The sequence below is a fragment of the Peromyscus maniculatus genome, chromosome 1, assembly GCF_049852395.1.
Source record: "Peromyscus maniculatus bairdii isolate BWxNUB_F1_BW_parent chromosome 1, HU_Pman_BW_mat_3.1, whole genome shotgun sequence".
In the NCBI taxonomy this organism is placed as follows: Eukaryota; Metazoa; Chordata; class Mammalia; order Rodentia; family Cricetidae; genus Peromyscus; species Peromyscus maniculatus.
Window position 1 is genome coordinate 75192196 of NC_134852.1, and position 144179 is coordinate 75336374.

Here is a 144179-nt window from a genome sequence, read left to right on the forward strand (position 1 = left end):
GGAACAGGAAGCTGAGAGCTTACGTCTCCTGGGGGGCGTTCTCATTCAAACCACTTTACTGCACAGCATGGACTCAGAGGCTCCTCCGCACCCCAGACGGGGAACAGTGAATGCAGGCAGAAGGAGCCCTAGAGAAACCACTTTCTTCTCCCTCAGGAGCAGGAGTGGCCCCCTGAGAGTCACAGGGGAGGGGAGTGGGATACTTTCCTGACACCGCCTGCCCAGCCACGGTGGGAGTGGCCAAAGAGGGACAATGGAGGAAACGAATGAACGGGAATCTTGCTCTCTGAGCAGAAGAGCCGTGTACCAAGATGGTGGGATGGATGGCCACTGCTGAATCCTTCCCTGTGTCTGCCCACAAACTGGCCCTAGGGACGGGACCAGTACAGCAGTCACAGTGACGGGAAGCATAGCAGATTGGGACATGGAAGGCCCGGCTGTATTCAGGGGCACTTAAGACAGGGAGGAGAGGCTGTTCCCAACTGCTGTAAGGCTTGTGGAAATTACTACTAGTATTTTTTTGTTTGTTTTTACTATTATTATCATTATTATTATTTTGGTATAGAGTCTCATGTATCACAGTTTGGCCTTGAATTTACCATGTAACTGAGGGTGACCTTGAACTTCTGAGATTCTTACCTCTACTGTAGCACGAATCCTAATTGGTCTTAATAATAAATACCTGGAGCCAGAAAATGGGGTAAATGCTGAAAGATCAGAGAGACAAAGGAGCAAGCCACAACTACCGCTTACCTCACCAATTCTTCAGCCTGAAAGGGTGGAGCTCCTGTCTCCACCCCCCCCCACACACACCCCTGTCACTTCCTCTCTCTGCCCAGTCATATCACTTCCTGTCTCCACCTCCCTAGTGCTAGGATTAAAGGCATGTGTGCCTCCCAAGTACTGGGATCAAAGGCATGAGATCCCAAGTGCTGGGATTAAAGGTGTGTGCCACCACTGCCTGGCCTCCGTGGTTAATTAGTGGCTTAGCTCTGCACTCTGATCTCCAGGCGAGCTTTACTTGTTAGAACACAAACAAAATATCACACTTCACTTCCCGAGTGCTGGACTCACAGCATCATCCACCGAATCTGGTTTGTGGTGTGCAAACTCCTGAGATGTTTTGTGCACAGATGTGTCTCCGGACAGCTCCGATGGGCTTTGTGAACTGAACTGAAAGTGAGGAACCCAGACAGGCCCAGGGAGGAGCCTAAGCCACCATAGACCCGAACAGCACTGTAAACTCTTTGAAACTAAATTCACGTTGGAACCACAGGCCACAGATGGGTGGGTTCAAACTTCTAGCCTGAGCCTCACGTGTCAGTTGCCTGTCAAAAAGAAATACTGGGTCTGGCAAGATGGCTCATGGGGTGGAGACACCTGCAGAGAGCTTGATGACCCAGATTTGATTCCTACATAGCGAAGGAGAGAACCGGCTGCTGTAAGTTGTCCTCTGTTCACACCACACACACACACACACACACACACACACACACACACACATACACACACACCAAATAAATAATGAATAAATAAAATGTAATGAAAAATTTAAACTCATTCTCCTCAGATCTGAAGGAGAAACTAGTTTTAGTATTCCAAGTGCCTGCAGCAGGACCTCTAGCACCCTGTGTCTGACTAACCAGAAAAACCTCCACCTGAAACAACCCAGGGAGGACATAGATGTCACTCTTAAAGACTTTGAAAATTAAGACGATAGGGAGACATTGTAATAAGGACACCGGAAGAATCGTTGTTGATAAACCTGTTCTTAAAAAATATTTCTAATGGTGTATTTTAGATGGAGGGAGATGATACCAGAGGCAAGCCATAAACATTCAGAATGAGAAAGGTCAGTGTTTGGGTAAGTTTGTTTGTTTGTTTGTTTGTTTGAGACAGGGTCTTGCTACATGGTACAGGCTGACCTCTAACTTTGAGGAAGCCAACTGCCTCATCTTCCTGTGTGCTAGGATTACCTGCCTTGCACACACCTGCTTTGTTCTTTAAAAGCTGTGTGACTATTTAGCATACAAAACATAAACTTTGTAATGGGATTTTCAAAGTATGTAACATAATACATCGGGCAATTATGAAATAAAAGGAGTGTAAAGACACGGTGGGACTACAGGATCTTCTTTTTAAAAAACATATTTCTTTATTGATTCTTTGGTAATTTCATATTATGCACCCCAATCCCACTCACCTCCCTGTCCCTCCTCCATATCCTCCCCTCACCCCTGTAGCATTCTCCCTGAAGAGCCCCCCAAAACAATTAAAAACAAAACACACACACACACACACACACACACACACACACACACACACACACACCTGCTGTTACCCTGAGTCATGGAGATCCTGAAGTTATTGTTCCACAGGACCAGTTCATTCACACACTCCAGCAGGTCATATGTAGTAGATGTTAGAGGCAGCCAATCGAAGGCCCAGGATGTGGGTCTGGGTAGTAGCTGAGTTGGTGGGTCTGGGACACTGGGATCGTCCTCTTCAGGTGAGGTGTGGAGCCAGTTCTCCTAAGTCCATGCCATGGGATCCAGCTGTCTCTCCCAAGTGTGGGGGCCATCTCCCTCATGGGGAGCAGGCCCAACTCCCCTGCTGCAGTGTCCAACAAGGTGCAGGGCTAGCCATCCCAGGGACAGTGAGGGGCAAGGCCAGCTCAGCACACCCCTTGGATTTCAACATTCATAATTCTTTTTTTCTTTCCGAGACAGGGTTTCTCTGTGTAGCTTTGCGCCTTTCCTGGAACTCGCTTTGTAGACCAGGCTGGCCTTGAACTCACAGAGATCCACCTGCCTCTGCCTTCTGAGTGCTGGGATTAAAGGCGGTGCCACCACCACCCGGCTCATGCACGGTTCTTATGATCCCCTATGACAACACAGGCCATGGACACCATCACAGACCCCAGTGGCAGCAGGACCATGGACACAAACATGGCCCTCAGCAGCTGCTCAGGCCCAGATGTCACCATGGCCCTGGTTGAAGCATAGGTCATCCATCCATCCAAAGCAGTATGGCCCTGGTGGTAGCAAGGCCCTCTGACACCAACATGGTCTCAGGTGGCTGTCCAGACCCCCGGCATCTGCACAACCCTTGGTGGCAAGAGGAGCCACAGACATCAACCCAGACCTTGGCTATTGCTGGGTCACAGACCCAGCTATGGCCCTAGGTAGCAGCCTGGGCCCAGAAGACATTATGGCCCCATGTGGCCTTTGATGTCACTATGGGCCATGAACGTCATGAATACATATCCTGGCTGTGGTAGGATCGTAGACCTGTACATGGTCCTCATCAGCAGCTCGGGCCTGGATTTCATCATGGACCTAGGTGGCAGCACAGGCCACTCAGATGGGCATGGCCCCCAAATGTCAACACAGACCCTGGCTATGGTAGGACCACAGACCCAGGCATGGCCCTCGGCAGCAGCCCTGGCCTGGATGACAGCATGGTACCAGATGACAGTGCAGGCCACTCAGATCAGCATGGCCCTGGCGGCAGCACAGCTCCTGGATGCCAACATGGCCACAGATGTGGCCACAGGCCACAGATATCAACACAGACCCTGGCTGTGGTAGGACCACGGACCCAGACATGGTCCTCACCAGCAACCCGGGCTCAGACATCACCATGGCCCCAGGTTGCAGTGCAGGCCACTCAGATAGGCATGGCCCCCTCAGCAGCATGGCCCTCAGACACCAGCATGGCCCCAGGTGATGGTCCAGACTCCTGGCATTGGCATGGCCTTTGATGGTATCAGGAGCCACAGATATCAACACAGACCGTGGCAGGGGTAGGGCCATGGACCCTGGCCTGGATGACACCATGACCCCAGGTGACAGTGTAGGCCACTCATACCAGTGTGGCTCTGGTGGCACATAGCCCTCAGACGTCAACTTGGCCACAGATTGTGGCCTAGACCTTGGACATCCACGTGGCCTTTGGTAGCACCATGGGCCATGGACATCAACACAGACCCTGGCTGTGGGAAGACCACTGACTCAGACATGGTCCTCATCAGCAGCCTGGGCTCAGATGTCACTATGGCCCCAGATGGCAGCACAGATCATTCAAGTTGGCATCATCCCAGCTGCAGGGTGGCCCTTGGACCCCAACTAAATCCAGGTTGCTCAGATTCTGGGCATCCACATGACCCATGATGGTAACAGGCACCGTGGACATCAACACAGGCCCTGGCTGTAGTAGGGCCATGGACCCAGACATGGCCCCTGGCAACAGCTTGGGCTGGTCGACACCATAGTCACTGGTAGTAGTGGAGTCTACCCAGATCATCACGGCCCCAGCCATGGCACACCCCTTCGTTGCCACCATGCCCACAGGTGATGACCCAGAACCTGGGTATCAGTGTGGCTCTTGGTGGCGACTCAGGCCATGGATATCATCGCAGACCTTGGCGGCTGTAGGACCATGGACCCAGACATGGTCCTCGGAAGGAGCCCAGGCCTGGATGGTACCATGGCCCCAGGTGGCAGAGCCGGCCCCTCAGGTCAGCATCACCCTAGCTGCGGGGTAGCTTTTGGACCCTAACACAGCCTAATGTGGGGGTCCAGATCTCGGTCATCCGCACAATCCTTGATGGTGACCGGCACCAAGGACATCAACACAGGTCCTGGGTACAGTGGGGTCACAGACCCACACATAGTCCCTGGCTGCAGATCAAGCCTGGAAGAGTCCATGACCCCAGGTAACAGCCCAGGCTAATCAGATCAGGAGAATTCCTGCTGTGGCATGGCCCTTGGGCACCTACTTGGCCACATGTGGCAGCCTTGACCCCATGATTACTTACAACTCTTGGTGGTAACAGGGACCAAAGACATCTACATGGTAACAGCTGTGGTAGGTCCACGACCCAGACATGGTCCTTCGCAGCAGCCTAGGAACTGAAGACACCATAGAACTATAGGATCTTTTTTTTTTTTTTTTTTTTTTTTTTTTTTTTTTTTTTTTTGGTTTTTCGAGACAGGGTTTCTCTGTGTAGCTTTGCGCCTTTCCTGGGACTCACTTGGTAGCCCAGGCTGGCCTCGAACTCACAGAGATCCGCCTGGCTCTGCCTCCCGAGTGCTGGGATTAAAGGCGTGCGCCACCACCGCCCGGCTAGAACTATAGGATCTTAAATGCTCCTTGATGTGGAACACAGTTCATTCTGTTCATATCAAAAGACTAAGGAAGTATATGTGACTTGTAGAGCATCACTTAAAAACAAAAACCGGGTTGGGGATTTAGCTCAGTGGTAGAGCACTTGCCTAGTAAGCGCAAGGTCCTGAGTACGATCCTCAGCCCTGAAAAAACAAAACAAAACAAAAAAACCAATGCAGTGATATGTTGGACAAAATACTCAGCAATCAAACCAGGATGCTAAAAATATTCAGACAACTCAAACAATGGAAAGAAAATAAACAAAAAAAAATGAGTAGAATATTTAAAATTGTAGTAAATGTAAGCAGTTTAAAACACAAATCAAAGCCCAGTGGTGGTGGTGGCATATGCCTTTAATACCAGCACTTGGAAGGCAGAGTTTTGCCTCTGAACTTTGAGTTCAAGGCCAGCCTGGGTTACAGAGTTCCAGTATAGCCAGGGCTGTATAGGATGAATTGCTAAATGGTCTTATTAATAAAAACCCAGAGCCAGATATTAGGGTAAAAAGATGAGAGATCAGAAATGCAGAAAGAAGCCAGCTACATTCTTATCACTTGGAGATCCTCCGCCAAAGAGAGCCACTTCCTGTATACCCTCACCTTTATGCCTTTCTGTTCTGCCATCTGATTTCCTCTCTCCGCCCAGCTACATCACTTCCTCTTCCTGCCCAGCTCTGTCACTTTCTATCTGTCTGTACAGACCTCCAGACCTTTATGGTTAACTAGTGTTGGAATTTAAGGAGTGTACCACCACGCCTGGCTCTGTTCCCAGTGTGGCCTTGAATTTACAGAGATCCCTGCCTCCTGAGTAATAGGATTAAAGGCATGTGCTACCATTGCCTGGCTTCTATGTTTAATAGAGTGGCTGGCTTTTTCCTCTGATCCTCAGATAAACTTTACTGGAGGACACAGATAAAATACAACCACAGCGCTGCATAGAAAAACAAAAAAATCAAGACATAAAATAAAATAAATAAAAGACAAAAAGAAATGAAAATGGAATTTTAAAAAGAACCAGTTGTATGCTGTCTATAAGAAACCCAAAGTATATAGTTATAGAAATAGAATTATATAAACAGAAGGATAGAAATGATACATCTGCAAATAAGTCAGAGTACCTTCCTAAGAGAAAAACCAGAGCACAAGGCAAGGATGAAATGGACAGCTCACTTGTATCTAACGTTAGATACAAGAGCCTGCTATGGATATTGTTCTATATAAATAAAACACTGATGGCCAGTGACCAGGCAGGAAGTAGGTTGCCGGGCAGGAAGTAGGTGGGACAAGGAGAGAGGAGAATTCTGGGAAGCGGAAGGCTGAGGGGAGAGACACTGCAGCCACCGCCAGGAGAAGCAGCATGTGAAGACGCCGGTAAGCCACCAGCCACGTGGCAAGGTATAGATTTATAAAAATGGGTTAATTTAAGATAAAAGAACAGTTAGCAAAAAGGCTGCCACGGCCATACAGTTTATAAGTAATATAAGCATCTGAGTGATTATTTTATAAGTGGATTGTGGGACTGCAAGGCTTGGGGAACCTGGAGAGAAGCCCTCCAGCAACAAATGGCGCCCAACGGCTCGAGTTTCCACCTTAAACCTGAGAATATTTAATAACCAATTCTAAACAGAGCCAAAACCAGGTTCCTGCTTCTTGTCTCATACGGGCAGCTAGACGCCGCAAAACTCAGGTTTGAACACTGGCGGGTTCCTGGCGTGTGTGTTTGACCGGCAGTATGGCGGGAATGAGGCGTCTGCCAGCAGCACATTATGCTGTGTGGTAGATTTAGTCTTTACTAGTATTAAAAAAAGAGAGAGAGAGAGAGAGAGACAGAGAGAGGTTTCTGGGCTACACGCTGCTTTGATAAAAGCTTAGACCTACTATTTCTGAGACTTGATGACTCACAGAACTGGTGGAAAACGCCATGTTGGTAAGCTGAAACAGGCGGAGCCAGCAGCCACACCGCCGTTTCAGTCTTAAAATAGTGCAGTTTAAACCAATAAGCTCAAGGTAATATAAAAAATAAGCCACGTAAAAATGGCTACCACACAAAGAATCTGGATTATGTTCTCTTTGATATTCGTAACTGAAGAAAAACATTTGATTACAAAAGCTGTTGAGTTATGCCAAAATGTATATTTTAAAGGTACCTTGACTTCAAAATTTGGATATAAGGATATGTTACTTTGGAAAAGAGGTTTTGCTTTTGTTTCCACAGAAAGCCAGAGGCTGTGGATTTGTTCCAGATTAAGATACATCAGGTTTCACCAGCCAAGACCCCCTGAAAGGTCTCCGATGACACCATGGCCCAGATGATCCAACATCCAGAGCGGTTTCAAGGCAACTGGTTCACACAATACAGCCTCAAGGACTACCCCATAGGCCTAAAATTTTCTTTGCTTCCCCATAAGATACAGTGCCCCCCTCCAGCAGGAAGTAGTAAGAGATGCTACGCCCAAATTCCCAAATATACCAAGCTGGCTTTGGAGGTGGAATTGGCTCACTCCCCCTCTAAACCCAGACATATTGCTTTTAAAAAAAATGGTTAAGAGATTCTTGTGTCCCAAATCAGAAGAGCCCTCTGGTGTGGGACAGAGAAAAAACAATATTTTTATTTAAAACAGGTTGATTATAAATGTGATCTCTTTCTAAAAAAGAAAAGGGGATATGATATAGATATATAAGAGGATATAGAGATGATAAGATAAAAGGGTAGATTAATGAACCTACTTTTCAAGAACAACTTGCTTAAAATGTTTTACATTGATATAGATTTTAGTTTATGTTTAAAATGTTTTACACTGGTATAAATTTTAGTTAATTGATACAAACTTGAAGTTAATTTTGTTATACTGTATATATATATTTCTATTCTTGTTTGAGGTATTATGTTTAACTCATTTAAAATTGTAATGGATAATTAAAAATAGATTAATAATCAGTCATCTATGATAATCATATTTGTAGCCATGTTAGTTAAGTCTTCTAGGTATACATAGATATATTTCAGATAGATAGGTAATCTTCAAACACTTCATAGACCTAGAGAATATGGCATTTAAATAACTTAAAATTCTGTTGATGTGAGACACTATTGCTCCTGGCTGCACCAATTGATCCCGAGAGAATGTTGGGCTTCTAAGACATTTCCATTTGGAAGTTTGTCTTTTTGGCACAAAATGGCCTACTGGGCAAAGAACTGCCCTTGCCTTGATGGCTGACAGTACAAATGCAATGCTGTCCTTTCTGGACAAGCGGGACACAAGGAAAGCGACCACTGTACTCTGCCAAGACAGGGTAAGATGGTCTCTCAGATACTCTAGGCCTGTAGCCAATTTGAATGCACCAACAATGCTGAGAAACATTAGGTGACTGTCCAGGCTGCCAGCTGTCTTGGTCTACTTTTACAAGATTCCCGAAAGTTGCTTGCATCCATCTACCATTTCTCAGGTACCATTATGTTCCTTCTCAGGTCTTTGATGTGGTTGAAAACTAGATAGTTGTAATTTCCTCAGTTATGAGAAAAGATAAGTTAGATATAAACTTAAACTCACAAATATAAGATAGATAGGACATTTTCTTTAATATTGTAACTATAATTCTTGCTCGGTAATTGTTTTGTTATATATAATTTTACCATGTTAAAGTTAAAACCTTCCTTTTGAAAAAAAAGAAAAAAAGGGGAAGTGCTGTGGATATTGTTCTATATAAATAAAACACTGATGGCCAGTGACCAGGCAGGAAGTAGGTTGCCAGGCAGGAAGTAGGTGGGACAAGGAGAGAGGAGAATTCTGGGAAGCGGAAGGCTGAGGGGAGAGACACTGCAGCCACCGCCAGGAGAAGCAGCATGTGAAGACGCCGGTAAGCCACCAGCCACGTGGCAAGGTATAGATTTATAAAAATGGGTTAATTTAAGATAAAAGAACAGTTAGCAAAAAGCCTGCCATGGCCATGCAGTTTATAAGTGATATAAGCGTCTGAGTGATTATTTTATAAGTGGATTGTGGGACTGCGGGGCTTGGGGAACCTGAAGAGAAGCCCTCCAGCAACAAGAGCCTAACGTTAATCTACCTGAAAACAGAGCTTTAAAGGAAATGAAACTTATAAAACTGAAAAAGAAAGAAATGGATAGATGCACAATCATAATTTGTGGTGCCAACACAGAGAATTTCTGTCTTGAAAAACCAAAAAAACAAAAAGAAGAAAGAAAAGAAAAGGAAGGTATCTCAAGAAATCCGTCACTGTATACAATGGATATATGCTGATAGAAATCCATGGCCACTAGCACACTGAACGGTTAAGAACTGAACGGACCCTGGGGCCAGGGACAAGGTGAAGAGGCCTACTTTAGCCATACATATACCTGCAGATATGCAGAGTGCAGATTCTACAGCACAAAGCTAAGGCATCCTCATGGGGAGGAAGTGGAGCTGCTACAAAAGCATCTTATAATTTAAGAGTGAGTTTCCTAGGAGAGGCTCCGTGACTTCAAAGGCCGTTTTCTGTGTGTAGGAGTTCATTGAGATGTGTGGAGTAGGAGACTGGGCCTGTGTTTGAGTGGCTTCCTTAACCCAACTGTGCATGTTTTTGTCTGTGAGTTAATTAGGATAAAGCGATTTTACAATAAAGAAATGAATAAATGCTTCATTCGGGGTATAAGAACAAAAACCACACATGTAGAAAAAAGAACAACTTATCTACATGTTAGCAACATCGAAAACAAAATTTTAGGAATTGTTATGTACAATAGTTCCCCGAATTCAACATTTTCTATAAATAGACAGAACATGTTCAGGATGTTCAGGATGTACGTACTGAAGATGATAAGACACTGATGAAAGAAATAAGGCCTAAAGAATCCAGAAACCATACCACATTCATAGACTGACAGGCACAATATAGTTCGTGCGTCAGTTTTCTTCAAGCTGGTCCCTAGATTCAACCAATTGCCATCACAGTCCCAGGAAGTCTCTGCCATCCTCTTGTTCTTGTAAAGGTAGACAAGAAAATCTCCAAACTCCATATGCAATAAAAAAGAAGGTAGAGTCACCAAAAGAATTGTGCAAGAGAAAAAATAAAATCCCTGAGTTTACACTATCCATTCTATTTTATTTTACAAAATATGCCTGGCTTCACACTGTCCATCTTAAGGACGTACCTTACAGCTTAAACATTAAAGTTACAGTGCTACGTATTAGTTCTGGGCTAGCCTGAGCATAGTGAGAGCATGTATTAAGATTCCACAAAAAACAAAACAAAAGTCCTGTACCCATTAACAGTGACCCAGCCATTGCCGCCCACTCTAGTCCCTGAAAACTATTGATTTGTCTCCTGTTGTCGTGAAGTTGTCTGTTCTGGTCATTTCACACAGAGGCGACACACGTGCACCTTTGTATCCAGCTTCTTTCACCAGCTACCTTTCCTAAAGTCTTATCCACATTTTCACATATTTCACAACTTCGTTCCTCATTTTTGATGAAATAGTGCTTCATATAACATCATACCACACCTTATATATCCTGTCATCTGTCGGACATTTGAATTATTTCCACTTTGGCTGGGGGGGGGGCCTCATCTGAGTGGAGTTTTTGTGAATACCTTTTTCTTTCATTTTGGTCTATGCCTGTGAGTTGGCGCAGAGAGTTGGCCACAGTGACGCCATGTTTCCGTTGCTTGTGCTATTTCACACTGGTCCTCAACGGTACACAACGGTTCTGCTCTCCACATTTGTGACACCACTTGTCCTTACCCACAGGGCTGTTTGACCGTGAGGTGGCATCTCACTGCTGTGATGCGCTTCCCCGTGGCCAGCAGTGCTGAGCCTGCTTCATTCTCCTAATCGTCTGCACGTCTTTCAGGAATGCCTACAGAAACCCTTTATGGCCATTTATTTTTCAACTGTGTGCCCTAAAAGATTCTTTGTGGCCATTTTTTGTTTTTCAAGACTGAATTTCCCCGTGTGTCCCTGGCTGTCCTGGAACTCAGTCTGTAGACCAGGCTGGTCTCGAACTCAGCCATCCACCTGCCTCTACCTCCCGAGTGTGCTGGGATCAAAGGCGCGCACCGCCGTGCCCGGCCCCGGCAGGATTTTTAAGTGTATATTTTCCGGGTATTTGACACTATCAGTTACTGTACATGATTTAAAAAATAGGTTCGCCCTATCATTTGAAGTGTCATTTGACGCACACGGGCTCTAAACTGTGACTTAATAACACGAGCCTCCTTGTTCCTTTTCTCTTGTGTTTTAAGCACCATGTCTGAGGAGTCGCCGCCCAATCTAAAGCAATGGAGGTTTATGCGTGTATTTTCTTCCAAACATTGGGCTAGAGCTCTTATATTCCCATGCTTTGTCCACTGTTGTCACTGATGTGAGTCCACTTTCATCCTTACACATGTGACATCCTGTCCTCTCAGCACCACCCATAAGAAAGATGATTGTTCCCCCCATTGAATTATCCTGGCATCCTTGTTCAAAATCAATTGCCCATAACTTTTAGCTTCCAATCTGACTCTAATTATACCACTGTGCAATCTGTCTTACACAGTTGTAGTCGGGCTTTTCTTTGGGCCGCCAGCTCACACACACACACACACACACACACACACACACACACAAAGACACGGAGACTTATATTAATTATGAAAGCTCAGTCTTAGCTTAGGCTTGTTTCTGACTAGCTCTTATAACTTAAGTGAGCCCATTTCTATTAATTTGCTTTCTGCCTCGTGGCTTTATTACCTCATCTCCATTCTGCCCATCCTCCTTGCTCTGCATCTCCTGGTGTTTCTGCCTTCTTCACCCCAGCGTCCTTTCTGCCTGGAAATCCTGCCTAGGTATTGGCTGTTCAGCTTTTTATTAAACCAGTCAGAGTGACACACCTTCAGTCTACAGAAAGATTATTCCACAACACATAGTGTTGATTACAGTAGCTTAAACTTTTTTTTATCATATTTTCTTTCTTTCTTTCTTTATTTAATGTGTGTGTGTGTGTGTGTGTGTGTGTGTGTGTGTGTGTGTGCCACTGCAGGTGTGTGGTGGTCATAGAATAACTGACGGGTGTCAGTTCTCTCCTTCCATCATGTGGAACCTGGAGATGGAACTCAGGTCACCAGATTTGGCAGCCAGATCCTTTGCCTGCTGAACCATCAGTCCTGCCCCCAAGGTGGGCTTTAGATAAAAATGGAGATGATCCTGTAAATGGATGTTGCTATTTCCACAACACCAAGTCTCTAGTAAATGAATATGAAACATCTGTAGACGAATTTCTAAGCAGTCTTATTAAATAAAAAACATGGAGCCAAAAATAGGGGTGAAAGCCTTAGAGATCAGGGAAATGGGAATAGCCACCAGCTAACGTTACCTCACCACGCCACAGCTTCCAAAGTGAGCTGCTTCCTGTCTACCCACGCCTTTATTACCTTGCTGTTCTGCCCTCTCATTGGCTCTTAGCCCAGCTACCTCACTTCCTTGTCACTGCCTGTCTGTACAGATCTCCAGGTCTCTATGGTTGGTACTGGGATTAAAGGTGTGTGTCACAATGCTTGGCTCTGTTTCCTAGTGTGTCCTTGAACACACAGAGATCCTACCTGCCATGTGATCTGATTAAGGGCGTGTGCTACCCCTTCACTTCTGTGTTTACTTAAAATGGCTTACTATTTCCTCTGACTTTATTTATTATCATACAAATAAAATACCACATTTCAGCACAAATAAAATACCACCACAAACATCTTTTTTTTTTTTTTTGGTTTTTCAAGACAGGGTTTCTCTTGTGTAGCTTTGCGCCTTTCCTGGAACTCACTTGGTAGCCCAGGCTGGCCTCGAACTCACAGAGATCCACCTGCCTCTTCTGGGATTAAAGGCGTGCGCCACCACCTCCCGGCACCACCACAAACATCTTTTTGTTTACTAAATTCTTCTTTGATTTCTCGAAAAGATCTTTTGTAGTTTTCAGTGAACAAGTATTGCACTTTGCCTGTTACACTTATTTCCAAGCATTTTTACTCTTCTTTTTGCTCCAATTGTGAGCTGAATTCTTTCATCAACTTACTATTTAGGTTGTTCACTGACAGAGCAAGGAAGCCAGCTGATTTTTATATTTTAATCTCATAGACCACAGTGTGGCTCCTTTGTTAACTGGAATAGTTTCCAATCGAAATTCCTCATGTTCTTATCCACACAAATATCATGCCTCCTCCACTGACATTAATTCCACTTCTTTTACAAGCTGGATGTCTTCTATTTCTTTTTCTGGTCACATTTCTTTGATTAGAAGTTCCAGTACAATGCTGTGTTGAAGCAGTCAGAGCAGGTATCTCTTGCTCCTCACCTTTTGGGGATGCACCCAACTTTCCTTCCTGAGGTCTGAGGGGCATTCTTCATATTCCTAGTTTGTTGAGCATTTATCATTTCATCAATAAAAAGTGTTGAATTTTATTCAGTGCTTTTTATTCACCCATTGAGATAATAATGTGCTATTTATCTTTTATTTTATCATTATAGTGTGTTACACTGGAATGGATTTCATATGTTGAACCAATGAAATTTTATTTGAGTCATAAATCATACTTTTTCAGGATGAACATTTTGATATATTTCCATGTTTCATTTGTTAGTATTTTGTCAAGCTTTTCTACATCTATATTAATAAAGGATATTTAAACAATATTATTTTGATTTGTGTATGTGTAGGGTGTGTGTGTGTGTGTGTGTGTGTGTGTGTGTGTGTGTGTGTAAGTACCTGTGGAGGCCAGAAGAGGGCATCAGATCCCCCTGAGCTGGAGTTACAATTAGCCATTTGACCAGGGTGCTGGGAAGTAGACTCCAGTCCTCTGTAAGAAGAGTAAGTACTGTTAGTGCTGAGCCCCCATAAAAGATATTGATCTATAGCAGTCTTGTGATATCTTTAATTTTGGAATCAAACCAACACCAGCCTCAAAGAATGAACCACCAGTGTTCCCCCCTCATGTTTTCCGGTTGCCTTTGTGCAGGACTTGGGTGTTTCTGAACACTGGGAGAGCTCAGACACTGCACCCTGTGCTCCTCTGTGGGAATATTCTTGATTTTAACTCAGTCTCTTACTTGGGTTATATGTAAGCTAATTTAGATGCTTTCATGTCTTCTTGGGCCAAACTTCAGAACATTGCCTCTTTCCCAAACTGGCCCATTTCTTCTGAATGATCCAGTCTGGTGGCACGCCATCGCTCACAGCATTAGTTCATGATCCTCTGGTTGGCACCAGGTTGAAAATCAGTTCTTCTTTTACAGTGCTTGGCTCTTCCTTCCTTTTTTAAAAAATTATTTATTTATTTATTTTTCTTGACCAGCCTTTAAAAAAAAGCCGGTTTTTGCTTTCTTGTTTCTTTGTATGTCTTTTCTACTCTCTATTTCATCTCTACTTTCTATTATTTTCTTTCTCTGCTTAATTTGCGTTGTGTGTTCTCTACTTTTTGAATTTCTTAGAGTAGAAACTTTATCTTTGGTGTGAGGTTATCTTTGTGTGTGTGTGTGTGTGTGTGTGTGTGTGTGTGGCTATTGCACTCAGAGGCCAGAGGTTGACACGGAGCATCTTCCTTGATGTTTCCCACCTTCTGTGTTGATGGGGAGTCTCACTTGATCCCAGAGCTTGCTCACGTGGCCAGTCTAGCTAGCCAACTTGCTCTGGTGATCCCTCTGCCTACTGAGACTGGGATTTTGGTGAGCTGCTGTGCCCACCAGACATTTTCATGGGTGCGGGGGATCCAAACTCTGGTCCTCACTCATGTATAGCAAGTGCTTTAGTCATGGAATCCCCACCCCCATCCTTTTCCTGGTTAAAAGCAATGTTTATTAATTCTTTAAATTTTCATATAACACATTTTGATCATATTCACTCCCAGATCCTCCAAGCTTCACCCCCGTCTTCTTTTTAAACACACGTTTGCAGCTGTAGATTTTCCTCTAAACACTGACTCCACATGGGCAACGTTGACAGTGAGAGAAGCAGAGTATATATCTCAGAGGGGCACCTTGGAAATCTTGGCTCCTTCCCCCAATTTTGGCTTGAACCTAAAACCGTTCTAAGTCTATTGAAGTCTTTTTTTTTTAAAGGCATATTGCATACAGGGAATAAAATAATAATGCCCATCAGAAACAGTGTAGGCAGAAAACAATCAAATGTGTATCTTTAAAGTGCTGGGGGCAAAACCAACTTTTTCTTGTTTAATTTTTCTCCCCACCTGGTTGTGGTGGCATGCGCCTTTAACCCTGACACTCAGGAAGCAGGGCAGATGGGTCTTGTGTGGTGGTTAAGGGGAGGGTGTGCCGTGGTGCACATGGGGAAGTCAGAAGACACATTTTGAGAGTTGGTTCAGTTCCAGCTGGGTGAGCATTGCTTCTGAGCCACACCCCCAGGCCATTCTAGCACCTTTTAATGCTAACTGTAATTTGCTGCCCACTAATCGTATTTATAAATAAGTTTTAAAGAGAAACCCCAGGAGACAAACTGTCAAAGTATACAGAAATATGTATCATGGGAGCACTGACCTTGGCTGTCTGAATTGATTCATTAATATTGGATAAAGTAGACCTCAGAAAGAGAAATGTTAATAGACATAAGGAGAGGAATTACATGAAATAAAAGTGTCCTTTAAAATTTTTTTGTTTTTGTGTTTTGTTTTTTTTGAGGCAAGGACTCCCTACAGAGCCCTGATTGTCCTAGAACTCACTATGTAGATCAAGCTGGCTTCAAACTCAGAGATATGCCTGCCTCTGCCTCCTGAGTGCTGGGATTAAAGGTGTGCACATCCACATCTGGCTAAAAATGTCCTTTATTAAGGCCAGGCAGTGGTGGCGCACACCTTTAATCCCAGCACTCAGGAGACAGAGCCAGGCGGATCTCTGTGAGTTCGAGGCTAGCCTGGGCTACCAAGTGAGTTCCAGGAAAGGCGCAAAGCTACACAGAGAAACCCTGTCTCGAAAAACCAAAAAAAAAAAAAAAAAAAAAGCGTCCTTTATTAAAATAATAATAATAATAAAAAAAGACATGGCCAGAGCAGGGCATGGTGCTCACCTGTATTCCTAGCCTGCTGAAGCAAGGGCAGGAAAAACCAAAGCGTTCCAGGTCACATATGCTCCCTAGGGAGACCCAGCCTAGAACAAACAATAACAACACACACAGAACCATGTGGCATAGACTAAAGTGTATTTCCAGAAAATCCTGTGTTGTAGCTCTGCCCACCAATGTGACTGCATCTACATCCAGGGGCTTGAACAAGCCACTGAGGTTGAATGAGTCTGTGGGAGTAGAGTCTGAGATGGAAGGATTTGTGTGTGCCCTTACAAACAGCAAAAGCACGAGTAGTCATGTGTCTTCCTCCTGCCCCACATGTGTGTCCTGTGTGGGCACACAAGGAGAAGGCAGTCACTCATGACCAGGAAATAGGCTACACTATTACCCAGCCATGCCAGCATCCTTCCTAGCCTCTAGATGGGCAAGAAAGCGTCTGTTCTTTAAGCACCCAACCTGATGCACTTGGGGGCCCAAGCAGAGGAAGATGCCATTTAAAAAAATTTATTTAATGTGCACTGGTGTTTTGCCTGCATATATGTCTGTGAGGGTGCCAGATCCTCTGGAATTGGAGCTACAGACAGTTGTGAGCTGCCATGTGGGTGTTGGGAATTGAACCTGGGTCCTCCTGAAGAGCAGTCAGTGCTCTTAACCACTGAGTCATCTCTCCAGCCCTGAAGATGTCATTTTAATGTACATGTTCACAATAGCAGAGCTTCGAGATGATCAGGGCAACCTCATCTCTGACTGCTTCTGGAGACCTGAGCACTGGCAGTTTGCTTGACCAAGAGATTCTGACGTGGTGTTTCATCCCTCAGATGCAGAAGGTACCTGATTTTCACGTTCACTAAAACAGACATACCAAGATCACCAAAGAAGTGTCAAGACACCGAAGGGAGCTGGAAACCCTATGGAAAATATGTCTGACCACAAAGGAATTAAAAGAGAAATCGGTCACACTGAGACATGTGTAGAGCCTCCAAATCTGTGGAAATGAAAGAAATCCTTTTCAAAACTCCATAGGGAGGTAAAGGGGAGGGGGCAACAGGAAACTTGGTGAATGGAGTGAGAGTGAAGCCCTGGCCTGCTCAGACCGCAGGGCAAGCTGAAGGGCTTCCAGGGAAGCTAGTGGTTTCAAGAGAGAGGTGGGTGATGGACAGGGTGGATCATAGCCTGGCCACACCCCATTGATGCTTTTGTGAGATGCTCAGGGCTTGTGGGCCAAGCCAAGGATTAGACAGAGGCTCAGTGCAAATAGACAGAATGAGAGAGATAAATGCCGCTGCAGCTGCTGCGTGTGTGCGTGCTCGCGCATGCATGTGAGTGCACGCTCCTATGTGTCTTGTGTGTATCTGTGAATGAACGTGTGCGTCTGTGCTGTGTGTGTCTTCTGTATATTGCATCGGGTCACCAAGCTCCTTGAGCCCCAGGGAGTTTTCCAGGCTGCCATTTCTGACAGACAGCGGATTTATGTTTTGGGCATGCTCCATGCAACCCAGATGCCTGGAGAGGCTGTAGAAAAGCATTGGTTGGTACCAGTAGAGGAGGCTATCCTAATGGTCGCTGAGCAGCTGGGACCTGAGGGTGTGGAGCTGAGGCCCAGCTCGGCAGCTTAGCTGAGTCTCCTCAGCCTCCCGTGGACCTGACTCCCTCTGGGTAGGGGCAGGTCTGAGCTGCTCTGTTCTGACCTCACAGTGAAATCTGAATAATTGATGCCCTGGTCTAATGTTTCACCCAATTGTCATAAAGCAGAAACACAAGCCCAGTGTATGGAGGCTGCAGACAAAGGGCTGTTTTCATCGCTTGCTCCCCCCCACACCCCCCGCCCCCCAGCCTCAGGTCTATGTGGCTCTCTCTCCAGCACATGATCTGTGACAATTATCCTGTGTTCTCCCACCCTTCCCCAGGGAACCAGGGGAGGAATTATTAGGGAGGTGGCTCCCCAGGGGCACAGGGGGAGGTCTGGAGCCTCCTGCAGTGTGGCCTGTGGACTGTGTGCCCAGCTGTTGCTTGACACCCACTTGGCACAGCCCTCCCTCTGCCAGGGCTGCCTGCAGGGCCTCTGAACACAGGGCTCTCACCCAAACAAGCAGCCAGATGGGTCCCCAGTGGCTTGCGAGCCGGCTCCCTGGGCGGGAGGTAGGACATGAGGGTGGGAGGGGCCATCGAGGAACTCCCTGAGCTGAAGGCAGATGGAAAGCCCAGCCCTGTTTCCATTGCTTGCACTGGCCTTGGGGGCAGGGCTCATATCTAACACCCAGAGCAAAGCAAAACACAGGAAACGAACTTCAGACGCTGATGGGGGAGCCGGGGGACAGGTGACAGCGCGGCCTCATTTGGCTCCGCAGGAAGAACCGTGGCAGGCTGTCTAAACCACCACACACGGCAGGTGTCAACCTGGCCACTATGGCAGGTGTCAACCTGGCCACTATGGAGCTACAGAGGCCGTGCTGGGAGCAGCTTGTGTCTGCTGTCAGGTGCCTAAGTCATACACCCATAGGCTGGATTTGGGAAATCTCAGGGATCTTGGAGTCCAGGTTGAATACTCTCAAGTTACCAGCAGCACTGGAATCCCTTTTGTAGGCTTGGCTGCTTTGGCAACAGTTCACAGGGGGCCAGGGAGTGGAAAGCAGGTGAGAGACTCTGGGCAGGACCACGCTGCTGCCGTTTGGTTTGTTCCTCAGAAAGAGAAGGAAAGCCAGGCACAAGGAGGGTGCAAGAGACACGCCTCACAATACAGGAGCATTGCCATTTGTTTGGTTTGAGGATGGGTATAGCTATGTAGTTCAGGCTGGCCTCCAACCCTAAATCCTCCTGTCTCAGACTCCTCAGTGCTGAGTTTATCGGTGAATGCTATCATGTCCAGCTTTTTGGTATACTATTGACAAATCACACATTAGTGGGTTCAAGAGTACCTGTAAGATGGGTACAGGTCTCTTTAGGTAGCCAGGCTTTGGCTTGTACGTGTGGGATTCCATGTATCCAACCTTTGTGACCCAGGCCTGAGCCCTGCCTAGTAAAGATCCCTAACCACTGGGATGGGAGGGATGGGTGGCCCCCAGCCTTTATAAGAGGTAGGAGGATTTGAGCTCATGGACTCTCCCCTGTATCATCAGCTTCATTTATAGAGCTTAAATTCAAGGGTTGAAGCATAAAGAGTCGCAGGATACTTGACCCGAAGCTCTGGCCCGTGTCTAAGAGAATGTACATCCACCCAGCCTTCCACCCAACTGACCCTGTCTGCAAGGGTGTTCCCCTGCCTTTTAGAGAATCTGCTCCCAACTGTCAGGCAGTGTGGTGACTGGTGGGAGTCGAGGAGCCTGCTACAGAATGAAGTCCGAGATGAGCCTTCCTCTCCCGTGGCTCAAGATACCTACCGTGAGAAAGAATCAGCTTTGGAAGCAAATGGAAAGTAGATTGAGCTGGAGATGGGAGTGTAGAGAGGGTTCTCCCTGTCCTCAGACGCCCACTCCTACCCCCGGGAACAGGCGTCCATGGATTACCCTTTCCCCTTCTCCACAAACTGTATTCCAATCTCAGGGGAAGCCCTTGTGTAAGACTCACCCCATCTTGTCTGTATCCAACGCCCCACTAATATTCTTGGTGCAGATCTCAGATAGTCCTGGAGGTTTGCCTCCTCTCCTGGTCCTCTCTCCCTGTGCACGGCCCTACCTCCTCTTTCTTTACAGGCATTCTCTCTCAGACACTCAACTTCGCATGGCATTGCTTGCCAGAAGCCAGCACCCAGGGCCAACCCCAGGTACCAGGTAGCCCGAACTCTGGCAAAGCAGTCACAATCCAGAAGGATTTTGAGGGAAGAGGGCCTGCTGGCTGATGCAGCATCTTGGCCTGTGAGAAGTCCCAGGGGCCTGGAGCTGGGAGAACAGTCTGTTTTGAATACTTCTCTCATGAAGAAGAGAGGAGAGCGATTTAATCAAAATATGAAAAAGAGGGTCTCCCTGCAGCATCCAGGGAACCCCTCATTCTTGGCAGCTGGGGCAGGTGGGTAGGAAAAATGAGAAGGCTGGTTTGGAGGATTAGTCTCATAAGTAGCTCATAACTCCTGCCTGCTGTTGTCTGAAGATGGGCAAGGGTGGGGACCTGACACCTACGATGAGGAGGTGTGGGAGCTGCAGGTTCCTGTGAACATAACATGCCCACAGAAGTGACCATTGTCATCTGACTTGGTGGCCACATAATGGTCTCAAGAGGGACAGGAGTCTAACAAGATAATGTTGATCTCTTGGAACTTGCCTCTGTGGTCTCTCAGTATGGTCATACTGATAGGCAGGGAGGAATGGATCCCAGGGCAGCCCACTGGGGAGGGCCAGGGCTCTCTGAGGGAGGCATTACAGTTTGGATATAAAGTGTCTTTGGATGGTTCGTGCGCTGAAGACTCGGTCCTCAGCTAGTGGAGGAAATCACTGAGGGTGACTGGTTGGCTCCTGAGGGCTCTGACCAAATGGATTCATCACTGATGGGTTCCTAATTGATGGAATTACTGGTAGGTAATGAAAACTTCCAGAGGTGAGGCCTCAGGGAAATAAGCTGAACCTTGACCCAGGTCTCTCTTGTTCTCTGTCACACAGTCCTGCAGCTGTGAAATTCTGCTTCACGACAGGGTCACTGCAATGGAGCCAGGTGGCTATGCATGGACACCTTTAGACCATGAGCTCAAACGAGTCTCTCCTGTAAAGTGTTTATTTCTCAGATTTGTAGCAGCAGTAAAAAGTCTAGTGTAGGAGGGAAGCTGTTTTGTTTGTTTTGGTGTGTGTGTGTGTGTGTGTGTGTGTGTGTGTGTGTGTGTGTGTAATGGTTAATTGTTAGAAAATACATAATAAGCCAGGCGGTGCTGGTGCACGCCTTTAATCCCAGCACTAGGGAGGCAGAGGAAGGCAGATCCCTGAGTTCAAGGTCAGCCTTTTCTACAGAGTGAGTTCCAGGACAGCCAGGCTACACAGAGAAACCCTGTCTTGAAAATCCAAAAACAAACAAACAAACAAAATTAAAAAACAAATATATAAATAAAATTTATTATCTTAACCACTTTAAAGTATACAGGACAGAGGTGTTTAAAAAAAGACTTACAGTGCTATGTGTCCATCATATCTGTCCTAGTTAGAGTTAACTACTGCTGTGATGAAACACCATGACCAAAGCAGCTAAGGAGGGAAGGGTGGATTTGGCTTATATGTCCGCATCACAGTTCATCATCAAAGGAAGTCAGAACAGGAACTCAAACAGAGCCGGAGCCTGCAGGCAGGAGCTGAAGCGGAGGCCATGGAGGAGTGCTGCTTACCGGATTGCTCCCCATGGCTTGCTCAGCCTGCTTTTATAGCACCCAGGGCCACCAACCCAGGGATGGCCCCACCCACAATGGGCTAGGCCCTTGCCCATCAATCATTAATTAAGAAAATGCCCTACAAGCTTGCCTATAGCCTGATCTTACAGAGGCATTTTCTTGATTGAGGTTCCCTCTTCTCAGATGACTATCACTTACGTCAAGGTGACATAAAAATATCCAGCACAACATCCAACCACAGAAGTCCTTTCATCTTGCAAAACTGAAACTCTGTCTGGTTAATCACCAGCTCCCCAGCTTTCCTCCTCAGCCCTTAAGAACCTTCCCCTACCTCTCCATGAAACTGATGGCATTAGACATCCTGGATGAGCAGAGCTATCTGGGCATGTCCTCTGTCACATGGCTGACTTCACTCAGTGTACCATCTACAAGGTTCATCCATGTTGCAGCATGTGTCACAGGAGATCTTGCAGGCCCAGACAGGACCTATAGGAACAATAGCATGTGCCTGGACCCAGGAAGAGTGGAAGCATGTATGGGGAAGAGTCATCATCTAGGCAGCCCCTCCCTGGTGTGGAACTTCATGTCTAGGCAGGGACATCAGGAGACATTGCTCCCATGCTCTAGGATGACTCTCAAAATGGCTGGGAGGGGAGAGCCCAAACCGGATACAGAGAAATGCATGTACCACAAGGAGAAAACCAAGGCTGGGTGAGGCCCAAACCCAGGCTGATGAGACAATGACAAGGCGTTGCTAACAAGCTCAGCGTGACCGCTTTTTGAGAGCTAGGGGTGACCGTAAAGCTGCTACGGGGACGTCCATAGCAACTGGGAGGATGACAGGGTTGCCACAGACTAGTTGACAGGTGGTGACACTTCACTGTCAGAAGCAAGGTGGCTGCAATTATCTCAGTGAGTGGCCAGCTGGATAACAGCTGGAGCCACCATCCAGAGAGGTGGGCTGGTGGGGAGTCAGCTTAGGCAGTGCCCGACTGCAATAATGAACACTCTGAATGGACAGCAAAGAGACTGGGAACACCGGCTTCCCAAGCCCTGAGTTGTGATCCTTTGGCTAACTCCTGGCCCCATGCCAGTTCTCGGGCCGAGCATCCAGGCTGGAGGACAGGTGGGTTCTGAGGGCAGATGAGCCACCTCATGGTGAGTGTATGAGCAGTGAAACTAGACCTCCCTAAAGGGACCGTAACCATTTCCATCTCCTTGGGTGTCCATACACAAAGGCACCGGGGACATCTAGAGACCTCCAGGACTGGGCCAGCCTGAGTAGAGATGGCAGGGTCCCCATTGTGTCCATTAGAGAAGAGCGTGTGGAACCAGGCCTGGTATCCTTGCCACCTGAGGCAGAACTGGGGGCAGCGCATCATCCCCATCCCAGCTGCTCCTGAGCACCCCACTTACCATTTCTGCAAGGCAAGACTCCTGGATTTCCAAGATGGGATTTAACTTTCCACCCTCCCCTTCAGTTTGCTGAGGTGAAGCAGACCAGGAAGGCAAGCCTGTGCTTGAATTACAGCTGCTGAGGCCCCACGACAGCAGGGCCTAAGCCAGGCTGATGACAAGGTTGGAGTGGTCGGTCCCAGACAGGCCTCCACAGAACTGCGAGGGGATTGAGTCTGAAGGCTGTGTGGTGAGGTACTCAGCCTGCTCTTTAGGGCAGATGGTTTTCCCCAGGGGCTGCAGGTAGCTCTTTGTAGACAACATCCACACAGCCTGGGTTTCCACCCAAAATAGCCTCTTTTCCTCATCCTGGGCAGGGGGGCCAGCTCCCCTCCTGTGCAGGTTCCTGGCCAAAGGGCAGCTCCATTTGTCCCACGTGCGGGTGGCACCAGGCTGGTCCACCTGCAGGGGCAGGCCATGTTGGATGCCTGGGGGTTTCTGTGGAAACCAGCCCTTATGAGGTGGGAATCAGGGCCAGGGAGGGAGGAGTCTTGGAGAACAGGATGTGGGGGATTAACCTGCCCAAGCCTAAAGCCCAGTCACATCCAACTGGCTCCCAGGATCCTGGAACCAAGGCTACCATTTCCTGAGCACTATGGTTAAAATGTGTGTGTGTGTGTGTGTGTGTGTGTGTGTGTGTGTGTGTGTTTTATTAATTTATTTTTTAATTGCCAATGGCAGGCTAGTCTTCTGTAGAGGCCTCCTGAACAACTTCCCTTTCCATCCAAGTCCAAATTTAGCCCGGTATCCAGGCCTCTTACCATCTGGGCCTGCCAGACCTCTGCCAAATGGATCACCTGCCACAGAGTGGAGAACCCACTGACTGCCCTGCCTCCCACGTGATGCTGGCTGCCTCCGGCACTGGAAAGCCCACCTGTTCCTACAATCCCACGCCCAGTGGGTTCAGGTGAGGTGTCCCTGACACAGACTTTGAGGCTCCACCTGAATCCCTGTGAGGGCCACATGCCATTTCACACTTCAGACCGGCCATATGGGGTGATAGTGTCAGTTTCCCTGTGCACTTGAGGTCTCTGAAACCAAAGCCAAGAAGGCCAGAGCTGGGATTGAAAACTTGGGCCGCCAAGAGCCTCCCTGGCAGGCCAGGCCACCCAGGGAGTGCCTCATGTTCCTTTGTTTCCAGCCAACCTGGATTACATTCGGGCCTCCCAATGAAGATTTTGCAACCCAGGGGGTCAGTGTCCTGGTATTTCTGGCTCTGTGCCAGACCCTAGCCTGGAGAAGCAGAGATCCAAGCAACAGGACTCCACTTCTCACAGGTGGCAAAGACCAAGGGGGCCAGGAGGAGGTTTTTAGTTTAGTTTAGTTTTTTTTTTTTTTAATCTCTTGGCCACTACAAATGCCAAATCTAGGTACATGCAATAGATCACCCCAGGGTGAATAGGGGTGCATGTCCAGTCCTGTGGTGATGAAGTCTTTAGCCCTTCTTCAAGAACCTTCTTGCTTACTTTTCTCACATAGTCTGTGGCTGGAGTGTAAACACTGGCTTGGCTCAGGATTTGCCTCAATCAGTTGTCCAAGGTATGATTTTTAGGGCCATTTTCTACCTCCGTAATAAATTGTCAACGTGACTCTCAATCTTGTCCAAGCCATGAGTCTACTTTATAAGGACTGTCCGATGCATGATCTATAATAAAGAGAGAGGATTACTTAGGGTCACAGACTCCAAGGCTGCAAAGCTCAAGGTCACATGGCCATGGCTGGAGATGGCCTCCTGATGCTTCATAAGGCGGTAGGAGCTGAAAGATGGAGAAAGTACACATGTGCAAGACAGAGAGGCCTAACCTCTGCTACAGCCAACACATTCCTTTGAGAGATCAGCCTCAGTTCCCCACGCACTTCCCAACACTGCTGCATAGAGGAACTAAGGTTCCTATGCCTGATCATTTAGAGGTCACACTCAAACCATGGGATAACCAAGAATTAAAAACTGGATTTCGCAGGCTGGGGAGATGGCTCAACAGTTAAGAGTGTGTAGTGCTCTCAAGGGACCTGAGTTCACTTTCCAGCACCCGTGGAGGATGACTCATAGCCACCTGTAACTCCAGCTCCAGGGGAAACAACTCCACGTTCTGCCCTCTACAGGCACCTGAATTCCTGTGCACACATCCATACATATACACACACTTAAAAATCAGTAAATCTAAAAACAAAAACAGAAACAGACGAAAAACAACTGGAGTTTTCAGCCTGGCTGGCCTTCTGAGTTGACTGGCTGTTATTGCTCTGAGTTTCTTCCCTCAGATCATTGGAACCAATCTCATTCCATCATCTCTGTGGCAGCCAGGGTTCTATAGGGGCACAGAACTGAGAGAGTGAACGTGTATCACAAAGGATTGTCCGACAGGAAACAGGCTGAGGTGGTCCAGCAGTGGCCGTCTGCACACTGGAAAGATTGAGAACTGCCCGCTGCACAGTGCCCGAGGCTGGAACCCTCAGGGGTCCCCATGTGGCACTGGAGGTGTGGTGGATTCCCGAAGAGCTGATCTTTATTTAGTCCACGTTGGATGGCCAAAGAAACTGGGTTCCAACGTCTGTGGCAGCAGCAGAGGCACCAACGTAAGGATGCACTTGCCAGCGAGGCACAAAGGCAGGCAGGCTCGTGGAAAGTACCTCTCACCTCTCTATGTCTGGGGCAAGGGCCCTTCTATCTCAGCTAATGGGTCCAGGAAATACCTTTGAAGATCTACCCAGAGGTGTGTCTCTTAGTTGTTCCCAGATCCAGTCAGACTAAGATTAGCCATTATGTTCTTTCCTTCCAGCTCACCCTTCTTTTTCAGGCTTGTTTCTGATGAAAATCCCCAAGCACCAAAACCACAGTGCAGCCCAATGGGATCTTATCAACCACGGTCTTCAGTGACAAGATGACAGGCCATCTTTCCCACATTCCCTGGGGCTTAGAGGACAGAACTAGCAGACGTCACATACATCAGGTACGTGTTGCTGTGCAGTCTGTTACTTCACCATCATGTCTGTGGGCTGACCTGACCATTGTTATGTGTTTGGCAGGTGGATTGGGTTAGAAGGTCTAGGAAACCTTCCTTTGCATGCCTGGTACTTTGGTAGTCCTCCTAATTACCCCTCCATGTGGTCACCATGGACTTTCGTACTCTATGGCAGACTCAAGACAGTCTGGGCATAAATAGAATAGGCTATGAACCTGGGGAGCCAAGAAAATGGGTAGGATTGTGGTCAAGGGTAAATGTGATATTTCCTTAGCTTGTAACTCAATGCCAGGATCCGGGCTCCAGGGATTGGGCACTTATCTGATGTATTTGCCTTGTGACTGAGCAATGTTCTGTGCTCTCCTCTGACCATCCTGGGCTCCTGTGCATCTGCAGCAATGCCTCATGGGGACAGTGGTGGCCAGAGCATGTAACCAGTCAGCACCCAGGGGGCCCAGGAGCCTCTGGGCTACAGTAGCAGTGGGGTGACGGGGACTACTCCTTATTAAACCAGCCCTTCACCCTCAGCCTCTCACTCAACAAGACTTCAGCCTTGGCTTATACAAACTGTAGACTCTTACAAAAAAAATGTATATGCCTCTTCACCTTCTCATTCATTAAAAAAAAAACACAAGAAAAAACAAGTCACGTATGGTGACACACACCTTATCCCAGCACTCAGGAGGCAGAGGTGGGAGGATCTCTGAGTTTGAGGCCAGCTTGGTCTACAGAGTGAGTTCCAGGACAGCCAGGACTATGCAGAGAAACCCTGTCTTGAAAAAAAAAAAAAATGAGTATAACTATTAACTAGGCTACATTCTTAGGATAATGCAGACTCTAAGCATTCAGCAAAGGAAGCTCGATATTGCTAGAACTGACTGTGTCCTCCAGTCAAAACTGGTTCTAGGCCGGGCGTTGGTGGCGCACGCCTTTAATCCCAGCACTCGGGAGGCAGAGCCAGGCGGATCTCTGTGAGTTCGAGGCCAGCCTGGGCTACCAAGTGAGCTCCAGGAAAGGCGCAAAGCTACACAGAGAAACCCTGTCTCGAAAAAAAACCAAAAAAAAAAAAAAAAAAAAAAAAAAAAAAAAAAAAAAAAAAAAAACTGGTTCTAGGCAGATAGGGCCCTCGTTGCCCTCAGGAAAGACCTGGAAGGATACGTCCCTTGCTACAGCCTCTCCCATAGCCTCCTCTCAACAGACTCAAGAAATATAGAATACACCGTTGTAAACGGGAGCATCTGTCTTAGTTCTTTTCCCCGTCACTATGATAAAATATTCTGACAAAAGCCACCGAAGGCTTTATTCCGGCTCACAGTTTAAGTGTACAGTCTTCCATGGTCGTGAAATCAAGGTGGCAGGGACTTGAAGCTGCTGGTCATATCACATCCATAATCGAGAACAGAAAATGATGAATGAATGTATGCATTCTTTCCTCCAATTATGCAGTCCAGGATCTCAGCCAGGGAATGGTGCCTCCCACAGTGGGCCCATATCAGTTAATGCCATCAAGATAACCTCTCACAGGCACGCCAGAAGTCCTGCCCTCAAGGAGACTTTAGATTATGTCAGGTAGACAACACTAGTGGTCGCATCCTTCTACTGTGCCACAGGCCACCAGAACTTAGTCCTTTTATCTAACAGTATTTTGCTACTCACCCTCCCTTCCTATCTTCTGATAGCCACCACTCCGCTCTCTGTTTCTTTGAGATTGCCTTTTTTAATATTCTGCATCTGGGTGAGTGCCTGTGGCATTTGTCTCTCTGTGTCTGGCTGATTTCCTTTATCCTAATGACCGACAGTTCTGTCCCCGCACTGTGAGTGGCAGGATCTCATTCCTCACTGCGGCTGGAGAGTAGCCCACTGTCCGTACCACGTTCTCTTCGTGGGGCCGTAGATACCCAGGCTGGCTGTGTGTCTCGGTTGTTGTGAATGGTGGTGGTTTTGTTGCCTGCTCTGTTTCTCTCACTCTACATTGTATCACGTAAGGAAATAATAACCCACTGTACGCCATAATAACCCACTGTACCCCACGAGTATGCCCAGCTAATGTGTGGCGCCAGAGGTGAGAAGGACAGAGTCTACCCTGGGGCCTCATCATGGGGCGGCCCTCCTGAGTGCTCTTCAGCCTCTTTCCCTGGTCTGTGAAGCATCTTCTTCCTTAGTTCTTGCTTGGTTCATCCCACCCCTCTGCCTGCCACCCCTACCCCCACATCCTACCCACCTGTGCCTATTACTGAACCTTTCACTAGTGTCCAGAGGTAAGAGACCAACACTGGCACCTCTTCCTCCTTGCTACTGGGCACGTCTCAGTGAGGGTTGATCCTTATCTGTGCCCTTCTTCCATTTAGACTCTCCTGGTGAAGGCCACAGCCCTGAAGGCGTCCAGGTATGCCTGCTCGTGTCCAAGTGAGCCTTTCTCGTGCCTCTACACACCGGGAAGGGCTCCCAGGGAGACACCTTTACCTCGACACTCTTACCATCTGTTTCCTCTCCAGCCTTTAGGTGCCGAGAGAAAACTTGTTCAGCAGTGGCTGAGCCCTCCGGAGCTCCCTGCCCTCGGGGCTCATCCGACACAGGGCAAGCATTTGTTGAGCTTCTTCAGGTATGGCCGTCACCTGCCGAGGCCTGTAATGGGGCCGGCAGCTAGGTCCTCGGAGCCTCCAGCTTTCCAGCAGGTAGCAGAGAGAAGGAAAGGAGAGCCGAGATCAGGAGTCACTCACATCAGGCCTGGGCCAGGAGTGTCAGGGCCACCACTCTCAAGGACGCGTCAGAGACTCATATGGGTCTGTGACATAAACAGCAGAACAGGCTGAGTGAGAGCTTGTGAAGAGGAGGCCTGGGCAGAGCTCTGGGAAGACGTGTGTGTGTGTGTGTGTGTGTGTGTGTGTGTGTGTCTCTGTGTGTGTGTGTGTCTGTGTGTCTGTGTGTGTATGTGTGTGTGTGTGTCTGTATGTGTGTGTGTGTGTCTGTGTGTGTGTGTATGTCTGTGTGTGTGTGTGTATGTCTGTGTCTATGTGTATGTCTGTGTGTCTGTGTGTGTCTGTGTCTGTGTCTGTGTGTGCACGTATCCACGTGTCTATCTGAGTGGCTGTGTTTGCATATGTACGTCTGTTTATACCTGTGTGTCTGGGCCTTTGGCTAATAACTTAATGTTTGGGGTGCACCCAGGATAAAGAATGGCACATCCCCTCTGTCTCGACCCCAAACAACTGGCTTAAACATAGACTTCTATAGCAAAGCAAACAGCTCTTTGTATACCTCTGGAGCCTCTAATGCCAGCTTCACAGTAACAGCCCCCACAAACCTGCCCTGGCACGTCTGCTGTGACGGCTGGGAGACCCCTCAGAGATGCTCAGGGGAGGGATGCTGAAATCACCTGTCCCCAGCTCTGGGTGAGTTAGTTAGGGCCCCAGAAAGTGCTCAGCTCAGCCCAGTTCAGTTCTCCTCAAAGACCAGAGCAGAATGACAAAGAGCCCACGGCCCTTGAGTAAACGCCACTGTGGACGACAGAGGTGGGTCTTCAGGGAACTTGGAACAGATGCCGCTCCAGTAAACCTTTTTCTTGTGTTCAGCGCGAACCTGCCTGCCCCACCTTCCTGACGGTAAGAGGGAGGCAGAGTCCCAGGGCCCAGCTGCAGAGCAGGGGCCTCGTGTGTTTTTCTCTTCTTGTGGTTTCACGGGGTTATGCAAGGTTTCATTTCTCAGCACAACTGAAGAAAGCGACTCTCGGTGCCAGTGTCTTGTCATCTGTGGAGAGGCCAGGAGCCCCGGGCAGGGCACGGTTCCTCACTAGCCCGCATACTCCTTGGGCTCTGACTGAGCTCACGCACTAATGAAGCTATGGGGATCCCCTGTGTTTCCCAGGAGCATCTGCAGAAGGAGAAGGTTGGCCAAGGAGTGTTCTAATAAGATTAGGGCCCAGCTGAGAGCTAATGCTGGTGCTGCACACGGCCAACGACACCTTTATCATCTACTGCACACAGAAGCATTTCAAACGGGGGTGGGGGTGGGGACCCTGGGCCAACGCCCCCTCTCCAATGGCATGGCTGCAGTGTCACAGTGCCCCAGCTTCCTGGAAGTCATCCTGTCCTAAGTTTCCCTCTTAGATCTCTTACTCCTACCCCAAAGCCAGAGTTGATCCTCTATCTCTATTCCCAGGTTCTCCCAGGAAGTCCTGGCAAATGCCAGGTAATCACCAGTGACTCTAGGAAGTCATTCTAGGGTGGGAGCAAACAATAGAGCGAGGCAGGACTCTGCCTGGTCCCACAGGCCACAGCGACACTGTCAGAGGGTACTGGAGCCTTCCTGTGGGATTGCTGGACTCCCACACCCACAAGTGTGGGCATGCTCCTCCCTCAGGGCATGAATATTCCCATGTACTCCCTGGCGCTGCCACCCTAATGGGTTGCCTCAGGGGTACCTCCAGGTCCCAGACTCTCCTGTTTCCCATCAGCCCCTGCTCTGCCCAGCTGCAGTCCCGTGTCCACATTCTGCTCACAGACATGATGGCCCACAGCCCCAGTGTTTGGGAGCTGGGCTTTTTCGGCTCCTTCAACCTTTTGCAGAACTCTTGGGGAGGCGGTGACCCTCACCATGGCCAGCTAGAGAATATACCGCTTTCCTGGCATGGGTGCCTTCTCACTCCTTGAGGGTGGGACAGGCTCTTGTGGCTATTTCATCACAAGGAGGGCACAGAGAAGTGCTAAGACAGTTGAAGTGGAGTTACTGTAAGCACAGGGGCCTGATCCCCAGAGATGGCATCTGCTTTCTTACAGTCATGGCGCTGTGGGTCCTGGATGCCCTTGGAGAGCAGGTGGAGGATGGGGTTAGCATCCTCTGGCTCCCCAACCCCCTTGTACCCAGCAGCCTTGAGAACGAGACTACCCTTCTCAAGAGTGGCTCAGCCCACCAAGTTGCCTCCTCCTCTGCCTCTGCATCAGCCCCCAGGAGCCCCTTTGCCAGTTTGCCTGGTGCAGAGCCTGCAGGGGGCCCGGGAGAAGGCAGAGGAGTTAGACTCTGCCAGGCAAAGTTCCCATCCGGAGGATGAGGCTGAAATCTGCACGGCCTGTTATCCGTAGCAGGGTGGCTGTCCCTGCTTGCAGATGGGCGTCCTCTATCCCATTTGACACTCTGTTGTTCCTGCATATCATACTCAAGACACAGAAACATCTCTCCCTGTGGTCCCCTCCCCAGTGCTCAGGACAGGACGCAGAGAGGGGTCTATTGGCAGCCCCAGGGGCCGCTGGATGGACTCTCTAGAGATGTTCCCTCTGGTTGTGTGTGTGGACGTGTGTTGTTATCTCTGTGTGTGCACAAGTGTGTGTGCATGTGCACATGAAGCCCACACTCCCGGCACCAGATCTCCCCACCCTTCTTCTGGCGCCTTCATTCTCAGTGTCAAAATAACCTTCTCTAGGTGCTCCAGTCAGAGCTCTTCCTTTAGATCAGAGGTTAATAAGCCATGCCTGCGCGTCTCTGTAAGATACCCACAGAGAAAAACGCAAGAAGGCAGTGTGGGAGGGCCGTTGGAAAGCTTCAGTACTGATCAGACGGGTGGCAACACCAGGGCTGGCCCTCCCTCTGCCTCCGGACTGGCTCTTCAGTTTCCTGGCTAATACAGGTCCCTCCTTCAGACTGGGAGCTAAGCGTGGGAACGAGAAGAAAGACGAGCAACCGCAGTGGGTTTCAGTTCAAGCAGCCTTTGCGGAAGCCTAGCTTTGGGCTGTGCAGAGTCCTCAGCCCTGGGGAGACGCCAAGAGCAGGCAGGGCAGGCCTCCTCCACATCTGATCTGCAAAGATGAGACAGCGAATGACTGCCCCCAGGTGCACAGGGGACTGATCCCCAGAGACCGGTCCCCAGCAGGGTCAACTGGGGGAGGAGGGTAAGGTGGGACTCCTTTGTGGCCAGCAAGGGAACAATGGCAGTGATAGGTTGTGTTGGCCAGCTGTGTGACCAGAACTTGGGGGTGGGGGTGGGGGCAGGGAAGGTAGCCGGGGCCAGAGCAGAGTAGGAGTGAGCCTTGTCAGGTGGCCAGCCAAGGCGTGACCAGTGAGGGGTTCGGGAAGATAGAGGGGGAGATAGCATTATGAAGATGAGATTGTCAGGACCTCCTGCAAGTGAGATAGGGTCACTCTGCAGAGCCCTACAACTGACAGGGAATGCTGGAGCCCAGTCAGGGGACCCAGGGCATAATTAAAACCCGGAAAGACAGTCACCTTTCTAGGTGGAAAGCCAGCCTCATAGAGTTCCTTCTGTTTCCTGGGTCTTCATTCTCAGATTACCTACAGCAAGAGGGATTCTGATTTAGGTCTTCTGCAAGTGATGGATTCTAGTTGGCTATTTAGGCAAAAAGGAGCCTGGGACAAGGAAGCTCTGCTGGACTTCCAAGGAGCCTAGGGCAGGGTGTGGTGGCTTCCGGGAATGGGATCCTGGTAGCTCCCAAAATCTACAAAAATGATGCCCTTTTTGTAGAGTCTCTACCACCCCCTACAGTTCCTTCTTATGCAGAGGGCTGGCCAGACCCTGCCTAGACAATGAGTGCCCCAAGTCCCCTCAAGATTACATCTCTACAAATTGGGTTAGGATCTCTGGGGTCCTCATGGTTGACCTGTCTTGGGTCCTTAATAGGAACCATCTGGTCACATCTCAGTGTGGAGATATGAGCAGTAGCAGGAAACAGCTCCACGCAGCTTTGAGTACTGTAGTAGGAGGAAGTAGGGGGGGCTCAGGCACATGAGCGTGAGTGTGTGGGTGTGTGCAACCATGTGGATGTATGTGGAGGCCAGAGCAGAATTTCGTATGTCTTCTTCTGTCAATTTTTTTTTTTTTTTTTTTTTTTTTTTGCCTTATTGCCTTGAGATAGGGTCTCCCAATGAACAAGAAGGCCTCCTTTGCAGATAAGCATGCTGACTAGGGAGTTCTCAGGCTCCTCCGGTCTTCACACTCCCCGTGTTGGGCTTCTAAGCGCTCATAGTTATGCCCAGCTTTCCATGTGGGTGCTGTGGCTTCAAACTCAGGTCCTCAGGCCTGCACAGCAAATGCTCTTCCCCGCTGAGCCATCTCCAAGCCCCAGCCCGAGTTCCTCTCAGAGACCTCTACTTCGGTGACACAGATTCTTGACAGTGTCCCAGAAAAGAATTTCAGGGTGAATATGAAGCAGAGACTCAGTTTATTAAGAAGAGGTTCTAAACACAGGTTTCAGCATGGGCCTTAGTGGAGAATGTTTTGAATAATAAGGATTCTTTCCACGTTTGGTAGAGAGATGTGCTGAGGGGAACTTCAGCTCCTTAAATAACTGTAAGGGGGGAAGCTGGGATAGGAGAGCCTACAGCCAGGGGCGGAACAAATGCAATTCCTTCTGCTTGTAGACTTCAGAGGGGAGGGTCTCTGAGTTTAAAAGGGGTGTGTGTGTGTGGGGGGGGGTCTCCGAGGCTAGCAGATTAGTGAAAGAATATACAGTAGTCATTATGAAATTAATCTTACTGTCCCACCCTACCTCGGGGTTGTTCCTTGCTAGCAGTTTCGGGAAGGTGCTAGATAAGCTATCAACAATCAATCAGGTGTGGTTGATCCCTCTGCAGAGGCGCCCTCTGGGATCTCCCAGACAAAGCAGGCTTGGGGGAAGGGCAATACACACCCAAGTGTGGGCTGATCAAGAGTCACACTTGGGTGGCTTTTGAAGTCACATTATTGAAAGGGTTTCTAAGTGACTCTCCCCGCTTTCCTCTGTTTTTTTTTTTTTTTTTTTTTTTCCCAGTGAGATCACAGGGTAACTTCTGAGACACACTGCATGGGATTCCAGGCTGCTCAGGGAAAACCACGGGTCATGAGGTTTGCACAAGGGAGCTAAGACGTTTTTACTATAACAAAATTTTCAGTCATGTTTATCGATTTCCATGAATTGTAGGTTAATATCTGGGAAAGGAGAAGGTCATACTCAAAGGTCATATACTCTTAGTCCTTAAGCATGGTCTGTTGCACTTTTGACATTTTTATTTGTAACATCACTACATATAAAAGGAATATTATTTCTAAGGAGACCTTCTTATACCAACACATGTAATTAGCTGTATTGAAGTTGTCAACTTTTAGCAGGTGGAAGAATTCAAGGAGACCCGGGAGGGAGGCCTCCTTTCCCTTCCCATGCACCCTTAACTTCCCACCTTCCTCTCCTACCTCAGAAATGAATTCCTAAGTCCGGATCTGACCCCAGCAAAGTACAGGTGGTACTGAAGGTGTGGACCTTACATACAGACACACCCACATACAACACATGTACACAGACAACACAGATAAGTACATATACATACCTGCAAACATACATACATGCACATACAGATACATACACTCCTAACTTACTGAGTGGAAGTGACACCCATGTGTATCTTTCCAAAATCAGCTACGTTTGCATGTGCCCATGTGCCGCCGGCGATACAGCTGCCGATACATGCCAGGGCGAAGTCTCTTGATTTCTGTCCCGTGCCCAAGAGTCTGATCAACAGCATGACCTCTTCACAGCGTTCAGTGTAAGTAGTCAACAGCATCCAGGTAGCTGTGCACCACAGTCCCCTCCCTCCCTCCTCCTAAGGACTGTCCAGGTCAGAGTGTGCGGCTGCAAAGCCATGCAGAGGACAGAGACCACCTTGAGCTTAGCATCTCCCTCTTCCTCTCGAAGAACTTCTTCCCCAAGCCAAGTCTTGCTGGTGTCCCTGTGTAGCGGGTATTCCACCATCGGAAGTCAAGCAGGCTGTTACGGCCTAAACTGTGCTCCAGCCCACCCCCACCATTCACAAACTGAAGCTAACTCCCAGGACATCATGATGTGATTGTGTTTAGAAATAAGAACTTTAGGGACTGGAGAGACAGCTCAGAGGTTAAGAGCACCGACTGCTCTTCCAAAGGTCCTGAGTTCAATTCCCAGCATCCACATGGTGGCTCACAACCATCTGTAATGAGATCTGGCACCCTCTTCTGTACATAATAAATAAGTAAATCTTTAAATAAAATAAAATTTAAAAAGAAAAAAAAAGAAATAAGAACTTTAAAAGGGTAGGTTAAGATGAGGTCACAAGAGCGGACCCTGATCCAGTATGACTGGTGGTCTCAAGAAGATAGTAGAGCACAGGACCCTAGGGACATGCCAGAGGGGAAAAAACCAAGTGCCCACATGGAGAGGAGACAGCCTCGGACACTAGAGAGAGACCTCATCAGAAACCAGCTTCGCCGAGACCTTGGATTCTGCTGACTCCCAGCCTCTAGAACTGGGAAGTCCAGTTTTCTTCTTTAAGCCACCTCACCTGAGACGACGGCCCTCACAAACTAACAATAGCAGTAATAACAATCACAAACATTTCAGAGAGAAAGGAGATCATCCCTTGTTAAGCAAAGCTGAGCAGCCACACCTGGAGATGGGCGGAGCTAGTGCTGGATCTGAAGCTGAGACGGGTGAACCTTACCACGTCTGCAGACAGACACACAGCTCCGGAGATCTGAAGCTGAGACGGGTGTACCTTACCACTTCTGCCGCCAGACACGCAGCTCCGGCAACCCAGCTGTCCTAGTCTTGTTCCTGCTGCCGTGACGGGATACCCTGCCAGAAGTGATGACGTTGAGGAAGAAGTGTTTATTTGCTACAGTTACAGGGTGTGGGAACTTGAAGCAGCTAGTCACATCCAGCTGAGAGCAGAGAAAGAATGAATGCATGTTGCATTGGTGAGTTCCAGGTTCAGTGAGAGACCCTGTCTCTAAAAGTAAGGGGGAGACAGATGGGAAAAGACACTTGACATTGACATCTGGCATCCACATGCACCATACACACCCTCATGAACACACACACACACACACAACACACACAGATTGCATATGTAATAAACATGTATAAAATATTTTTTCTTCTTGCTATTCCCTAAACAAGCCCTCATCACACCATTCACAAGGCGTCAACATTGTATCAGGAACGGTAATTCACCTAGATATTATCTTCAGTACATAGGAGGTTGTGCAAACGTTGTATGCAAATACCACCCAAGGGCTTAAACATCTGGAGGTTTTGGTTTTCTCAGTGGCCCTGGCCCCAACCCCCAGCTCCCTACAGAACATCTGTACTTGAATTACAAGGGCATAGCCAGGCACGCATTTGCGACACAGCACCCACTGAAGAACATAGCCACTTCAGAATTTCCCCTGTGCCCTTCTCAGCCTATCCCATCCACCACTCCTACTGAACTTTGAATGAATGCTGTCAACGGTAGCCACGGCTTCTTTCACTCAGCGCTTGTGCATGTGGAGTCAATGATTCATGCTCATTACTTCTCAGGTTCCATTTGTGAAGATACATGTGTTTGTCCACTCTGCTATTTGTGGATATTTGGGTAATTCCCAGTGTTTTGGCTATCAAAGCAATGCTGTGGTCCTTCTAGGATGTCTTTCAGCGAATGTATACTGTGTGGATCCCGTGAGTAGAATTGCTGGACCATAGCCTTATATATTCAGCTTTAGTAATAAGCTTCTTGCACAAAGTAATAGTGTCCAATCGCCCCAGCTTCAACAGAGCATGAGTTCTGGTTTGGCTTTCTTCTCAGTAAAGCTTGGAATTCGCCCTCCCACTTCAGTGGGTGTGCTGGGGGGGGGGGGTTGTGGGTTAGCATTGTGTGCCTCTTTTCTTCCCCTTCTCCTTCTCTCCATCCCCATCTCTTTTCCTTCTCACCCACTCTTTCTTCTCCCTCCTCTCCTTTCTCCTCTTCCTTCCGTTTTTGCCATCAGCTTTGTTGAGTTATAATTTGTCCATCTAAGAATATTCAGTCTATTGGACCATTCTGACAGAACTGGGTGACGATCACCAGTCATTGACCACCCTCCAAGGAAACTCATAACCTTTAGCTAGTACACCCACATCCTATTTAACTGCAGTGCCAGACAACTACAGATCTACTTTGTATCTCATATGCATTTTCCTCTTCCAGGCCATTCATGCAAATGGAATTACATAATATATGACCTTCTGTGACTGGCTTCTCTCAGTGATGAGTCTCCTTCATTCTCCGTCCACATGTGCACATGTAGTCTCCCACTGCATGGGTCGATCCCTGTAGAGATGCATTAGTCATCATTTGATGGGCAATTGTGTTGTTTCTACTTTGGAGCTCTGATGAATAATGAGCATCCATTGTGTAGGTCTTTCCATCCATTTCAGATGTACACCTAGGAGCCAAATTACTGGTCAAGTTCCTAATCTTTTAGATAATTTAAGATTGTTTCCCAAAGTTCCATACCACTTTACACTCCTACCAGCAATGTATAAGGTCTCCAGTGTCTCCACATCCTTGCCAGTGTGTGTTTTTTGCCTGACTCTCTTTTCATTATGAATCGTGAATGAGGTGATCTCATTATGATGCATGGTCATTTTAATTCTTCCTTGAGGTAATGAGGCTGAGCGCACTCTCAAAGTATTTGTTAACCACTCAGAGATGCTCTTTTATGAACTTTCCACTTAAGCCTTTAATGTTTTCTTTCCCTGTTGAAGTATTTGCCTTTTTTTTCCTTCCTTTTTATGGTCCTGGGCCCAAACCCCAGACTTCATGTATGCCAAGTGAGTGCTTTACCACTGAACTGTGTTCTCAGCTCGTCTACAATCTTCTTGTTGATTCCAGAGACTTCTTTATATGTTGTAGATGTCAGCCCCTAATTGGATATGTGTGTTGTAAATATTTCCCTCGGTTGTGCGAGTATTCCTTCTTTCCTTCCTTCCTTCCTTCCTTCCTTCCTTCCTTCCTTCCTTCCTTCCTTCCTTCCTTCCTCCCTTCCTTCCTTCCTTCCTTCTTTCCCTCCCTCCCTCCCTCCCTCCCTCCCTCCCTCCCTCCCTCCCTCCCTCCCTCAATCCCTCCCTCTCTCCCTCTTTCCTTCCTTCCTTCCTTCCTTCTTTCTTCTTTTCTCTCTTTTTCTTTTTTTCTTTCTTTCCTGGTGAATATGGTGTGCTGGCCCATGTATACATACAGAGGTCAGAGGTCAATGTCAGGTATTTTTCTCTATAGCTCTTTGCCTTGTCTTTTGAGATAGGCTCTCTGACTTAACCTGTAATTCACTTTTTCAGATGGGCTGACTTCCCAGCAAGCCCACGGGCTCCATCTATTTCTGGCTCTGGCCACTGGAACAGGAAGTACACACACACAGCCCCCACTCCTGGCTTTTTATGTGGGTGCTGGGGACCCAAACTCAGAGCCTCAGCAGGCACCTTACCATGAGTCTTCTCCCCAGCCTCAACGTCTACTCTATTAATAAATCTTTTAAACATAAATTTCTAATTTTACAGTGGTCACCCTGTTTACTTTTTTTCTTTCTTTCCCCCTTTCTCCTCTTTTCCCCTTCCCTCCTCTTCCTCCCTGCTGATGCTGCTTTGCCCTTTGTCTTCTTTATCTTCCCCTTACACAGTTTCTTAGAGGGAAGTCAGGAGCAGCCCGCACACAGCGCACAGTCTTCACAGACACTAACTTTATACTAACATTTAAATACAGTGGCAACTTCCTGTCCCAAAGACTTGCCCTTCCTGGTGCCTCTGCCTGAGTGACTGCAGGTGACAATCACATGACTCTCCAGTGCCCCATTTCCCACGGTCAGTGAGTTCATCTCTGCGTGCATGTTCAAAGAGAGGAGAGCAGCCGGGCCACAGAGATCCAACTTTGTGGTCTGTTCCCTGAGTCAGTCTGAGTCTGGTTAGGAAAAACAGACAGCACCTGATCACTTCCCATGGGGATTAGCTGCCGAGGGAGGGTAGAGGGTGGATGATGAAAGAATTGCAGGGAGGAGAGGTCTGGGAAGCAAAGGAAGAAGGCGCGGTGCCAGAGGCAGGAAGTACAGGTAACCCCTGTCTTGGCTAGCCGATGCTGCCACCACAGTCTATCCTGGACTCCCAGTGCAGTTATAAACAGCAGGGATTTAACCTCCACAGTGTTGGAGGCTGTGGAGGGCAAGGCCAAGGTACCAGCAAGTCACGAGTCCACTGCAGGCTTCCTGCTTTGTAGATGGTGCTTGTCCTGGAGCCCGCATATGGTGGAAGGGCTGAGGGGGTCTCTCTTTCTCTTTTTTATTGTTTTCAATGTGTGTGTGTGTGTGTGTGTGTGTGTGTGTGTGTGTGTGTGTGTGTACACAGCATGTGGCAGGACACGCATGTGAACCAGGTCAGAGGAAAACCTCAGATGTGGGTCTTCACTTTTCACCTTGTTTGCGAAAGTCTCTTCCTCTCTCTAGAAAGGATTTCTCCTCCTCCTCCCCCTCCTCTCCCTCCTCCTCCTCCTTCTTCTCTACCTCCTCCTCCTCGTCTACCTCCTCCACCTCTTGCTCCCCCTCTTCCTTCTTTTTTTTTTCTGGGACAGGGTTTCCCTGTGTAGCCCTGGCTCTCCTGGAACTCACTCTGCAGACCAGGCTGGCCTCAAACTCAAAGCTCCACTTGCCTCTACCTCCCAGAGTGCTGGGATTAGAGTTCTGGGATTAAAGGCGTGTGCCACCACTGCCTGACCAAGAATATCATTTATTCTTTGAAGATTTCGCACATATAAACAATGTGTCTTGATCATGCCCACCCTCAATTCTTCCATTCCCTCCCACTCCTGCTATGTACCCCCAACATACCCTTCTCACCTTCCCCACTTCGTGTGCTCTCTCTCTTTCTACACACATACACACACACACACACACACACACACACCCCGAGTTGACTGATCCTGTTGTCTTGATCTTGTACAGGTAGCCATCACTGCAGAGGGTTCCCGAGGATAAGTGCCATGCCATGCCCAGGAGACAGCATCACACAGCATTCCTCCTCATCCCTTAGCTTTCACATTCTTCCTGCCTCCTCTTTCACAAAGTCCTCCGGGCCTTGGTGGGGCAGGGAGAGTTGATATAACTGTCTCACTTGAAGCATTAAGTTGTCGCTTATTCTCAGCACTCTGACCAGTTACACGTCTGCATTCACTCATGACCGTGGCACAGAGACGCTTCTTTTTTTTTTTTTTGGTTTTTTCGAGACAGGGTTTCTCTGTGTAGCTTTGCGCCTTTCCTGGGACTCACTTGGTAGCCCAGGCTGGCCTCGAACTCACAGAGATCCGCCTGCCTCTGCCTCCCGAGTGCTGGGATTAAAGGCGTGCGCCACCACCGCCCGGCTGAGACGCTTCTTTTTAAGGTTGAGAGAAGGCAGAGCAGATCTATGAATACAAACACAGTATACAGAAGGCAATTTGATACCATTTAGAAAGACGGCCGTGTAGGAGGCTCCCCTCTAGGGCCTATGACCCCAGAGCAATGGGCTTCTGGCTATGAATCCTAGCCATGAATTTCCTCCTGCAGACCTGGCTTCAGGTCTAACCAGAGAGTTGTTGGTTAGCCTGTAGCCTTCATGCCACTATTATACCAGTGGGCACGTACGTCTTCCCTGGTGGGTTGGTATTGTAGCATGTAATGTTTTCTGCTGGTTAACACCACTGACGAATTTTCTCCCCAGTAGCCTGCACGGCGGCTTCCAGCACTGTGAAAGTTGGTCCGAAAGGAGGACATTTTCAGTTTGACTTGGAGATGTGTCTCCTTTGTTGCATACACCAGGCTGACTGGCCTGCAAGCATCCGGGTATTATCTCGTTTCTACTTCCCATCACCCCACGGGAGTGCTGGGATTAAAGATGCTTTCACTACATGTCCAGTTCTTTACATGGGTACCAGGGATTCAAATTCAGGTCCTCATGTGTAAGGAGTCTTCCTCTGTCTCACCAGCCAGCTCCCAAATAATGACACAGAGACTTATTGTTAATTATGAAAGTTCAGCTTTTAGCTTAGGCTTATTATTATTATTATTATTTTGGTTTTTCGAGACAGGGTTTCTCTGTGTAGCTTTGTGCCTTTCCTGGATCTCACTCTGTAACCCAGGCTGGCCTCGAACTTGCAGAGATCTGCCTGCCTCTGCCTCCCGAGTGCTGGGATTAAAGGCATGCGCCACCACAGCCCGGCAGCTTAAGCTTGTTTTTAACTAACTCTTATAACTTAAACTCACCCATATTTTTTATTAATCTTCATTCTACCACCTGGCTTTTTACCTCTCTCCCATTCTGTTTGTCTGACTCGTTCTCCATCTCTCTGGCGCCTAGATTCATCTTCTACTTCCCCTCTCCCTGCCTGGAAGTTCTGCCTATACCTCTCCCCTAGCTATGGGCCATCCAGCTCTTTATTAAACCAATCACACCCATATATGCTCACCAAGCGTACAAATATCCCACAGCACTCATGCTTGCATAGCAAAGCCCTTTTACCCACAGAACTGTCTCTCCAGCTCCCCGGGGCCTCTTTCACAAGGGTGCTATTCTAATTCCGGGGCCCTGCTCCCAGAGGCCCCCATCTGCTGTTATCACTGTGGGGGTGAGGACTGCTATCAGGAATTTTGTGTAATGAACACTCAGACTTCTGTGCCCCTGTGAGCCAGAGCCCAGGCCTTGCCCCTGCCAGTGTCTCGCAGAGGAAGCTTCTGTTGCGGGAGAAGCTGCGCCGTGGTTTTGGATCTAGGAAGAGCTGCTTTCTCAGGCAGGGCAGCAGATGTTGATCTAGATGTCCCCCTCCCCCATTCTGAGGAACTGCCCAGCTTCCAGCCCTCCAACTACTGTTCTATCACAACCCACACTCGCCTCTCTGCTCTGCTTCCTGAACTGCTGAACCCAGAAGGCCCTGACATCATATGAAGAGACAGCGGGGCGAGGAGACTGAGATCCACAGAGCCCAGTTCTCTCAGCGGGGCACTACCCTGTGGGGGCAGGGACTTCATGACTTCACGCCCAGCCTTCCAGGATTGTCCTGCTCGGTACTTTTATTTCTTTTGAGACAAGGTCTCACTGGGCAGCTCTGGTCGTCCTGGAACTCACTCTGTAGACCAGGCTGGCCTTGAACTCACAGAGATACACTTGATTCTGCCTCCGGAGTGCTGGGGTTGAAGTGTGTGCCACCACACCTGGCCTTGCCCAGCTTTTGGAGCCTGTCCTCTATAGGGCTCTGTGACCTATAGGACCTGCTCTGAGCTGGCTGTGGCTCACACCACCGCTTTGGCAAGGCTTTGCTGGCCCATTCTGACTTCAGTGTCTGGCTCCAGCTTCCTCCCTAAGGGCAGGCAGTGTGTCTGATTTAGGATGAGCTTTTAAGCTCAGTGGACAGCAAATTAATGAGTAGATAAGGAAGAAAGGCTGAGTGAACAACAGCCTAGCCTGTGGGGAAACCCTAGCGCCTGGTGGAGGAGGGGATGACTTTCTCTGGAGACTCCTTTGCATGCCCTCCAGGCATATTTGGCATCTTTTTTTTTAATGTGTATGGGGGCTTTACCTGCATGCGTGTCTGTGTATCACTATGTGCCTGATGCCTGTGGAGGGTGTCAGATCCCCGGGAACTGGAGTTATAGATGGTTTGAGCTGACTTGTGGGTGCTGTAGTTCTCTTAACTGCGAAGCCATCTCTCCAGCCCGCATGTGTCTGTTTCCTAAACATGCTCCTCACTCTTGACCGCTGCATCCCACGCCCCTGTCCTTCTCCTGCACCACCTGGTCACCATAGACGTGTGAGGGCAACTGTGCTGTCCGTGGCTCGGACCCCAGGCTGGAGGAATGGAACACAGGGCTGCTGTTCACAACCAGGGCTATTTATAGAGGATTCATGGGAAAAAAAAAAAAAAAAAGAAAAAAAAGAGCTATGTGGTTGCACAAATTTGGAAAATTCAGGTTTGAGCCGATTAAGCGGCATTTCCATGGTCGAGTTGCTCAGGTCCTTAATATGTTAGCGTGACTGTCCTGTAAGGAGAGTCACACTAGCTGCACCTCCCACACTTAAGTCACCACGAAACCTTTCTTTTTCCAAACACTTTAGCAGAGTTTGGAAGTTGGTGAGCGATGATTTCAGACATATTTAACTGATTTATCCTTGAATATGTAATATATGCATGAGAGTCAATAGATTCCTGGCACCAGATTTCATAGGTTCCTGGGTCCAGGCAATGGCTGGAGAGACCAGTAGGGCCTGTGCTTACCACAGCCAGTGGAGAACCTTGCTGCGGCCTCTGGGGTGGCAAACATCTTTAGGGGGCAGGGTGGGAGGTATGGGTCTGTGGGTAAAGTGCTTGCTGCACAAACGTGAATTCAGATCCCCAGGAGCCACATAAAAAGAAATACGTGGCCACAAGTATCTATAATGTGTCTTTAATGCAGCGAGAGAGAGAGACCTTCACACATGTACACACATATGCATACACATGGTCATGTAAACATGCAAACAGTAGAGAGAGAGAGAGAGAGAGAGAGAGAGAGAGAGAGAGAGAGAGAGAGAGAGAGAGAGAGAGAGAGAGAGCGCGAAGGAGGAGGAGGAGGAGGGAGAGGAGGGAGGGTGAGAGGGGGAAGGGAAGAAGGGAGGGAGGGAGGGAAGGAGAGAGGCTGGTTTGAGGCTTCAAAGAGTCAGGGCTGTTTGTTTGCAGGAAGGCGAGTCTGTGGTAAATCCTCCAGGAGAGGAGGCACCCTAGAAGCCCCAGTTGGTTCTCACTTCTCAGTGCAGCAGACTTTCCCTGGAGTGGGTGGAGTAATGCCAAGCAGGTAATGAGGGATGGGAAAGGAATGGGTTTATTAGCGATCTGCTCTTGCTTAGCGATCTGCTCTTGCGTGGCAAATGACTCCCTAAGCCTAGCAACTTAAAGCAACAATGTAGCAACGGCTCTTCTCTCACCTGGCTCCTGAGGATCTGGAATCTTGGCAGTGCCGAGCTGGTGGGTTGGCTCAGCCTCTCTCCCACAGATGGAGTCAAGGTCTCAGCGGGCGGGGGGGGGGGGGGGGGATTCGGCATCTGAAGGTTGACATGTGCCTGAGGGGCTGCCTCCCAGTTCACCCTGGGGGTCTGGGCTGCCCTCAGGTCTTGCCACGTGCACATCTGCACAGGGCCGGGAGCGTCTTCATGACACGGCAGCTGGTGGCCTCCTCAGTGAATGATCCAAAGAGAAGCATGGGGGGCCTGCACCACCCCTGCTTGACCTAGTTTTAAAAACTGTCACAGAGGCAGTTTTGCTGCATTCTTTTGTTCTTAAGTAGTTTTATGTTATACTGCTTATGAATAACTGTCAGTCCTTCATACCCGTGGGCTCTACATCTGTGACGGTTCACCTTCATCGTCAACTGGGCTGGATACGATCCTATAAGTGCTTTCCAAGAACTGTAACCGGGGAGGAAGACCCATCCTGAATGTGGGCAGCTCCATCCCATGAGCTGGGATGCCAGTATGAATAGAGTAAGAGGGAAAACAGCTGAGTGCCAGGTTCATCTACCTCTACTTCCTGACTGTGGATACAATGTGACGAGCCGCCTCACACTCCTGCCCACATTTCCACCCTGATTAACTGTACCCCCTAAAGTGTGAGCCAGAAGAAGCCCTTTCTTTCCTAATTTGTGTTTGGCAGGCCTTTTGAATCACAGCCACAAGAAAACTAACTAACACACTATCCATGAATCCAACCAACCATGGATAGAAAACATTCAGAAAAAAGGCTATGCCTGTTCGCAACACATGTTGACCATTCCCTGTCTATGGGGCAATACGTAGCATCCAGTACTCACGTAGCATTTACCTCGTGTTAGGAATCGCATATAACCCATGATTTAAAGTCTGCAGGTGGACTGTGTATGTCCTGTGCAAGTACTTTGGAAGTACTAAGCCCATTTTATACAAAGATCTTAAACATCTGTAGATTTGGATATATGAGGGGGATGCTAGCACCTATGGCCGGGGGACTCTGAGAAGTGACCATATGGCACAATAAAATTTACATGGTGTCACCATACCAACTTCACAGTGATTTCACTTTCTTGAAATGATTGAATTTCAACGAGGGAGTCACACACACACATTCTCACAGCATCCAGTTTCTTATGCATGAATAGGCAAGGCCTTGATGATTCATTTTTCTTAACGAACTCAAACTACAACTAAATGTAATAGTATTGTGCTTATTTATAAGAGTTGATTTTCCAGATTTGTTTGAGAAGTTTTTGGAGTAATTTAACTAACATATTTTATTATGCAGTTGTTAGCATATTTGCTTAGGATATTTGGTGTAATATTCACAGATAAACGACCAAACGAATTTCCCCAAACAAAGGCTTCTTATTAAATGCTTTATTATTATTTCAAGCAGTGGGAAAGTTCTTCACATGAAAATTATCTCCTAACCTGGGTTCAGAGTACCTGTTAAGTCCTAAAAACTTCCAAGTCTCCTGAAAAGGCAGAGTGCCGTGTTGACATAGAGCACCTGGAATCTTCTCACGCAGATGGTGGTACTGTGGCTTGGATAGGTTTGTCCAACAAAGCGTTGGAGGCCTGGCCCGATATTAGGGTGCTGAGGTGGTGGGACGTTTAGGAGGCGGGGCCGAGCGGGAGGAGCTGCACCATGGGGGCGTGGCTCCGCAGGGATTGATTCCAGTCTCCAGGAGCTGGAAGGAGTTGAATAAAAGCAAGGATGGTGTCCCCAGTGTCTCCCGAAGTGACAAGGATGGTGTCTCCCCAGTGTCTTCCTCAGATCTGGCTTTATCTGTTTCTTGGCTGTACTGTGACCTAGCCAAGGGGCCTCACCAGAGCCGGACACATGGATCTGCCTGATCTTGGATGCTTAGCCTTCTAACCTGTGAGTAAAATAAAAACAATCTTCTTTCTTTTTTAGGAGATTGTGTGTGTGTGTGTGTGTGTGTGTGTGTGTGTGTGTGTGTGTGTGTGTGTGTGATATGTGTGTGGGTGCTCTTGGCGGTCAGGAGAAGGTGTTGGGTCTCCTGGGGCTGGAGTTATGTTAGGGTTGCGAAGAGCCCCCCTGTGAGTGCTGGGAACTGAACTCAGGTTCTCTGAAACTTCAGCAGGCACTCTAAATGGCTGAAATAGCTTTCCAGCCCCAAACTATCTTCTCTGTACAGTACCCAGGCTCAGGCATTTTGTTAAAGAAACAAAGTTAGCAGGTATACAGGTGGCGATATTAGCGGGTACCCGGAGCATTGTGTTTTGTGAGTCCCGGCTTCCATCTTACCATGGTGCCAGGCTGCCGAACATCTCTTGGTGTTTTATTCTTTGCCCACATTTCCTCATCACCTCTGCTGTATCAAATCCACAAACATCCCTGGAGAAACACCTTTGCCGTCCTTTCCTCCTCCCCCCATTCCCAGACTCCCATCTCTCAGTAAAGAAGCTGGTGAGCACTCAGGCAGAGTGCGTGGTATTGGGAGCAAAAGCAGACACTGTGAGCTGGGCGGTGGTGGAGCAAGCTTTAATCCCAGAACTCCAGAGGCAGAGGCAGGCGGATCTCTGTGAGTTCAAGGCCAGCCTGGTCTACAAAGGGAGTTCCAGGACAGCCAGGGCTGTTACACAGAGAAACCCTGTCTCAAAAAATCAGAAAGAAGGAGGAGGAGGAGAAAAAGGAGGAGGAGGAGAAGAAGAAGGAGGGGGAGGAGGAGGGGAAGGAGGAAGATGACGACACCTGGTCCCCATCCTCCAGGCACTACTCACAGGCCTTTGAACATCTACTGGGGGAATCCCAGACACCGGTATTGACTTTGCACACTTTCAAGATTCATCCCTGTTCCTGGAAATGAGTCACTCCATGTAGCTCACACTCAGAGAACAGATTGACCACAAGACTTACAAAGAACTTGTGAACATATTTGAAAACTGCCACGGGGAACGGTAGTCTCAGTTGGGTTCAGCTAACAGCAGGTGAATCCTGTGAGTTACCACCTCTCTGGCTCAGTCTCTCTAACACGATTTGGAGACGACATTCTGTGTCATCCTATGCCATCATAGGACATGAACACTGGAATGGAATCTAGCCACACCATTTCATGTCTCCAAGCCTCAGTTTCTCCGTATGTACCATTGCCTACCGCCTAGTGATATGGCATGATGAACAGTGACCCATAAACTCGGCAAGCGCAGAGGCATCTGTTTGCTGGAGAAGTCAAGAGTGTTGAGGAGGCTTGTGGTGGTCACTGAAAGTGAAGCACAGGCTGGAGGAAGGGATTCTTCCCCTTCACACACAAGCTCTTGCAACTCCACAGAGTATTGTCTCAGCCTTAGTTCTTTTTTTTCCCTTCCTTTTTCTGGAGCTGATGACTGAACCCAGGGCCTTGCCCTTGCTAGGTAAGTGCTCTGCCACTGGGCTAAATCCCCAACCCCTTAGCCTTAGTTCTTTGGGTAAGAAAACTTCTGTGAACACACTAAGAATCTGGATACACAGAAAATACCCAGCTATTCCTAGGATTGAATTGTGATTCTAGAATGAAGCTGAGCACTCTCCTACCATGACCAATATTACCTGGTACAACAAGCTGCCAGAGAGAGCGCCTCTCTGCAGGGCTGCAGCAGGAGAGAGAGTTCTGACACTATGTCTGTCTGTCACTCTGGGAGATGGACCAGATGAGACCTTCCACCAGGGGCCAGAGGATCAAAGGCTAGCTTGCCACTGGACCCCAGCAGGACCGACTCAGACCCAGGAAATGACACTAAGCCGGGTGGTGCTATTGGAGGATCAGAGGGGCTGCAGCTGGCTTGGCACCATGGCCAAATGTGACAACCAGCTTAGAGTTGACACCATAGGCTGGGGGTGTGATGGGGCACATCTATGCCTTAGTTACTTCAGTCAGACTCCTCCCGTGAGAGGAAGGACCCCCACCCTCACCCCATCCAGTTAGAGGCCTCTGCATGGAGGCCACATTCCCAGGATACCTTTGTCCCAGCTGGGTGGATCGCTGGGAAAGGCTGGGCGTGCTTTTCCACATCTAGACCTCTGCAGTCCTCAGTGCGAGTCAGTGACAGGGAGGACTCAACCTTGATTTGCCTAGATCAGAGGATAGAGTGGGATCCTAGACAGCCCGGGTTGCTGGGTCAGTTAACTACTGCTGTGTAACAATCCATCCAGATACAGTGGCATAAATTCAAACAGCCAAGCTGTTTCCATTCCGGGTTCCATCTGGTTGGAGTTGGGTGGTGACCGGGGCCCTGGCAGTCTCAAATGCATTGTTGCTTGTGTCCAGCTCCTGTGTAGAGAAGGCTCATACATTCAGGGCTCCTGGGTGCCCCCTCCTTCTTCTCCTTCCCTAGGGTCTACTCTCCAGGGTGAAAAACCTTCTCCTGGACCCTGGAAACATCTAAGGGTCCTAAGAGAGACGGGCAGAAGCAGCATGAGAAGAACTTAGCCAAGATACCATTTTTCTTGCCTTGTAGAGATGGCTATCTCAGGAGGCTCTTTCTGTGGTACTGGTGACAGGCAAAGCCTCTGGTTCGTGGTGGTCCAGAGCTGTGGAAGGCGAAGAAGTGATAACAGAGCAATAGATCAGTTCAGAGGTAGCCAGAGTGGAGGAGAAGTGGGGACAACTTGGAAGCTGCAGGTTGTGTCTGGGGGTGGGAACTGGGATGGGGAGGAAAAGGTCTGGGGGAGAGCAGTGAGGGAAGAGGTGGGCCCATTACATACGTTCACTGGTGTGAAAAGTCCTTTCAGAGGTTGGAAAGGTGGCTCAGTGCTTAAGAGCGTGGATGCCTTGGTTGCTCAGGATTCGATCATCAGGCAGCTCACAACCACCTGCAACTCCAGCCCCAGGGAGCCCCTGGCTTCCCAGGGCACCTGTGTTCACGTGTACATACCCACACACAGACACACATATACCTGACTTTAAAAAATCTCTTCACGTCTCTGGAATTTTCTCACATTTCCGTATTTGTTTGTTTTCATGTGTGGGGGGCCGAGAATGGGTGTGCACCTGCTGTGGTGTGGGTGTGGAGGTTAGAGATAAGTTTTTCCTACCACATGAGGTCCAGGTTGTCTGGCTTGGAAGGAAGCACCTTCCAGCTGAGCCATCATTCCAGCCCTGTGTTGGGTTTTTATTTAGAAATGAAAAGCAAGCAAACAAACCAAAACACGGACCTCCGTTAAGGAATGAATGTGTCCTCACCTAATTTCTGTGTTGGCACCCAGCAGTATGTCTGTATTTGGAGCCAGGCTTGTGGGAGGTGAACAAGGTCAGATGAGTTCATAGGTGGAGTCTTAATATGATAAGGCTGGTGCCTTATCAGAAGAGAAAGGGACACCAGAGCCCCGCCCCCCATCTCTGTGCATCTAGGGGAAAGGCCGTGTGAGCCCCTATGAGAAGGCGGTCACCTGCCAGTCACCGAGAGGGGCTCCCCAGGACACTTTGATCTGGAATCTCCAGCCTGCAGAATAGTGAGAATACAATTCCATTGTGGAAGCCACCAGCCTGTGGCATTTTGTCCTGGCAGCTCCAGCAGATGGACACAGCTGTCAGTTTACTTTTTTATGCTTGTGTGTGTGTGTGTTTGTGTGTGTGTGTGTGTGTGTGTTTTGAGAGCCTTTTGATTACAGGCTGCTTTGTACAGCCACTAGGGAGTCGCAGGGGTCTGTGTGAATTCATCAAAATCGGAGCACAGAGGCTCCAGGCTGCTTACCTCATGAGTCCCCACGTGAGGATGGTCTCTACCTTGGCAAACCAGAGGCAGAAGTGACAGGAGACCATCGGTGTCCTGAGAAGTTGGCTGTGAGTGGTAGACCTCCCCCCACCCACGCCCAGGCAGAGGCCTCACCGTGTATTCATGAACTTAGCTTGCAGTGAGCCGAGCAGGCAAGAATTTTTATTTTGGAGTCACTGCTCATAAGTTATAGGGCTTGGGAAAGTTACTTCAAGTTGCCTGAGCCTCAGTTTCCTCCCCTGAAATATGGGGGTCATATCGTTATCACCTCCTGGGGGTGTTGTGAGGTCCAAAAGAGCTTGCACGCACACCAAACATTTAGCACGGAGTAGCATGAGATAATGCACCCTAGAGCTTGTGGGGTGTAACCACCAAGTTCCAGGTCAAGAACGGGCATTGTGAAGCAGCCTTTCAGAATGAATATCAGGGGAAAGCATGGCTTCTCTTCAACTCTCACTTGAATGTGCTACAGTGGAGGGCATTGACTCAACTGCCTGCTGCCCCTCGCAGGGGCAACAGGAACAGGGACCACTCAGGCAGGCAGTAGAAGCTGTGCCGGAAGCTAGGTGGAGCCCTCCCTTGGTGGTGGCTTTTCTGGATCACTAGAGTTTCCAGTTCTGTTCCAGAGCCTAGAAAATCAATTTTCTTCAAGGAGAAGCTTTTGAATTTTTAGCTGGTACCGAAACTGCAGCGGTTACACAAGAGCAGTCCAAGGTGGCCAGTTGGTGCCTCGGGCCATTTGCTGGCCTGACTGAGGCAGCATTGGAGGGATGAGGGAGGGAGGGCTTCATGGAAATGGAGGCTGTGTTTTGGCTGAAAGACAAACCTTTGTTCGCACTGGGTGGTTTTTGGAGGGTGTGGCAGGAGGTGAGGCCACGTGCACAGAAAGCAGCTGTTAGCATCCACGCTCTCTGCTCTGCACATCATCTGTCTGCCACTTCCCTCTGCAAAATGTGTCTTCAAGAAATACCCTGGCCAGGCGGTGGTGGCTCATGCCTTTAATCCCAGCACTTGGGAGGCAGAGCCAGGAGGATCTTGTGAGTTCGAGGCCAGCCTGGTTTACAGAGTGAGATCCAGGAAAGGCACAAAGCTACACAGAGAAATTCTGTCTCGAAAAACCAAAAAAAAAAAAAAAAAAAAAAAGAAAAAAAAAGAAAAAGAAAAAGAAATACCCCAAGCCCAGCTCCCCTTCCCTCCCTCCCTCCCTCCCTCCTTCCCTCCCTACTCTCTCCTTCCCTCCCTCTCCCCTTCCTCCCTCCCTCCCTCCCCTTCCCTCCCACGGAGCTTTGCTTTATATGGAGCAAAGGCCTATGGAGCCCGAGGAGAGAGCTTTCACATTCCCATCTCCAGCACCAGCCGGCAGCTGTGACAGGATTCCAGGCGATGACCTCATGAACCTGTACACTGTCATTAGCATCCCCAGCACTGCCAGCCTGACCTACTTCTGGCTCTGAAATCACACTCCTGGACTGCTGCCTCCTTCATTCCAAAGCACGTGCTGCAGGAAGAACACATTAAGGAGTATCCGTCCCTCACATCCCACTGAAAGCAAAATCACACTGCAAGCAGCCGGAGCTAAGTTTGGGGGTTGTAGAGAAAGGGCAATGGCTGCTCTGGGGGCAGGGATTGCTCTCCAGGGAGTGAGCAGACATGCATGGCCAAGGAATGAAGTTTCGGACGGACACACTGCTCAGCAGTGTGTTCCTCAGAGAAGGACTCAACATGGCGTCAAACTGCATATTAGTTAGGATTCTCTATGTGAACAGAACCCCAACTGGATGACTATATATTACGTAGCACATTGATTAGATTGACTTACAGGATGTGCAGAGTCCAGCAATGGCTGTCTGTACACAAGCGAGGCTGAGAACCCAGTCAGTCCACCAGGCTGGAGACCTCAGCAGCCCCAGTCTGGTGTGGAAGGTCTGAGGAATCCTAGAGAGTCGCTGCTGTTTTGTCCTCACAGGGAAGCCAAAGAAGATGGGTTCCAAAGTCAGTATCAGAACGGGACATTTATTAACAAGAAGCAAAGCAGTCTGGGAGTGGTGATACATGCCTTTACTGTGAGTTCGAGGCCAGCGCGGTCTACATATGGAGTTCCAGGCCAGCCAGGACCACATAGTGGTATTCTGTATTAAAGACAAAAACAAACAAACAAACATACAAAAAAACCAAAGGCAGGCAGGTTAAGTTCCTCTGACCTCTTTCTGTCCAGGCAACTGCTGCTGACAGGTACTCTCTCAGTTAACCCTTCCTGGTAATGTTCTCACAGACCTGCTTGGCAGCCTGGCTCTTAGTGGACTCTAGATCCAATCAAGCTGATAACCGTGATTAGTGTCACACAGTGAGAGGCCAAACTGTATCATCTCACAACCCATCTGCGGACTCTGTGACCTCAACACGCCCACCTGTGAGTGTTTGGAGATGGGGGTCTTTAAAATAAGGTTACAGGGGGATCCTGATCCAGGCTGGCCGGAGGCACCATGAGGGAGGCTGCTTGAGTTTGAATGGGAACCTGAATTTTCCCCAGAGGCCCGCTGTTGAAGAAGTTTCCCCGCCCTTGTGGTGGTGTCTTTCAGAGTTGGTGGACCTTTAAGAGGTGGGGCCTGGGAAGAGCCCTGCTACTCTCTGGGGGCGTTGAAAGGAAGTGGAACCTGCCCCTTCTTTCTTCCTTTCTTTGGGCCCTGGGATAAAGGGGATCCCAGACCCACCCTTCCACCTTGATGTGCTCAGGGGACCCCCCCCCCAATGGGCTGTCGAGCACACCCTGACACCTCTCACCCTGAGCCATAGTGACCTTTTCCTCCTCGTATATCGACTTATTGCAGAGATTTGTCACAGGAATAGAAGTCGGGCTGACAAAGGAAGGTCAGACACCTGGGAAAACACCATCAGAGCACATGCACCGAGGACAGATCATGTGACCAGGTAACAAGAGGGCAGCTGTCTGCAAGCCAAGGAGAGAGGCCTCCCAGGAGCCAAACTTGTCAACACCTTGGTCTCAGGTTTCCAGTCCCTAGAACTGTAAGAAAGGAAATTTCAGTTGTTTAAACTGTGCAGTTTGTGGTATTTTGTTACGGGAGCTCTAGAAAACCAACACCGTACACCAACAAATTTTGGTGTTTTTAAAAAATTAACCGGATAGGATAAGTCAGCTGGTTTCCATCGCTACTGCTGGTGACAGGAAGTGCAGAGCCAAAGGACCGGTTGGGGTGACCACAATGTCTGGAGCGAGTCCACATTTGGGGAATATGATACCTGACCAGAGCAGGAGTTGGGGAGTGAGTGGTAGGTGAGGGGCATGGAGGGTGGGGATGTGGTGAGTGAGCAGAATGGAGAGCGAGGGTCATAGAGAGTAGGGGTGTGTGGAGAGTGGGGGTGTGTGGGGTGTGTGTGTATAGAAAGTTGGGGGTGCAGAGAGTGAGAGGCATGGAGAGTGAAGGATGTGGTGTATCCCTTGTGGAGAAAAGTGACTCCAGGGTATAAAAAAATTTGGTTTTTCTCTAGATCCCAAAATTCTAACTGAAGTTCACTGCTATGGTAACATCTGAGACACTTATCTTCTAAAGTGTGTATGAGCTCTGAGACAGAGCCGAGGGGTGCCCACACATTTTTTCTTTTGCTAAGGGACACGTAGGGGATATTTTTATTTTTCAATTTATTTGTGTGTGTGTGTGTGTGTGTATGTGTGTGTGTTTGTATGTGTATGTATGTGTATGTGTATGTGTATGTGTGTATGTGTGCTTAGGTGCCCATGGAGATCAGAAGAGGACACTGGACCCTTGGAGCTGGTTCCACGGAGCTGAGGAACAGAACAAGAGGAAGGGAATGCTGGTGTGTAGCTGGTTTTCTTCTGTCCCCATCTCGATCAGGCTGGGGCCCAGCCCATGGCATGGTGCCACCCACACTTAGAGTGGGCCTTTCCTCCTCAGCCAAACCTCTGTGGAAACACCCTCACAGACACATCCAGAAGTGTGCTTTCTAGATAATTGGAAATGCAGTCAAGTTGACAATCAAGATTAGCTATCACACCACCCAGCCCAGCCTGGCTCAGGCTCCAGACACTCCTGCAGGGGACCCAGACTCCTGGCGAGAAGAACAGCTCTGAAGTGATGGCTAGAATCCACACACTGTCAGGGCTGCCAGCTGCTCCAGATGTCCAGGGTTATGCTCCGGGTGTCTGCCACCCCATGGCATGGCCTCAGACACAGTTACTATGTCAAGGCTTCCTTGGTTCCAGAATGTTCCAGAATGCTTGCCCCCCCCCCCCATTCCCTGATTACTCCTTTCAGTGAGAAAAGTTGGGCTGATCACTAGAAACTGGGCCCTTGGTGAGGAGCACATTGATAAAGGCCAGCACTTCCAAGAACGAAGCCCTCATGATAAGAAGCGCACTGCCCAGGGAGCACTCCCAAACACGGCACTCTCACAGGAGGGTACTGCTGAGGCCTGAACACAGGGCCTGGCAGTTAAGAGCACACTTCTGAGGGGAGCACTCCCAAGCACTGCACTTTCACAGGAGGGCACTGCTGAGGCCTGAACACAGGGCCTGGCAGTTAGGAGCACACTTCTGAGGGGAGCACTCCCAAGCACTGCACTTTCACAGGGAGGGCACTGCTGAGGCCTGAACACAGGGCCTGGCAGTTAGGAGCACACTTCTGAGGGGAGCACTCCCAAGCACACAACCTTAGATTCAGAGCACACTCCTGAGAGGAGCACTCCTGAGCACACAACCTTGGATTTGGAGCACAGTGCTGAGGGGAGCATTCCCAAGCATACAACCTTAGATTCAGAGCACATTTCTGCGGGGAGCATTCTTGGTATAACTGAGCTCAGAGTGGCTGTCCTTCATCTTCAGGCTGATGGTAGAAGATACTGCCCCAGAGCAGGGCTCCCAAAATCTATGAGATCAGGGGCCAGGCAGCAGCAGTTAGCAGTATCCCACCTTGATTTCTCAAGGTGGGGGTGATTAACATAATAGGCTCCAAGTTCCAAATAAGGAGAAAGGCATCAGTGTCCTGATTTTCAGAGCTCTAGGGAACAGTGGAAGTGGTGTTCTCTGGGATCCAGGAGGCAGGCAGCCATGAAGACACTGCCTCCCGGTTGAAATCAGAAGAGTAGGGAGTGACCTCACAAACAATGTCCACGGAAGGACAAACGGATGAACCAGTGTGGTGTGCTCATACCAGGGAATGTCATTCAGCCATTAAGAATGGCTATACCTGTACATGCTTTGACATGGAGGAAATTCAAAAATATCATGTTGATAAAAGAAGTCAGGAACAAAAAAAATGCATTCATTTGTGTGATTTCATCTCTGTATGAGTCAGTCTTCTGGGAGAATCCATACAAGGTGCATTAGTTAGTTTTCCGTACTTGTGATGAAGCACCTGAAGCTGTGTGCTTTTTAACGATAGGAAGTTTTTCTAGCTCACAGATGTGGAAGCTGAAAGCCCATGACCAGGTGGCCCCATCCACACCTCCTCTCCTGAAAGCCTCTGTGGCTGGCAGATGGCATTTTGGGGGAGCTTGTAAAAGAAGAAGAGGCCACATGGTAAAAAGGGGAACCAGAGAAGGGGTCAATCAGGCTCCTGTAGGCTTCGCTGTCTAAAAGTCCTATCACCCCTCTGCTGGGAGGCAAGCCAGACCCCAAGTATAGCATGAGGGTGAACATGTTAACGATGAAGGGGGTGTGGGCCCAGGAGCCTTTAGCACAGGGCTTCATTCTGTGGCGATGGAGGGGTCCTCGATTAGACAGTGACAGAGACTGCAACCCTGTGAATATCCTGGGAACGACTTGCTGGACATTTTTAATGTCAACAGTTCAGATATTCTGCAGGTCAGAGATTTTAAGAAGTGGATTCATGACTATGGGAGGCCATGGTCATCTGTCCCCTTTCCATGCCTTAGCCAGTGTCCGTTAGGAAATGACCACAACTCAAGGACTGGAGAAACAGTCAGATCAGCTGTGCTGGGCCCCCAAGGACAGTCTTCGAAGGCAGCCTCACACCTCTTGGTGAATGCACACAGCTATGACTCATTCAGCCCTTCCAAAGGGAACATGGTATTTCACTTGAGCGACCCTATCTTGGCAAAGGAAGCTAGCTGGGCTTTCCAGGGTGGTTATATGCAGGCCGAATTGACTCTGAAATCCAAAGTGCCTTTATGGCCTGAGTTATGAAAGGGGGATGTAGGAATCAAGAAGACTATGGGGTCTGTGCACTAGGCACATGGCCTGGGTGTTCTCTCTCTCTCTCTCTCTCTCTCTCTCTCTCTCTCTCTCTCTGTGTTGAGAATGTATGCAGGTGTGTGTGCATTCACATTTGTCTTTAGAGGCCAGAGGCCAACGTTAGTTATCTTCCCCACTTGCTCTTCACCTTGTATTTTTAAAAAGTTCTTTCATAGAATCTGGAACTCACCAGTTTAGCCAGGTTGGCTAGCCAGTGACCTCTGGAGTGCCCTCCTCCCTGCCCCGGGAATCACAGCTATAGTACCTGGTGACAGGATGTCTGTGTGTGTGCTGAGGCTCAAATGCAGGCACTATGATTGTGTGCCATGGACTTCATCCGCTGAGCCATCTCTCCAGCGCATGGCCTGGGTTTTGAGAGGTGAACTCGACCAGACTTCAGCCATTGGCAGAACCCACAGATTCATTTCCTGGCCTGTGGAAAGGGCTGACGCCCAATGGACATCTTTGAGGTTCTATCAATAGCCAAGAGAGTAAAAAAAAACGTGGCGTCTGTCTAGGGGGATGGGTGGAGGGGACCATTGGTGGGTGCTGCCCTTCTCATGGCTTTAAGTCTCTGTTGTGGGTTCTCATCCCTATTCCGTTCCCTAGTACTTAGCTTAACGTGCTGTAATTTAAACCATCAGCGTCCACCTTCAAAGACTTCACAGAACACAGTTACTGAGGGTGCAAACACTGAAAAGTTCACCTGGCTACTGCCCAGTCACACCGATGTGCCACATGGGATTTCTACCCCGGAGTAAGTTTTGTAACAGTTGATCTGATGAACACGGTTTCCTACCCCAGAAGGAAGACCCCAGGCAGCTTGCACTCCTATGTGGGGAGCCAGAGCAATCCTCCTGAGTTTCCCCAGGACTCCAGAGAGTCTCCTGTGATGTAATACTGGAGCTGCTGGAAAGTATGGGACCATATGACCTTTGATCTCCACATGGGATATGATACCATGGCAACCAGACCTGAACAGCAGCAGGTGGCAGGCACCGTGGATGGCATGGAGCACCAAGGACGGAGTGGAACGTGTACTCTCTGGAGGTGAGGAGAGTCCTGTTCTGCTCATAGTACATGACAGCCATCGCCCAAGGGATGATGGGACAATAATGGTGAGTTCTGCACCAGGGAGAAGCACAGGCTAGGTGTGCCTTTGGGGTCTTGGAGGTGCTGTAGTTTGTAGAAGGCTGAGTGTCCCATTGGGTTCTAAGTGTCGGGGGCTGGCTCGTCAGAGAGTGAGGTGAGAAGACAATGGGACCCTTAGGAGGTGGAGCCTGGTGGGAAGCCCTTACTTAGGCCTTTGGGTACTGTCCTCAGAAGGCATTACAAGACAGCACCCTTGGGACCTCTCACACAGTGAGTCATTAGGGACCAACTCATCCCCTGAGCAACTCTCTTCTTTCCTCAAGTGCTCCAGAGGCATTGCCATGCTTCAGCTGTCAGGCCAGACCACCGTCTTCACCAGAATCCCGAGCTAACCCAACTTTCCCAAGATACGGAATCGCCAGAAAACAAGCCCACAGAGGCGTGGCCTTGCATGCTCAGGAACAGATGGCCACACTCAGCAGCCTCAGGTGCCAGTCCTGCTGGTACCCAGCGATGCCCAGGACACAGAGTGGTTCTGCAAGGTCTGCTAAGTCTGGAGCTAAGATGCACAGCTGGCTACATCCCGCCACCGATCCATGCCACACCTCCGTCCTCACCACGTGTCTCATGTCTCATTCCTCACACTTCCCGGGATCTGCGGTCAGAGCAGGCAAAGGCCCAAGAGCGCTTCATAGGCCAGCTTGGTGTCAGACCACACAAAGATGGAGGGCACTGGACCTCAGCCCCACACAGTGCTTACCACCCAGGGACCATGGAAGACCTCATCATTAACAGAGCAGCCTAAAGCACACACTGGGAAGATTCACTCCCTGGGTACCTGCCTCACCCTGGAACTCCTCCCTCAGCCTCTGCTCTGGAACTCTGACCTTCCTCTACAAGGCCTTCCCCAGAGCTGGGCTGACACCAGGCACTGAACTTCCAGAATGCTGAGAGCTAAATGAACCTCTTCTCTCCATACATTAACCAGCCTCAGTTATGTCGTTATAGTCAAAGAAAATGGACCTGTGTATCTTTTGTCTTCCTATTTATATATTTATGCCTTTACTAGATATGTTGGTGTGTGCATGAGTGTGCGTGTGAATGTGCGTGCATGTGTGTGTAGTGTATGTGCATGTATGGGCATGCTCACCCTTGCTGGTAGGCATGAATGAAAGTCCAAGGTTGGAGTTGGAATGTCTTCTATCATTTCTCTACCTTAATTTCTGAGGCTTTGTCCCCTACTAAATCTCAAGTGTGGTGTTTGGTTAAGCTGGCTGGCTGGGGAGCCTCTAAGATTGGCCCATTTTTGTCTCCTTGCACAGAGACTGCAGGTACACACTGCCATGCCTGGCTTTTACATGGGTACTGGAGATTCGAATTCAGGTTCTCGTGCTGTACAGCAGGTATTTTACCCACTGAGCATTTCCTAAGCTCTGGGCATCTTTTCTTAACTTTTTTTTTAACTTTCTTTTTATTTATTCTTTGTATCTTTCCCATCATGCATTTCCCTTCCCACTCATTTCCCTGTCCCTTCGTATCCACCCTCTGCCCTTGCACCCTCCCCCCAAATAAAATAAAATTTAAGAGGAAAAAAAGAAAAGGAAAAAAAATGTTGTCGTGGAAGCTGTAGTGTGACACAGTAAACCCTTTTGTCCACATATCTTTACTTGGCAAGTGTTCATTGCGAAGAGTCATTGGTCTGATTTGAGGCCTCTGGTTTCTGCTCCACTATCAATGCTGGGTCCTCACTGGGACTCCTGTTGTTGCCACACTGTGTCCTGGAGATGCTGCTTCCTTGGGTCTGCTGGACCGGCCCCTCATGTATGATCATGGATGGGGTGGATGTTGGGGCGGGCCAACTCATAATCCCGGTTTGGGTCCTGGGTAGTTGCAGGGTTGGTCAGCTGGCCAGCTCTCCCCCATCCTCACCACCAGGGTGAGCTCTTCAGCACTGCCCTGGCTAGTTAACCCTTGCAGCAATGAACAAGGGGCGGGGCCAGTTCTGCTTTCACACCCTCACGGCTGACTCTCCCACACCTGGACCATCAGGGCCAGCTCTCTGTGCTGCCCAGGCGAGACACAGGGGCCACGCTCCCCAAGTGCTGCAGCTGGTGAGGGTCAGGGACAGCTCTCCTGCTCTTATGACCTCAGGGCCTGCTCTCCCACCTGTCAGGGGGGGGGGAGAGCATCCCTCCCCCTACACCACCATATGGCAGATGAGGGAGGGGCCAGATCACCTATACCTCTGCCAATAAGGTCAGCTCTGCTGAGCTGTCCAGGTGAGGTGCAGGGCCCTCTTCTTAACTTTTTATTTCCAACTTTTCTCTAATCTTGTGTTTTGGAAGCCTTTCAAAAAATATCCAGCCATGCTTTAAAAAGTCCAGTTTAATCTTTGTCTTTTAGTTGGAATATTATATATGTATAATTAACTAATTATATAAATTTAATTATTGATATAGTTGGGCTTAAATGTGGCCTTGAAATTTATTCTTTGAGTCTCTTTATTATGGATATATATATATGTGTGTGTGTGTGTGTGTGTGTGTGTGTGTGTGTGTGTGTGTGTGTATGTATGTATTATTCTTCAGAACTTCCATCTTTCAGCAAGTACCCTGGAATTCTTTTTTTTTTTTTAATATTTCTTCATTTTATTTTATGTATGTGAGTGTTTTGTTTGCATGCCTATGTGCACCACATGTGTGCTTGGTGCCCAAGGAAGTCAGAAGAGGGTGTTGGGTCTGGAAGTGGAGTTATGCATGGCTGTGAACTACCGTGTGGGTCCTGGGAGTTGAACCTGTGTCCTCGGCAAGAGCAACAAGTGCTCTTAACTTCTGAGCCATCTCTCCAGCCCCGGAATTCGTAATATAGATGAAATTAAGAGTTGTATTTATACATAAGTATCAACACGCGCACCAATTCTTAGCATATAATCCACGAACTGCCTTCCCCCAGGGTGAGAGATGACCTTTAGCCTTTGGAGCTCTGGACCCACCCTCGGTGAGGCATTTCCCTGAGGGTTGCTCGATCAGAGCTGTGGCGCTCTCAGCCACACGACACACCATCAGCACCGAGTTTCAATCCGCTTCTTTCTGCTCACCCTCCCAGCACCTGTCTGGTCTTCAATCCCTTCCACTCCAGGCCTGCCTTCCGACTCTCTGTTCCCTTCAGGAAGAGCAGGTGGTCATACACTCTGCGGTCTCTGTCTCACCCTCTTCTCAGGTCTTTTCCCTGCAGCTGTACAGTGGTGGTTACTTCCAGCCCCTGGCAGCTGCATGCCACGCCCCCTGCATTTAGCACCACAAATCGAATACCTGGTCTGGTGTCCTTGGCTGATGTCCAGCATGGCTTCTCAGTCACCCTCCTGCTTCAGCGGCACCCAGAGGGGGCCGGCCTTCATGTGCACAGGACCTCCACCCCGATTCTCACCTGGGGGGCCCTGGAGCTTTGATTGCCCCTTAAGACCAAAGGTGGTTCAGAGGCCCAGGTATTCCTAGCTTTTCTAATGCACGTTTTCCACAGGAGGCCATGAACCCTCGAGTAGGTTATGCATTGCCCCAAGTCTCCAGTCCAGGACGCAAGTGGCTTCTGAAGTTGTCTGTTTTTCTAATTCACACTGAGGCTCTATGCAGGCAACACACTAGTGTCTGGGCCCCTTATGCGGGGGTTGGGGATATGACAGCACCAGCAGACCAGGCAGGATTCCTGGATCTGAGGACCTGGCCACTGGCCCAGGACCCCTGAGAGGCTCCTAGGAAACTCACCCAGCAGGCATCTGCCTGGATGTCTGTGGCAGGCTGGGATCTGGTCCCAACTTTCCCTCTGCTCTGTCCTCTACGGCCCAGTGACGACACACAGGATGAAAACCAGGCAAGGAAGAGCCATGGCGGCTGCCAGCTGGGCTTCTTGCTCCCCCTGGGCTTCCAGAGCTGTGGGGATCTGGCAGGCTGCGGTGCTGGGAAAACACATTGTTTGGGGGCGTTGCGGATACAGTACAGGATATTTTTAGCAGATTGTTCTGACTTGGTGAAAAACCTGAAAGATAGTGTTGATGAGCCCCTTGTTTTAGCTCCGCAGATGGCTGGGCTATAATTAGACGCTTGTTTCTGGGCGACTCTACAGTTCTGTAAGAAGACACCTTGCAGGGCGCAGTGTGCATGGCGGGAGGGCGCCTTCGTGGTTTAAGTTGGGGCTCGACCTTTATTCTCTTTACTCTCAAGCATGAACCGTGTTTGTGACAAAAAAAAAGTAAGTGATTCATGGTTCTCTCACGTTCATATCAGCCTGGAGAGAGGTCAGAGGTTGGCCCCTGTTTTCTGACACATGGAGGAGCTGCCAGCCACCCTCTTCTTCAAAGATGCTTCCTGGGCCAGTGGCCAAGCCAGGTTCTCTGAGCTCTCCTGCTCTGCCCTTTCCTTCCCAACAGGGCTTTCACTTGTGATTACGTGTTTACGTGAGAGACGCTGAGCTGAAGACTGTCCCCTCTCCTGCTCTTCTCATTCATAGGGAAGGGGTTGTGGCTTTCCTAGTCACATTTGTTCTGGTACTTAAGATGGGGGCATGTGCCTTTTGTCACCAGCTCTTTCCTGTTTTCTGACTCATGGGCTCCCTGTAACGGGACCGGCGGTGGGGTGGGTCTGTCTCCGGGAGTTCATTTCCTCACCCAGCAAGAAGAACCCATTAGTGACGCATGCCCAGCGCACAACGTGTGAGACAAGGATGAGTGGAGATGCGAGAGAAGACGGGCCTGGTGAAGCAGAAGACAGGAGCCAGCCATTCCACTCTTCCGGTTGGGATGGGGCTGTAGACACAGTCCCAGGTAGGAGTGTCCTCTGACCGCCACAAGCTGACCTCCAAGGCCCTGCCTTGGGAGACGGAGACAAGACCCATAAGGTGAGGATGTGTTGACCTGTTTCCTGTCACTGTCACAAAGGCCAAAGGCGACAGACTTCCCAGGCTTCTCAGCTTGTGGATTTGGCCCTGTAAGGGTGTGCCACTGAGGACTGTGTGTTAGAGCAAACACTTTGTCTCATTGGGGAAGTAAAAGGAAGTGAGAGTCCATTGTCCAGGGTCCAACAGTCCCCACAAACCCAGTGACCCCAAAGACTCCCCTTGGCCGCACTCCATAAAGACTTCATTACCTCCCACAGCACCAATGGGGCAAAGCAGTTTCCTCACTGATCTCTGGGGGGTGCGTAAGATCTCAACACCATCGAGGAGGTGTCCCACTTCCAAGTTTGGCTTGCATCTTAGTTTGCTTTCTCTTGCTGTGATAGAACCCCGTGACCAAAAAAACAACTTGGGGATGAAAAGGTCTATTTCAGCTTACATTTGACAGTCTAGGTTACAGGGGAAGCCAATTCAGGAACCCCCAAGGCAGGAACTGAAGCAAAGGCCATGGAGGAAATACTGCCTACTGGCTTGTTTTCTGTGGCTTGCTTGGCCTGCTTTCTGACACAACTCAGAACCACCTTCCCAGGGCTGGTACCATCCACAGTAGGCTGGAACATCCTATATCAATCATTAATGAAGAAAATGCCCTACAGGCCAATCTGATGGACGCATTTTTCTCAGTTGAGGTTCCTCTTCCTAGATGGCTGCAGCGTGTATCAAGTTGACACAAAACAAACAAACAAACAAACAAAAACACAACTAACCGGGAGGGATTGTAAGGTGCTGCACCGCATCCTGTGTCTATAACCCTGTCTGCTTCTGCCTCTCTGGCCATTCACTCTGAGAGAAGCCAAGTCAACTGCAGCTGTTTGGATGCCCATGGGTGAGGTACTGCCTTCCTGCTATAGCCCTGGGTAGGGCTTGAAGACAGGCCTCAGGGACAGCAGCTTCCAGAGACCACCGTCTCTGTCAGCATCAGCCTGATGGCCACCAGGAGAGTCTGATGGCCGTCCAGTCAGAACTGTTAGCCGAGCTGTTCCCAGGTGTGTCCTCACCCCCTGAGGCCAGGTGATCTGAGCCTGTTTGCTTTTTTAAGTTGTCAAAGTTGTGGTTGGCCCTTACTGACAGATAACAGACAACACCACACAATCTGGTCTCTGGCATTCTCCTGAGCCAGGGCTGGGGGCTCAGTCACCATCCCAGTGATCTGCCATTCCTCTGCCTCTCATCCCTCAGGCACCATTCCCTCCTTTCTCTGCGGGCCAGCCTTTGGCCCTTACTAACAGAGGTCTCAGTATGGCCAGCATACTGAGATCAGGAGACGCCAAAGCCACAGGGAATCACAGCAGCCAGGGAGTCTCAGAGGTCTGCCCCCTACCAAAGACAGAAACATGGTCTCGGTGACATTTGCCACGATGGCTAATGACTATTTCCTAAAAGAGGCAGAACCCTCACCCAAGCCCCAAGTCCTCTCAAGAAGCCATGCCCTCCAGACCACAAAGGCCCATTTCGCTCTTGGTACCCCAGCACTTGGGACTGGTGTTCTTAAGGGTTCTTCCCAGCAGTCAGTGCAGCTGCTGAAGCTACGCAAGGGCCTCTGCCTCCAGGGAGCCCACCAGGCAGGGTTCTTCCATGGGCTCTACACCAGTTCCTTAGGGTTTCCCGCATCCCCCGGCAGCTGGGTGCTACCTACTCCTGGGGCACACTCCGCTCCTCCACACTGCCTGCAGCAGCACACGGGGGAAAGCTTCCTTTCCTTTTGTGTTTTAGAAAAGTGTGCCCCATGTAGTGCGCACGTCCCCCCATCATTTAGGCTCGCAGTGTGACGTAGCTGTTCTTTGCCCGAGTCTCATTCCACAGTTCTACTCCCCAGGGGAAGCCCTTTCATTTAAAAGAGAAAATGCCGAGCTGTGGAGATGGTTTGATTGGTCAAGGGCTTGTCACATGAGCACGAGGAACTGAGTTTGGATCCCTGGCACGGCATAAAAGCTGAGCACAGAGGGGTCGGTCTGGAAGCTCAGTGCTGGGGAGGTGGAGACAGGCAGATCTATGGAGCTCACTGACTAGCTGGTTTAGCTGAATCAATGCTTCCTGGGGATCTAGTGAGAGGCCCTGGAGATCTAGCTCACTGTAGAGCATGGACTCGGCATGCCTGCCTAAGGTCCAGTGCCCAGCACTGCAAAACAAAGTAACTCCTAACTTCTTGGGCCAAGAAGGAGATGGTTCAGTGGGCAGAGCATTTGCCTTACTATATGAGAACTATAGTTCAGCTCCCCGACACCCACACAAGTGCCTGATGACCGTGATGGCCTGCCTGTAACCCCAGTGGGAACTTCTGGCCTTGACATATACGTGCACACATACACAGGCTTACACACTGAGACATATATGCACAACACACACACACACACACACACACACACACACACACACACACACACACACAGAGAAATAAAAAAAATGGAGAGCGATAGAGGATCACATTTGATGTTGATCTTGGGCTATCACATACATACATACCCTTGTTCCAACATGTACATATCCCACTGTAGAGAGTGGAGGAAGCCGTGACTGAGTGAATATGTGTTGCTGACGTGGGCATGACTATCTCAAGGACCCCATAGACTCAGACTCACAGAGGAATGGTAAAGCCTTCTCCTTGGAGTGAGACTTAGAGGGAGATGACACAGTCGGCCTTGTAGATATGAGTGTGAATGTTGCCAGTGCGTGTAGAAGATGTCCGGGATAGCTTTCTCCCCCGCTGGGATGTTTATGGCCAGCAGACTGCCTCTCTGCAGAGACTGTGCCTACTGAGATGAGCTGGACCTGCTTCCTTGACCAGCTGTGTACTATAAACCCTGCATCCTTGTTAGCTGCGTGTGATAACCCCACCTCTCTGTTCAGCTCTATAATAAACATGCTGAACTGGGGTGCCGCTGTGTCTTCAGCAGAGACCTCAGCCCACCAGATCCCGGCTTTCCGTCCATGTGTCTATCTTTCTGCCAGGCCTGTTCCTGGAACTGCCCTGGATGTGGCATCGCGCACATATATACCACACACACACACACACACACACACACATACTTGCACACACACTTTTAAATAATTACTCTGAATATCCGGCTGTTTTTCCTGCACTTTAGATGACGGGCTGGCTGCCTCTCTTCTCGCAGCTGTTTGAAGTCACGGTCCTGACTCCTGCCCCTTCTCTGTCATCATCTCCGGTTAAGTTCACAGTCAGTGTTACGTGACCAAGACGCGATGCCGTGCTCACTGTACAGACTGCTGAACATGCTTCTTTCCCACAGTTCCTACCTCCCTCTGCAATGCCGTTCACTTAGCCCTGACTGTCCCAGGGCTAACGTCCCCAGGCATCCACCCCTGGCAAACACCTGTCTGTCCTCCAGACTCTGACCTGTGGGGCGTCCCCGGAGGCTTCCTTCTTGGCCTCTCACTTCCTGTTCTCTTGGGGCTTCTCTGTCCTCTCGGTGTGTACCCTGATGCCAGCACCCCAAGCTCCCCTTTTTACTGGTTTACTTGTTTTGGTGGGGGCAAGTCCTTCAGGGTCTCCAGAGAAATCGTCAAGTCACCGAGAAATAGCGGAAGGTTGATTACGTTAAAGCGAACTGTCAGTCTCAGAAAGACAAATATCACATGTTCTCTTGTGTGTGGGTTCTAGACTTCAAAGGTTCACAAACTCATCTATGTACAGACGACAGGAAGGCAGAATTGAAACTGTCCAGGGTGGGTGAGGGACTATGCGGGGGAGGAAAAGGGAAGAGAGGGCCATGGGGCAAGTGGGTATGTTACAGAACGGTGTACACTTGCGTGAAAACGGCCTTGGGGGCGTATGATACAGTATTCCAAAGGCCTTGCCCCTCCCCCATGCCAACGCCTCTGCCCCTGCTGCTGTCCTTGTGAAGTCTAACACCAATCTGCTGCTCAAGCCCCTGTCTGTGCTGTCCCAGCCCCCACTGCCAGCATGCGCCATTTCCTCTTGATGTGCCCTGAGCGGCTTAGATTCTTTCTCTTCCCATCTCTCAGTTGCTAACTTCCTTGAATTATTTCTCTGCAGATGTCTGTCCACCTCTCTCTTCTCTGTTCTTCCCTTCCACAACTCCAGCTAGTAGGGCTTCAGCCCACTGACCCCGCAGTTGCCCTGTGTCTCTTATTGACAGTTCCTGTCTTTTTCCTGGGCCTGTTCATGCCCCTGCCTCTGTCTACAGGTGTCCCCTTGCTCTGCCTTGATGGCTCCTTCCTCCCCTTTCCTCTCGCCTCTGGAGTGTCCGTGGGATCATGGCATCACTCTGAGCTGGCTTTGGCTCCCTTCTGACTTCCGTGAGCCTTTGCGGCCTGCTGCTCCTCCCGGGCAGCTCTGGTGCCTGCCCCGACACCTCCACACCCTGTGCACGTCCCAGGACATAGCTCTCCAGGGCTCCCTGGACACTTGGCAGAGCGGTGGCTTTAGACTGGCATCCAAAACAGAGTCACTTGTTGGGTGACCTTTATATGTAAATGTTTTCAAGTCTTACATCTGGGGTCATGGGGACCCAAGGCTGCTGATTTCCTGGGGGTTCAGTGAGGGAAAGGTTTGGGGGACTCTTCCTGATGTGGGGGAAGTCTTTCTCCCCACGCCTCAATCTACTTTTTTGCTCAGACTCCTCTCACACCCATCTTCTGTTGTTCCTGAAGTCCTTGGGCACAGACTCACTCTTCCTCTCTGTGGGGGGGCAGTGGGGAGACCTGGGTCCATGGTTCTCTCCACAGGGTGTGGTCAGCCCTGCGGCTCCTCTCCACTCCCCTGCCACACGCCTTCTGTAAGGCCAGCTGCTCACACTACCCAGGCTTCTAATTCAGATGAGGGAATGGACCCTCAGTCTCTCCCTGTCGTCTGCTCTAGCCTCTACCACCTCACTCACACCTCTGTCCATCCGTCATAGTCCTCATGTCCTGGGGCCGCTGTGAGGACTAGTGAGTTCCTCACCGTGCCGTATTCTCACGGTGGACCGATTGAGGCGGCCCTCTCACAAGCTCTGGCCCCCCAAGTTCAGGCCCTACTTTGCCAACATAGGCCCAGGGAGAGGGGCAGTGCCTGGTGATGCTGTGCCAGACCAAGGCTGTATGCATAGCCACAGACATCCCCACACCCTGAGCCGCTGCCAATCGCCTGTGATCCAGCTACCAGCCAAGCATGGCGCCAGGGAATGGAACATGGCCTCCCCATGCTTTGCTCCGCTGTCCCTTCACAGCCACAGTGAGAGATGCCTTCAGCTTCGAAACAGCAACAACGATGGCATGAGACAGCAGCAGAGAGCTGTGTGGCTGCTGATAGGCTCTCTGCCTGCCCAACAGCTGTCCCAGTTACTGCTATCTACCTTTGAAACAGTGTCTGTCTTTCGTAAGACTGAGTACTGGTGTGGTGCTGATACAGATGTGCATTGCTGTAGAGCAGTCAGGGCGGGGGGGGGGGGGCGGGAGGCGCAGTTTCTAGGGTTGACCTTCACTTCTGCTGCTGCAGGTTCCCAGGGAGGCAGCACAGGTGATCACGGCATGTATCACCATGGAGACTAAGCCGTTGCTGTGATCCAGGTTCAGCTACCTTCTGCTCCTGCCAGGGGCTCTCTGAGCGTGACGCTTTGCCCTGGAACCTCAGGTGCCTGGAAACCTGGCCAACACCAGACAATGTGATTGGATGCCAGACCCAGCCACTTCCCATGTCCGTGTCCCTGGTAGATTACACGGCACGGTATCGTGGTCACCCAGCTGGAAGCCAGTAAGCTTGGGCATCTTGCTTGCTAATCAGGACATTATCCAGTGCTTACTTAGAAAAATATACAGTTAGCTCTAAGTCAGATGGTGGGAAAATATGTTAGTCCCAAGCTACTCTTGCTCCTGGAGTGTGGAAGACTTCAGCTCCTTTGTTTCCCAAGGGAGAGAGGAGAGAGGTGTAGGATGCTGAAGGGCTGAGAGGACCTGACATTACTGAGACCCTGCCAGGGATGAAGGGATGGATAGATAATGGGTGACACATGAGCTCCACCCACATTCAGGAGTCTCCTCGGAACAGTTTGAACTGACATCTCTTGGGTGTATCACTAGCTCCCTGCTCTGCTGGCCACTGGCCCTGGGGTTTACCATCACCCGGGGACACCAGCAAGGCCTGGATAGCTGCTCACTGTTAGAGAACATGAAAGAATGGCAGTCCATCGCCAAAGTGGTAGGAATTCCTGCTGCATGGCCTGGCTGTCTCACAGACCTCAGCTCAAGATGGCCTGGGACTGGTGGGGCACTGGCTGTGCTGGGATTGGCTTCCCAGGGCCAGCAGTGTAGACCCAAGATGAGGAGGAGTTGGCCGACCTTCAGTCCCTGTGGCTTCTCAAAGGCCCAAAGTTGACTGTTTAAAGAACTGAAAGTACGCTGGGCGGTGGTGGCGTACGCCTTTAATCCCAGCACTCGGGAGGCAGAGCCAGGTAGATCTCTGTGAGTTTGAGGCCAGCCTGGACTACCAAGTGAGTCCCAGGAGAGGCGCAAAGCTACACAGAGAAACCCTGTCTTGAAAAACCAAAAAAAAAAAAAAAAAAAAAAAAAAGAACTGAAAGTACACTTTGTGCTTAGACTGAACCATTGCAACAGAACAAGAGAAGAGGCAAGGGGAGTGTTCTCCTCTAGGCGCCTCCCACCCCTTCCTCTGAAGCCTCAGTCAGCGAGGGCTTGTAAACAATGGGCACAGACTTCTTATGGTTCTGTCGCGCTTTGGTTTGTTTGTAGAATGTCTCTCATAGGCTTGTGTGTTCAGCCACTTGGTCTCCACCTGGTGTGCTGTTCTGGAAGGTTGTGGACCTTTGATAGCAGGAATGGAATGCCGGAGTGGGCCTTGAAGTGTTGGTTTCTGGTTCCGGTTTGGAGCTCTCTGCTCATCCGCTAACCTGTGAGGAGCTGCTCCCCCACACACTCCTGCTACCATGGCAACAGAAGAAGCTGCTCATCTCAGGGCAGCCAGGAAGCAACACAGAAAGAATCAATCTGAGGTCCGTATGTCCCACTCCAGGGCATGCCCCCAGATGATCCACCACTCCCACATCAGTCCGCATCTGGGAGGTTTCAGCACCTTCCCACAGTGCTCAAGGTTAGGGACCAGATGCTGCCTGCCCTTCCACAGCAGCTACCAACTCGGTGGCCGGAAGGTAGGATCTCACTGATGTCTCATTTCGCATTTTTATTATTTTTTTTATTGTAATTAGAGTGAGCATATTTTTGAAAGTGCAGAGGTATTTTCCTTTCAGGCAAGGGTTTTTATTCACTGCCTATTTTCCAGTTTCACTGTCGGATTTCTGTCCTATCGATTTGCAGTGATGACATCAGCTACAGGCATTTTTATGCCGAGGACACTATTGTCGGTCACGGGCACACATGTGTCTTGCCCTTCCTAACGCTGCATGGTGACTCCATCCTAGTGCTGTGTTGTCTGTTTGCTTGTTTTTCTTGTTCGCAACGTGTCTTTTAACCTTAATCAGGACACTTTCTGTCCTGCACTAATATCTGGCTTTTACCTGATAGAATCAATCCGTGATGCTATTTATGGCTTTGAGATAACATAATCAAAAACTTCAAGCTCCAATAGTATACAGTAAAAAAATTGCTTTCATTATTTTATGGCTTCTGTCTTTTTCCATTTGAATCTTTGATCCATTGGGATCTCTCTGGGATTTGTTTTGGCTCACAAGAGGTATCTACTCCCTTGTGGTTTTCCCCAGTGGTGGGCTGGTTGTTCAGCACTGTGTTGAATAACCTGCCCTTCTGTGCAGGGTGAGATCTCACCCTCCTCTCCTTTTACTGCGCCCCCCCCATCTCTACCCCCGTACCCCCCACCCCCGGCATCTGTCGTGACTGCCTATCTGACCATCCACTGGCTGGGCCAGCAAGGAGGCATTCTGCCTAGATACAGCAGCCCTCTCCCAGCTGTGGACAGAACACTTCATTTTCTCACTCACAAAAGGGATAACGCTGTGGCAGGCCCTGACATTCACAGGGTCCTTGAGACCCACACCAGTCTTCAAATCAGTGCTCACCATTCACCACCAGTGACGTCCATTCACACCCATCTCCTGTTTTCTAGGTATAGCCAGCCTCCAGTTCCCCATGCACAGGTCTAGCAAGGAACTGTACCTGTATTGAATGGCCCTCCAGGGTAAACAGAGCTGTTTATGTGGCCAATATATCTTTGTGGGTATTGTGTCATCTAGAGCTTTTAAAGTGTGCAGTAGGCCGTGTCTAGGTTCTATGAGAATGTGATGTTGTTTTCCAGAAGAAACTCGAGTCTCTGTGGGTTCGGGTATCTGGGGGCCTGGATATTGTGCCCTGTGGATACGGAGGGACTGCTGGTTTATGAACTTAGTTTCCCCCAATACTTTTTATGTCATTTCCTGTCACAGATCTGAGCACATCCTGTGCCTCTAAGATGTGGGGCAAAGTGCACAGCTAAGCCCTGAAAGGTGAGTCCCACGAGGGCATGACTGGTGGATGTAAGGTCCTCTACCAACGCGAGCTCTCCCCTAAGCCCTAAGGCCTGCCCATCTGTGCAGCCACATCAGGTCTCCAGCACAGTGACGATCCTGTCCACGGGGCCAAGGAGGGCCCTGGAGGGCAGGGCCCAGGCTGCGCCTCAGGTGTCTGAGCAGTCCCTCTGTGGCCCCAGCCAGGGCTCTCATCTCAGAAGGTCAGGAAGTGGTTGTCTCTTGCAGGGCTGTCTTAAATTATTTCAGCTGCACCGAGGTATTTCAAAGTCAGACCAAATAAACAGTTGCATCTAAAAAAGGAGAGACAGGGTCATTTGAAATGGAGAAGAAAGCCTTTCCCATGTCCCATGTCCGGAGGGTGTGGCCACACTTTCCAGAGAAGTGGGTTTGCTCTTTAAACTTGTGCCAGGGCAAGTAGCTCAGCGGCTGTTTCTGGAGGAAAGAGTTCGCTTTTAAGTAAAATGTGAGGAGACCTGCGCTTCCTTACCCCGTCTGCTCCAGAGTCACCCTAGGGCCCCTCTGCTGTCTCGATACCATCTTTTGAGTCTTGTCTGCTTTTCATGTGAAAACAACTGTGATATTATCAGGTCAAGGAGGGAGGGCAGCGGTCCCCAAGCAGAAAGAACCCCCGCAGCATCCTCCGCGTGGTCTCTGCTGTTGTGTGAACGAGGGCTTCTCCCACAGGTTCTTGTGTGAACAATTGGCCCTCAGCTGTGGGCACTCTCTTAGAACAGAACCTGTAGGGGGACACGCCTTCAGGTTTCACGGCCTGGCCCTACTTCCTGTCTGCAAAAACAACGTGACCAGTTCCTCACACTCCAGCTGTCACGACTTCCTGAGGGCCGTGTCCCCTCCAACTTCGAGCCAAAATGAACTCTGCTCGTAAGCAGCCTTTTGCAGTTGATTGTAACAACAAGGACAGTGACTAGCACAGTCCCTACGCCCCCCCACCTCCTACTAGTGACCTAAGTGAAGATGTCTGGCCTGGCGTCTGAGAAGCATGAGCTGTGTGTCTTTCTGAAACGTCAGGGCGGGCATGCAGGAAGGGAATTCATTCTTTCCTTCTAGAATTATACTCCGCAGCCTTAACTTCCCGAAATGAAATTAAGCCCAAAGAGAGGAACGTCGGATGCACCGCACAATGTGTTTGTGTTTATACTCAGTGCTGAAGTCCTCTGCGGTAACTACGGTGACAGTCCTCACACAGATGTCACCCAGCTTAAGATGAGTGCACACAGGCAGGTGTCGGAGTCTTTTTTTTTCCCCCAATTTTTAAAAATCAAGCATTTATTTATTTATTTATTTATTTCTCTCTCTCTCTCTCTCTCTCTCTCTCTCTCTCTCTCTCTCTGGTGATGGGGGCAGAGGGAGACATGGACACGCTGTGGCACATGTGTGGAGGTCAGAGGACAACTTGCAGGAGTTGGTTCTGTCCCTCCATCCTGTGGATCCCGGGCATTGAACTCAGGTCATCAGACTTAGTGGCAAGTGCCGCTACCCACTGATCCACCTTGCTGTCTATCTGACCTTCCCCTTTTGAGACATGTCTGACTTCAAACTCAGGTGTATTTCCTTCCCAGCCAACCTCTCCCTCACCTTTCTAGTCAGTGGATGAATAAATTAAAAATCAAATCCTCAGGCACCTTTGAGATTTAGGAGACTTGTCCCTTAAAGGGACAATGGAGGATTTCATGAAGGAGCCGGGCAGGTGAGGCCGGATAATTGTTTACCATTATCTGACCTCACCATCTAGGCAGAGCCTAGGTCCCAGTGCTCATCTCTTAAAGCTCCTGAAGTTAGGACCTGGGGGGATTCCAGAGGAGAGGGACATGGGTCATGGGACACAGATAGACCTTCTAGTGGCCCAGAGGGCATCCTGTTTGCTCTCGATGTAGAGTTAGTGTTCACACTGAGAGACCTCCAACACTGGCTCCACCCTTTCCATTGTCAGGTCACTATCGGCCAAAATGAGAGGCAAGGTGCTGAAGATCAGAGACTCTGTGAAACCACTCTTTCTCTCACCCACTCCTCCTTGTCCCATAAGCACCCCGGGGTGCAGAGGTCTTCAAACAGCACAGGCCACAAGGGAGGCTTACCTGTTCTCCAGAACTGCCACATGTAGCAGAAGCGATCGGGTCAAAATCAGCAGTTCCCAAGCCCCCTGTACTCGGGAACCCTTTGCCCGGTTTGAACATTAAATTTCTTCCAAAGGTCTGTTTGGCAAAGGTTGTCCCTGGGGGTGGCACTGATGGGAGATGGTAGGACATAGTGGGATATCTCCAGGTTATTGGATATCTTCACCCAGACCCTTCCTTTCCATTTAGTTGTACCCTGGCTGTAAGGTGAGTGTTTTTGGTCTGCTCTGTGCTCCCTGAAGTGATGTGCTTCTCACCATAGCTGTGCTGGGTAGTTATGACAACTTGACATGAGCCAGAGAGTCATCTGGGAAGGGAGACCCTCAACTGAGAAAAGACCCCCAATCAGATTGCCTGTGGGCAAGTTTGTGTGGCATTTTCTTGATGGGTTATTGATGTGGGAGGGTCCAGATCACTGTGGGTGGTGCCATCCCTGGGCTGGCGGTCCTGGGTGCTATAAGAAAGCAGGCTGAGCAAGCCATGGGGAGCAAGCCTGGAAGCATTCTTCTTCCACGCCCTCTGCATCAACTGTGGTCTCTAGGTCTCTGCCCAGCTTGAGTTCCTCCTGCCTTAGCTTCCCTTCCTGATGGACTATATAGGCTGAAATAAACCCTTTCTTTCCCAAGATGCTCTGGGTCCTGGTGTTTGTCGCAGCAACAGGAAGCTAATTAGGATAAAAGTCCAAAGGCGACTGGGCTAACTAGAGACGGAAAACTCTGAAGCCGTGAGCTGATGTCAACCTTTTCTCTCTCCTTCTCTCTCAAAACAAAGCACCCCACAAACCTTATATAAAAACCTTGAAAACAAATAAAAATAATCACACACCAAAATTAACCAGACCCAGAGTCTAAAGAACTCCGTCAACCTCTGCACAGTTAGAGTTGGCATTTGGAACGGAAACTGTGAAGCTTCACATTAAAATGTACACTTTCAGTATCGAATATATTGTATGCACATATGTACACCTAAACAAAAAAAATCCATGATGTAATTTCGTCTAGAGAAACAATTCGCTTTCTATGTACTTTTTCTCCTGTGTTTACCTGTGTGTGCATGAGTGCATGTGTGCGTGAGTGCATGTGTGCATGAGTGCATGTGTGCATGAGCACCTCTGCATGGATGCTGGGAATCCAAATTCAAGTCTGAGAAGCATTTTACCAACAGGACCATCTCCCTGAGCCCAGCCTTTTCTCTTCATAGGTTGTTATCTTAGGACTTTGATATAGCTATGGAAACTGACTGACATGAAAAACTGGGAAAACTGACGAGCCCACTTTTTAGAAATGATGCATGGTTCCAGAGTGCTTTATTTAAACCTTTTAACATTCACAAATGAAGAAGAAAATAAAACCAACATCCATCTATTTTTAAATAGTAGTAACAATGACATTAATTAGAATATTATTTATGAAAAATAGCCGTTTTTAATAAAAAGAGTGACAATGTTTTATATTTTTGAAGAACTTCCCAGTGTCTGGCTTAGCAGACAGCTGGATTTCCATATCTGAATTCGCCGGCAAGCTGTTGTGATATTACACGTCGTGTAGGCTTTGGAAAACTCCTCTCAACACCCATGAGAACAAGTCTTTGTGCTCACACCGAATCTTCTTGACTTTGCAGATGCCCTTGAAAGAGTCTCAGGAACCCATCGGGTGGACTTGGGAGCCACTGTTTGGGAACTCAAAAATGGAATGAGACAATCCAGATGCACAAGGAAGGAAGTCAACCCAGCGAAGAAACAGAATCCAGGAGAACACAGGCTAATGCAAGAGCTAGAAGATGACATCAATATTAGTGTAATTAATCCACAAGAGGCCCAATGGGCTCTCGGAGTCCGTGGTACTCAGACACAACAAACAGAAATCAATACTGCCCTTGCAGACCAAGGAGGAGAGGAAATGCAATGGGAACACAGATCAGAAACAATCAAACAATCCAAGATCCAATCAAAACTTCCAGAGACTTAGGCAAGGAAGAAATTTAATTTCATTTAAGGATATCAGCTGAAAGATGTATTGCTTCCTAGTACATATACATATGTGAATATGATCCTAGTTACATGAGTTTCTTGGTAAAGCTCCCTGCATTATATTGTACTGAGCCTGATTTCTGTCACAGGCATTAAGACTGTAACTAGGAGCCGGTGGCAGTGCTCAGAGGGTGAAGGCCCTTGCTGCCAAGCCCTAGCTGGAACTTACATGGTGGAGGGAGAGAATCAAATCCCACGAGCTGTCCTCTGACCTACACAGATGTGACGGCACTGTTCCTCTCATATAGGCATGGGGTAAACAAGCAAACGTAAAAAAAAAAAAAAAAAGGTATTCTAGGACAGAAGCTACCTCCAAACAAAACAGAAACACATGGTCTCCAGCAAGAAAATACAGCACACGGAATAGTCAAAGGTTAACAACGCCCTTGTCCAGAAAAATCCTGGAGGGTCGTGTGAAGAAGGCAAGGATCCTTCACATACAGAAGCGTCCCGGATGCCACAGCTAGAAGTGGCTGCTCGCATGGAAAACAACCAGCCTCCAGTTCTGTCATGGAGAGGTCCTGTTCTCATATCAAAGAAACCCAGCAGTCTAGAGGTTAGAACCTACAGGGCTTTGTCTCTTAGGTTCTCTGGAGCAGAGCCAATAAGCTACACCACACACACACACACACACACACACACACACACACACACACACACACACACACACACACACGGTCCCAGTTTCACGGTGCCTGGACCTACAGTTGCCCAACTTTATCATGGTGCCAAAGGGACACTTGTTTGGCCATCCTTTGGCATTTCAGGTTTGATCTCTTCCCGGGCTGGTGATGTTCAGCAGGATTCTCAGTGACACTGATGTGCCAACGAACCACAGCTCCAGTCGGTTCTGGCAGGAGGAGAAAGGGCTGTACCTCTGTAGTGTTCTGCATGCTGTGAGAGTCACCGCTGTATTAGTTACGTTTCTTGTTGCTGTAATGGAATGCTGGACCAAAGAGGCACAAGGAAGGGTCTATTCCGCCTCACAGTTCACGGGAGAGTCTAAGATGGAGTTTGAGACACCGTAACAGAAACACAAGGCGGCTGGTCACGTTGTACTCAGTCGGGCAGCAGAGAGAGGAATGCTGATGCCAGGCTTGCCTTCTCATTTTTATTCAGTCCAGGACTCCACCTCACGCAATGGACTGTCTGCAGTTAAGGTGGGTCTTCCCTCCACTGTGATCATAATCTGGAAACTCCCTCAGGGCTTTGCCCAGAGATTTGTCTCTAGGTGATTTTAGACCCCTTAAGTTGACAATAAAAAACCACACTGGTTAGATGAGCCCAGGTCACTTTCTCTTTAAACTGTTTTCAATTTGTGGTGGGTTTACTGAAGTACAACTTTATTGTAAACCAAGAAGCATCCTCTTTAAAAGATAAAGAATTCTCCTCCTCAATCGTCTTTTATGCATTTTACTGACTGTTGTGTGTGATGTGTGATGTGTGATGTGTGTGTGAGCACGCGCGTGCGTGCGTGCGTGCGTGTGTGTGTGTGTGTGTGTGTGTGTGTGTGTGTGGTGCCAGTGTCATACTGTACACGTGAAGGTTTAGAGGTCAACATTGTTAAATGGTTCTCTCGTTATCCCTGCTGTGGGTTCCGGGGATTGAACTCAGGTCAGGAGGCTTGCTCAGCAAGTGCTTGACCTACTGGACCGTCTCGCTGGCCCCTGTCGTTTGTAATACTCTGTGAAATGTTTGATGATCAAAACCACAAACCAAGACGAGATCTTTGAGGATGAGCATAATAAACAAGTCTGGAATCTTCAGCCCACCCATAGGGTCCTAGACAGTGTGGAGCCACACACCGACTCTAGGTCCCTGTCACTACCGGGCAGGATACCACATCTGGACAAAGCCACACTCAGGCCACACTTTGCTCTGCTTCCCGTTGGGACATCCAGCACATATGGGAGTGGGTGTGTCTCAGCCCAAAGTTCAGCTAGCCCATTTCCCAGGTCTGTGTGGGTCTCTGCCCTTGGCTCTTCCCCACCTGACCCAGGGGTTTGTGGGGAGGGTCAGGTATGGAGCAGGCTGGCGACAGGACACCCCCCCCCCCACACACACACACACACGCTCTTCTTAAAAACCTATAAACCCTTCGGATGTGCTAGGCTGCCGCGTCTTCTCTAGGTGTCTTAGGAAGGTGGCGGAAAGCAACACTCTCAGTGTGAAAACAATTCGTATCACATACTCACAGAAAGGCCCGGTCTTTGTCTTACGGACTCTGGAGACAGATTCCAATCCTGGCTGTCTGACCTGTGTGAGCCAGGCAGGCAGTTCACTCTCTCCGTGCCTCAAGCTCCTCCTATGAAAAATTCGGAGGACAGGAATGAACCTTTATGAAGTATATGAGGCTAAAGCCGGGGGTGCCAAGACTCAGACCATGGCTTGGCATTTGGTGAATACTTTATTGCCCTCAGCTCTAGAACATTCTGCTTCAGTTTCTGTGGAGAGTGTACTAACATACGTCCCTGCCCGTGGTGGAGGTCTTTTTAGGAGAGTAGATTTGTAAACTCACATCCTTGGACATGTGTTAACACTCATAGAGCCCCCGAAACCAGACAGAGAACTTTCTCGGGTCTCACGTCAGGCAGCTAGGCCCCGCAAAGTGCCTTCCAGCATCCTCTGAGGACAGAGAAGGAGGCCTCAGGACCAGTGCTTCCCAGTGCCAGGCTGATGTCATCTTCTGCACATGGGCCCATCGCTCCCCAAGTTTACAGTCAATGAATAAGTGGTCCTGTCTACAAATGTCCAAGCCTGGGGAAGACTGACCCAGAAGATGAGTGTGCAGAAAGAATCTGGAGCTTCTTAGGGCATGAGCTTGAGGGTTGAGGTTCTGGACTCCTTAGCTTGGAGCTGTCACGCACTTCAGGTTTCAAGGTTTCCTCAGTAGCTGTCAGCCTGCACAGGCGGGCCGGCGACCTCCCTCCCCCTCCCTCCCCGCCTCTCCTTCCTCCTTCTGGCTTCCCTCCCCCCTCCCTCTTCCTTCAGCCTCCTTTCACTCCCTTCTCCAGCTTCTCACGCGAGGGGGGGGGCGTGGGGGCAGGGAGGGCGGTTGGCACCCACCCTGCTGTGTGGCTGCGTTTATTCTAGGCTCGGGCTGGGGAGGTACGAGGGAAAGTGGGTCAGCGCCGGCCGCGACAGGACTGTGGCTCGGGCGACAGGGCTCCTGTTCGCTGATGCCTCCCAAGCAGACAGTAGGTGGCATCCGCGCGTGACACGCAGGCACGGGTGGGCGGGGACGCCCACAGCGGGAAGGGGGGCTTGAGCAGCGAGCAGGAGGGCCCCCGAGGCTTCGGCACACGGGTGGCTGGGGCCCCGCAGGTTGACTTCGGAGATGTCACATGTCTGGCTGCACTGCTCTGGGAACTTAGAGCAGAGGACGGGTGTGCAGGATGCCCGAGTGACGCCCCCATGATCCCTCAGTCGGCGGGTTCTCCTGGCTTCCTCTGGGCAGCTCTCATTCAGGGTGCCATCATCTGCCCTGCCCCCTGGTGTCAGCCACACGCCTCTGCACCCTGAGCCGGCTTCCTGGGGTGGGGTGGGGTAGGTTGCAGGGAGTCCCATCCCCCACCTCCAGGGACTGATGATGTCTAGATGGCTCCCACTCCAGAGGCCCTGGCAGCGGCCACTCCTAAGGCCACCTTGCACCCGTGACTACGTTTTGCCCTAGCAGTACTGAGATGTCTGCCTCTGTAGGATGGCTTGGAGCAAGAATTGGCCACCAAAGCAGTATGGGTGCTGAGCCTTTTGGTAGTCCAGCGACCTATGGGACTGGGGGTCTGGGCTAGTCCTTGTACTACTCAGCTAGTCGGTGTACCTGTGATGGCGGACAATGTCCCAAGCGCTCTGAACTCTCCCGCCTGGGGCCTCCGTAGAATCAGTGAGTCTCTCACTGAATATTTCCCTGCCTCCTGGTTCCCTCAAACAGTCTGCAGCCTTTGGTAACTATGCCTGCCATGGTGCGCCTTGCTAGTTGTGGGAGGCTGGCCTCAGCCAACGCTTTGGCTGGCTGAGCCTCTCTGAAAATGGAGACCTAGGGGGGCTCGGGGTTGGCCCAGTCTCCCTGCAGGACTGCCAGGTTGGAGAAGGTATTTCCTGGCCAAGTGAAGTCTGTGTTTACAGCACCATGGCACACACACCCTTTTGTGTATTCAGCTCGAGCCCCCCCCCCCTTAGCACGGCTGCACTGGCAACCCCCCGCCCCCACCCCCTTTTGCCTGTATCTAGGTTGGCCCCACCGCTTGGCAAACATTAGTAGTCCCCAGGACTGCCATTAGCTTTTGAGCTTTCCTCCTGTGTGTGCAGGCAGCTTCGGGACAGTGGAATGCCCCAAGGGGCAGGACAGGGAAGTGGAACAGGAAGAAGAGGAGAGAGAGGAAATGGGTGAAAAGTGACATTTGTCAGTGCCGGGGGCTGCAGAGGCTCTGGGAAAGTAACAGGCTGAGCTCTCTTGGGCAGCAGGCCGCAGTCGACAGAAATGCTGAGGAGGGAGATACCCTGTCTCTCTTCAGGCCCCCCCTCGCCGCCGCCCCCCCCCCATGTGGGAGGGAGGAAGGGTCCCCACCTGCCGTTCCTGGGGGCACAGAGTCAAAGAAACCTTAACCCCACCCTGAGCCTTGAACTCTAACTTCCCCATTATCTCCACCCAGTGATCCCTTTATAGCGAAACTTTTCTCTTGCTAAGAAAATGGCAAATGGGACAAGGTAATATGACTTTTGAGTGTGACCCACAGATAATCAGAACCTTCTAAGGTTCAGGTTCGGGTTCTGCAGGCCTCGGAGGAAGGAGAACCGGGGCCCAGCTCTGCCCACCCAGGATTTCTTCGCCTATTACAGGGACCTGTAGAACTGGGTTGAGCACTGGCCAGCACTGCTGATTCTGCCCTGGGCCACACATGAGTCACACCAGGCTCTGCCAGCTGGCTCCAAGGCTCTAGGATTTCAGACCAGTCATCAAACATAAAAACAGAGCCCTGTGGGCCTCTTGAATACCACTCCCAAGAAAAGCAAGGCAGGGGCCCTGCCAATTCAGTTATGAGAAACACAGCAATTTGGTTTAACCTTGTTGGATTTGGCTTTTTAGTCTAGTTATCACCTTCTAGAATCTTCCTTCCTCTCCCTAAACTCCAGCCGAGTTCTAAGGTTCAGAAGTTCTCAGGGAAACCAACCCTGGGTATAAAGACCTGGAAGTATCTTTTTTTTAATTTTTATTTTATTTTTTATGAAGTAACTCTCTTTAATGTCTGTTTATGGTCAGAAGCAGTCTGCAGCCTCTCATAGCAACGCCTGATTAAACGGTGCCCAAGCTATCCTGGGGCAATAGACAGATAATTGCACTGCTTAATTTCCCCATTTGATGAATAATGAAAGCCTTGCTCATTTTGAATGTGTGGGAAAGAGACAACTTCAATATATTTGGACTTGCAGATGAATTTTTAGTACTGCTATCCTGGCACATGGCACTGTAGCCCTGCTTATCTCTGTCATAGTTATTACACACGTTTGAAAACAGAACAAGCTGTTGGTGCCAAACAGCGGCGGAGCAGGGTGTGGAAGGGAGCATCTTTGATGATCTTTTATGAAATACAACGCGTACACACATGGCAGACCATGTTTTTCCTCAAAGAATAGGGGGAAAGAAACCATTTGTCATTGACGGTCTCGCCATTTCCTGTTGTCTTTGAGCGGTTACACGTTTTTCTCAAGCAATAAGTGATTATCCCTATGTGTACCTCTTCTGTGTACTTGCTGGTAAGAGAGCCAGCAACCAGCTCTGGTTGGACTTGGCTGTGGTACTGTAAAATTTTTCTTGGCTTCTTTGTGTCTTGATTTTATCTGTTAATAGATTGAAGGCTCATTTTCCTCTCCTTCCCCTCCAATCTTTCATTTTTTTTTTTGTATGTGTGTGTGCAAGCCTGCATGTGTATAGCATTCGTGTGGAGGTCAGAGGATAACCTCGAGGGTTGGCACTTGTCTCCCACTTGTACATACACCAGACCTGCTGGCTTATGAGCTTCTGGGAATTCTGTGTGTTCCTCCCATTTCTCTGTAGGAGTGCTGGAGTTACAGATGTGTGTGTGTGTGTGTGTGTGTGTGTGTGTGTGTGTGTGTGTGTGTCCACACCCAGATTTACTTTGGTTCTGGGGATCTGAACTCAGAGGCTCACCCTTGCACAGTAAGCACCTTACTCACTGAACCATCTCCCCAATCCCTTCCTCTTTTAATTCTTCCTTCTTTCTCTTTTCCCAGGAATTGCAATTTCAAATATTACCAAAGGTGTAACAAGAAGAAACCCTCACCAGCTTCACTGGCAGCACAGAACAAGCCTCCTTTCACCGACATCTGTATTTACACACCTTCAGAAGCAAATCCCCGGACATCTGTAAGTTCATCCACGCATTGGGACCGTGGAACTATTGAATCATGACAGTGGAGTCAGATGACTTGAGCTATCTAATGGATGGTTCCTCTGTCGCTTTTGTGTAAGCTCTTAGACATGGATTGCAGAGCCTTTGATAGTCCCCCTCATGGGTCTGGCCATCAGGCAGGGTGGCTCAGTTCTCCACATAGCCTCAGCAGCAGGCTAGCTTGGGCTTGCTCCAGAAGTGGCGGCATTCCAAGAGTCGCCCGCGGCAAGAGAAGGCAAGCCCCAGTCTGCCAGGACTTTACAAGCCCCTGCTTGCCTCATGTTGGCTAATGTCTCATTAGCCAAAACAAGTCATGCAGCCTACGCCAGATTTCATGTAGGAGAGGATATGCAAATAACCTTGAAACAGGGAGCCTTGGAGGCCATTATTGTAGCCAGTTGTATGGCAAGAACACAGTTCTAAAAGATACCGACTCTTCCCACTTTTCACATAACTCAGGTCCATTATCACATCCTCCAAGATTAACTCCAAATCTTTGCAACTGGCATCCCCTCAGTACTTAGAGTTCTCTAACTGTCACACAAAATCATTTTTTAAAAGATTAGTGCTGTGGTTTCATGTTCACGTGTTAAACGCTAACCTCTGGTCCTAGCTGGTGACATTATTTTGGGAAGCTCTGGAAACTTTAGGATGTGGAGACTTCTGGAGGAACTACGTCTAAGAGAGTGTGCCTTTGAAGGTTATGCCAGGTCTCTTGCCCCTTCCTTTTCTCTGCTTCTTACTCCGTGAGGTGAATAGGCAGCCTCTTCCTCCACACGTTCCCACCACCATGATGCTCTGTTCTTATGCACGAGGCCAGGCAAACCCGGATGGAGATCTCTGAAGAGGGATCCCAGAAAAGCTGTCCTCCCTGAAGCTGTTTATGTCTGGTATTTTGTCATAATGATGAGTAAAGTAACTAACGTAAGCTGACGGAAGTCGAAGGAGTCCAAATGAATGCCCACTGCATTTGTGTGTATCCCGTAAGTCTCGCCAGCACCATGGAGATGCAGTGGAAAGGCAGAGCTAGGACTCAGCTTCCGCTGGTACACTCCCACAATGCAGATTGCCTCTGACGCTAGCCACCTGCTACTTTCTCTCCATCAGCCATTACTGTGGCAGACTCCAACTGGGTGTCCTTTAACCTCGTTTAATTATGACACTACCAAGATAAAGGTTCACTTTCCATAGCTTGAGGGCTGTCTCTGTCTTCCCACTTGTCTTAGGGTTACTACTACTGCAATGAAACACCATGACCAAAAAGCAAGTTGGAGAGGAAAGGGTTTATTGGGTTTACACCTCCAGTCCATCATTAGAGGAAGTCAAGACAGGAACTCAAACAGGGCAGGAACCTGGAGGCAGGAGCTGATGCAGAGGCCCTGGAGGGGTGCTGCTTACTGGCTTGCTTCCCATGGCTTGCTCAGCCTGCTTTCTTATAGAACTCAGGACCAGCAGTCCAGGGATGGCACCACCCGCCATGGGCTGGGCCCTCCCCCATCAATCACTAACTAAAGACATGTCCTACAAGCTTTCCTACAGCCAGATATTATGGAGGCATTTTCTTAATTGCGGCTTCCTCCTCTCAGATGACTTTAGCTCGAGTGTCAGGTTGACATAAAACTCTCCAGCACACCACTTTAGATGCCTGTTGAAATCCCCGGGCTGTTCCATCAGTGCAGCTGATCTCTGTGGGGTTCCACAAACCCCTCAGGCTCTGGTAGTCTGCAAGAACTATTATTCATGGAGCTTGGGGAAACACTTTCTCAAGCTCACTACCAGAAGATAGGGATGAAGTGGGGCATGTGGAGAGGTATGAAGGAAGGGCACAGACCCTCTCCCAGCCCACACTCTCCAGGACCTTCCACATGCTCAGCTCTCAGGATGCTCCGTGAACCCTGTCCTGTCTTTTCATGGAAAGCTTTACTACAAAGGCATGGGATTAACTCAAGACCACTGATGACCAATCCAACTCCGAACCTTCTCCTACCTGCCTCAAGGTCAGGGGCTGAGGCTGAAAGCCAGGTGACTTCCTCAATTGCTTTCTGTCTTGAGTAGGGTCTCTCACTGAACTTGGAGCTCACATGTTAGCTAGACTAGCTAGCCAGTAAGCTCCAAAGACCTGATTGTCTACCTCCCCAGGGCTGGGACCACAGAAGTATCACTTCACCGGGCTTTTACGTAGGTGCTGGGGATCCGAACTCAGGTCCCCATGCTTGCACTACAGGCACTTTACCAACTGAGCCGTCTCCAAGTCCGTAGGCCAGATTTACTGTACAGCTATTTAAAGGATAACTGAAAATGTATTTGGTACAGGAGTCAGCAAGCATGTCTGTAAAGGCTCATAGAACCAACAACTTGATCTCTGTTACTACTCACCTGTCCCTGGAGGGAAGGCTGCTACAGACAAATGCAAACAGATGAGGGTGGTATCTTCCAGTAAAACTATATACGAAAACAAGTGAATGCCTGTAGGCCGTGGTCATCGGGGAGGTATGGCATCAAACAGATTTCAGTGGCGTAGAAAGCTCTCAGCTTCACAATTCATTGTTAGTAGTACCACATACATTTCTAAAACCCCAACTTGGGGACCCTCTAGTAGGGTTTCTTCTCAGTATGAACTATATAACGTTTTGGGGTTTTTCAAGTTTTTCTTGTTCCGTTTTGTCTTGCACACTCTTCAGAGTGATATCACCTTTTTTTTTTTTGTCTTTTCGAGACAGTTTTTCTCCATGTTGTTTTGGTGCCTGTCCTGGATCTCGATCAGTAGACTGGGCTGGCCTCGAACTCACAGAGACCTGCCTGGCTCTGCCTCCCAAGTGCTGGGATTAAAGGCGTGCCCACCACCGCCTGGCTTGATATCACCTGTTTTTAACAGCCAGCTTTCTCTGTCTCTAAACTTCAGCGCTCTGATGGGATTTCTGCGCGCTGCTTCAACTGGAGTCATTAGGTACTGTCGGGGTGTGACCCATCTGACAGTGAAACTGTACTCAGATGCGACTTAGTTATGCATGTTCTGCGTCATCTCTGGCATGCAACATTTGTGGTCATGCTACAAGTTTCAGCCCATGGACACAAATTCTGACAATTGCAGGCCTGTTGGGAAGGTGGCTGGGAAGACACGGGAGCCAATGTGGCCTCTACCCAGGACTCTTCTCTGCTTATCCCCTTTGGCCTGGGGCTTGGGCAGGAAGCGAGCAAACAGCACTTGCTCAGGGTTCACAACTTCACACTTGGACACTTGTCACACACACCTCCTCCTGCCCTGCACCCCCCCCCCCATCTGTCCTGGAATGGTAGGACAGACATTTTCAGCCACAACTGCTGGTTCCCATGTCCCACGTCTTCACTCAGAGGGTAGATAAGAAAGAGATGCCACCGCAGTGAATCTCCATATGCTGACCCATGAGGATTAATAGGCCCTCCCCTGCCTCTTGGTCAGTTCTGATCTACACTAGGGTTTATTTAGCCTTCTTAGTGGATGACCATGACCATGACAGATGACCATGAACAAGCATCCAGACACTACCAGGGTGAGACCACATCACCTTGGGCAAGCTTGGTTCTCTAAAGACAGATGATGAGGCCAGGGAGCCCATGTCCCATATGGACTTTGCCTCTGTTTTTCATAGCACCGTGGAGTGGCCTTTGTGTCTCCTGCTCTGAGTGTCCTGCATCCTTGCAAGTTTCGTCTGGCCTCTAGCAGAGACCCTTGGGAAGTTCCTGGTCACCACATCCACTGAATCCCACTGCATCAACTGATGTTCTGCCCTTTGGTGAATGGAGAGGGGAGACAGACTGCTGCTTCTCCCACCAAGGCTAGCAGGTATTTCGGAGGCAGGTGTGGGGCCTAGTTTCATTTCTGTCGTTGTGATAAAGTATCTCAACCCAAAGCAGCCTAGGGAGAGAAGGGTTTATTTGACTTACAATCTCAGGTTACAGTCTCTCGATCAAGGGGAAGTTGAGGCAGGGACTCAGAGCAGCTAGTCAGTCAAGAGTAGAGAGAAATGAACACATCTCTGCTGCTTGCTAGGTTGCTTGTGCTCAGCTAGCTTTTCTCACTTATACACTTCAGGGATACCTTCTTAGGGAATGTTGCTACCCATAGTGGACTGGGTGCATCATTAACAAGGAAGACACCCCCCCATCCACACACACACCAGACATGCCTACAGGCTAACCTGATCTAGGCTATTCCTCAAGGGCCTCTTTCCAAATGATCCTAGGCTATAGTGAGTAGACATGTAAACTGACTGGCAAAGTTGGGCTCATCTCTCAGCGTGTATTTTGGAGGAAGGTGGGGCTCATCTTCTTATGTTCAGACACGGGACCCAGCACATAGTCTCTGCGGTACAAGTGGCGACTGTCCTCGGGAAGCAGTGTTAGCACCAGTGTGAACAGCTGAGTAATTCCCAGCTGGTTTCACATCTGTCAGGCACAGAGTGGCCTTTGCTACACCAAACATGACTGTAAACCTGGCACGACTCAGACAGATCAGCAGGTGGAGAACATCCCTGCTTCCGGACGAGGCTAATATCCCAATTTCAGAATGTCAGATCTGAGCCACATGCCAGGCGGTAGCTTTGGGAGGCATCGAGGGAGAGAAGTGTATCTCCCAGCCACCCTTCTAGAATGTTCAATCTTACATCGCCAAGGAGCATCTGTGAGGTCACACTCAGCCTCAGTCACTGTAACTTCTGGTCTACTCATATCTAGCCAGTCACTTGGAAAGTTTACTGGCAGCTGGTCTGGGCCTGATAACTCATCTACCTCCAGATTGGCAGGCCTGGCTGCTGGAGGATCCCAGGAGCTCAGAGGGAATAAAATAGTCCAGAGAGCATCACACTCCAAACCTGTGTAGGTAAGGGAGAACCGCCAAAAATAGGGGAGGGGTGCGAGAAAGTCAGGGCCCAGACAGGGGTGGCGGAGTCGCTGTGAGGGGAGAGGCAGTCCCTCCAACCACCTTGAATCATTGAGTCCCCCAGCAGGCAGATTCTCTTTGCCTTCCCACCTCCTAGAGACAAGCAGCCCTGGCTCTGTAGAAGAAGCTGCAGGCAGCCAGAGCAACCAAGCCTGGGCTGAGTGCTTCCGGGACACAGCAGAGTCGGATGGCAGGAAGGGCTGCCAGGCCTCAGAGCAGGCTTCCAGCCAGACTCTGGGACCTTCTGCTCCTGGTGATAAGGCCTAGGGTATGTCCTGAAGTCTGAAGGTGCAGGCCACACTCCAGCAACTAGAAGCTGGGGCAGAAGGGCCCAGTGAGGCAGAATCACAGGACTGGGCCAGGGCTGGGGCACTCCTGTGTGCACGGGCTCTCTCCCTCCACAGAGAGCAGGTTCTTAGTTTCGTTCCCAACAGGCTCTGGGCAGAAGTTTCTCAGGACAAACACTGGCTTCTTCAAGGCAAGAAATTCCCAGCACTAGCTGGGCAGTGGTGGCGCATGCCTTTAATCACAGCACTCAGGAGGTAGAGCCAGGCTCTGTGAGTTCGAGGCCAGCCTGGGCTACCAAGTGAGTTCCAGGAAAGGCGCAAAGCTACACAGAGAAACCCTGTCTCGAAAAACAAAAACAAACAAACAAAAAGAAAAAAAGAAATTCCCAGCACTGGTTTGCTAATGTTTGACAGAAAGTCTCTGAAGTCCCCACCTGCTGGTGATGCGGTAACAAGGATGGCCCGTTTGCTGGTGACAGCATGGACAAGGATGGTCCACCTGCTGGTGACGGCGTGGGGAGGTGAGAAGCCCTCTGTCAGGAAGGCTTTGCCCAGCACCCTTGTTGCCCTCTCTTCCAGAGTTATAGGGCGCTCATTTCTAGTTCTCCCTTAACTTCAGAGACAGACACAGACAGACAGACAGACAGACAGACAGACAGACACACACACACACACACACACACGTAAAAATGAAAGTGATGCAATCTGTTCAGTTTTAACTGCTGAGCCCCACACTAAGCACGATCTTAGGATTTTCTCCACACACCAAGGGCCAGGGCTGGTGGCGACAGGGAGGTATCTCTGCTGATGCGGTACCTCAGGGTCCCTGAGATAACTGTGGGATTGGTCAGGTGGGGAGGGCTCTCTGTGCCAGACAGTGAGAACCTTCCAGTGGGGCTTGCTCCACCATTAACGCACCCCTCCCTTCCCCTTCTTCCCCCTCTCCCTCTCCCCGTCTCCATTTCTGAGTCAAACTCTTTAAGATTGGTCCCAGGAGGCCACTGAAGGGCAGCTTCAGGAGAGGTGAATTCAGCACTCACTCTAACAAGACTGAGGAAATCAGGGCTGAGAGGGAGGAGAAGCAGGGGTGCAGGAGAGGGTCAGGAGGGCTGGGGGGAGTGAGGCAGAAGAGGTACAAGAAGTATGGGCTGGGTGTTGGTGCGGGGGGGATGCAGAGGAGAGTCAGGAGGGGAGTACCAAGAAGGGTGGGGCAGGAAGGGGTGGAGAAGGTCAGACCTGGGAAGACTGCAGTAGACTGCAGAGCTTCCGGGCAAGGCTGAGTAGCTTTAGGTCTTTCACTTCATTTTTTATGTTCAAAAATGTTCATGAATAAGAGTTGAAAGATTTCTCAAACAATAACAGAAAGTTTGTCTGGACACAAAGGAACGCCGTGGCTCTTGTCCGTTTTCTCTGAAAGCTGCAGCGTCTTTGCTCACAGGTGGGGCTATCTGTAAGGACACAGCAGTCGAGTTGTGTGTTGGAGGACGTTCTTGAGGGAGGCCCGGAGCAGGGACACCGGTGACGGGACAGTGAGGGCTGAGTGCTCCACAGCAAGGACAGCTGTCATTCCCAGGTCTTCCGTGGCCCTGTCAACTCAAGATGCAGGGCCGTCAGGTGCCAGACACAAGACAAAAGTGAAGTTAGGAGCCCCTGGCAAAGGAGGGGAACCCTGGGGCAGCAGCACTCTGAGGGTCTCAGAGGAAGGAGGGAGTCCACGCTCTTGGGGACTGGCATCCTGACTCTCTACCTTGTCTCATGGGTACTCAGCAGTTACCTGGCAGGAGACGAGGGCGAGGGGGGAAGAGGAGGAAAGGGGGGGCGGGGAGAGAGAAGGGGAGAGTGAGGAAGAGGGAAGGAGAGGGAGAGAAGGAGCTTGAGGAGGAGAAGAGCTATACTGTCCAGCCCTTACCAAGTCCGGGCCAAACTTGGATCAGCGTCCCTGTGACATCCAAGTTGTCCGAGTTTCCCATAAGAAAACAGGCTTGGGGCTACCCAGAACTGTGTGTAAAATCTCACAGTCTGAACCAGCACTCCAGCTCAGGCCTGGTCCAGATCCTAGAGCTCAGCCTCTCCTACCTATTCCCTGCTGCACATACACACGCACAAAGCTTTTCTTTGTATGATTTCAGCCAGTACAAATGGCTCCACAAACCAAGGCTGTAAACTATACACTAAAGCCCATCACTCAGGGATTGACCTGTCCTAAAAATAGAAAAGATTGCTTTTTTTTTCTTTTTTTTTTCTTTTTTAGTAGTTCTCTTTCTCTGAATTCTCAAATCATCCCAGGGACCAAAATGTCAGAATTTCCTCCTTGAGGGGAGAATATCTTCCTGCCATCTCACTCATCAGCCACACGGTGGTGCCATTGAGGGCCTGTCCAACAGAATCCAGTGATTTGTGGCTTGCTGGTAGCCAGCCTGGCCGACAGGCACCTTTTTTCTTTTTCTATTTGTGGTACCAGGATTGCGCCTAGCACATAGTAGGCAAGCTTCTATCCCTAAGCAAATCCCCCGACCCCAGCTACCCAACACCTTCCAAAAGCAGCAGCAGCCAGGCCCTTTGGACTGCGAATCTAAGTATGCAAAAGTCATACAACAAGTGAGATGTGTCAAACTATAGTATTTTAATGTGACTAAAACCCGGCAAAAAAATATCACAGATGGCCGAGTTTAATTACTGTGTGTGCCTGGGTGTGCTGCTGGTGCCATTGTCTGCATGGTTAATAAGGTCATAATTCATAAGCTTGCTATTGCTCCCATAAAATTTATTTTCCCTGCCGTTATTCACCAAGTCACTAATTCCAGTCTATTAAGATCTTCACAGATTCATGCTCAACCTGTAGCAGAGACAAGCCAGACAAGCTTTCTTGAACCCAAATCACAGTCACACACACACACACACACACACACACACACACACACACACACACATCTTTTTTTTTTTTTTTTTTTTTTTTCAAGACAGGGTTTCTCTGTGTAGCTATATCTTAAACTTAGTATGGAGCACTTCCTTCCGCTGAGGCAATAGTTACTGGAATTCCCTAAAATTCTCAAAGCAATGCTTAGTTTTGGAAATTAACCACAAATTGAATGCATCATGATCTAGCACTAGAGTCCGTCATAAAAATAGGTGAGTGGGTTTTTGTCGCTGCAGAAGATATTACAAAATATTTTAATACTTTAATTTCATAACAAAATTTCCAAAATGTAGCTCATTGTGGTTTTCAGCCATTCTTACTGTTCTAAAGTGATTTGTGGATTGAACAGCTCAGCACACACTAATTCATTGGGGCAGTCTTCCACTGGGCACAAACTTTCTGTTCTCACCCTTTGCTGACTGTGATTCCAAACTGTTGAATGGAAAACCCAGAAACTATCCAACACTCTTAAGTAACCTCTGTTACAGTTAATGGTTACATTGTATTTCATCATTAGTTACTACCGATCTTATTGTGCCCACTTTATAACTTCCACTTTCTCAAACACATGTATGTGTAGAAAAAACAGTGTGTGCAGGTTGCTGTGTTATCTGTGAGTCCAGGCATCAGCTGATGCCCCGGGATACTTCTGCTATGGATGCAAGAGGATGACTATACATATATGTGTTATGTTGGTTTGTCTTTGGTCAACTTGACACAAGCTAGAGTCATCTGAGAAGAGGGAACCTCAGCTCAGAAAAATGCACCCATCGGATTGTCCTGTGAACAGGTGTGTGCTGCATTTTTTGGGCTGATGATTGATGTGGAAAGGCCCAGCCCACTATGGGCACTGCAGCCTCTGGGCAGGTGGTCCTGGGTTGTTTAAGAAAGCAAACGGAGCAAGCCAGGAGGAGAATCACTCCTCCACGGCGTCTGCTTCAATTCCCGCCTCTTTGTTCCTTCCTCGAGTTCCTGTCCTGTCTTCCTTAGATGATGGACTATGGTGTGGAACTGTAAGCCAAATAAGTCCTTTCTTCCTCATGGATCTTTTGATCTTGGTGTTTTATCAAAGTATTAGAAACCCTAACTAAGTCACCAGTGAAGAGACTTGGGATTGCCCTGTGGCAGCCGGGTGCTGTGATGCTAACCCTGTGTGTTGCCTTCTGACTTTCTTTTACAGTAGATGCTTTTCCTGTACCCTTGGTTGGATTCTTAAAAATGTGATGTCTTCAGTGATGACTCAGCACTTTCCTTCCTGAGAGAAGTTTTTCTTTTTAAAATTTATTTTTTAGTTTTTTGAGACGGGGCCTCACTATGTAGCTCTGCCTGGCCTGAAACTCACTATATAAACCAGGCTGGCCTCAAACTCACAGAGATCTACCTAGCTCTGCCTCCAGGGTGATGGGACTAAAGGCGTGCACCACCAAGCCTAGCTCATGCAAAAATTTTTCATCTACCATTCACACGTACTGTAGAGACACCAGTGGCTGGGGAGAACTCTGTGTCATCCTTAGAAATTTCTACAACAAAAAGTAGGCATAAATGCGGTCTCTAAGCCCAGATATGGTGAACAGAATTCTAATATGTCTCAAGATTCCCATTCTAGAGCACGATCTCTACATAATGCCTTCTTCCTGAGTGTAGAACTGGGCTCTATCACAGATGTCCCTCATGAGTAGGCACATGGCAGTCAACTTTGAGATCACCAAGAGGGAGACTGTTTGGGTTATTCTGGGCGTGCCTGATCCAGTCAGAGGAGCCTATAAAAGAAGAGTCCAGACAGACCTGGCTTGGAAGTTTCCAGACTGCTGTGTTGCTAACTGCCTGTGGGGTCTGGCTGGCAGAAGAGCAGCCTCAAGCAATACACAAGTTGCTAGCTGACCGGCGCTTACCCAAGGAAGTGGAGGATCGTAGTCTTGTACTACAAGATTGGAGAGAGTCAGGTGGCAAGCTCCCCCTAAGGGATGACAGAGCAGAGCCTGGCGAATCCCCAAGTAGAGGTTCTACTTGGCCGTGTGTGAACTCCTGACCCACAAACCTCTGAAGTAACAGAACCAAGAGCACTTCAGTCAGCGCTGTCTTTTGGTGTGGTCTGCCCTCTGAAGGCTCCTGTGTGGGATGTTCAGTGTTCCCTGCAGCCCATGTTGAGATGTTGAGACCTTTGAGAGTTAGGGCTTAATTGGAGGGGAGTGTGTTTTGGGGTTCTAACCTCATGAATGACTAATGCTATATCATGGGAATGGATCAGACCCTATGGGACTGGGTAAGTCACCACAAGAACATTGTTGTAAGCCCGACACATCCCTGAATCCCTCTTTTTTTTTTTTTTTTTTGGTTTTTCGAGACAGGGTTTTTCTGTGTAGCTTTGCGCCTTTCCTGGAACTCACTTGGTAGCCCAGGCTGGCCTCGAACTCACAGGGATCCGCCTGCCTCTGCCTCCCGAGTGCTGGGATTAAAGGCGTGCGCCACCGCCGCCCGGCCCTGAATCCCTCTTTTAAACATGGCTCCCACCATTGTGACATCCTCCACGTGGTTTCCCATCAGAGTCCCACCAATAGCAGAGCCACACTCTTGAGTCTCCAGAACTGTAGGCTAAATTAGCCTCCTTTATCATTAAAATACCCAACCTCAGGTATTCTAAGGAAGTGGGGGAATCTCCATCTTGTCACTACAAGGTTGAGGAGAGTCATGTGGCTTGCAAATGGAATTTGCCAGTAACCCTCATCAGCTTGGAAGAGGATGAATCTCCACAGAGCAGAGGAACGAAAAACACACTAGAAGAGCTATGAAATTATAACATGTGGCTCAGATCACCACTGTATTTTGTTAATGCCCCTCCCCACAACAGATTCCTTTCATGGCCGCATCTTGCATTTCCATTGCCCTGTCTCCCCAAGGCTGCGACCCTCAATCAGGGGCCTCAGGGAGGACCCCCTGTGTTCTAGGGTCCCATGGTCACCTCCCTATGAGCACCAGATCCACTAATGTATTTCAGTGCAGCGTTGGTCTGCACCCCCAACTTCTCCTGCTCCCCGTGGGCATTTCTGGAGGCTTCCTCCTGGAGCCACGGTGCTGCACTATGGTCAGGGATGATACTTTCCAACATTGCCAATAACAATATTCCCTCTTGCAGAGTCTCTGCTGTCTCCACTAAGAAGAGGATTCCAGTCCCTCCCCTTGCACCTGAGTGAGCTGGTGACTGTAGATTTGCTGGACAGCCTGTCCCAGAGGTGGGACAGAGGGAGCGAAAGGAAAGAACCATGTGTCATTCACTTCTGGATAATGACATTTTCCAGGGTCATTTCCCTGAGAGAAAAGGAGGTTGAAGAGGGTGTCCTTGGGTCTCCTCCCTTCAAAAAGACCTCAGGTAGGTCTTACTCCTGCACAATGTCCTACCTCTGGTGGTGCCCCCTCCTTGGGTTCTGGAACACAGTCTGGAGTGATTGCCAACGTCACCCATCACTGCTGAAGCATTGGTCTGCACCCCCGACTTCTCCTGTCTGTGTGTTGTTACATGGGATTGTGCCCAGCACACCACATGGTGTGTCAAGAATGAGCATAAGCAGGGCCGTGAGCTGCCTAGAGCCACTGCCCTCTCCTTGGCTCCGTGGAAATGTCCTCTGAGAATTTCTTCATATTCCTGTCTCCTTCATACTCCATTCTCCATCTCTTCTCCTAGGTCGTGGGACCCAGAGTGTGGTTCATAGAAGAGCTGAGGTTCTGGAACCTTTGGGCCTTGGGAGATGTTTGTGGAGGATGCCACTTTCAAAACTGCCCACAACAACTTGAGCATCTTAGTCCCTCACACTGTACATGGTGAGATTTTAGGACCTGGTCCTGGTGGGTGACTTGGCTGGGTGACTGCTGAGGCGCAGACACCTTCCATCTCTGTTTTTCTTGGGCCGTTTTCCCCTGATCCCAGACACCACGGTGTGAGGAAGTCCAGGCAACATAGAGAAGCCATGAGTCAGTGTTCTGGCGGACAGCCCAGCTCAAGTCCTCATCACCAACAGTGTTCGAGTGCCACATATGTGAGGGAAGAGCCTTCCGCTGGTCCCAGACGGAGAGGAGAAAGCCCACAGAAGCCACAGAGGATAATAACCGATTAGTGCCCTTTTAAAGTTAACCTTTTTGTTTTGAGATAGTTGTAGCAGGAGTCAACAAGGCTGTGGAGAGTCCCCTATACCCTCCACCAGTTCTGCCAAGGCTAACATCCTGCAAAACTACAGGACAGCCAAGAAGTAGTCACCCCCACCCCCACAGCTTCTTCCTGGTACGCTTTTATGTGACGCCCATCCTGCCACCCTGCCTGTCCTGCCACCCCTCACACCTTTTCTTTAACTCCTGATGACCACGACACTACATGGGGTTGTTTGTTTGTTTGTTTGTTGTTGTTGTTGTTTGCAATTTTCCATTTTAAAAGTGGTACCTGGGCGGAATCACAGTGTGTGGCTATTCGGAGTTGGCTTCTTTTACTCAGAGTGACTCCCTAGAGACTCATCCAAATTACACGTGCATTAGCTTGTTCTGTTGTGTGGCTTATCCTTAAGCCTTCACTTGTTGACTATCTGGGCCGTTTCCACCACGAATCTCTTATAAACCAAGCTGTTCAGAGCTCTCATGTGCAGACGCTCGTGTGAACAATACAGTCTTCGGCTTTCTGGGATGAGCGCCACAGTGCAATTGCTGGGTCATATAGTAGTCACGCTCTTCATTTTATAAGATGCCAAACTGTCTCCCAGAGTGCCTGTGCCGTGTCATATTTCCTCAGCTCTGTACGCGTCATCCATTTCTAGTCCTCTTAGTCAGTGTTTGTTGTTTTTAATTGTGGTGAAATATGTGGGACAGAAATAATTTACCGTCTTAGTCACTTCTGAATGGAGAGCCAGGGTAGCCTGACTCTAGAAGTCTTCCCATCCTGCCAATCTGAAACTGTTCTTGTCAAACACAAACTCCTCATCCTCCCTCCCACCACTGTCTGGCCAACCTCCACTCTACTTCCTGTTGCTATCAGTTTGACTTCCCCAGGGCCCTCCAATGAGTGCCATCCAATACATGTCCTTTTATGACGGGCCTATTGCACTGAGTACAATGTCTTCAAGGTTCATCCCCATGGTAGTATGTGTCTGAATTTCTTTCCTGTTTAGGGTTAAATAACATTCCACTGTATGACTATACCACAGTTTTTTAATGGGGCTATCCACCAATGGACACTTGTGTTTCTTCCTCATTTGGGATATTGTGGGTAACACTGTTGTGAGCACAGGTATAAAAATAGTTACTCAAGATCCCGCTTTTGGTCTCTAGAAGTACCATGTTGTGGTTTGACGAAAAATGGCCCCCAGAGGCCCATAGGGAGTGGCACTATTGGGAGTTATGGCCTTGTTGGAGTCAGCATGGCTTTGTTGAAGGAAGTGCGTCACTAGGGGGTAGCCTTTGAGGCCTCAGACGCTCAAGCCAGTTCACTTCCTGCTGCTTGTCAATCCGGATGTAGGACTCTCAGCTCCTTCTCCAGCACCATGTCTGCCTGCACGCCGCCATGCTTCCCACCGTAACGACAGTGGACTAAATCTCTGAAGCTGTAAACCAGCCCCAGTTAAATGTTTTCCTTATCAAAGCTGTCGTGGTCACGGTGTCTCTTCATAGCAATAAACACTCTAAACTAAGACACTAGTCCAGAAGTGGGATTGCTGATCACGATGCATCTTTCAGATCCTTTTTTTATGTATGTATACGTGTAGGAACATGTTCATGTGTGTGCAAGTGTATGTGTGCTTGAAAAGCGACATTTTAACTACAGAGCCGTCTCCCCACAGAGCAGTCTTGGTGAGTTTTGAAGAACTGATTTATTTTGTTGCACCTGTTGGGTGGTCGGAGGTGTTCTCTTGCTGTGATTCTGACTGTCCCGTAAGTGCTCGATGATGTCAAGCTTTCCCTGGGCTTGCCGCCGTTTGTGTGTGTTTAGTGAGACCTGTAAGCAAGTCCTTCCCCTGCTTCTCAGCTTCTTTTGGCTGTTGCTATGTTGTAGTAATTCTTTCTGAAATTTATATAATAACCCTTTATCAACCGTGTGACTTGCAGACAACACCCCCCACCCCCACCGCATCCCGCCCCGGCCTCGGCTCCATGGGTCTCCTCGCCATTGCACTGGTTGCATCCTTTGACACACGAGCTTTCAGTTTCTGTGTGGTCTGACTGCCTCAGTTTTATGTTATTGCCTTTGCTTTTAGTGTCATGCTCAAAATGTTATCGTCAAACCCAAGCTCGTGGAACACTTTCCCCTCATTTTCTTCTAAGAGATTTATGTTTTTAGCCCTTGGAGTTTGGCCTCTGACACATTCGAGCTCATTGGCCTATATTTTATAAGGTCCACTATAAAAAAAAAATCCTCCACCTTCCTTCCTTCCTTCCTTCCTTCCTTCCTTCCTTCCTTCCTTCCTCCCTCCCTCCCTCCCTCCCTCCCTCCCTCCCTCCCTCCCTCCCTCCCTTCCTCCTTCCCCTGCCTCTCTCCTTTTCTCTTTTTTTCTGTTTATGACTATTAGCTTTCTGGCCATGGTTTGTTAAAGGCCTGTCTTTCCCCATTGAAGAGTCTTCACACTATTCCTCATACACTCTACTGTCTGGAAGGAAATGTTGCCCCATGGTAGAACTGAAACTAAAGCCAGTTTTAAAAAGAAAATTATTTGACTCAATATGGGAGAGTTCCAGGCTTTCTATTTTATTCAGGTGGTCCATGTGTCTGCCTCTCCACCAGCGACACACCGTTTGAATGCTGTAACTTTGTAATGAGCTTTCTAAACAGGAAGCACAAGGCCTCTCTCTGGCTTTCTTCTTTTTCAAGAGTGTTCTGGCTACTCGGGGCCTTTTGAGACTCCATGTGAATTTTAGGATGAGCTTTTCTACTTTTGAAGAAACCATAATTGGGATTCTGTAGGATTAATTGTATCCATGGACTACTTTGTATATTTGAACAGGCTCTTGGGAATGGCTTGTTCTAAAAACCATGCTCACTGGGGCTACAAGATAACTGAGGAGTGAGGATAAAGGCCTGATGTCTTTGCCTTCACTTTGGTCCTGTTGCCTTTACTTTCAGTCACCCCCCCCCCCACCTCTGCAAGCACCTTAATCACTCAAGGAATGTCCATCTAGAAGCCAGGATTACCTAAACTTTCTCATGCTTCTTTGAGGTGGAAGGATCAAAGGTCACTGTCCTAACCCCACAGGCACCCAGAGTTCCTGGAATAGCAAGGCCCCCAAAGCAGGGCAGAGTCTCCCAAGATGGAGACAGCTGTATTCCCCGATGGAGAGTTAACCCTCCCCATGCCTCAATGCGATTGGCAGATGAGGAGTGTGTCAGGCCATTTTGTAGGTCAGGAGTTGAGACAATGATCAACACGGCCACACTTCAAGCAGGTCTGCTTACTTGTATATACCCCTTCACCTTGTCAGATGCTTCCTCTGTTTAAAACTGAAGCTCACCTGCCTTTAATCCCAGCACTCGGGAGGCAGAGGCAAGCGGATCTCTGAGTCCGAGGCCAGCCTGGTCTACAGAGCGAGTTCCAGGGCAGCCAGGGCTACACAGAGAAACCCTGTCTTGAAAGCAAACAGAAAAACACCCCCTAAAAAAGCAAACAAACAAACACAACCCCAAACTTGAAGCTCTTCTTGGTACAAACCTGGGGTCCCCAGACTTCTTTATCTAAATCTCCCTTTTCTGTGTCCACCATGACACCTCTCCTTAACTGATGCACGCTGCTGGTGGCTGAGCCTAGACTGATGGAGCTGCCAGAGCCAGGTCTTCTGCCACAACACTCCAGTTACGGCACTGACATTTGAACAAATATTTTCTTTCAAACCATTTTTTTGGTCATATTTAATTTCTTTCAACAACATTTTGTAGTTTTCCTTCGACTTGATTAAATTTATTAAGTATTTTATTCATTTTGCCCTTGTCATAAATACGGCTCTCTTATTTTTCATCAATTTTCATCTATTTGTTCTGTTCTTGAAGGTAGATATTAAAACCCCCTGCCATTTACTATAGAGTTATCTGTTTCTCCCTTCAATTCTGTCAATATTTTCTTCAGGTGTCTAGAAGCTCTGCTGTTTGGTGCCCATATATTCATAATTTTTACATCTTCTTGGAAGATTGTGTGTGTGTGTGTGTGTGTGTGTGTGTGTGTGTGTGTGTGTGTGTCTTTGTGGTGCTATGAACACGTGCATGCAGGTGTGACTGCAGGTGTGTGGAGGTCTGATGTTGAAGCTGATGCCAAGTGTTTTTCCTGGATGGCTCTCCACCTTTACAACCCTGAAACTCATCAGTTTGGTAGGCTGACTGGACAATTGACTTTAGAGGTCTGCCTGGCCCCTTCACAACACTGGGGTTACAGGCATGTAATGACATGCTTACCTTAAAAAAAAAAAAAAAGCAAATCAGGTACTCAGGCTGGCATGGAAGACTTTTAACAACTGGTCTCTGATCTTTTTTAATCAATGTGTAATTTCCTATGCCTAGTGTTTGTGGTGTGTGTGTGTGTGTGTGTGTGTGTGTGTGTGTGTGTGTGTGTGTTTGATCAAAATTTTCTTTCCTAGTATGGCGAGCCCAAATCCTTTTTAATTACTGTTTCTGTGGATCACCTTTTTCTATCCTTCCTTTAAAAAGCAAAATATCTTTTATTTGCTTTTTAACAATATCATACATGTAAACAACGAGCTTTGATCATATCCACTACCAGCTTCTCCCTTCTACTCCCTCAGACACTCCCAACATGTTCCTCTCCCAACTTCGAGTCTACCACCCCATAACCCACTAAGTCCAATTACTGCTGCCCCTCGGAATGCTAACGGAGCTTGCTGGCTTGATCTTCGGGGAACAACAGCTGCCTTGAGTTCATGAGTGCAATAGCTCTGTCCTGTCCTGAAAGCAGAACCTCACTGCCTCCTTCCTCATCTGCTGGCTCTTTTGTTTTTTCTACCCTCTCTCCTCCACCTTTCTTGACCATTGTGGTGAGTAAAGTTAATTAAAATGCCCCGTTTTGGACTGAGAATTCAATAGTCACTGGTTCTCAGCACTTGGACCAGTTGGGAATCTCTGAATTAATTGGTCTCCACTGCACAACCCTTCTTCTCAACCTGTTATTTCCTTAGATTTTAATAAAACCAAGCCTCTCACAGGTCATAGAGTCCAACTCTGCTTTTCTTTCTTCTCTAGACATTCTGCCCATTGATGACTTTCAGTTTTGGAGTTTAATCCATGTATGTCTAAATTTCTTTCTGGAAAAGAAGATCATGCTATTGTGTCCTTAAAAATTATTTTATGAATATCAAAACTTTCTTTTGGTGTCTTGAATTCTCATGATTGTTTCCCCCATATTTAACTGACTTTTATGATGCAACACTTGGATTCGTTTCTCATTTTTGGTTGTATATATCCTATGGACTTTTTTTTTATTGTTACTATGGTGACTACAGCAGATATTCTAAAGTTAAAAAAATTCATCTATTCTCAGATGTGCATGGAATCTTCTCTAAAACTGACTGCATTATAGGCCATAAAGCAAGACTTAAGAAATGCAAAAATGAAAACAATTCCCAATGCATCCCATAGTGGAATAAAACTAGAAATTGACAGCTAGCCTCAGAAAATACACAGACATGTTGAAACTGAACAACATACTGCTGAATTAAAAGTGGGTCAAAGAAATCAGATGGAGAATTAAAAAACTGCTAGCAGTCAAAGGAAAAGGAGACCCAAACCTTCCAGAACCTATGAGACACAGCCAAGGTGGACTTAAGAGGAATGTTTACAAGTACTCATATAAAAAGTCAGAGATCTCCAGTAACCCAGTGATGTACCTCAAAGCTCTAGAAAAGCTAGAAGAGGCAAACCCAAGGGCTGCAGGTGGCCAGAAACAGTAATGAGCAGGGCAGAAATTAGTAAAACCGAGACCGAGAACAGCACAGAATTAATCAGACAAAAAGCTGGTTATTTGAAAGTATTGTCAAGGCTGGCCATCCCAAGCCAAACTAACTGATAGACAGATTCAAAATTAATAAAATTAGAGATGGAGAAAGGAGTTGTTACAATAGATCCCAGTGAAATCTAGAAGGCCAGGGAACACTATGAACATTCACATCACAACAAACTGGAAAATCTAGAAGAAATAGCTTTCTAGGGGCACGTCACCTAATGAAGTTAAAGTCAAGAGCTAGAAACACCCTGGATGGACCAATAACAGCCATGAGACTGGAGCAGCAATTCTAAGTCTACCCACAAAATAACATCCTGGACCAGATGAATTTACTCCTGAGTGCTACCAAACTTTAAAGGAAGATCTAATGTTGACACTTCCCAAACTGTTCCACAAAATGTAAAGGGAAGGAGTATTGCCCAACTCATTGCACGATATCAATGTAACTCTGACATCATAGCTGGGTAAAGACATAGCCATCAAGAGAATACCGCAGATGAATGTGGACGCAGAAATCCTCAACAAAATACCTTCAAAGTGAAGGGCATATTAAGAAGATGGATAGTACACCACTACCAAACTGGCTTCCTACCAGGGACACAAGGTTTGTTGAAAAAATATATTAATAAATATAATCCACCACAGCAATAGACTTATAGACAGAAATTACATGATCAGATGAAAAAAGGGCATTTGATAAAGTTAGCACATCTTTAAAAATTATTTATTTCTTGGGAATTTCATACAATATATTTTGATCACATTCACCCTCCTCCCCAACTCCTCCTAATCTGCCCTCTCACCCCTCCCTCCTTACCCATCCCTGCACATTTTCTTCTTCTTTTTATCCCTTCGTCATGTCCAGTTTGTGTTGTCCAACTAGTCTTTGAGAGTGGTTCAACTGGTGTGTGGTCCAGCTCACATCAATAGGCTCTGCCTCTCCCCAAAGCTATCCAATGCCAACAGCTCCTCAGCCAGTGGTGGGATTTGGGGTTCACTTTTATACCTTTATGCTGGGATTTTTATCTGTCTCGAGCTTACACAGGACTTGTTCATTCAACACATTTTTTATGGTAACAATCCTGAAGAAACTAGGGATAAAGGGAACATACCTCAACACAATAAAACTCTATCCCTCAAACACAGAGAGGATTGTGACATCACAATGCTACACTGTGTGCTCACCAGGTTCCTTTGTGCTATTACAATGTGGCATCACAGTGTTCCATTCTTCCCCTGTGATGCTGAATTATGATGTCATAATGCTTTAGTGTATCCTTAGAAGATTGCTTTGCGCCATCACAACACCCCACTGTGGGATCAGAGTGCTTTATTGTGCCATTAAAATAGTAGATTATATTATCGCAGTGCTCTGTTCTCCCATAACAATACTTCATTTTCCCACCAAATGCTTTACCAGTATCACAATGCTGTATCACGTCACCATCATGATGATACTTTGTGACATCATAGTACTTTGTTGTGTCATAAGAGGCTATATTATGACATCACATGCTCCATTGTGCCACCAAATGTTCCATTTTAGCATCACAACCTACATTGTTATTGAAAATGCTGTTTTGTGTCAACATAATACTTCATTGTATAATCATATTGCTGAATTGTGACATCAAAATATGACATTATGTACTCATAATGGTTTATTGTGACATTACAATCTTAAATTTTTGTGACATCATAATCTCAGTGCTCTGTGAGATTTGCTGTGCAATGTTTCATTACAATAGTATAGGGAATATCATTACAGTGCTGAGCTATGATATCAGAGTGCTTCATTTTGTAATAATAATGGTCCGTTGTAATATCACAATGCTCTATTTTATCACCACAAAATATATTGTGCCATCACATGCGTCATAAAAATGGTTCACTTTGACGTCACAGTATTACAGTGTGACATCATCATGCTCCATTGTTTCATCACAGTGCCCAGTGTCACCATGGTGATATATGGTGTCATCACAGTACTCTTCTGGATTGTGATGTCACAATGCTTCATTGTGTCCAAATAATTTTGCACCATGCCACCATAATCCTCCATTTTACCACAACAAGCTACATCTCAATGTCACAATGCTACCATGTACCGTCACAGTTCTCCATCATGTCATCATAGTACAAAACTGTGACATCACAGTGTTGCCATGTTTCATCATAAGGCTGCATTGTGCCTTCATGAGGCCCCATTTTACCATCACAATCTACATTGTGACATCACAGTGGTCCATTGTTTCACCACAGTTCTCCATTGAGCTAGCCCAGTCACGTATTGTGGCATCATAACGCTCCATTTTTGGCAACCAAGTGCTCCGCAGTACTATCACGATGCTGCAGTTTCATATCACAACAGTTTCAAGTGGTCCATTTGGACATCACAGTGTTACACAGCAAATACTTTGATCTCACTGTCCTCCATCATGCCAAAAAACAGTATACTTTGTCATCAGTTGTGCCATTGCAATGTTCAACTATGACATCACCATGCTTTATTATCTCACACCACATTGTGCCATCAAAATGCTCTAGTTTATCACAGCAAGCTACACTGGGACATCACATTGCTCTACTGTGTCATTATAATGCTGTACTATGATACTGCAATACTGAACTGATATCACAATGCTTTATTGTATCATAATAATGCTGCACCATGATGCCTCAATTCTCTATTTTTAACGTCACAAGCTGTGCTGTGACAACACGACTCCATATTGTGCTGGCTCAATGCTTTATTGTTTCATTATGATGCTGATTGTGCTGGATTATGACATCATCATGCTTCATGTGATATTACAGTGCTCAATTCTCTCATGACAATCCTGTATTGTGCCGTCCCAGTACTGAACTGTGACATCACAATGCTCCATTTTTTTTCTACCATAGGAGTACATTGTGCCATTACAATGTAGCATTACTATGCTGAACAGTGACACCACAATACTTCTTGTGTCATAACAATTCTGCATTGTGTCATTACAATATTGAACTCCGGCATCACCATGCTCCATTTTTCCACCAAAGTAATTCATTGTGTCATCACAGTATAGCATCATGACTTTACTATGCTGAACTGTGACATCACAGCTTTTCTTGTGTCATAACAATGCTATATTGTATCATTACAGTACTCTATTGTGCTGTTAGATTGCTGAATATTAATTACCATCACAATGCTGCACTGGGACATCATAATCTTAAATACTACCACTACAATTCTCTATGGTATCATCACAATGCTTAATTGTCACATCACAATACTCCACTGTTTCTTCAGAATGCTCCATTGTGCCATCACAATGCTGTGCTGTGACATCACAATCTTTAATTTTACCCTCACAGTGCTTCATTGTGCCACAGACATGCTGAATTGTGACTTTATAATGCTCCATTGTGCCATCATATTGCTCCACAATGTCGGCACATGCTGCAGTGTGCCATCACTATTGACATTACAGTAACACATTGTGACATCATAATGAGCCATTGTTTCATCCCAATGGTTAGCGTTTCATCAGAGTGCTCCATTATGCCATCACAAAGCAGCATTTTGACATCACAATGAACTGTGACATTGCAGTGTTTTATTGGATCATGACAATGTTGCATTGTGCAATCACAAACTCCATTTCAACAGCCCAAACCACATTGTATCATCACAGTCTTCTACTGTGTCATCACATTGGTCTATCACAAATGTACTTTGTGACACCATAATACTCCACTGTGTCACCATGATGCTGGACTGTCAGATCACAATGCTCCACAATTTCACAATACACCATTCTTTGATGACTGTTCTGCATTGTATCATCACAATGACGCATTTCCTATGCCATCACAATGTTCCATTGTCTCATCAAATTCTATGTTATGACATCACAGTGCTGCATTGTACATTCACAATGACCCACTGTTTCATCAGAATATTTCACTGTGCCAACACAACATAGATCTGTGACAACAAAATGCTGAATTTTGATGTCACATTGGTGAATTGTCCACAATACTCCCTTGTGACATAATGCCCCACTGTTTTCTTTTTCTTTGTTTCTTTGTTTATTTTCTTCCATTTTGTACCTTTGATAGAGTGATTAGGCAATATATATGGATCCTACAGAAAAAGACTCACTGACAAGCCAATTCTAAGAACTAGTTTTAAGGAGAAGGTAAGTACACAGAGATGTGTCCTGCAGAGACTTGTTGATACTCAGTGCATTCTGCCCATGAAATACATACACCAGTAATAACCTAAACATTCACTGATACAGAAGCTTGTTGTTATAGTCCCAGAGTTCAGCATAGTTTTGACTACATGGCAGAAACAAAAAATAAAAAATAAAATTTGATGAATGAACAGCATCAGCAATAAATTACTGAGATACAATTATGCAACTGAATTTAAAATTTTTTAAATGTGAGAGTCCAGATGATGATTGAGAAGCTAATTTAAAAAATGGTTCCAGTAACCACAATAGTAACAGAAATTTGCTGTTTTCTGGGATTTTGTTTTTTACTTTTTAAAAAATGGAGTATGCTGGACATTTCTACAATTTTGGTCAAATGATTGCAGAACCTGGAAAAGCTATAGTTATTATTGATGCATAATATAGTGCATATATGTATATCCCAATATATGTATGTATAATCTGAATATTTGGGCCTACCTTTAAGTGTGGCTTGTGTATTCCCTCCCCAAAACAACCCACTTCCCTTCCCCTTCTTTGTTTATTCCTCTCATTCCAGCTACCATCATCCACCCATAAATATATATTCTATTTCCCCTTCTTAGGGAAATCCATCCCTCCCCCACTCATCCCTTACTTTATACCTAAATTCTGTGGTTATATGGATTCTAGCCTGCTTATCAAAGACTTAATAGCTAACAACCACATACTTGTGAATGTACACCATATTTGTCTTTTTGGGTCTGGATTACCTCACTCAGGATGATTATTTTTTCTCCAACCATTTACCTGTAAATTTCATGGTTTCATGTTTTTGTTTTTTAACAGCTGAGTAATATTCCATTGTGTAGATGTGACACATTTTCTTTATCCATTCATCTGTTGATAGACATCTCAGCTGTAGTTTGTTTCTTTTTATTTTAACCTTAGCCCCACGTTGGGTGCCAAAATGTTGTCACAGCTATTGGCCATCCAGCTCTTTATTAGACCATCAGGTGTTTTAGACAGGCAAAGTAACACAGCTTCACAGAGTTAAACAAATACAACATAAACAAAAGCAACACACCTCAAAATAATATTCTACAATACCCAGCTATACCACTCCTGGGCATATACTCAAAGGACACTCCATCACAAGAACAGTTGTTTGACTACATTTGTAGAAGCTTTATTCATAATATCCAGAAACTGGAAAACAACCTGAATGTCTCTCAATTGAAGAATGGATAAGGAAATTTTACATTTACACAATGGAGTGTTACTCAGCTATTAAAAACAATGACTTCTGTAGGGCCCTGGCCCCCCCAATTTGAGTAGCTGCCGCCTTGCTTGCTGACCTTGACCAGATGTCCTCCTTATGCTGATTGCCAGCTGGTTTCCTTCTTACTGACTGCTCACCAGAGGTTCTTTGTTTGTGTAGCCTACATTTGGTGTAAACAGCTTAGATGCAAGAATGTAGAACATTGGGTAGCGAACTTCTGCTCTCCAGGGATCCTCCATTGTGCTGTAAGCCTGTATTTAAGGTTTCCTCCCTCCTTCAATAAATAGCATTCTGCATTCTGCTGGGGTGAATGACGCGCTGTTTCTTGTCTCTATTTTTTAATCCACAGCCCCTTGCTCGGACATGGTGAACAGGTGATGGTAGCGTGGGTGCTACCACAACAGACATGAAATTTGAAGGCGAATGGATAGAACTAGAAAAGATTATCCTGAAGGAGGTAACCCAGACCTAGAAAGACAAATATAATATGTACTCACTCTCACTTGTAAGTGGATATTAGTTGTCAAGTGAAGGATAACCGTGCTACAATCCACAGACCCAGAGATGCTAAGTAACAAGGAGAGCTCAAGGGGGGGCGGGACATGAATCTCCCTGGGAAGGGGAAATAGAATGGACATTATGGGTGGAGGGGAGGGATGGGAACAGGAGGGATCAGATTGAGGGAGGATGGAGGGAGAGAGTACTGGGAGAGACCATTGGGATTGGGGGATATCTCTGGGAAGAGCTAGAAACCTAGTGCAATGGAAATTCCCAGGAATCTATGAAGATCTAAGACTCCCTAAGACTCCTAACAATGGGAGATGCACAGCCTGAATTGGCCATCTCCTGTAACCAGGCAAGACTTCCAGTGGAGGGGTTGGGACACCAGCCACATAGCCTTCAATTTGTCCTGCCTATAAGATGTGTTGGGGTAAAGGTGGTGCAGAAATTGTGGGAGTGGCCAACCAATGACTGGTCTGGCTGGAGACAGACCCATGACGCAAGAGGCAGCCACCCTGACACTGCCTGGAAAGCCAGGACCCTGAGGCTGGATAGCCCAGAGATCTAGGATAGAACCAAACATAACTGACAAAGAAAAAAAATCAATGAAATGAAATGATTCCTAATGATATTCTGCTATACTCATAGATTAGTGACTAGCCCAATTGTCATCAGAGAGGCTTCATCCAGAAACTGATGGAAACAGATGCAGAGACCCACAGCTAAACATTAAGTGGACCTCAGCGAATCCTGCAGAAGATGGGGGAAGAAGGATTGTAGGAACCAGAGGGGTCAAGGGCACCATAAGAAAACCCGCAGAATCAACTAACCTGGTCTCATAAGGGCTCACAGAGACTGAACTGATAACCAAGGAGCCTGCATGGGACTGACCTAAGGCACTCTGCATATGTGTTACAGTTGTGTAGCTTGATCTTCTTGTGGGGCTCCTAACAGTGGGAGCAGGGGCTGTCTCTGACTCTTTTGCCAGCTTTTGGGACCCTTTCTTCCTACTGGGTTACCTTGTCTAGGCTTCAACTTGATATGTCATGTATGGTTGATACCCATGAGAGGCCTGCCCTCTTCTGAATAGAAATAGAGGAGGAGTGAATGAGGAGAGAGAGAGAGAGAGAGAGAGAGAGAGAGAGAGAGAGAGAGAGAGAGAATCTCATATTACCAACTTAACAGCACACCCTAAAGCTCTAGAACAAAAGAGGAAATCAGACCCAAAAGGAATAGACATCAAGAAATAATCAAACTCTGGGCTGAAATCAATAAAATAGAAACACACAAAAACAATACAAAGAATCCAGTGAAATGAAGAGTTGGTTCTTGGAGAAAATCAATAAGATTGATAAACCCTAACCCAAATTAGCTAAAAGACAGAAAGAGAAGATCCAAATTAATAAAATTAGAGATGAAAGGTGGTACATAAGAACCAAGGAAATCCAGAAAATCATAAGGACATTAAAAACTTCTACTCCACCAAATTGGAAAACCTAAAAGAAATGGATACATTTCTTGATATATACCACCTACCAAAGAAAAATTAAAATCAGATAAGCAACTTAAACAGACCCCAAAACACATAGTAAAATAGAATCAGCAACTAAGTCTCCCAAGAAAAAAAATCACAGGACCAGATGTATTCAGTGAAGAATTCTACCAGACATTCGAAGAAAAATTGACACCAATACTTCTTAAATTATTCCATAAAATAGAAACAGAAGGATCATTGGATATTCATTTTACACGGCCACACTACCCTGTTAACTAAATCACACAAAGTCCCAATAAAGAAAGAAAATTACAGACCAATTTCCCTTATGAATATAGATGCAAAAATCCTCAATAAAATACTTGCAAACTGAAAATAAGAACACATCAAAAAGATTATCTGCCGTGGTCAGGTAGGCTTCATCCCAGAGATGCAGGAATGGTTCAATATGTGTAAATCAATAAAAGTAATCCACCACTTAAACAGATGGAAAGACAAGAACCACATGATCATCTCACTAGACGCAAAAAAGGCCTTTGACAAAATCCAACACCCCTTCATAATAAAAGTCCTGAGGGACAAACCTCAGTATAACAAAGATGATTTATAGAAATCCCACAACTCACACCAACCTTTTAAACATAGAGAGACTGAAAGCATTTTCGCTAAAATCAGGAACAAGACAAGGCTGTCCACTCTCTCCATACTTATTTGATACAGTACTTGAAGTCTTAGCTAAAGCAATAAGACAACTGAAGGAGATCAAGGGATACAAATAGGAAGGGGAGAAGTCAAAATACCTTTATGTATATATGATGTGATAGTATACCCAGGTGACCCTAAAAAACTTCACTGGGAAACTTGACAGCTGATAAACACTTTCAGCAAAGTATCAGGATACAAAATTAACTCACAAAAATCAGTATCCTTCCTATATATAAATGACAAATAGACAGAGAAAGAGGTCAGGAAAACAATACCTGTCACAATAGCCTCAAAAAAAATCTTGGTGTAACTCTAACCAAGCAAGTGAAAGACCTGTATAATAAAAATTTGAGGACACTGAAGAAAGAAATTGAAGATGATATCAGAAGATGGGAAAATACCCCATGGTCATGGATACGTGTGATTAATATTGTGAAAATGGTCATCCTACTAAAAGTAATCTACAATACAATTCCCATCAAACTTCCAACACAATGCTTCACAGAAATTGAAAGGACAATTTTCAACTTCATATGAAAACACACACACACACACACACACACACAGAGGACAGCTTTAAAAAAAGGAAAGAAAGAAAGAAAATTGAATAATAAAAGAACTGCTAGAAGTATCACCATCCCTGACCTCAAACTGTACTACAGTAATAAAAATTAAAAAGCATGGTTTAACATAAAAACAGCCATGTTGATTCAAATATAAATCCATACACCTTTGGATACCTGATTTTTTTTTTTTTATAAAGAAGGCAGAAACACACAGTGGAAAAAAGACAACATCTTCAACAAATGATGCTGGTCATATTGGATGGCTGCATGTAGAAAAATGTAAGTAAATCCATGCTTATCACCCTGCACAAAACTCAACTCCAAATGGTCCAAGGACCTCAACATAAGGCTGGATACACTGAATCTGATAGAAGAGAAAGTGAGGACTAATCCTGAACTCATTGGCACAGGAGTCAACTTCCTGAACATAACACCACAGCACAGGCACTAAGATCAACAATAAATGGGACCTCATGAAACTGGAAAGCTTCTGAATGGCAAAGGACACCCATTTGGACAAAGCAGTAGGCTACATAATGAGAAAAGATTTTTACTAACTACACATCCAATAGATGACTAATATCTAAAATATACAAAGAACCAAAAAAAATTTTAAAAAAACCCTACAAATTACCAATTTTAAAAAACAGAGTACTTGGGGAATGGAGAGATAGCTCAGTGGTTAAGAGCATTGGCTGCCCTCCCAGAGGACCCAGGTTCACTTCCCAGCACCCACATGGCAGCTCACACCTGTCTATAACTCCAGTTCCAGGTGATCTGACATCTTCACAGAGACATACATGCAGGCAAAACATCAATGATCATAAAATAAAATTTAAAACAGAGTACTTATATAAACCGAGTTCTCAAAAGATGAAACACAAATGGCTGAGAAACAATGTTCAACATCCTTAGTCATCAGGGAAATGCAAGTCAAAACTACTTTGAGATTTCATCTTACACCAGTCATAATTGCCAAGATCAATAAAACAAATGACAGCTCAAGCTGGTGAGGATGTGGGGTAAGGGAAACACTCATCCATTGCTGGTGAGAGTGTAAACTTGTACATCCACTATAGAAATCAATATGGCTATTCCTCAGGAAGCTGGGAGTAGATCTACCTCAAGATCCAGCTGTACCACTCTTGGACATACATCCAAAAGACTCTGCATCCTACTGCAGAGACACTTGCTTAGCCATGTTCATTGCTGCTCTATTCATAATAACCAGAAACTGGAAACAGCTGAGTGTTGGAGAATATTATTTTAAGATATTTTACATTTGTTTATGGTGTGGAACATTTGTTTTAATGATGCAAAGATATGTTGCATTCTTTTATGTTGCATTTGTTTAATTCTGTGAAGCTATGTTGCTTTGCCTGTCTAAAACACCTGATGGTCTAATAAAGAGCTGAATGGCCAGCAGTGAGGCAGGAGAAAGGATAGGCAGGGGTGGCAGGCAGAGAGAATAAATAGAAGGAGAAATCTGGGAGAAAAGAGAGGAAGAAAAAAATCAAGGAATGAGAGAGGAAGGAGGAGGACTTCACGGGCCAGCCATTCAACCATCCAGCTACACAGCCAGCCGTGGAATAAGAGTAAAAAAAATATACATAAACAGAAAAAGGTAAAAGCCCAAAGGCAAAAGGTAGGTGGGATAACTTAAGAAAAGCTGGCTAGAAACAAGCCAAGCTAAGGCCCCAGCATTTATAATTAAGAATAAACCTCCATGTGTGATTTATTTGGGAGCTGGATGGTAGGCCCCCCAAAAGAGCAAAAACAAACACCAACAGCTGGATCTTGAGATAGACTGATTCCCAATTTTCTGAAAAACTGCCATATTGATTTCCAAAGTGGCTGTACAAGTTTGCACTCCCACCAGCAATGGAGGGGGTGTTCCTCTTGTTTAGAATTATCATCAAGCTCTCTTTCTCTTCCGGTCCCAGGCTCTTTGGGAGCCGCCGGTTACCGTTCTGAAATGGCCAAGTCCAAGAACCACACCACACATAACCAATCTCGAAAATGGCACAGAAATGGTATCAAGAAACCCCGGTCACAAAGATACGAATCTCTTAAGGGGGTGGACCCCAAGTTCCTGAGGAACATGTGCTTTGCCAAGAAGCACAACAAGAAAGGCCTGAAGAAGATGCAGGCCAACAACGCAAAGGCAGTGAGTGCGCGTGCAGAGGCCACCAAGGCCCTGGTGAAGCCCAAGGCGCTGAAGCCCAAGATGCCAAAGGGCCCCAGGCGCAAGCTCAACCGTCTCGCTTTCATCGCTCACCCCAAGCTCGGGAAGCGGATTAGAAGCTACATGGCCAAGGGTCGTAGGCTCTGCCAACCAAAGCCCAAGGCTTAAACCAAGGCAGAGGCCTCAGCTCCAGCTCAGGCTCCCAAAGGTGCCCAGGCCCCTGTGAAGGCCCCATAGAAAAGGTTTCTGTCTGCCAGACAGATGGACTGGTGTGACACACCTACACACTATTTGCAGATGATCAGGACCCCATGCTGTTTTTACAAATAAACTTGAGGCAGGATCTGTTTAAAAAAAAAAAAAAAGAATTATCATCAAGCAGTTAAACAAACAAAAAAAATGTTTCTTTAGGGACATTTGTCCCTTCAAATAGTTCCTGTTTCTTGGTATGCCTCATAGCTTTTCTGTTGATATGCACTTATTTCAAAAGCAGCCAATTCTCTCAGGCTTTGTAGTCTGGCTCTGAGGAAGAGCACCTTTACTAGTCGGCCTCATTGCAGTTCAGGTTCCTCTTCAATCTTCATGGGGATTCTTCTCTCTCTCTCTCTCTCTCTCTCTCTCTCTCTCTCTCTCTCTCTCTCTCTCTCTCTCTTCTCTCTCTCTCTCTCTTGCTCTGTCTCTGTCTATGAGTCTGTGTGTCTGTGTCTGTTTGCTCTTTTGTGGCACATGCATGTGTGTGCACACACATGTGTACAAAGGCCAGCGGTCAGCCTCAGCTGCCATTCCTCAGATACCATCCCCCTTGTTTTCTCTCACTGGCCTGGAACTTGCCATTTGTCTAGACTGGCTACCGAGTGAGTTCTGGGGACCCTCCTGACTCTGCCTTGCCGAGCTGGGACTACAAGCCCTCATCTCCACTCCTGGCTTTTTAAATGTGGGTCCTGGAGCTGGGACTCCCATCTTCATGCCAGCTCAGCTGTCACCCAAGAAGACCATGCTGGGTCTTTTGTTTTATTCCTACAAGTTCCTGAGAATCTGTTCATCTTCCCAGGCCTTTTTCCCCTTGGTTGCTCAAACTGAGTATGTTTCATCAGTCTACTTGCCATCTTCAGTTTTATAATTAGCATTTGGTTATTTTCATAACTTCTGTTTCTTTGTTGAGGTTTTTCTATTTTTCCATTTATTTCAAGGAAGTTTGCAATTAACTACTGAATCGTTTTGAGCATGCTTGTTTAAAATATTTCTCTTAAATAATTCCAAGATCAGATTCTTTTCAGTGTTAGGGTCAATAACTCTTTGAGATGTCAGTGTTCTTGGCTCTTGGTATGCTGGGTGTTTCGTTCTATTGTGGTGTGAAATGCTGACTCTTCCATGAAAACAGCCCAGGTCGTACCTAGCCCGTTTCCGTTAGCAGTCAGTCACCATGTTTAGGTTCAGTAGTGCAGGTATGATATACTTTGTGGACTGTGGTTGCATGACATCTGATGTTCAGAGTCTTTGCTGTGCTGTTTCAGCTTGCCTGGTTTTTCTCGTGTGGCTGAGTCTCCAGTGGGTCCCTTTGGGTGGTGCTTGAAGAGACAGAAGGATCTTCTTCATCCCCAGCTGTTGTTTCTAGAAGGAAGAAGCTCTCCAGTCCTAGGAGGCCGTGTTCTTCCTGGGCTCAGCGCTTGTGCAGGGATCAAGCACTTGCTTTGTGGCTGCACTCATCTTTGATCGTGCTGTCCACTGTCTGGTGCCATAGTCTTCGAGGGATAAAGAAGTTTCCTGGATGAGCTCTTGACGTGGTGTGTAGCTAGAGTTTTCCTGCCTTGCCCACAGTCAGGACAAATCTCTGTCACCCGCCAGTCCCACAGCCGCTCAGACCCAACCAAGTAAACACAGAGACTTACATTGCTTACAAACTGTATGGCCGTGGCAGGCTTCTTGCTAACTCTTCTTATATCTTAAATTAACGCATTTCTATAAATCTATACCTTGCCACATGGCTCCTGGCTTACCAGCATCTTCACATGCTGTTTGTCATGGTGGCAGCTGGCAGTGTCTCTGACTCAGCCTTCTACTTCCCAGAATTCTTTTCCTCCTTGTCCCGCCTATACTTCCTCCTGCCTGACTACTGGCCAATCAGTGTTTTATTTACTAACCAATCAGAGCAACACATTTGCCATACAGAACATCCCACAGCAGTGGTGGGATCCCCTGTTGATTCAGGTCACCTCTGCCCCTTCACGGTATCTCCCATGCCATGTAATGAAAGTGGGGACGGGTCTTGGACCTGCTGGGGAAGGGAAGCCTTTCACAGGATGGTTATCATCAGTGGGGGCTCTGATCAGCCCTCCTACAAGTCTGCTGAACTTGGCCTGGCGTTGCAGCCTGTATCAGGTACGTTTGCATTGCTGTACTAGTCCCTGTTGTGATTTGGATACAGAGCATTCCCCACGGGCTCATGGACACTTGTTCTCCATCTAGTGGGGCTGTTTAGGAAGGTTTTATAATGCAGAAGGTAGCGCTTTCCCTGCCGGAAGTGGATCGCTGTTGAATCTTGAGGTTTCTTTTATAGTTCACTTCTTGTCTTTTTTCTGCTTCCTGACTATAGATGCCCTCTGACCAGGTACCTAACCCTCCTGTAACCATACCTTCCCCGTGGTGGACTGCATCCCTTCCAAACTGTAAGCCAAATCTAGGCCTGCAAGATGGTTCAGTGAGTAATGGCCCCTGCTGCCAAGCTCCCAAACCAGAGTTTGATTTTCAGAACCCATGTGGTAGGAGAGAACTGACTCCATCAAGTTGTCCTCTGGCTTCGCATGCATCACACACACACACACACACACACACACACACACACACACACACACAACACACACACACAATGTAATCCTTTTTTTTTTTTTTTTTAATTTAAACTAAAACGTTTCCTTTTTTAAGCTGCTTCTTGTCAGGTGTTTTGTTACAGCAAGGAGAAAAGTAACTGAATACAGAGCTGCCCGGAAGACCCCACAGAAACAGCTTAAAGCAGGAGGCTGTGATTTGACTCATGATTCTGTCCTTCCTGGTGAGCAAGGCACAGCTGAGTGGCCCCATTCAAGGAACACAATGGAGTGTGAAGTGGAGGTCTTCACACACAGAGCCGGCCAGAACCAGAACTGGGCAGAGCCTTTAAAGGCCCGCCATTGTAGACCTACTCCCACCAGGCAAGCACCCCTCCTGGAAGAGCCACAACTTTCAAAACAGCGCCCCAAGCTAGAGACTGAGTGCTTATACATGAGCCTGCAGGGTAAATTTTATATTCAAATCCTAACACAGCCCCCGCCCCATCTCCAAAGCCTCACAGCTATGCTGTACTGAAAAATATTTTTAGGTCAACCCCGAGTCTCCCAAAATCTTCACAGTTCCAACACTGTTCAAAGTGTCTTCTGAAACTCAAAGCAATCTCTGTAAGCACCATAAAGTAAAAAAAAGGAAACATCAGAGTTCCCTTATCCAGTGCCTCAGAAGAGTTCCCATCCCAGTCAAGAGGATTAGGAAGACAAGAAAGAACGAACAAGCGCAAGACCAAAGCCCAGAAGATCAAATCCTGCAGCTTCATGTCTGGCACTCAGGGCTCAGCGGCATCACCTGGGCTCCAACAGTCTTGGGCGGCCTGTGGCCTGCATTTATAACATATATGGTCTCTCTCGAGTCAGCGCCACTCAGGGCCTAACACCTTCCTCAGCGGGCACCCCAGTTTGCTAGTGTGTCCAACATCCTAGACTCTTAAATGAAATTCAGGCTTCACCTTCACTCCTTTTCCCATCACTTACTTAAGAGCTCAGACAAACGAAGGAGAGCTGACCAGACTGCATGTTGCCCATTCCCACAGGCTTTCTGCTCCCTAGAATCTTGGTACAAACCCCCACCACCCTGTAACTCTTGCATCCTACTTGGCTGATACCAGGTACTGCTGCTCACTCAAGAAGTGCCCCACCTCTCCTGTGACCTCGGCTGCACTGGATTCCAGTGCCTGCATGGTGAGCTGGGAAAGATGCTGCCCTATGTGGCTGCTTTCCAGCTGGGCATCCTGGAGACTTTCTACTGAAATGTTCTCAAATGAGTTTACATTTGCACTCTCTGTGGCCCGAAGGCACCTTTCTTTGTGTTAGCCAGTTGTAAATGTGCTTATGCGCCTTCCTTCACTAACTTACGCCTATCTTTCTGTTCTGGTCTCCAGCCTGCTCCTGCCGGATTCTCACTGTAAATCTGACTAAAAGCAATGTGCAATAACAACACCACAGCCCCAATACAATGTCTTGAAGGTTCTTTTGCCAAATAAATTAATCCATTGCTTTTTAAGTGAGCTTCACTCAGATTTTCTGGCGCAAACAGCCAGATGTTTTCATCTGCAGAATGTGACACAAATGGCCCCTTGTCTGTTTCCTGACAGAATTCTTGCCCCCACTCAAAGCCTTAGGAGCAATCTTTATGGCCTGCACTTCTATCAGTGTTCTGGTCTTCTGAACCCCCCCCCCCCTGCATTTTCCATTAAGCTCTGTTTATAACATTCTAGATCCTCCTAGCCCACATCTCCAAACCCTTTACATTCCCTCCATAAACCAGCTCCAAAAGCTCTAAAAGGGCTAAGGAAATCATAGCGATGGCCCCACCTCACTGGGAACCAATTTTCTGTATTACTATTCTTACCACCGGGATGAAATATCTCGTAGAAATAGCTTCAGGGAGGAAACGATTATTTCGGTGCGTGGTCTCAGAGGTGTTTCAGTTTGTCATAGTGGGGAAGAGGAGGAGGAGAATTCACCCATGGTGGCTGGCGTGTCCGTCTTCAAAAGGCAGCAGGGAGAACAGTTCAGAGCCGGAAGCTGGTACCACCTTCAAAGACCCACCCCTAGAGAATGACGTCCACCAGGCCAGCCCCGCCTCCCAAGGCCCCACGGCCTTCCCAGCAGTGCCACACGTGTGGGACTAAACAGTCACAGCCCAATGATGGGCTGCAGAGGGGGACATTTAGATTTAAACAATGGAAGTTGTTGCTGTGACAACACCGGAAAGGAAAATTTCGGGAGGAAAGGTCTGTCTGGGCCCGCAGTTCCGGAGGACTTCAGTCCATCTCACAGGGGAGGGGATGATGATATTTCAGTTGGTGGCGGGAGGACTCTGTGGGGGAGCCTGTTCTCATCTCAACAGACCAAGAGGCAGAAATCCAGGGAGGACCCAGGAGGGTTGGGTACAACCCGGAAAGGCCCACCCCCCAGTAACCTACTTCTATCAGCTACATTATCCCTTTTCATGTTTCCACAGACTCCCCAAATGGCACCAGCAGTTCAGGAACACGTGTTCAAACCTTGGGTCTGCGAGAGACATTGAAAACCCTAACCATAATAGGGGTGAAACTCAGGAGTCAGCTGGAGGGGGGGTGGTCTGCCCCCACCACCTTATACTGATCTCAGGAAGCCCTGGGCCGAGGTCATCTTCTAATGCTGGGGCCCTAACCAGTTTGCTTTCACTGAATACCTTTCTGAGTTCTTCTTTTGTTGTCTTTGTTGTTCCCAGGATGTCTAATTGGACTTCTCGGGGAGAAGGGGAAGGATAAGTCTAAAGTGTCTAATGTAAACAAAAAGTCACATTTAGTTATGATCAAGACGCAGTAGAACAGCTCTATTTTATGAATATGGTAAAGAAGACAATTCCATCACGATGCCTGTGTCCTTCCCAGAGTTGTGGGAAGGTCTGGGCATCCTGGAGCCCCGAAAGGAAGGGAAGCACCCCTGTTTTCCTGGTGGACTGGGTCCCACTTGGGAGGCACCAGACTCAGTAGGACCTGCCCTTCTTTTTTTTCTTAATTTATTTTTTCCAAATGTGCTGCTTAAGTCTCTCGGTTGTAATCCACGGAGTGCATTTCGTTCCTCTCAAGTAATCCCTGTTTTCATTAAGTCCCAAATGAAGTTCGATCAGCATCGCTGAGTGCGAAGACTCAGGCTCATTGGCAGTCAATGGTGCGTGCTTCCAATGCACCCTGCATCCTATTAGAGTGGTCTCTTCTGAGACATTTCCCTTTAATGGGCCAAGAAACTCCCAAGTGGGGATCCTTGATTAAAATCTCTCCTGATGGAGTGTGAAGAAACCTGCAAAACAGTCAAGTAGCCAAGTGAGGTCTGCCTGCCTGCCTGTCTTCCTCCCTCCCTCTCTTCCCAAGGTCTGCGACACCCTCGGGACTTAGGCTCCTATAGTTCTCTGTCTAATGAATGACTTTTGTCCTCACACTTGAAAAGCAGCACCCCCACCTGCAGAACCCAGGGTGTGCTTAGGCAGAGAGGGGAGATGAAGGAAGCAGCAGAGAGGAAGAAGAGTATCCTCCCAGAACCCCCCCCCCCACACATCTGGCAAATTTTACTTTTCATTGGCCAAGAAGGACACATTTTCCCAGGGCACAATGCGTAGCCAAATGGAAATGCTTCTCTGAAGGAAAGCTCCGGGGGCTACGGTGAGAGACAAGCTGAAGAGCTCCTGCAGCTGACCTTGACAGCAGCCCTGGAGCACACGCAATGACTCAGTCCTGCCTCTTCATGGGCACAGCTGTTCAGGCTCCTGCTAGCCAAAGCGGGGTTCAGGCTAGGCACGGTGGCTCATGGTTCAGGCTAGGCATGGTGGCTCATGGTTCAGGCTGGGCATGCTGGCACATGCCTTTAAATTCCTGCACTTGGAAGCAAGAGGCAGGAGGATCTCCACGGGTTTGAGGCCAGCTTAATCTGCACAGCTAGTGTCATGCCAGCCATGGCTACATAAGGAAACCTTGTCTAAAAAACAAAACAGAACAATGCATGGTCTGGGGACAGCAGTGTTGCTAAGAAATGGAGCGCTAATAAGATCTTCTGGAGATCGTGTGCATACTACTGAGATGGTGGCCCATCTTAGAGGAGGGCATGTCCCAGGAGATCGCGATGGAGGCTTGAAGATTAAAGACTGACCACCTTGGGGGTGGCTGTCCTGCTCTTTAGGAGGCCGCACTAATTCTGAGGGTTGGTAGAATCCTGTTAGAACCGGCCTTCATTGAGCAGGATGGTGAGGACATCAGGGTGCGAGAAGCACAGACAGGTTTACACAGGATTAAGTGCAGGGTTGGGGTATAGACAGTAGGGTGGGGTGCAGGCAGTTGGTATAGACAGTAGGGGGCCGGTTGTAGAGTGTAGGTGTTTGATGTAAGCAGTGCAGTTGTGGGGTGCAGGCCTTTGGTTAGGTAGTGTATAGAAGATGGGGTGCAGGGGCTTGAAAGTATGGGATAGTGAGATGACAGAATACTAGTGTCTGGAGGAAACAGCGGAGTACAGATTGTGGGACACAGGTGTCCCTCACTGTCCCTGGGCAGGGGTTCAGAGGCCTCTGTGGACATTCACAGGAGATAACTGTCTGGGCCTCCCAAGTCACGGCCCTGCCTGTGGTCTGGGTCCTCTCACGCTCTCTCAGGGGTTTGGTGCTTCAAACATGTCCTGACATTTCTGTAGCTGAGCCTTGGAGGAAGGCTCAGCAGCTCTCCAGTGCTCTTAATGAAGCGATGTGCTGCAGTCATCTCTGCTCTGAAATGCTCATCTTCAGAACCCGCTGCAATTTCACTTTCAATCTGACGAAGGGCGGCGAGCCATGTGTCAACACCCAGGGTTTTCAGGAGTGCATCTGAATGACGTCGTGCCTTCAGCATGAGCGCGCCCACTGGCTCTCTTCTTAATGGAGAGAGAACAATGGCTAGATTCTGTCACAGCCAAAGGTGGGCGGGTTGTAGATCTGTGCACAAAAGCGTGGTTTCATTTTAACCATGCGAGCCTTTCAAAGGAGCCAACGCAGACAGATGACAGAGCAGCCAGCCCTTGGTTTCCGCAAGTGTCACTGCGCAACAGGGTGACCCAGCACCTCCCCTTTCCTACATGGCCTTCCAGGGTCCTCTGTCCACTTCACAATACGCATTGTATGACAGCAAACGACAGACACTCAGTACTGCTTCGGTGGTGGGAGTGAGCCTGAGGCCTGGTTACTGCTTGCAGAAAACAAAACTGGGGGTGGGGGTGGGGGGTTGGGGGGGTGAGGTGGGGGTGGGGTGCTAGGAAACAGCTCACTCAGTAAAGTGTTTGCTTCACGAACATGAGGACCTAGTTAATCTCCGGGACCCACATACAAATGGCAGACATAGTAACTGCCATCAACCGCAAGAAGAAGCTTCTCTGATGAGTGTAGACAGCTGCCCTAATCTGGATTCAGTGGGTTTAAAAAAGGGTCCATGAGGTTGGGAGAGGAAAGTGATGGAGGGGTGTGAGAGAAGTTGGAGGGAAGGGAGTGTGGTGGATCTGATCAAAACACATATACATGTATGAAATTCTCAACTTTTTTTTGTTTTTTTTTTTTTTTTTGTTTTTGTTTTTGTTTTTCGAGACAGGGTTTCTCTGTGTAGCTTTGAGCCTTTCCTGGAGCTCACTTGGTAGCCCAGGCTGGCCTCGAACTCACAGAGATCCGCCTGGCTCTGCCTCCCGAGTGCTGGGATTAAAGGCGTGCGCCACCAACGCCCGGCTGAAATTCTCAACTTTTTAAAGAACATTTTTGAAGTTGGATATGGTGGGCTGTTCTTATAATCCCAGAACTGGGGTCTGTAAGGCTCTCTGGCCGGCCATCCAGCCCAGCTAGAGCTCTAGGCCACGACAGACCCTGTTTCAAAAGAGATGGGCAGTATTTCTGAGGATAAAGCCAGAGCTTATTCTCTAGCTGACACACACACACACACACACACACACACACACACCAGAACCAAATATAACAAAATGAAATTGGTGCAGTATATGTGTATGGCCAGGGGCCTCTGCAGCCCTGACCCCTATGAGCACACAGAGCAAGGGAAGCTCAGACCGGACCTCTCCGTGTGTCCCCTCTGCCTAGGCCTTGAGGTATCTGTAAGTTGGTGTGGTGGTGTGAATGAGAGTGGCCCCCATAGACTCATATATTTGAAAACTTGGTCTCTCTCCAGCTGGTGGAACTGTTTGGGAAGGATGAGGAGGTGTGGCTTTGGAGGAGGTGTGTCATGGGGGGCAGTCTTTCAGGTTTCAAAAGCTTTCTGCGCTCTCTGCATCCTGGTTATGGTGTGAGATGTGAGCTCTCAGCTGTTCCTGCTGCCACGCCTTTTCCCCATCATCATGAACTCTAACCCTCAGTATTAGTCAGGGTTCCCTAAGGAAACAGAACTGATAGAATGAATACACATTAAAAAGAGATTTGTTAGAGTTGCTGACAGGCTGTGGCTAGTCCAACAATGTCTGTCTCTCACGGGAAAGGCCAAGAATGAAGTAATTGTTCAGTCTACAAGGCTGGATGTCTCAGGGGGTCTTCAGTCTACCCTGGATTCCAAAAGAAGTAGGTTCTAATACAAACAAGAGTGTCTTAGTGGCAGGATAGATGAACTTGCCATTGAGAGTGAGGGCAAGCATGCAAAAAGCAAAAGCTGCCTTCTCCTACGTGTTTTTATGTGGGCTGCCTCCAGAAAGTGGGGCCCAGATTTAGAGTGATGTGGTGACATATTGTGTACCCTAATAAGATTTGCCTGAAGATCAGAGATCAGAACAAGCCACTAGATCAAACATAGAGGCCAGGCAATAGTAGCACACACCTTTAATCCTAGCACTCGGGAGGCAGAGCTCGGTCTGGATCTCTGTGAGTTCGAAGCCATTCTGGACCACATGGGATTGGCTCAGTCTAGGAGAGAAAGAGAGCCGGGCAGTGGTGGCACACACCTTTAATCCTAGCACTTGGGACCTCATGCCTTTGGTACCAGTATTTGGGAAGCACATGCCTTTAATCCCAGCACTAGGAAGGAAGTGATGTGGCTGAGTGGAGAAAGGTATATGAGGCGTGAGGAGACAGGAACTAAAGCCTTTTCGGCTGGAGCCTTTTTGGCTGAGGCTTTTTTTTTTTTTCCAGCTAGAGCCTTTTTGGCTGGACTCCTTTCGGCTGAGGACTCAGAGACGTTTAGTCAGAGGATTCGTGGAGCTGGCGAGGTGAGACATGGCAGTGGCTTGTTCCCTTGTTTCTCCTATCTGTTGGCATTTACCCCAATATCTGGCTCCAAGTTTTGTATTAAAAGACCACTTATAATTCGTGCTACAGAGTAAGACTTCCCACTTCAAATGATCCAATCAAGAAAATCCCTTGCAGGTGTGCCCAGCTGCTTGGGATTTAATTGATTCTAGATATAGTCAAGTTGACAACCATAATCAGTCATCACACCTATGTAAGCCCAATTAAACATTTTCTCTTATTAGTGGCCTTGGTCATGGTGTTTTACCCCAGTGATATTTGCTTTCTTTAGAAGGGTCTTCCAGATGGTACAAGCTTTGTGCTTGGCAAATCCTGGGTCTTTCCTTCTGTATGCACCAGAAAGCTAAGAGGTGTGTGATCAGTGGCAGTCCTTGCTAGGGCCCAGACTGAAGAAGGTTTCCTTCCCGCCCATCTTTGGGTAGGAGTAAGGTGATGTGCCGACAGACTACACACAGAGAAAGTGATCCATGAAAAAGAGGAGTGAGAAAGGACAGTCCAGAGCACTCAGCAACAGGAAATCAGGCCAAAGTTCCTGCATCCTCAAAGGCCCTGGGAAACTGATCTCAGGAGTAGGGTGTTGGACTGGAGAGATGGCACAGGCATTAAGGGCATTGGTTGCTCTTCCAGAGGACCTGGGTTCAATGTCCAGCACCCATGTGGAAGCTAATACGCACCTGAAACTCCAGTTCCAAAAGATCCAATGCCCCCTTCTGGCCTCCATAGACAGACACTGCATGCACATGGCACACAGACATACACACAGGCAAAATACTCCCCCCCACATACACTAAAAACAAATTAAACTAAGAAGGAGGAGGAGGAGAAGAAAAGGAAAATGAGAACAAGAACAAGAAAAGAGGAGGAGGAGGACAAGGACGAGGACCAGGATAAGGGTAACAACCAAAACACCACGTTACTAGAAAGAGGCCAGACATCAGGAGCCAAAGCCAGGTCTCAGAGGGGCTTTGTTGTAGCAGCAGCCAAACCACAGTGTACTCCTTTCCCCTGTAGACTCTTCCCCTCACCAGGCCAGCTCGGGCTTCTAGGAAAGCAGTGTTTTGAATGCCACTCACTAACTCATTCGCTCCATGGTGGTTAGGCCAATACTGGTTCTGTGTGCCCTAAAGCCCAGGATTGGACCAAAGACTCCTGAGCTTTGAAAACATGGTCGTGCCACAGGTCCCTTCGGGCACTCAAGAGAGCAGTGCAGCTAATGGGCAACATGAAGAACTGGGCTGGGGGGGTTCCTTGGGGCATGTGCCCCAGGGGTTATATGCAGAGAGACTGAAGTTGGGAGGGGACCTCCCAGAGGGGTAAGTCCCCCTAATCCCTATGTTGAAGCCCCAAACCTCCAAGCGGCTCCATTTGGAGACATGGCCTTAAAAGAGGTGACCACATTAAAATGAGACCTGGGACACTGATCCAATATTTCCTTAGAAGAAGACAAAGGCATTATTAAGACAAAGACACTTGCAGAGGAAGACTGTGTCAAGACACAAGGAGAGGACAGCCATCTGCAAGCCAGGGATAGATGCCTCAGGAGAAACCAGCCCTGCAGACTCGTGGATCTTGGAATTCCAGCACCCAGGACTGCAAGTAAGTTCTGTTGTTTAAGCCCCAGACTGTGGGAGTGTAACAAGTCTTTTTTCTGTCCCGCCAGCCAGCTCCCAAATAATGACATGGAGATTTCTTATTAATTATGAAAGCTTGGCCTATAGCTTAGGCTTATTCTTTGCTGCCTCCCTGCCAAAATGAAATAAAATTTAAGAGAAAAAACAAAAGAGAGAAGGGGAAAAAATCAATCTTGTCATGGAAGCTGTAATGTGACACACTTTTATCCATATATCTTTACTTGCAAGTGTTCATTGCAAAGAGTCATTGGTTATCTTGCTGTTGCCCTGTGTCGTGGAAATCCTGCAGCTTTGGGTCTGCAGAACCAGTCCCTTCACATGCTCCAGCAGATCACAGATGGGGTGGATGTTGGGGTGGGCCAACATATAATCCTGTTCTGGGCCTGGGTAGTTGCAGGGTTGGTCAGCCTGCCAGCTCTCCCTTGTCCTCACCACCAGGGGGAGCTCTCCAGCATTGTCCAGGTGTGTTCACACCTTACAGCAATGAGCAAGGGGTGGGGTCAGTTCTCCTGCTTTCATGTCCTCAGGGCCAGCTCTACTGTGCTGCCCAGGCATGGCATAGGGGCCACTCTCCCAAGTGTTGTAGCTGATGAGGGGCAGGGGTAGCTCTCCTGCTTTTATGACCTCAAGGCCAGCTCCTCCACCTGCCTCCAGCATTGATGGGTGTGTGTGGGGGGAGAATCTCTCCCCTGCTCACCATGCTACCACATGACAGCTGAGTAATGGGGACAGCTCTTCCATGCTCACAACTATAGGGCCGGCTCCCCCACACCTTTGACAACAGGATTGCCTCTATTGTGATGCCCAAGTGAGGCGCAGGGTCTCAGCATTCTTTAGGCCTTTGTCCTAGTTAGCTTTGTCAAGTTGACACCACTCAGATAGAGGACAGCCTTGGTTAAGTAATTCAATTGCCTAGATCAGATTGGCCTAGGGCATGTCTGTGGGGGTTATCCTGATGGTTAATTGACAGAGGAGGGCCCATCCCACTGTGGGCAGCATCATTCCTTAGGCAGATGGTTTGAGGCTAAGAAAACTAGCTGAGCCGGGCGTTGGTGGCGCACGCCTTTAATCCCAGCACTCGGGAGGCGGAGGCAGGCGGATCTCTGTGAGTTCGAGGCCAGCCTGGGCTACCAAGTGAGCTCCAGGAAAGGCGCAAAGCTACACAGAGAAACCCTGTCTCGAAAAACCAAAAAAAAAAAAAAAAAAAAAGAAAACTAGCTGAGCATAAGCGTTCAAGCAAACCATCAAACAGCATCCCTCCATTATTTCTTCTGTAGGCTCCTGCTCCAATTTTCCTCAGTTATGGATTCTCTAGACTGAAATAACCCCTTTTCTTCTCAGTTATGGATTCTCTAGACTGAAATAACCCCTTTTCGAAGTTGCTTTTGGTCATGGTGTTTGTCCCAGCAGTGGAGATCAAACCAGGACAAACGTAAATGATGGAATGTTCTATAGTTTATAGGTGACTTCTGCACACATTAGGAGCACTTACCCAAAACAGGGTCTCTGGCAGTTATGAAGAACAAAACTGCACAAAGGTCATAGCTTCCCATGAAGCTATGACTTGTGCTGGCTCAGTCCTCGCCTAGCAGAGCATGCAGGCTCTCCGAGCTTGGCCACCTGTGTCTTGTCCTGTGACACAGAGGGTGGGGGAGGTGGGGGGGCAGGTGGACAGCCAGATGTGCCTCAGAGATAAGAACCCGCACCCACCTCCACCCCTAGCCCTGCTGGATAACCAACACAGGTGTGCCCCAGCTTTCATGTAGGGGCTCAGCTTTGCCTGGTGGACAGGCTTGCCTTTAATCCCGATTTAGTACCCTCCAAAGTGCAGGGAGCTTAAGCCTGGGGAATGGACAAGAGCAATAACATTTGGGCTTAGTGTGAACTTAATTCTTCCCACTACGTGGGGCCCAGAGCTTTATGGTAGTACATTTAATGACATGAGCTTTCTTGTGATTTATTTTTGCAGGAGGCTCCAGGCTTATCTGCCTCTAGAATTAACCTGTTCCCACCTATGAAGCACTCTCCTGCCAAACTCTCCCAGCCAGTGCTAATGCTTTGTGACTTTGCTCCTGGGCCCCAAATCAGTAGAACTGTCCTGAATCCTGACAAGATAATACAGTCACTCCTTATTTAGGAAGCTATGGAAATTCGTACCAGCTATGGAGGGCTGGTCCCAGAACCTATGGATGCTCACATTCCTCATACAAAGTAACATAACATTTGCATCTAATGTGTGTGGTCTTCCTAACTACTTTAAACCATCTTTAATCCACTTATAATATATAATGTGATACAAACTGTGTAAATAATCACCATACTATATATAATACATAAAGAATAACAAGGAAAAACCCTCCATGTTTGATGCAGATCAAGTTTTGTTTTGTTTTGTTTTTGTTTTTTTGAGACAGGGTTTCTCTGTGAAACAGCCCTGGCTCTCCTGGAACTCACTCTGTAGACCAGGCTGGCCTTGAACTCACAGAGATCCACCTGCCTCTGCCTCTGGAGTGCTAGGATTAAAGGCGTGCATCATCACTGCCCGACTCAGATAACATTTTTTAAAAATGTTTTCAATTTGTTAGTCACTGAATCATCATGAGTGCAGCCTGTGAATACGAGGGTCTAACTGTACAGTTTTAAGGGGCAGGTAGCAGGGCACTAAGATTGAGGATGAGGAAGGAGAGAGACAGGCCCTGAGAGCAGACATGCAGCCCAGGCCATCTCAGGCCACAGTGACCACAGTCGCTTCAGTGTCTTCCCAACCCAGAGTGCCAGGCAGCCATGGCCACGCACAGCCAGGCTTCCAAAGCACCTGCACTGCACCTGTGGATTCACCTGCTGCAGACTGAAAACACGTGAGAAACAAAAAATCTGGACTGTTTTCTCTCATTGCCATAATTCCCTAATGACATAGACTAGCAACGGTGGGCATAGCTCTTACACTGCCCTCCATCTGAAGTTGTTGAGAGATTTAAAGATTTAATAGGACAGGATGTGTGTGCATGGGAGAGATGCAGAAACCACTTCCCATAGAGCAGTGGTTCTCCACCTTCCTAATGATGCCACTCTGTAGTACAGCTCCTAATGTTGTGGTGACCCTCAACCATAGAATTATTTCATGGCTACTCCATATCTGTAATTTTGCTACTGTTATGAATGGTAATGTAAATATCTGATATGCAGGCTATCCAGTGTACCACTCCCAAAGGGGTTGGACCCACAGGTTGAGAGCCGCTGACACAGAGAACCTGAGCATCCACAGATTCTGGTATCCGAGCAAGAGGCCAGAGCCAGCCTAGTGGATTCGAGGCATGGCTGTGTTGGGCAGGTGCCTCAGGCAGAGCAGTATTCTATTCTTCCTGGTAGTTACAGACTTCCCTCTAGCAGGAGCGAAGATCCTCAGTGGCAGGGCTTGTTTTTCAGAATGAAACCGAACCAGTGGCTTCTAAGTTGAATGTGGCGCTCCTTAGAACTCATTCTTTTAAAGACAGTCTCCCTGTCCCCCAACTCTATGTTCCACAGCTCAAGCCACAGGTTCCTGGAGCTGATGTGAGAAGTCTGCCAGGAGACTCCAGTGTCTTTCATCAGATTAGGGGAAGCAGCCAGGGAATAAATAGTCTTCTCTGGGACAGGAGAGGCCACGGTACTCTGGAAAGGCTGGGATGGGGTCACTGGTTGAGTCAGATGAGAGAAGGAAGAAAAACCTCCATGCTTAAAGCTGGAGGACACAGGCAATATGTAGACAGATTTTCCTTTTTGCCACCAGCTTATAAATAATGACACAGGCACTTTTATTAATTATGAATGCTTGGCCTCAGCTTAGGCTTATTCCTAACTAGCTCTTACAACTTAAATTAGCCCATTTATAATAACCTACATTCTGCCATGTGGCATTACCTCTCTTCCATCTTTTTTTTTAATAATTGTGCAGTTACCTGTTTTATTTTTAATGTATCTTTTAAATTTTCTTTTTTATTATTGTTGGGTCTTTTACATCATGCATCTCGATCCCATTCATTTACCATCCCTGTATCTCTGCCCTTGCAGCTCCTCTCCCCAATAAAATTTAAGAGAAAAAAAGAAGAGTGAAAAAAAGAAGAAAATCTTATCATGTGGAATGTAACACAGTGGGTCACACAATCAACACCTTTGGTTGTTATTGGTCTGGTTCGAGGCCTCTGGTTTCTGTTACACTATCAATGCTGGGCCCTCACTGGAGCTCCTCTTGGCTATCCTGCTGTTTGCCCTGTGTCGTGGAGATCCTGCAGCTTTGGGTCACATGCTCCAGCAGATCACAGATGGGGTGGATGTTGAGGTAGGCCAACACATATCCTGGTTCTGGGCCTGGGTAGTTGCAGGGTTGGTCAGCCTGCCAGCTCTCCCTTGTCCTCACCACCAGGGGGAGCTCTCTTGCATTGTCCAGGTGAGTTCAGCCCTTGCAGCAATGAGCAAGGGGTGGGGTCAGTTCTCCTGCTTTCATGTCCTCAGGGTCGGATCTCCCACACCTACACCCTCAGGGCCAGCTCTACTGTGCTGCCCAGGCATGGCACAGGGGCCACTCTCCCAAATGCTGTAGCTGATGAGGGGCATGTCTAGCTCTCCTGCTCTTATGACCTCAAGGCCAGCTCTCCCACCTGCCTCAGGCATTGATAGGTGAGTGAGGGGGCTTCTCTCTCCTGCCCATGATGCCACATGACAGCTGAGTAATGGGGACAGCTCTTCCATGCTAATAACTTCTGGGCTGGCTCACCCACACCTCCGCCAGTAGGATTGGCTCTATTGTGCTGCCCACTCGCAGGGCAAGGCCTGCTCTTCCGAGTGTTGCAGCTGGTGGAGGGCAGGGGCATCTCTACCACCCTTCTGACCTCAGTGTCAGCTGTCCCACCTGCCTCAGGTGTTGATGAGTGGGAGAGGGAGAGGGCATCTCTTTCCTGCCCATGCCTCCACGTGACAGATGAGTGATGGGGACAGCTCTCCCTTGCTCACAACTTCAGGGGTGGCTCACCCACACCTCTGCCAATGAGGTTGTGTCTATTGTGCTGCCCACGTGAGGTGCAGGGCCTGCTCTCCCGTAACTTCTCTTCTATCTTGCACCTCCTGTTTCCTCTCCTTGTCTCACTGGCAACTCCGCCTTTCTTCTTCCCGGAGTCCTCTCTGTCTCCAGAAGTCCTGCCTAACCTCTTCCTGCCTAGCTATTGGTCATTCATCTCTTTATTAAGCCAATCAGAAGGCGCCTTGGCAAAGACACATCTTCACGGTGTAAACAAATATCCCGCCGTAACAACAGTGTGTTCATCGAAGAACGGTAGGTGGGCTGGTGAAGCGTTGCAATGGGGCCTTCGGAACCCACTGCAGGTTCAGCTCTCCTCGGACTCAGCGGGGTAGTCAAAGCTGTTCGGTTTATAATATGAAAGTGATTTGTGGCGGTGGAAATTGTGCTTGTGAATTTTGGTCTTTCTCAGGCCTGGAGAGATTCAGCACAGTTCTTTCTCCAGTTCTGGGCAGGTGCAGTGACCGCAGTCAGCCATGTGACAGAGGAAACAACCAGAGCTCTGGAGTGTCCTGTTGCTGAGCTTTGATGTTAGGTAGCTTAAAATGTTGTTTCCTACTTAGGGTATTTTCAGTCTATGATGGCCCACTGGGATGAAAACCATCAGAACCCAAGGAGCACTGCACTCCATAGCCATAGGCTAAAATAAAAGTCTCAAGTAAACGGAGTTACATCAGTATGTGTGTTAAGTCTTGAACAACTGGTTTTGGATTAATTAAAACATCACAATTAGGACAGATTAAGGAGAACAGCTTTGCAATTCCCCCTTCATCTTGCTCAGCACACCTGGATATCACGTCCTGGTAGCCATCTGGATGCTCTCAGGCTCGTCCCTGCCTCCTCTACTTTCTCCCTTCAGTATTATTTTGAGAAAAATTCCTGGCCTTATAGAATTTTACCTATAGCCACTTTGGTAAGAGCACACCCAGAGATCACAGTATTTCTCCTTGCATTAGTGCTGTCAAGGGTGAAAACTGTAACCTGGACACTGGAGAACCCCACCACACCTGTGAGCCAAATGATCAAGACACTGCAATCATGGATGCCTGCTAGGCTCCAAGCATGGCCCTTGTGGCACCCCAGGAATGTCATGCCCCTGGTTGGTGTCTGCAGTCTTGTCCTGTCTGTCTATCTGTCTGTCCTAGTCCAGCTCTGAGAGGGGTTCTAATCACCAGCTCAGACTGTCCTTTGTCCTGCAGCCATCCCACAAGGAACACTGACCCTGTCCAGCTCCTCATGCCCCTGGCTCTACAAAGTCCGGCTGACCTGTTTTTATAGTGCGTAGGGACAAGCTCCTCTGCTGTGATTCCGCTAGACATAGTTGGCTGTTGTAGCAATTTAGTAGACTCACTCTATCTGGGGCAGATATGAGAATGAATAGTTGTTTTCTGGAAGTACTTTGGCCTCGAAGAATCATTGTGGTAAACAATGAAGAATCTTTGTAGAAGACAGTGATTGTTTTCCGTGATTTGTAGAAATGTTTTTATGAAGGGACATTGCAGCCATCCCATGACTTTGGTCCCAAGACACCTCTGGCACACGTGAGGCTCTTGGAGCATTGTGTACTGCAAATGGTACAGCAAAGGACTAAAGTCATGAGGGCAAGCGATGCTTTCCTTTAGAGAGACATATAGATTAGATTAGGGAGGGACCTTGGTATGAGGAAATACTTTATCCCAAACACAACTTTGTGTGACAGTCCATAAATACACCTTTGTACAGTTGTTCGGGGGTCATCAGTTCATCAGAGTCTGGACCTTCCTGCTGCCACACAGGCCTTAAAATTTCGTCTTTGAGTGACCTTTTTTTCAACTGACCCACGCAACACGTAACATCTTGACAACTGGCCCTTCTCTTTTGACATTCTCCATAGCCCTCGTGATCCATCCTGCTAAGTCTGTTGGGAGTCTTTCTAAGGAAGCCACTAAGACAGCGGGTTAGGTTTAGATCTCTGCATTTAAGTTCTTGAGGTCCAAAAATCAGAAGAAACAAAAGGGTCAGACCCATGAGCGGCAGACACTGGTGCAGAATCCTGTCCCTCCCCCCAGCCCCCAGCCATACAGCCCTGGGGGTTCTTCACAGAGCCCTCCCTGGGTAAAACAGTGAACAAATTATCTGACCAGGCCAGACAGAGCCCTCCCCTGGGCATCAGTTTCTTCATCCATGCTGGAGTGCCAGTCCCACGGGCCAAGGCCTGCGTCCAGCCTTTCTGTCATCCTCTGGCCTGGTTCTTTCACAGTGAGTACCTCTAGCTCCAGGCAGAATAAAAATAACAAACACACCATGCACTTTGCTGTCTGGCTAGAGAGAACTTTCCTTTTCTCTTTAAAGAGCAAGCTAAACTCCCATTCAAGCAGGAGCACAGTCTCCTGTCTGCTGGGTGAGGGCAGCCAGGCATCTTGGAGCACGGGTTTCTTTGTTCTTCAGGGGCTCTTCAGCAGCGCCCCGGAAGGAAGGAAGCTAAATAAAAGCTGGGCTTGTCAGAGTTGACTCAGGAGGAAGAACTTCAGCGCATCTGGAAATATCTGCAGGCGAACTCCGGGGTGGGCAGGAAGGGTGCTGAGAAAGGGGATTATAGTCCCCACCCCTTCTCACAAAACAGCAAAGCAAATGAAAGAAAAACGCTTAATACATGTAATTATATATAGATACAGATAGAGATCTATAAAATCTGGCTACCCCAAGATAGCCAGCATTAGCAATGGAGGGCCATTTTTGTCTACATCTCACAGTGCATGCACACGTGTGTGTGTGTGTGTGTGTGTGTGTGTGTGTGTGCGCGCACACACATATGGTGATGGGGCCGTATCACACAAGCATCATAAAAATTTAAATGCCTTTTAAAAACGCATTCATTTTTCTTTTGAACTTCTCCCTTGGACTCCGCACCTCCATCAAGCACTAATCTTTTAAAATCTATTATGGACTTCTGGTTAAACATAGTAGATTGAAAATATGCATTAACCTCTGCTCCCTCTCAAAAACCTCACTAAAATGATAGCAAATGGATAACAGAGGCATTAGCCCTAGAGAACAAAGAGATCAGCGAACTGCTAGGCAGCACAAGAGACGCACATAGAGCTAGGGGCCCATGAAGTACACGGCATAATAACAGATTTTTTAAAGAGACAAACCACATACTATTCAAAATTTGGAGAGAGAGAGAGAGAGAGAGAGAGAGAGAGAGAGAGAGAGAGAGAGAGAGAGAGAGAATTATAATCCCCAAAGAGGAAAAAATTCACATCCAAAAGATTGTGAATCAGCCAGACATGGTGCCATATGCCTGGAATCCAAGCACTCACAAGCCCAAGGCAGAGGATCATAAGTCCAAAGCCAGCTTGAGCAACGTAATGACTTCCAGGCCAGCTTGGGTTGAATAATAAGACCCTGTCCCCTGAAAGTTGTGAATGGTGGCACTTCTCAATGTTCATTAATGCTAAACTGGAAACTAACTTCCAGCTAAGGTTTTACACCCCAGCCAACTAGATGTAATCAGATACAAAATTTGAATGGAGACACTTTCAGATGTTCAGTGCCTTGAAAATGTACTCCCTAGACCTCCTTTACCAAAAGCAGCTACCAGTGGCCAGAGAGATGGCTCATTGGCTAAGAGAACTTTTCCACAGGACCCAGGTGCAGTTCCCAGGACCTACATGTCAGCCCACAACCATCTGCAACTCCAGTTCTGGGGATCCAGTGCCCTCTTCTGAACTCTTTGGGCACCTAGACTCATGTGCACATACCCACAAAAGTCATATCTACACATAATTAAAAATATATCTTATTGTTTAAAAAACTATTATCAAATAATCAAGCATATCAAGAAATAAGAACTTGTGGGATCCAGGGCCAGGTGTCAGGAAACCCCATAAAGATGGTCAGACAAAAGCCGGGCGGTGGTGGCACATGCCTTTAATCCCAGCACTCGGGAGGCAGAGCCAGGTGGATCTCTGTGAGTTCAAGGCCAGCCTGGGCTACCAAGTGAGCTCCAGGAAAGGCACAAAGCTACACAGAGAAACCCTGTCTCGAAAAACCAAAAAAAAAAAAAGAAAAAGAAAAAAGAAAAAAAAATGATGGTCAGACAAATCCCAATACTACAATTGTGTATAGCAAGCACTGGATTAACCATACCGAATAACCCGGAAGAAAATGGAGGACATATGTCACCAACTTTACAATATTGAGAGTAACATTGCAGGTTTAGATGTAGGGCTCAGTGATGTTACAAATTAAAACACTCAAAATATAATTTAAGAAAAGAAAATGCAGCAAGTGTCAACTTCCATTAAAAAAAGGCTAGAAGAGAATTATAGAAATATTACATGAGTTATACGTAAGTAATTTTTAAATCAAAGTCATGAATACATTAAATTAACTCCACTTCAGAATTAGGTTATCACCCATAAGAAAGGTGCGGAAATATGGATAGGGAGGAGGTGGAGAGCAATGGTGTTCAACATCTATATTAACCCAAGCTAATGTCCTAAATAAAAAAAAAAAAAACTGAAAGCATGTTATGTAGGATGCATAAGTAAATAGCAAAGACACAGACACTCAGGTCAGAAATGATTGCTCCTGGGGCAAGAACTACTTGTCCATACATTTTCCATATATCTGTACTCAGTACACACATCTACTGTTAAATGATAGAACTAGAATTAAGGCAGATTCACTGTGTATCATCTGTACACAGTCACTAGGTAGATGACTGATGGGTAATAGATATAAGCATACTACATTTATAAAACAACATTGTATTACATAACCTACCTCTCTTTGCACTTTATCCTATATAACAATGCATCACAAAAATCCTCCAAAATCAAGTGATGTTGAATCAACTTTTAAAAATACATATTTTTGTTAATTCTTTGAGAATTCCATGCAATGTATTTTAATCATATTCACCCACATTCCTCCCCTTAACTCCTCCCAGATTCACTACTCACCCTTTCCCAACTTTGTATCCTTTTGTTTTGTTTTTTGTTAACCCAACAAATCCAGTTTGTGCCGCTCACATACTCTCGGGTGTAGGGGACAGCTAACGTGGCATGGCTGGCACTGGGGACCACACCCTTACAGAAAACTGGTTGTCCCTTTTCCAGGGGCCATCAGCTACCTATAACTCCTCAGTTAGTGGCTGGGGCTTGTGAGTTTATGAGTGCAGTGGCCCTGTCATGTCCAGAAGACAGTTTTGCTCCAGTCCTCCAACCTCCAACCTCTGGCTCCTTAAAATTTTTCGATGCCCTCTTCTGGCGGGGGAGGTGATCCAGATGTTCCATTTGCGGCTGAACACTGACACTTGATCTCTGCACTTTGATGAGGTGTGAGTTTCTATCACCCACTTCATGGCCATCCCCTGCACCGAGAAACTTCTCTGGTGAGATCTGAGAGCTGCACTAATCTACTGGTAAAGAGATGGGATTTAGAAGGTGGTTTGATACTATGTTCACTGAGCAAGACAACAGTAGTATGTTCCTCCCTGGGGCCTGTGAGCTCCCCAGCCGTGGATTTACATGGCCAGATTTACAGTACCAAGCATGCATTTCCTCCTGTGGTGCAAGGCTTAATTATAGTCAGGATGGTTACCCCCAAAACGTTTTTTTTTTCCACTACTGTATCTATGGCCATCTCTTGCCACTCCAGTCATTATTGTGGTCCGTAAGGTTCACAGCTGGGTAAACTGTTATGACCTTTGTCTCCCAACAGCTTACCCAGTTCTTCTGGTGCTATGACAAGCTAGACAGCAGAAAGGAGGCTTCCTGATTTCCTCGTGCACGATGATGAAAGTGTGTATGTGCCTTCAACAATAGGGCCTTACCATCAGGTTTTAGTAGCTAACCAAGAAAAATGACCTGCCTTGTTTTGGGGGGTCTCTGGGATACCTCTGACCAACAGCTCAACAGATCATTCATTTTGACCAGATGAGGAAGGTTGGTTCAACATACATAAATCAATAAATATAACACACTATATAGACAAATTTAAGGACAGAAACCACACAATCATCTTGTGTGTGCAGAGCATTTGACGAAGGTTACCATGCCTTCATGATAAAAGTCCTGGAGATGTTAAGAGGATGATGTTTCTACTGGGTCATTGTGTCTGGTTTCACATCAGAGTCATGCTTCTCTGTCACTATAGCTCTGTAGTATACAGAAGTCGGAAGTGGTGATGCCTCCAACACCAGCAACATCTTATTGTTCAGCATTCTTTTGTCTGTCCAGGATCCTTCAAGCATACACATAAAATTAAGGATTATATTTTTTTTTTCTGTGAGGGAATTATATTGGCGTTTTGATGGAGATTGCATTAAACCCATAGGTTACCTTCAGTAGTGTGGCCATTTTCACAATATTAGTCCTACCAATCCCTGTGCATGAGAGGGCTCTTCATCTCCTGGTGTCTTTCTCCGTTTCTATTATCAGTGTTACATAGTTTTCATTGCATGGGTCTTTCGCTTTGAGGTTATTATGAATGGGATTGCTTCCCTGACTGCTCTCTCAGTCTGTCTTTGGTGTACAGGAAGGTTACTGACTTTGTAAACTGCCACTTTGCTGAAAGTATTTCTCAGCTCTAGGAGTTTCCTGGTGAAATCTTCGGGGTCTCCACTGAATGGAATCATGTCACTTGCAAATAGGAATACTTTGAGTTCTTCTTTTCCTATTTGTATCCCTTTTATTTCCTTCTCTTATCTTACTGATCTGGCTAGGAATCCAAGCACTATATTGAATAGGAATGGAGTAAGTGGACATCTTGACTTATTTCTGATCTTCGTAGGAATGCTTCGAGTTTTTCTCCACTTAACAAGCTACAGAATTTCCCATATTCTTTTTTTTCTTTTTTCTTTTTCTTTTGGTTTTTCGAGACAGGGTTTCTCTGTGTAGCTTTTCGCCTTTCCTGGGACTCACTTGGTAGCCCAGACTGGCCTTGAACTCACAGAGATCCGCCAGGCTCTGCCTCCCAAGTGCTGGGATTAAAGGCATGCACCACCACCACCTGGCTTGAATTTCCCATATTCTAAGGATGCTGAGCATTTTTATTTGTTCCTGACTTAGTATGGACTGGTGGCTATATGTTGTCAATCATGGAGATTTTTGCTCTTTTTCTCAGTTTTGGCCTTCCTGGGATGGGCTATATGGCTTCTGTAGCACAAAGATGATCATTGTTAATCTGTTAATGTGCTCTACTGTATGAATGGATTTTGTTGCACTAAAGATCACTTGCATTCTGGGAATAAGGGAGGGCCTGCTTGTCATGTGGTGCCTACACTTTAGAATTCTGTTTAGAGGTCCGGTTTGTACCTGCAGTTGCTATGAGTTTTACTTCTGTTACAGCTTCACAGCAAATTAGCCAAAGGTGCCCTCTCCTGGTCAGGTTTTTATGCTAGGATTGTGCCAGCACCATCCATCAAATAAGCCCCAAAGGTTTCCATACCCCTCCCCCCACCTCCCTCTAAAAATTAAAGAAATGGTAGAATTAAGACATGAGCCCAACAGACCCAGGGAAGGCCCCCAAGAGCTCCAGAGAGAGAGAGGGAGAGGGAGAAAGGGAGGAGAGAGAGGGGGATACTCACCGTGTAACTTTACACCCCGGGCCATGAGCAGTATCTAGGTATTGCTGAGAGGCAGTGAGGCCCCAAGGAGCTCAGAGGAAGGTCAGGGAGCATGGTCCAGAGCAGTGCCACAGGAAGAGGGAGGCAGGAGCAGTACCCTGGGGTGCTGAGGGGTGGGCTAGCCTAAGGGCCAAGGGCTTTGAATAAGAAGCGTGTAGGTTTGAAATGGTATCTCTTTTAGTAAGTACGGCATAGGTTGACCTTTGAGAGATCTGGGAGACAGTTTGGAGGTGACCAGGATAGGGTAAAGGTGGGGGACCCAGGGCACATGACTATCTCAAAGTCTCCTGGGCCTCTGACTTTATCCTTTCCTCATGGGGTACCCATCCCTGAGGGGAGGAGCCTGGAGGCAGACCAGCTGTGGGCAATAGATCAGGGAATAGTAAGGATTGGCCTCACTCTGAGCTGTACATGTGGGGAGTCAGTGCAGCAGACAGTGCAAGGGGCAAGGCCCAGAGCAGGGGTTGGGGCTGCAGATGTCCCTGGGAATTATAATGGCTGAGGGCCAGAGAGACGCCGCTCAGATTTGAAGTTAGAAGTGAGGAGAGCCTGAGGCTTGCAGAGAGCCTTCACAGGAATAGCAATCAATCAATCACAGACTGGGATGTAAGAAGCTGGACCATTCGGAGCATTGATGGTTTGGCAGGGACCAGGAAGAACGCTAGGGCCGAATGCTGATGAGGCAGGAGCATAGTTTAATTCTTTGGGAGGCCACAAAAAGTTGGGACTGAAAACACCCAACTAGTTTCAGCAACATGGAGGTCGGGTACGGCCCACACCTGCTCTCCGCTCCACACAGCCGCCTTCTTCTTCTCCTCCTCCTCCTCTTCCTCCTCCTCCTCCTTCTCCTTCTCCTTCTTTTTTGCTATTTCATTTTGAGACAGGCAGGGTCTTTCTGTTCTCTGAGCTGGACTTCAACTCCTGAACTCAGAACACGCCCCCTGCCTCAGCATCCTTGGTGCTGGGAATGCAGGCCCACACCACTGTATTCTAGTCTGCACCTCATCGGAAGGACCTCATCCTTCCAGCAGCTCCGGCCCAGTGCCTTGCAGTTTCCTGTCATTTATCGTCTGCTTAGACTGGGCACCCAACCCTTCAGCGCGTCCTCTTGGCTTTACTTCCAGACTCTCCCTGAAGTCAGGCCAGCACCTTACGAGGCTGCAGCCACCACTCTGTCCCAGAGGCCGTCATTCCTCTGAAGTGACTCCCATCTAGTCCAGACCAGAATCTACGGCCCTTTAGACTGTAAACCAGAATGAATAAAATCTCAGTCTTCAGGGCTTAGGGGCACAATTAAGCTCTTCCATTCTCCCTATATCACTCCTTCCCATCTACCTGCTCTTCCAGCTCTTTCTGGAATGTGTCAGGCACACCCTCTAGTCAAGGCGTGATCCTACGCCCACCTTCTGCCCAGATGTTTGAAGGTCTTCTGAGACTTTCCTCTCTAAACTTAAGCACCTCCACCCAATCCATCACTGCTCTCTCTTTCTCTCCCCATCCCCCACCAGCCTCCACCATGCTGTGTTTTATTGCTTAATGGTGATGGGTCTGGTTTCCCCAGGTGCTGGCTAGCTTTAGGTCAATTTGACACAAACTAGAGTTATCTGAAAGGAGGGAACCTCAACTGAGAAAATGCCTCCATAAGATCTGACTGTAGGGCATTTTCTTAATTAGTGATTGATGAGGGAGGTCCAGCCCATTGTGAGTGTGTGTGTGGTGCCATCCCTGAGCTGATGGTCCTGGTTGCTATAAGAAAGCAGGCTGAGCCAGCCACAGGGAGCAAGCCAGTAAGTGGAACCCCTCCATGGCCGCCTCTGTCTGCATCAGCTTCTGCGGCCAGGATCCTGCCCTGTTTGAGTTCCTGTCTTGACTTCCTTTGCTGAGGAACAGCAATGTGGAAGTGTAAGCCAAATAAACCCTTTCCTCCCCAACTTGCTTTTTGGTCATGGTGTTTCATTGCAGCGATAGAAACCCCAACTAAGACACCCCCTCACTAGGAAGGATCAGCTCCAGGAGAACAACTATTACCTGGTCATCACCACTGTGTCCCAAGCTCCTGCTGAAATGGCTGTGGTAGAAGTCACCTGCATTGACTAAATGATTGAAGGGTGTGGAGAGCGGAACGGGTTGGGGAGTGGACAACCAGCATTGCCTGGTAGGAATGTGCTGGGGAGACCAGCTCCCCAGTGTTCTAAGCCAGCCTCCCAAAGGCCATGAACCTACCTTCTGAACCTCCACACACACTTCTAGCCTCTGGATCTCCACAGCCAAGCAGTCCTCCTGGGACAAGAAGCCACACCCAAGGAGGAGAGGATTGGATTTTGGGCTGCATGGCCCTAGCAGGGTAGATTTTACTTACCTTCAGCCTTATCTGTCTACACTGTGTGCTGATCTCCTTTTTCTTCTCCTCCTCCTTCCTCCTCCTCCTCTTTTTCTTCTTGCCTATGCTAGTGAGCCCACTTGTCTATGTTCTCTGTGCCTTGTTTTTCTCCTCTGTACATTAGCTGACACATACACCCAATGAAGCCTTCTTGAGAGGCTTCCCCAAAAGAATGGCTCATGGGTGGGCTAGAATAGACCTGGGGGGCACTTCTGGATCTGCTGTGTGCCACCACTTGTCCCCTATCCCACACAGAAGCATAGCAGGTCTGTGTCCTGTCCTGTCCTATCTTTTAGAAGGGAAGGCCACACCCCTGAAATGTGATGGCCCATGTAGAACATGTGGAATGGACTTGAGATTGGACACAGGACACACACAAGGGACTCTGCTTTGTTACCCAGTTAGAGAAGTGCAACTTGATAGCATTTAGGAGGGAGTTCCACCTACCCTCTCTGGGCCTAGACACTCACCCTACTGGTACATGGACTCCCTGGGAACCTGGCCACAGTCTGTGCTCATTACACTTTTGTCAACTTGACACAAGTGTTATTTGGGAAGAGGAACTTCAATTGAGAAAATGTCTCCATCAGATTTCCAGTAAGCAAATCTGTAAGGCATTTCCTTGATTAGTGATTGATGTGGGCAAGCCCAGCCCACAGTAGGGTTTGTGGTGCCACACTTGGCCAGGTGGTCCTGGAGAGTATAAGAAAGCAGAATGAGCAAGCCATGAGCAACCAAGACAGGAAGCAGCACCCTGCCATAGCTTCTGCTTCAGTCCCTGCCTCCAGGTTCCTGCCTTGAGTACCTGCCCTGATTTCCCTCTGTGATGGAGTGTGACCTGAGAGTTAGAAGCTGAAATAGACCCTTTCCTCCCCAACTTGGTTTCGGTCATGTGTTTTCCCTGCAATGGAAACATTGAATAAGACACAGCCCAACAAGGGGTGCTGGGCACCGGTACTGGAGGTTCTCACCGGTCACCACTCTGGATCCCCAAATCTTTGTCGTGTGTGCCCCTACCACCTCTTTGCAGCCACCACTTTCTCAAAGTAGATTTTACTTCCAATCGCCATTTGCTAAATCTGCCGCGTAAAAACCAAGCCGGGGTGGGGGTGGTGGAGGATTAAAGCTGATTACAGATGTTACAGAAGCCATCTAGTCTCTGAGCACTGGGTGGGAGTCCAGCAGGCCGGTGGGAAACAGCCCAACTCCTCCTGGGCTGGCCCAGCCACCAGTCTCCCCCACACTCTGAGGCCCAGTGCCCAGCCTGGTAAAAAGAGCTGTGTATCTCTTGCCTCAGTCCACCAGGGACTCCCCTGCGGCAGGCTGGGCCTCACAGGGAAGGCAGAGGAACCCATGGGGTCCCTGAGGAAAATGAGCAGCTCCTTCAAGCGCGGCTCCCTCAAGAGCTCCACATCCGGGTCGCAGAAGGTGAGTGAACTTTGCTTGAGGCCCAAGGGCAGATGGACAGCAGGGTAGAGGGACATGGGTCTCTGTTCTGTTTGAGTGTTGCTGCAGTGGACTGTTGCCTTCCAGGTGTGTGTGTGTGTGTGTGTGTGTGTGTGTGTGTGTGTGTGTGTTCTGTGTGTGTGTGTGTTCTGTGTGTGTATATGTTGTGTGTATATATACTCTCTTCTGCATCAAGCTCCTTTCTTAGGACAAGCTCCCACATATCCTGTCTCTGTGTCCCATGTCTATTGTCTCCATTCTCTCACTCAGAATGTTGCACAGATACCTTTGGGCAGTGTCCTCACGGCTGTGAGCCATGACATCCTTTGTCTACACCACAGGACACCATGTAAGGGCTCCTGTGCGTCCCCCTTTCCCCCTGCTTTGTTCTGTTCACAGATTCATAGAAGTACTGAGGAGACTTGGGGGATCTAGGAGGCCCGCAGTGTGGGCCTCACCCTCAGGGTGTGGCGTACACCAGAGGAAGGGGGGCAGCGAGGCTTCTAGGAGAGGGAGGGTGACCCCGAGTGAGTCCTGAGCTGGGCCTGGGTTTCCGTGACCTCGGAGCCGGCTGTGTGGAAGTCCTCTTCTGTAAAAGCCACCTACCGTGTCTGTTAGGCTGACTCGTCTTCTGTCCAAGATGACTGAACACTAGCCCAGGAGTGGGTGTCCCTAGGCTGCAAGAAGGGTCCTTTGGATCCAGGCTACCATGGCCCATGCGACTGGGTACTGGAAACCTGACTGGGAGTGACCGGAGATTAAAAAAGCCAGATACAAGTAACTGTAAAACTGGGATCCAGTGGGCCATGCCCTCAGATGAAGACAAACCAGCTGCCTGGATACTCTGTGTGTCTGGTCAGCTAATCTGTGTTTATTATATACAGTATGGACAAGGAGGCTGGTCAGCCAATCTGTGTTTATTATATACAGTATGGACAAGGAGGCTGGTCAGCTAATCTGTGTTTATTATATACAGTATGGACAAGGAGGCTGGTCAGCTAATCTGTGTTTATTATATACAGTATGGACAAGGAGGCTGGTCAGCTAATCTGTGTTTATTATATACAGCATGGACAAGGAGGCTGGTCAGCTAATCTGTGTTTATTATATACAGCATGGACAAGGAGGCTGGTCAGCTAATCTGTGTTTATTATATACAGCATGGACAAGGAGGCTGGTCAGCTAATCTGTGTTTATTATATACAGCATGGACAAGGAGGCTGGTCAGCTAATCTGTGTTTATTATATACAGTATGGACAAGGAGGCTGGTCAGCTAATCTGTGTTTATTATATACAGTATGGACAAGGAGGCTGGTCAGCTGATGTCAGTAGGTGGTCTCTGCAGAGGAGCAGCCTCTGAGGGTGTGTCCACAAAGTCATCTGGGACTAGGAAGCTCTGTATTATTTGTGCTACTGTTTTTAGCCAAAGGTCACCCATCATCAACATCCATACTTGGACCAGGGAAAGGCCTTGTGGTTCCCATGAATCAGAGGCGCTGGTGTCCTTGACATGGCCATGCTCATGTCATGAATGCTCATTCAAATAGGCCTACGCTCTTCTCGCACTTGGTGGCCTGGATTGGTCATTTCTTACGCAGCTGACCTCAGGTAGAGCCCAGGAGGCACAGGTTCCTGAACGCTTGTTGAGTCCACAGGTATTGGGGTGGTGTTGATCCTCTGTTCCTTCTTAGACACTTCCTCCACAGAGGGTGAGGGACAGGAGGGAGAGAGAGTGTCATCAGAAGGGTGCTTCCCTGCAGGAGTTCTTTCTGAACAGTGCCAGCCAGTGCCCTGGTCAGTGTTGAGATAGAAGCCAGGGCAGCGGTGTGAGCCAGCTGAGTGCCCTGGGGAAGGTTTTTGTTCAAGCAGGACACTGGGTCATCACTCAGGAGCTGGCCAGGCTGTGGTCTCCCTGCACATAAACAGCTGGGTATGCATCCAGAGCCGAGGATTTCCCAGTGTCTGATGTCCCAGGATCCCGAAAACACACACAGAAAAAATGGGAAACTTTTTAAAAAAAATATTTAAGGCTTTTTCCCAGTTTCAAGAACAGAGAAGATCCACCCCTCAGGGGTCCTTGGTGGGTGGGGGCCAGTACATCTATCTCTCTGTCTTCACAGGCATGTGAGAGTCAGCATTCTTAATCCAGAGCCTGCACACCCACGGTGTGTTGTAAATTAACATTCACAAATCTACCACCACCCTTGGCAGGAACGTGACATCCACATGCCGCTAGCTGTGCGGCTGCACCCACAGGGAGCCGCAAGGTCCTCCTCCCCAGAACACAGCTGCTCACGCTAGCTGATAAGCGCTGACAGGAAGCAGGCTGTGCTGTTCTGGAATTCCACAGTCTCTGATTGCTCTCTGCCTGGTGCTTAGCCCAGTGAAGCGGGCCGAGTCTGGGTGTGGGTAAACTCAGCAGAGAGAGGAAGCACTTTGAGCGTGGTCTTTCCTCTTCCCTTTCCCTCTTCCTTGCCCTCCCTCTCTCCCGCCCTCCCTCTCCCTCCTTCTCCCCACCCCCAACTCCTACACACTCACACGCAATTTTACTTCACACTTAAGAAGAGGATTCTCTCATACTGGGTTGCCTTGCCCAGACTTAATATGCGGGGAGGTTCTTAGTCTTACCGCAACTTGATATGCCATGTTTTATTGATAACTCATGGGAGATCTGCCGTTTCCTCCATAGGGACAGAAGAGGAGGGGATTGCAGGGTGGGAGGGGACAAGTGTGTGTGTGGGGGGAGAGGTACTGGCAGGGGAGCGTGTGGGGGGAGGCTGTGGCCAGGATGTAATATATATATATATATGGATGCACCTCCCCTTCCAAGGTGACCTCATCCCAGGACAATGTATGGTAACCTCTTGCATGGGTTGGCAGTGTGGCCCAGTAGTAGAGTATGTGAAATGCATGTGAGAGACCCTGGGTTCCAACCCCTGTACTCCCTCCCCAACCTCCAAATCTGAACTCCCCAGACCCTCCCTGCCAGAACCCGACCTAGTTAAAGGCTCAGTGCTCATGTGCCCAGGCCTGTTCATGACAGTCCTCAGGCCAAGATTGAGAGCCCTGAAGGGAAAATGAAGGGTGGCTCTTCAGACTGTTCTTTGTTTCATGGTGTAGTCCAGGCTGGTCTTGAACTCAAAGCAATCCTCCTGCCTCAGTCTCCCCAGTGCTTGGATTACAGGGGTGAGCCAGCATGCCCACCAGTATGTAGGACTTTTAGGGAAGTTAAGGGGATACTGAGGAACGAGTTCCACGGGTGCAAAGTGTGGTTTCCTCTGTTTTCATGGATACTTGGGCCTCCTTTGTCCTTGGGGACTTGGTGCCCTTCCGAGGGTCATCGTGCCTGGTCCACAGTTGTAAAAGGGCACATCTGGCCTTTGACTTGGCTGGTCAGCTCTTCCTGCTGGGCAGCATCTCCTTTGCTCTTAAGCCCCGCCCCACCCCTCAAGACGTTAACCACCCGGTGGACCTGAATCAGTGAAGGAAGGCCACTCTAGTCCGGGAGGCTCAGCCTTCCACAGCCAGCCTTCTGCAGGAAAAGCCTCCAGCTGGCCAAGTGGGACATGGACGCCCTGTCTAGATTTTACTTGGCTAAACAGTACAGATGAAGTTTGGAGTTGAAGATCAAGGTCTTGAACAAATTAAATGGTAGCACAGCCTGGCAACTGCACCTTCGATTCCCTTAGAAAATTCCAGCATGGGTACTCGAGGAAATACACTAAAATGTTCAGATTAGTGTCTCATGCTGCAGCAAACCAGGAACTCAGGAGCTCATTGGCCAGGGTGAGCTGGGGCATCTGCTGCTCTGAAGAATGGAATGCTACATAGCATTTAAAATGAGCAAGCCAAGTCACTTGTATCAACACGGATAAATCCTGGAACTTAGGTTATTGAAACAATAAGCCTCTCATAGAAACTCCAAAATACACAAGGAGATTTAAAAAAAAAATGATGTGTTTCTTCAGGAAAGAGGTGGTTAGCTCTGTCTATAATCTTTCTTCATGTGCTGCATGTAAATTCTGTTTCCTGACCTCCTTCCTTTTTTTTTTTTTTAAACGGAGCTCAGCTGTCAGCTAACCTGTTTTATGATTTTAAAATCAAAGCGTTGCTTTCACAATTGAGAAGTGTTTTCATCCTTTTCAAATAAGCCCAGGTGTGGCACGGAAGCCCTCGGGGCGCTCTGCCTGCCACCGGCCTCAGAGAAACAATTCCACATCACTGGCTCTGCATCTCCTTCACTCCCTCAGTCCAAAAGCTGCACACAGGGGACTGGCCAGCTTGCCCTACCCTCTGTACCCAAAAATCCTCTGTACCCAAAAATCCTCTTTACCCTGCTGTCCTCAGTACTCCGCTACCCTCTTTACCCAAAAATCCTCTGTATCCCGCCGCCCTCTGTACCCCGCCGCCCTCTGTACCCCGCCGCCCTCTGTACCCCGCCGCCCTCTGTACCCCGCCGCCCTCTGTACCCCACTGTCCTCTGTACCCCACTGTCCTCTGTACCCCACCGTCCTCTGTACCCCACTGTCCTCTGTACCCCGCCGCCCTCTGTACCCCACTGTCCGCTGTATCCCCGCCGCCCTCTGTACCTCTGTACCCCGCCGCCCTCTGTACCTCTGTACCCCGCCGCCCTCTGTACCCCGCCGCCCTCTGTACCCCGCCGCCCTCTGTACCTCTGTACCCCACTGTCCTCTGTACCCCGCCACCCTCTGTACCCCGCCGCCCTCTGTACCTCTGTACCCCACTGCCCTCTGTACCCCGCCGCCCTCTGTACCTCTGTACCCCACTGTCCTCTGTACCCCGCCGCCCTCTGTACCTCTGTACCCCACTGTCCTCTGTACCCCGCCGCCCTCTGTACCCCACAGCCCTCTGTACCCCGCCGCCCTCTGTACCCCACTGTCCTCTGTACCCCGCTACCCTCTGTACCCCACTGTCCTCTGTACCCCGCCGCCCTCTGTACCCCGCTGTCCTCTGTACCCCACTGTCCTCTGTACCCCGCCGCCCTCTGTACCCCGCTGTCCTCTGTACCCCGCCGTCCTCTGTACCCCGCTGTCCTCTGTACCCCGCCGTCCTCTGTACCCCGCCGTCCTCTGTACCCCGCTGTCCTCTGTACCCCGCCGTCCTCTGTACCCCGCCGTCCTCTGTACCCCACTGTCCTCTGTACCCCACTGTCCTCTGTACCCCACTGCCCTCTGTACCCCACTGTCCTCTGTACCCCGCCGCCCTCTGTACCCCACTGTCCTCTGTACCCCACTGTCCTCTGTACCCCACTGCCCTCTGTACCCCACTGTCCTCTGTACCCCACTGTCCTCTGTACCCCGCCGTCCTCTGTACCCCACTGCCCTCTGTACCCCGCCGCCCTCTGTACCCCACTGCCCTCTGTACCCCACTGTCCTCTGTACCCCACTGCCCTCTGTACCCCACTGTCCTCTGTACCCCACTGCCCTCTGTACCCCGCCGCCCTCTGTACCCCACTGCCCTCTGTACCCCACTGTCCTCTGTACCCCACTGCCCTCTGTACCCCACTGTCCTCTGTACCCCGCCGCCCTCTGTACCCCACTGTCCTCTGTACCCCGCCTCCCTCTGTACCCCGCCGCCCTCTGTACCCCGCCGCCCTCTGTACCTCACTGTCCTCTGTACCCCGCCGCCCTCTGTACCCCGCCGTCCTCTGTATCCCCGCCGCCCTCTGTACCCCGCCGCCCTCTGTACCCCGCTGTCCTCTGTACCCCGCCGCCCTTTGTATCCCCGCCACCCTCTGTACCCCGCTGTCCTCTGTACCCCACTGTCCGCTGTATCCCCGCCGCCCTCTGTACCCCACTGTCCGCTGTATCCCCTTGCCCTTTGTAGCAGCTTAAGTGGCAGCCACACTTTGACTCAAGGAACCAAGAACCATCATTCACCTTAGTAACCAAGCAGGGGGACAAGACCCGACTCCCTCTAGGTCACCTCACTTCTCAGAGGGTGTGGCTGGAATCTGGGGGATCCCAGTAGGCTTTCATGTTAATGTGTAGTTCTGTCCTGTGCAAGATGTCAGAGGCATCCATCAGGACCGGGTGGGGACAGGGCCCAGGTAGGGCACTGGCATCAGGATGAGCAGGTGTGGCAGTTGGGAGCACCATGGTGCAGGCCAGGGCTGAGGGGTGTCCATGGCCTGGGTCATAACACTTACTGAATTTCCCACGAGAGCCTGGAGACCTCCAAAGGGTACCTCTAAAGAGTACATGTCACACGAGGGGCTATGT

General features: G+C 48.4%; 1 protein-coding gene and 3 long non-coding RNA genes across 5 annotated transcripts; all 4 read left to right on the plus strand.

The window, feature by feature from the left end:
* Positions 1-45460: 45460 nt before the first annotated feature.
* Positions 45461-54721, plus strand: LOC143267219 (uncharacterized). Its single transcript, XR_013042152.1, has 3 exons — positions 45461-45604; positions 51713-51850; positions 52269-54721. It is a non-coding gene; the product is annotated as an uncharacterized LOC143267219 (long non-coding RNA).
* Positions 54722-68370: 13649 nt separating this feature from the next.
* LOC143267220 (uncharacterized) lies at positions 68371-75728 on the plus strand. The gene is made up of 2 exons (XR_013042153.1): positions 68371-68679; positions 73923-75728. It is a non-coding gene; the product is annotated as an uncharacterized LOC143267220 (long non-coding RNA).
* Positions 75729-85458: 9730 nt separating this feature from the next.
* LOC121829373 (uncharacterized) lies at positions 85459-104905 on the plus strand. Of its 2 annotated transcripts, XR_013042154.1 has the most exons (6): positions 85526-85599; positions 86361-86467; positions 91997-92230; positions 92543-92679; positions 98075-99438; positions 104650-104905. It is a non-coding gene; the product is annotated as an uncharacterized LOC121829373 (long non-coding RNA). The 2 variants fall into 2 exon arrangements; XR_006072155.2 differs by lacking the exons at positions 86361-86467; positions 98075-99438; positions 104650-104905 and adding an exon at positions 92786-98052 and having other exon boundaries at positions 85459-85599.
* A 4494-nt stretch (positions 104906-109399) lies between these two features.
* Positions 109400-110095, plus strand: LOC102923288 (large ribosomal subunit protein eL29). Its single transcript, XM_042277489.2, has one exon. It carries the CDS (start codon positions 109543-109545, stop codon positions 109918-109920), a length of 378 nt encoding a protein of 125 aa, XP_042133423.1. The 5' UTR covers positions 109400-109542; the 3' UTR covers positions 109921-110095.
* The last annotated feature ends 34084 nt before the right edge of the window (positions 110096-144179 follow it).

Excerpts from the sequence above, each read along its gene's own strand:
- LOC102923288 (XM_042277489.2), top strand. The coding sequence starts at position 109,543 with ATGGCCAAGTCCAAGAACCACACCACACATAACCAATCTCGAAAATGG.